The sequence below is a fragment of the Parasteatoda tepidariorum genome, chromosome 12 (genome assembly GCF_982258835.1).
Source record: "Parasteatoda tepidariorum strain Cologne lab strain chromosome 12, Ptep-v5.0, whole genome shotgun sequence".
In the NCBI taxonomy this organism is placed as follows: domain Eukaryota; kingdom Metazoa; phylum Arthropoda; class Arachnida; order Araneae; family Theridiidae; genus Parasteatoda; species Parasteatoda tepidariorum.
In genome coordinates, this window is record NC_141766.1 from 29,020,653 (window position 1) to 29,164,831 (window position 144,179).

The following is a 144,179-nucleotide window of genomic DNA, read 5'->3' on the forward strand; positions in this document are numbered from 1 at the left end:
TGAACCGATTTAAGTGGGTTTTCAACGGAACAAAGTATGTCTTGCTGATTTGATGAAAATGTTTCTTAGCAATAGGATTCTTGCGAAAGATTGTTGTTTAAGAGATTATCTTCGGTCTAAATAGGGTACTTCTTGCAATATCATGTCAAGAATTCTTTTTTGATGAGAAATAGGAGATCATTGTATATTTTTTCTAGAAGCCTTTATTTAAATATAACACTCTAAGAGAAATAACGTTTGTGTTAAAACATTTGTCAGTGCTGCGTTCTTTTAATAATTGCTCTTGTCAATTGCTATAGTAATAAAGAGAATTCAGTGATGAAAACTTCGAATCAAATTATCAAAGAAAAGAATTTATTTTGATTATGGGTTAGAAAATATGAAAAAAAAATCGGGAATATCTTCTGAAATATTATGCAACGTTACGTTTTCTTTTTTTCATTCTTTCCTTTTTTACGTTCTTTCTAAACCTAAACGTATAGCCCTCTTTTTTTAAGAAACGTTATGCTAGTGTCATGTTATTTTAGTAATTATCTCTATCAGTTTTAATGTTAAGTTATCAGTTTTATTTAAGTTAATTCAATTATAAAATCTTTTCTGGAAGTTAGAGTATCAAACAAGCAATTTAATTCGAGAACATATTTGAAAGGATTAAAACATTGAATGGTTGAAATTTTTTTTGAGAGTTTGGAGAACGATGATTATTTTATTTCCTGTGATTTCTTAAACTATAACACACTTTTTTTAAAAATAAATCATGTATATATTATAAGGTTTGGCAATAGTTATTTTAAAAATTCTAAAATAAAGTATTTTCCCAACAGCCTGCTGCTGACCAGAGAGCTCATGGATGATGAGGACATTTCACAAAAAGTACATAGCACTAGCATTGCGCACAAGATGCTTTTACTTCCAAGACCAGCTGATACCCAATGATTTTAAGATTGAGTCTAGTTCAACACATTAACAATTTTAAGCCTTAACCACTGAGCCATCTGGCTTTTATTTTAATAATTATTTCCATAATTTGTAATGACTATAAAAAGTTTTCAAGCATAAAAAATTCTCAAGAATTAGGGTTGTCTAATAAATTATTTTGAAATTATTCCGAATATTTATTTCAGAATATCCAGATAATGTCCAGAATTTATTGAAAATGTAGAAAATTTTGTGTACTTTTACTGGTATTCTTTATATATTTTTTTTAAAAAGTACAATTTTACTTAAAGTTGTAAGGAGATGAAAATGAAAAAACGTTTGGTAGAGCCACGTTTTTTAATAATATAATTATTTATTTTTATCGAAACAATGATAAAATATTTTCAAACATAAAGTATTTTCAATCATAAAAGCTATTAAAAGTTACCAAACGCTAACGCAACGTTAAAATTAAACATAAAAATTTATTTTATTGATAGTTAGAAAAGAATTGCTAAATGCAAAGATTTCCTTTTGTGAATACCGGATATTTTTTTTTGTTTCCTTTGTTAAAATTTAATACTTCTTTAAGAAATGTATGCTATAAATATTACATTATTTAAATTGATTGAATAAAATTTACTATTATTCTTAACAAATCAAGGTTATATAGGTTTTTTAGGATATTAAATGTATTTTAGATAATTGAACATTAATTACGCAGTTAATTTAACAATACTGATTCGTTAGTAGTTTGGAAGTTGAAAGCTATGATAAATTTATACGTTTGTCCAAACCTTAAGAAATTGATACGTTAAACCTTCATTTCCGGGATACACACTGTCAGAATTCTCCTAAAATTACTGTAAAATAACCGACAGGAGTAAGTCCATCCGATTAACATTAAAGTTTATGGTTATGAACATTTCTTTTCCTTCACGGGTTTGTAACCATTTACAACTAACATGGTTTCAAATCCACAAAAATGAAATTTAACTTTGCACTGGAGTTAGGCTTTTCATCAGGTGCAGGACATTGGAGGTAAGTTGCTACTGAGTTGTGTTTCGTCAAGTGAACCGCAGAATGTAGTGGCTTAATTAGTTTATCTAGTGGTATCTTCCATCATGAGAGATGGGAATTACTAGACTTTTTGTGCTAAGTATACCTATGGTGTTGCCATCTATGCTGGAATAAGAGTTTCGTATTTTAGTAGTCCAGTATCACCAATTAAAGAGACCAGGGGGCTGAAAACTTCTTATGTGTTAGAGGAATAGATGAAATATTTTAGTGTCAGCGCAGGGAATCGAGCCCTCGTTCTTCCGATCAAGTCATGCGATTATTGGAAGGATTTAAATGGCATTATATTATTACTGATCATCTGCTATTGTGTTAGACATCTGATGATGAAAAATAAAACAACGAGTTCATAAACCTTTTGAAAAATTTGGATGAATTCTCATTGGTTGTGGACCGAGTTGGCATTTATTAAATTCTTTTTATTTAACCGTATTAAGGAAAAACATTTATTAAACCATTTTTCTCACAGTTAACAGTTTGAATGTCCACTTCTATGATTATTTGACTATTTTGGCTAATAATGGTAAAATAAAAATTAAATAAATTGTTAATTGACCATATTTTCCGAGAAATTTCTAACACTGTGTAAGTGTTTCAGTTTTGTATCATGCTATTATTGTTATAATATTTAGTACGTTTCTAAAATGAAAAAAAAAAATCTATTATATTCGGGGGATTTTCCAATTTTTCTTACTATGTTCAATAAGGGATAAATAGAGGTTAATAAGATAATTAAAGTTTGTAAAAATACATGTCATTAATATCTGATATAGAGTTATTAAAAAATAAAATATGCAAATATATAGGAGAGCAATTTTTCTTAATTGGCAGTTTTTTTAAAAAAAAATTGGCCCACGCTAGCCCTTCTCCCCCACAGCATATTAATCATTATTTTCAACATATCTTGCATTTTTTTAAAAATAAATTTGAATATTTATCTTAATTTTAAATGATAAATTAGCTAATTTGAGTGTATAGTTGAGCAATTTGGTAAAACCAACTAAAAATTTTATGTTGTAGTTAATGTGTTGCAGTTTTTATTTAATGGTAAAATTAAAGAAACTTTGCGAACCTTAATTGGAGCTAGCATTTAAAATACTAAACGAATCTACAACTTTCGATTTGGAAATTCTGCGAAGATTGTATCAGGGTTCTTAATAACGGTAAAGAAAATGCAAAAAATTTTGAAAATTTAATGCATTTTAGTACATACTTTTTCTATATTTCAAATGGGACATTTCGAGCTTCCATAGATTATCCTTCTTAATAATTTTATTGCTAAAACATTTTTTGATCAAATAATAAGAAACTAAGGAAAATATAATTGTAAACCTTCATTGATCAGTTTTTTCCTTTTGTAATCAGCATAAACCTCACATAATTGTAACGCAAACTCTGCCTTGATGGCTACCATTTGACATTGCATAACGGTACATTCAGCCAGATTGCATGCAATATTCATATTTAAAACAATATAAATAAACAACTAACTTCAATTTCTATTCATTTTTTTAAAGTCTTTGTTATTGAAGGCCGATTAATTTTTTAAGAATCTTCTTATCAATCTGAGGAATTTCTAAGGTTATTATCCTTAAGTATGTTCCAACAATTCATGAATCAAGCGCATCGTTGCGCATCTTGTAAACAAGAACAATAGATATGGGTGTTGCAAATTAATCAACACTCTAATTTACGTCTACATTCTATCGCTTACCAATCAGTTCGATTAAGAATCGGCCTTGTCCACAAGCCTTGGCGTTTTTCCCTACCTTCAACCTGTGCCCACATTATAATGCAGCTCTCTCCCATTCAGCCTTGCTCATCGTAACATTCTTTCTAGCTCTCCCTTGGTTATTACCAACACCCAAGGACTGGAACATAAGATAATCTTCATAGGAAGTTATGGTTCTATTATGTCGCTCTTCCAAGACCTTGAGCTTTTCTCTAAAAGGTGGATCCACCAAACTAGATGCTTATAAAGGAACAGCAATCTCTGTATTATTACTTAATACAAACTAAAGAAGCTTTAGAAAACAATTAAGAATTGTATACAAAAGGTTATCACGTGTATTCTTTGTTGCTTACCAGAATCTGGATGATAACAAAAATTCTACCCAAGGTCCGATGTATTATTTTAAGAAACGAAGACACTAGTAACCAAGAGAGGTCAAATTGATTTATAGTCTTTCCAAATAGCGATTATTTCATCGCTTAAATAAAAGGTTGTTTTATTTATCCTGTTTTCTTTCTCAATAAAAGGTCAGATGTCCTTAATTTTTTTAATGCTCGCTACTTTGAAGAGTTGCAGGAAATAACAACGTGTGTTTAAGCTATAAACTATTATGGTTAATGTAGAAACAAAAATTCATATTTTGTTGCATTTAAATAGTTCTTGGAATACGGCTATTGATTTTTATTGCAAGTTTTCGACATAGTTTAACATTTATTCACAATGTTTAGATTCAAAAGGTCAAGATAATTTGCATCTATATTTATTTTAAGATTCTCTTTTTTCTTTTTTTTTTTGAGTAACATATCGTGTGTGTGAACTTTTTTAAGGATTTCTAATAAAATAGGTCTATATAAATGAAATAGAAATTAACGCAGAAAAAAATAAAATTGAATTCGAATTTTAAAAAAAAATGGCCTCCTATGTCTTCACTTTGAATAGTAAAACTACTTATACTTTCCTATACATCCTTTAATATTAAACGAAATCGAAAATCGCGCACAGAGGTCCACTTTTAAGTTTTTAAATATATTTTTTTAGAAATATCGTCATTTAATTGAACAGAAATGAACAGAAAATTAAAGCCCCATGTATTTTTTAAAGGCATTAGCAATAAAAGTTTTTAATTAGAATTATGTTGCAGATCAAACAAAGTGGTTGAAATTAAATAACATTAACTAAATTTGTGGACTTTTTTAAAAATAAATAAAGGTATTTTTAAAATCTAAATTAATGATTTTTATTATGGTTTTTTATTGTATTGTATCATATTAAATGGGTAGATGGGAGAGAGGTTATATTTTTTCACTTATTTATGTTATTATTATTGTTAATATGTATATTATTTTGTTAATATGTATATTATTTTGTTAATATGTATATTATTTTGTTAATATGTATATTATTTTGTTAATATGTATAAAAAAAATTATTATTTTGAATGTATTTTATTTTGAAAATAAAATTCAAGAAATAATGAGGGTCATATTTTATTTTTTGACATTGTGAACAAAAATCTTCCATGCAATCGATCAAATCTATATTTCATTACAAATAGGTAAACTACGAAATTGCTAAAAACTGGATTTTAATACCAGTTTAATATATAACTTGTCAATTTTCCGTCTCTAATTTTATCGTTGATATTAAAAAAATTGATTACCAATCCACATAGGCAAAAATTACCGTACATTTTGGCTCTCCCATAGAGCCAAAAAGCATGGTTAATGTTGCTATACTCTGGCAATTTCAACCGTGCTTTTTTTCTCAGTGTACGTATAAACGAAAGCCATGGAAACCCTTAACAAATAGCTCAGACGTAATTACACTAAAACCCATGATTCGTCAATGATTTTATCTATACATTGTCAAAAAAAACGAATGATTCAACACCAAACCATAATATCGGTTTAAACCATATTATTGTACAACTTTTAAGAAATTTTTTATTGAACTATCTTTTAAACGACAGCATTGTGTAAGTAATATATAGATCACTTTATGATCCATAATAAATTGAGTAAATTATTCGAAAATGTACTTATTTTGCAAATTTACAAAAAGACTAACTGGTTAAAAAAATTTTATATATAGTTTTTAAATTTTTAATAGACAAACTAAAAATCTTAAATTTTTTTTAATGATTTTAAAAACTTATGTGAAAACGTTTAATTGAACCGTGATGACACAGGTAGCTCGCTCACCGTCCAATGAGGTGTCTCAGGTTCAAATTTCAGAAGTGACTGGTTGATAAGAATTCTGCTCTTGGCTCACACTGACCACAGTGCTTACATAAAAATAGCCTCAATGGTAGACGTATCATGGGTTAGAATACCCTTGCCATCAGACTGACCGTGGGAGGTTTTCCTGGTTCTCTCCTGGTAAGACAAATGTGGGTTAGTTCCAACAAAAAGTCCTCCACCAAGGCTAGTTTGTCCCAATGAGGAGTTCCATCTAGGAGGATCCAATCTAGGAGCTCCATTTTATCTTAGAACAGTCGTTGAACAACAGATCCAATTTCGGGTTTACGATTACTATGTTACCAATACCAAGTACTCACGATTACTATGTTACGATTGCGATGTTCAACTCCGTAGTCTTGAAATTTTGAACCTAATCCAGAAGAAAAGGGAACTCCATGATCAATTATTGGGTGAAATTTGCTTCGTGGAAGACTTCTTGATGGAACTAACCCGCATTTGTGTTACATAGATAGGAAAACCACGAGAACCTCCGACGGTTATCCTGAAGGCAAGGGACTCTAACCCATGATCCGTCTACCACTGAGGATATTTTACGTCAGCACAGGTCGTTGCGAGCCGGGGGCGGAATTCGCATCGACCTGCCATCGCAGGGATTCAAACCCGGTTCACCTCAATGAATGGTGAATGCTCTATCTCCTGAGCCACTACGGTTCCCAGGAATTCCATTAGGTTGTGGGTTTGATTCAAAATTACAAAGATACGGAGTTGAACAGTGATAGTCGTTAACTCAAACTCGAGTCAGATGTTTACCGCCGGTTATAAAATAAAATTTTTTATTGCGTTTATTATCTTATTTATTATACAGAATTGAAATTTTATTTTACATCTTAAGTGTGTGTCTCTACTATAAATAAATAAATAAATAAATATGTTTTAATTTTCATGGTGATAAAGATCAACTTATTCCATAGTAGTTGAGCAGCAAATGTGTATGGTGCAATTTACTTCAAAATTTTTAGGATTTATTTTTAAGAGTTGAAAATTAAAATTTCATATTTTTATCATAGCATAAGTCTTTCACTTATCAAAAAATTACTTGAAAACACGCTTACTGAATCAACTACATTGCTGTAGTTTCAATTAAATGTAGAGGTACAAACTTTTTAAAAACTCGCTATGGCTGTCGTATTTTTATTATGTGCAAAACATTTTATTTAATGCAAGATAATTGCTCTTTCAAATCTAGAATAATGATATCTAAATGTTTGTTTTGATTCCTGTTTGATCTGAAATATTATGAACAATTGGGAGGAAAATGAACAAAATTGTATCATGACAACGTTAACGTTGGGATAATAAAAAGTCGTAAAATTTTCCTTAAGAACTGCCATGTGTTATTATATACGCTGTCAAAATCTTATAAATATAAAGTGTCTTTTGTTGGAATGAATTAAAATTGAACGACTCTTATGTTCCGAGTAAACACAGTCACGTGATATCGGAGGTAATGCGGTAGAACGTTTCACCTTTAATTTATCTGTTGAAAGTTTCAACTTTATTACTTAAAATAGTTCGAATGAATGAAATTAAAAGACAATATTTTATGATTTGAACTTACATATCTTTTTACGAGACACCAGTAAATTCAGAACCTGAGAAATTTTTAAACATGCTAAAACATGTCGTTCAAATTCTCTGCAGTCTACTCTATTTTGTTAGTAAATTTGATCATATTATCTAACGGATTGTTTTGATTCAATGTTGAACAAGTTTTTCTGAAAGTGTATGATCATTCTTTTTATTTTTATTTTGAAATTGCTGGGAATATAAATGATAAATATCACTAAAAATGCCGCCAAATCTATATTATCAGATCGATTATTTTGATTTAACGTTGAACAAGTTTTTCTCAGAGTGCATGATCATTCTTGTTATTTTGATTTTGAAATTACTGGGGATAGGATGTCAATGCTTTCCAGACAAGCTAGTCACAATAATTTATCAAAAGCTAATAAACGATGACATGATCTAAATTTTGTCAGCTTGACATATCTATTTCAATGGTGCTAAATATAAAAATGCAAATATCATTGTTATTTTCAGAAAAGTAACCATAGCAATAATAAAATGTTGATTGAAACAACCTAAAGTATATCATCATGACTCAATTTAATTTGTTTGAGTTAAATATAAAACTCTATATATCATTGGTATTTTCAGAAAAGTAGCCATACCTGTAAAATTTGAAAAATTTGTTGATTATTGATATAATCTAATCTGGCGGTTTTAAATATAAAACTGTAAATATCATATTCCAGAAAAGCAACTATAGCAATAAAATTTTGCTGATTGACTCGATCTGATTTGGCAATGTTAAGTATAAAACTGTAATTAGCATTGCTATTTTCAGAAAAACAACCATAGCCACAAAAATTTCTGTAAAAATAATAAAAATGCAAATATTATTGTCATTTTCAGATAAACAACCACAGCAGTAAAATTTTTTTCATTGAATCGACCTAAATTTTGTCAGTAGGACACGATCAAATTTGACGGAGTTAAATAAAAAACTGTATATATCATTGGTATTGTCAGAAAAAAACTTATATAAAAAATTTGAAAAAAACTGTTGATTGATATGATCTAATCTGGCTGTTTTAGATGTAAAATTGTAAATATCTTTGGTATTCCAGAAATGCTACCTTAGCACTAAAATTTTGCTGATTGACTCGATCTAATTTGACGATGTTAAGTATAAAACTGTTATTATCATTGTTATTTTCAGAAAAGCAACCATAGCAATAAAAATTTGTTGATTGAATCGACCCAAATGTTTTCAGTACAGTACGATCGAATTTGATGGACCTATATATAAAATTATATATCATTGATTTTTGCAGAAAAGTAAATAATTTGAAGTGAATAATTTGAAAATACGAAATTTGAAAAAAAATGGTTGATTTATACGATCTAATCATTTGTATTCTGGAAAAAGATTTTGCTGATTGACTCGATCAAATTTGACGATGTTACGTATAAAACTGTAATTAGCAACTGCATTTTCAAGAAAGCAACCATAACAATAAATTATCTCTAGAATGCATCGATAAATTCTTTGCTGATATAATCACTTGAATATTATGAAAGTGACAAGGAGCTTTTGAAAAAATAATCCCATTTAAGGTGAATAAACTTCATAAACAAGCCAATTTATCGGAACAACTAGGTTATCAAAGTATCAAATCAAGAATTAAAAGACATGATTCATTCAAAAAAGGAACGTTTGCTTTCTGTTATCAATACGGATATTTTATAACTGTTCTATTCTAACATCGCTACTTCGACGAATTTAAATATTGGCAAAAGCAAGAAAGCATTCTTTTCCCACAGATATGCAAATTTCGACAATGCATGTTCATTCAATTTTCTTTGCAGTTTTATGCGACAACTGCAAGCTTTAAATTTCAATGATGCATGTTCATTCATTATTTTTATATGAACTTGCAACTTTGAACGAACATGCTTTGATATTTTGAAGTATACCAGTTCCTTGAAATATTCCATTTCTTATAACGTCTATTATAGCATCGCTACTTCAAATTTAAATACTAATAAAAGTAGAAAAATATTCTTTTCCCACCGAGTTGCAAATTTCAATTATGCATGTTCATTTAATTTCCTTTGCATGTTTATGTGACTACCAGTTCTTCGAAATATTCCCTTTTTTATAACGTCAGTACTAGTATCGCTACTTCGATGAATTTAAATGTAGGCAAAAGTAGAAAAACATTTATTTTCCCTCGAAGTTGCAATTTCAACGATGCATGTTCATTTTATTTTCTTAGCACTTTTGTATGACAACCGCAAATTGTAAATTCCAATGATGTTTGTTCATTCAATTATTTTTTGAACTGAACATGCTTTGATATTTTGAAGTTACAAATTTTAATTATACATGTTCATTCAATTTTCTGTGCACTCTTATGTTACTGCCGGTTCTTTGAAATATTCCATTTCTTATAACGTCTATTCTAGCATCGCTACTTCAAATTTAAATACAGGTGAAAGTAGGAAAACACTCTTTTCCCGCAGAGTTGCAAATTTCAATTGTGCATGTGCTGTCAATTTTCTTTGCACATTTGTTTGACTACCAGTTCTTTGAAATATTCCATTTCTTATAACGTCTATTCTAGCATCGCTACTTCAAATTTAAATACTGGTGAAAGTAGGAAAACACTCTTTTCCCACGGAGTTGCAAATTTCAATTGAGCATTTCATTCAATTTTCTTTGCACTTTTATGTGACTACCAGTTCTTTGAAATATTCCATTTCTTATAACGTCTGCTCTAGTATCGCTACTTCGATGAATTTAAATGTAGGCAAAAGTAGAAAAACATTTATTTTCGCTCAAAGTTGCAATTTCAATGATGCATTTTATATGACAACCGCAAATTGTTAATTTCAATGATGCTTGTTCATTCAATTATTCTTTGAAATGAACATGCTTTGATATTTTGAAGTTGCAAATTTCAATGATGCATGTTTATTCAATTTTCTTTGCACTATCGGTTCTTTGAAATATTCCATTTCTTATAACGTCTATTCTAGCATCGCTACTTTAAATTTAAATATTGGCAAAAGTAGGAAAACATTCTTTTCCCACGGAGTTTCAAATTTCAATTATGCATGTTCATTCAATTTTCTGTGCACTTTTATGTGACTACCGGTTCTTTGAAATATTCCACCCTCCGACCTTGGAAAATTGGGGTTAGAGTTCGTTTAATCAAGAGCAAGTCTCTGTTGATGCTAAGGAACTAGATGTTCGAAATTCCGTCTTTAGTCATTTGGTTCTACTCAACAAGTGCCCCATCCCTTTGATGAATATTCATAAAGTGAGTAACCTTTTGTAGACTTAGGCGGCAAGTCTATGCATCTAGTTTGAGATTTATATGGTATAGGGCAGGACCTTTTATACTTTAATCGTGGGCAAGTGTAACAAGAGGCATTAAAAGACAAACCAATTGTCGTTAAAAGTGATGGGTGTTCCAAGAACAAAAACTGGCGAGGAGTTAGAGTTCGATTTCAGGTCAGGTATTGTTTACATTAAGTTGAAAGTGAAGTGGTAATTTTTTCTTCTTCTTCAAGCAATTAAGAGACTCCTCTTCGATTATTGTTCGAAAAAGAACACTAGACTAGAATTATATTTCCATACTTTGATTCTAATAAGTCTAAGTTGAATTTTGTACTTCAAGATATTTGGGTTTGTTGGTATATTCTTATCTACGCAAATGTTTTTCGGAAAATATATTAAAAAAGTTCCATAGTTTAATGAGTTTTGTAATGAATCCAGTTATATTTATAAGATAAAATAAAATTGAAAACATTCGAAGTTTAATGAGAAATAAAACCCTCAAAATCCCTTTTATAAAAGTCGCAGTATTTCAAAAAGAAATTGGGAAATTTAGTGTTAAAATCAAAAGCACTTTACAAATTTGAGATTCGATATGTGTCATAACATTATAAGTTGTATTTTTTCTAATGCATTAATATTCAAAAAGGGTAGGGTATACCTTGTGCTATGTGGACTAAAGCAACAAAACAACGTGAATAAAGCATAAATGAAAGTACAGAAATGGACATACTAGGATTCAGGTTCTACAAACAAGAAACTTCCACAGTGTCTAAACACCAAATGATAGTTGAGAAGTTCAAAGACAAACGCGTGCAATGTGGTTTAAACAATAGGGGCAGAGGAACAAATTTTCAACAAGATAAAAAAAAGGGATGTAAGAAACAGGTGTAGGGGGACTTACCAGGAACCCCAGGGTGCAAAGGAATAAATTAGAATAGACTTCTAAACATTGAGAAAAGGTGGGATACTAGAAAGATCATTAACTAAATATATTAGAATTTTTTGAAAAATGGAATGACTTCCAAACATCAAGTTCAGTTGTTGAAGAACAGTGTTAAATGATTTTAGCAGAAGAAAGAATGAACCTGTGATTAGAATTCTAACTATGAAAAGCAATTGAAGATCGGTTAATGTCCTCCCTATATTTAATGAAACTTATTAGTACCTACAATATTGATACCCATATTTAATGAATCTAGAGCCTTTTAGATTCTATAATTTCTCGCTCCTGAAATAACGATTATAAACGCCATTTTACAGCTTGATACATTTAATGACTAAAAAAATCAATCATAATTATTAGTGTAACAGGATATATGTAATTAAATACTGTTCAACTTCTTGTTTCTCTGCACAGAAGCACATAAAACCATTTGGATCCATGTTAATCAATGAAGAAACTATGCTTGTTGGGGAAAATTTTGCATAAATTTACCCAAATACCGAATCAGTTAAAGGTGTGTTTTACGTTTTAAACTATATTTGTTGTATCTTGTTTATTTAAATAAAATAGCTTAACCTATTAATTGCTGGTTGCATTTCCACTTGGAAAACCTTTTTGTCTCTACACATCATTTAATGGAGAAATTGCAATGAGAGAAAAAAACCTATTGTCAAAACTGCAAGAACATGGTAAACTTTATCGTGTTTCTGGCTGTATGGAAAACACCAAAAAGCTCGGTAATGTTTACCACAGCTCTTTGGTAATGATTTTGGTAAAATTAACAATGAAATATAATTTTATAATAATTTTGAAATACAAGCTTATCGTTATTACATTGTATAAAGACTCAGTATAGGAAAAAAGCAAGTAGAAATGGGATAAAAAATGACAGCGTAGATTTAAGATAGAATCGTTGAGTAACGGAAGCGACAAAAAGTGATAACTCAAAATCGAAATTTGTGTGTCGTAATAACGTATTAAAAACAACTGATTTTTGAAAACAACGTGAAATGGGCTGAAGAAGGATAGATGACAACTGAAAAACTATCATCCAATGACTTTAAGTTACAATGGAATTGTCATGAATCAGGCTCTTCAAAAATCATAACTCAAATTAGAACGTCGTAATCAAACCATATTCAACACATCGGAATTTGAAAAAAACACGTGATAACAGTCTAAAAATCCTAAATTAGTGCGAATCGAACACTTCAAAAAAGTGATAGCTCAAATTCGGATGTCGTAACTTCTGATCTGAACCCCCCCCCCCCCGATATACTCAGAGCGTGTAACGTTTCACTTGTAAATTCCCATGAGCTGCATAGCTTAGCCAGGAGAGTTGAATCACATGGAAATAAAGGCATTTCAAAAGTTATGATGTCTGGATTTAATTTTTTAGGCCTCAAATTTAAATTCTTTGTTGTAAGTGACGACTAATGACCGCTTATTTCGAACCTTGCTTCCCAGCCGCAGTAACTTAAGTGAAAGAACGTTCGCATCCCACTGAGGCGACTCAGGTTCGAATACCAGCAGTGGCTGACTGTCATGAATCCTGCGATCGACGAGCACCGACCACAGTGCTGGCATAAAATATCCTCAGTGGTAGATCATGGGTTAGAATCTCTGTACGGTTGTTCTAACCATAGGAGGTTTTCGTAGTTGTCCTCTCCATGCAAAGCAAAGCAAAGATCAGTTTCATTAAAAAGTCCCCCAGGAAGGATTATTTTAGTTTATAATTTATTTAATTTGATTAATTTTAGTAAATACTTATCTTCAATCATTATAGAGTAATGAACTTAAAGTTTCGGTGTATTATAGACGACGCAGGCAATTGTAATGTTCCATTTTTTTCTCAAGTTTGTCTACCATATTAAGTTTGTGAACCACTAAATAAATACCTGGATGGTTCTATCATACCACTAAATTTTCATAGTTGTTGTGAACCCTAGTTATAAAATAAAATAAAAGGCCTGATTCCCAAACAAGCTTTTACCCATTTATCTGATCCTAGTAAAGCTTCAAACTCCCACTGTGGATCAATTCCCAGTGTCCTTACCACTGAGAATTTGCACTATTTTATTTCTCAAGTTTTTCTACTATATTAAGTTTTTGAACCACTAAATAAATACCTAGATGGTTCTATGGGACCACTATATTTTGATTGTTGATATGATCCCTAGTTAGGAAATAAAACAAAAAGCCTGATTTACAAGCAAGCTTTTACTCATCTATCTGACCCTGTTTACTTTTCAAACTCCCACTGAGAGTCAATTCCCAGTGTCTTAACCACTGAGCCATTGCACCAATAAATAGTTTGTAGTGTGTTTTAATTTAAAATAGAATCTGAAAGAACTGGGAGAAATAATAAAACCAAACAAAAAGAATCTATAATAAAATTCTTGTGTAAAATATTTATTAAATTTCCATTCCCAAATATACAGACTTCTCTGAACAATAGCAACAATAACAATTATATGTTACAAAATGATACATTTTTATAAAATGATCGCAATAACATGTTGAAAGACATCTTTCATGATATCCTCTATATTTGTTCAGAATTATCGTTTGACACTGTTCAAAAAGGCTTTCCGTCAGAAGGATTATTCAACGTGTTCAAAACAAATGTTTTAAACGTGATCTTTATAAGTAGAAATTAAATAGAAGTATACATTAAAAAAATGCCAAGTAGAATTTTTATGAAGAATGATGAATTAAAAAAAAATGAGATGAAGACATGGCGGAAATATTCTTAATACAAGAGCATAAATATTTGAGATTAAAAATTAGAAAAAAATGATGGAGTTTATAAAATATATTTTTTAATTCGAGTTAAAATAGTTATAAAACTATAACTTTTTAAGTAGCTAGTCCGCAGAATAAAAATAATAATAATACAATAAGTAAGTATATGATTATTCTAAATATTATTATCATTTAAGGCATTATGGCGCTTTGTAAAGTGACGTAACTTTATAAGCTCTTGAGATTGATTTTGAAAATCAAACTCTTCTTAAACACCGTAAAATTATCACATTTAATATTTATATGGCCTAATAAATTTTATGTTGGAATGTATTTTTTACACGATGCAATTGATTATGAATGCGTTAAGATATTTCAGCGGTAATGCCACTTAAGAAATTTTAAATTGAAAGGAATTAGAGTAATTGATCGAAAGGAATTATTAGAGTAATTGATTGAAAGGAATTATTAGAGTAATTGATTGAAAATAATTAGTAAAGTAATTGATTAGAGTAATTGATTGAAAGGAATTATTAGAGTAATTGATTGAACGGAGTTATTAGAGTAATTGATTGAAAGGAATTATTAGAGTAAATGATTATTAGAGTGATTGATTGATTACAATTCCAATTGGTTTACGTTTCACAATAATTGTCATTCAAAAAATTTTAAAATGGTGATAAATTATACAATTATCTTTTTTAAATATGCTTTTTAGAATCATTTTCGAATAATTTTTGTTCTTTTTTGAAAACATGCACTTTTTACTCAACGTATTACGTTGAATAATTTCCTTCAGTTTTCAAAAATCTTCTAAATTTTTATTTTTAAAAAAATTTTATTCGTAATTTTTTAAATATGCTTATTAAAACATTCAAGTAATATTACTGAATTTGCATAAACAATTATCTCTATTTTTTGCTATTGTGGCATTACCTGTGGAATGCTTGGTAGCCTTGCTACGTGCTTATGAAAATATTATAATGAAAAATACTGTAGAAAATATGCTATTAACAATTAGCGTTCAAATGTTAACTTATGTTATGCATTTGAATAAAATGACATTCATGAAAAATGTTTGAATTATTTCAAATTTAAACAATTATTTACATATTTTTTTCAAATTTCATAATCAGACAAATAGAAACTGAATATGATAATCAAAATAAATAACTGGCCTATGAAAGCTGATAAAATGATTAATGGTTAACAGGAAGACAGTTTTGTACGGAATAATTTCTGAATAAATGAAAGGAACTACTAATGATATAGCGAAATCACTCCATTTTAGCTCAAGCAATGTTTATGTTGCATAAATATTTTTTATCGGTTACATTTAGCTATAAGAAGTTGAACAATATGGAGTTTAAATATTTATGAAGATTTAACAATAAACAATATATTTAACAAAAATGAAGTATAGAGGTTAAAACATAATAATTCGAAAGGTACATAACATTTTGCAACATTGTAAGAATACAACTATATAAAATATAATTTGATTGACAATAACAATTTTGATCTTTAAATCACATTCAGTTGTAAATGGACGACAAGATAAATTTTCAAAGTGTTTTAAATTTAATTTTAAAACGTTTTGATTTTAGTTTTTACTTGTGTAACAGTAATCCTTTTTGAATTTAGCCGTTCCATGAATATTTTGATTATGCTTTTAATTTAGAACGGAGCAATGCATTTGTTTAATAAAATTACAGTGATATATAGTTGACAATGATTTTTTTCTTTTATGTGTTTGAAATACTGCCTACACATATTTCCAAAACAAAAATTGCTTTAATTTGTGAATTCTCCTTCCTAATACGTGAATTACAGAACAGACGATAAAGTGCTTAGGTTATTATATATTTCGATGAATTATCATGAAATTAAAAAAAAGCAGGTGATGAAATTTAAAGAGGCAGGCGATACTATTAAATGCCTAGATGATTAATTCAAATCACGCGAAAAAGTTAAAATAAGCCAACAATAACGGTAAATTAATCATTCATAGGTTATGTCAATGATTAGGCATGAATAAACATTTGTTAAAATAAGCACACTCTTGGGCATATAATAAAGTTTAATTAAACTTTTATTAAAACTAAGGGAATCAGACGATAAAACTTAAAGAAGCAGACGATTCAATTTAAGAAAGCAGACGATATAATTTAATATTCAGAAAATTCCATTAAGTTCAAATAAGCCAATAATTACTTTCATTAAATTAAGAATGTGTTAAGTTAATTTAAGCATATAATTGAGCTACTTGGTATATTATAAGATTTGATTAAACACATGCTAAAATTAAGGGAAACAGAAGATTATGTTTAAGAAAGCAGATGATAAAATTGGGGGAAGAAACATAACTTATTTATTTAAATACGTGAACAATTCATTTTAAAAAATCAGACGATGAAGATCAAATAAGTCAATGATGGAGTTAAATTAATCATAAAACAGTGTTTTCCTACAAAACAAAATTTTAGTAGATATATCCGAGAATTTTTTTTTTGTCTAAGTTTTTTTTATCTTTAGACCATCCAATCATTCTTTCGAAACAAGTCATACAAAATCATGCCGAGTTTACGGATCAGAGAGAGGATAACTAACGAAACTTTTAAATTCACTTTTTATGATATATTATTGAGGGAATTATGTTCCTTTTATGTCGTAAGTCCGATACAAATTCAGTTCTCAACGACACCTTCTGATGATGGAAACAATGAAGATTGTTCCGTCGAACGAAAAAAGAACCGTGTCAGAACTTACACTTGTGGAAAAAATGGATTTTTAGAATGATGAGTCTAAGGTACATTCAGACCGTAGCCGCTAACCTATTGACATAGATAGATGGTTGGGAGAAAGTTATTAGCAAATCTTTAAAAGAAATGTTGGAAGACTTAAAGTGCTTGTTACTTTCACTTTTGATAATCACAAAACAATGGTTGGTCATGCTTATAAATTTATTTCGACCTCAAATGGGTTTTGACGTCGCGTTATTTTGTGAATGCAGTAAACAATAATTTTTACAAGCGGAATGGCACCTTTTGTTCGTTTTTTAATGCTCATATTAAATGGCTCAGATTTTTACTTTTCTATAACTTAGTTAATAATCGAGGAGCATTTTTGGTTTTTGATACAGAAGTAGAGAGTAAAATTACAAACATTTTGTATTAATGAAGTCAAATATTTACTGTTGTTTATTTAGAATGCATTAGCATTCGATGTTTTTTAGAAAAACAGACTTGAATAAAAAAAATATTTCCAGTAAAATAATGTGTAGTAAAAAATATTCTGAAATATTACGGGAAAAGTCTTGAAACAAAAAAGATTTTTTTTGAAGTTGCTCCAGTGAAAATTTTTTGGAAGATTGATTACCGCGCTCGTTGTTTATACTTACGACATTCATTTAAAATCTAATCAAGTTAATTTTTTGGCATAAAAATAGCTTTCGATGTTTTTAGGGTTTTCTTTCGTAATTAACATACATTTTAAGTAATTTACATACTTTTTAAGTATTTAAAGAAATTTATTCTTTTCCTTATTTTTTTCTTTATGAAATTTTATATTTCAAAAACTTATCATTGACAAAAGTTCTTTTTCAAGTACTAGTTACTAATTTAATTAACACGAAATGGTACTAATTTAATTAACATGAAATGGTACTAATTTAGTTAACATGACTAATTTTACCTGACACAATAATTTTTCGTTAGGAAGGAGAAACAAAAGTGAACCAAAAATGAATTAAACAAATCAACAAAAACACTAAAATACGGAGGTAGGTTTCACTTATAGTATCTATAATAATAATAATAATAAAACAAGTTTTCATATGGCATAAGTACGATGGTAGTTGATAAACAAAAATGTAACAAAGCATTATTTGCTTGGAACAAATATTTCATTATATTGGTATGCGTAATAGTAAACAAATGATTGTTTACATAGTAAGCATGCGAATATAATAAAAGTAAGTATGTGCTCCATTGTAAATATTGTTGAACACATTGTGTTCAACAGGTTACTGTACAAGGTGGGTTTTACATGCATAATACCACTTTATTACAAATAAGTCCTTTGCATATAGTTCATATATCTACAAAATTGTTCAGATTCAATCACAAACATTTTATGACTTAGTTAGGCACATCGCATTTTAAGATCACCTTATTTAGGTGATAAGATAACAGATAAGTTAGATGAAATCTAATCACATCAGAACTGGCCACGTGGATGGAGCTGGTAAAAAAAATCTCAGATAATTTTAATACTGTATCTGACAGACGAAGCTAATCGTCAAAGCCTGATGAAGTTTATGATTGTCCACACTTGACTGTAGCACCTCGCACGATGAAATGTAAAAAAAAAAAAAAAGTATTTTTTAAGAAGAATTACTTTAAAACACAACAATAACAACAACGTTTTAGAAACACAATGATAAAAATATCTTATCATTTAAGTAACAGAAATTTAACAAGATACAGCTCTTTTAGCAGTCAAATCTAAAGGAGTTTCGGCTCTGGTTGGGGCATTATCATTATCATCATTATCGTCCATGTTAATATACTCATCTTCATCATTACCATTCATACCATCTACAGTAGCATCGGAATTAGGTGTTTCTGGTTTTTTGACAGACAAATCTATCGGTGTGTCTTGTACAGGAACGTCTCTGAAACATTCTGTATTTATCAAAGGTCCATCTCTTGCTGTTGTTAGAGCTGGATTTGTCAAAATACTACTTGGCACACCTAGTAGTCTATGAGGAGGAGAGTAGTTCATCTCTGGACTAAACACTTTAGGCAAAGAGCTGAAGTTTTTAGCAAAGAAACTACTATTAGCTGAATGGAAGAAGAATTTGCTTGGATGAAGTGGAGACACCGGAGACAAGGGCAGGTGATGATGATGAAGAGCAACATTTTCTTTCCTCTCATAAGATGGACTGCTTGTGTCATAATACCCATTGGAATAACCGTTCGAAGAACTTTTTGAAGGGAAATAGTTATAAGAAACGGGACTTGTAGTTGTGTCCATAGTTCCTGGATCAGATGACGGTGATCCTCTGTTAGAGTGACCGTTGGTTGGTAGAGCAACATCACTAAACTCAGAGCGGAAATGGTGAACCATTTCTTTGGAATCATAGTGATTATTGGATAGTACTCCTTGATCAGATAACCTACTGGACATTTCTGCCTGGTCTTGAATGAGGCAATGAATCTTAAACCAATTTGATCGACGGCCATAACGTGATCCTGAAAAAAAATGAAATGAAACATATTTAATGAAAATAATTAGATTCTTATTAATTTGAATCGTTACAATTTTTAAAACTTTGAACTGTAATATTTTTATTTGATATGTTTCACTACTACCAATTGTATTTAGTTAAGGGAAAAAAAAGTTCGATACTAACTTAAACATTGTACGTATAAAAAATAATTATAAATTATTCAATTTTAAAACTTTGTTTACTAAAGCAATTCAAAAAAAACAATGAACACTGTATTTGAGTTAAGCTATCTAAAACCTCTTTTGGTAATTGTAGTACTTTTCACTGTATAAAAATCTTATCATCTCATCTTAATATGAGTAAGAATAAATGTTATGTGTCAATCTTCAAGTTTTGTACTTTAAGATGGGGAAAAAGTTATGTTTTCTTCCAGTATTTTTCAATAAAATTCACAAGACGAACATAAAATCCAAATTATTCCAAATTCTCTAAAACTCGGGCAGATTAGACTGTTGAAGATTAAATGTTTTAAGAATTAGTATCCTTAGTTAATTAAATGCATGAAAATCAAAATTTTATTTGAGTTATATAGTTGTTTCAAAAAATATAAATGTCAAAAATTTGGAGTCTTATACTCACAAATCCACTTAAAATAACATCTGTTTTCATCTTAAAATAATTATAATTAAATTATAAATCATATATATTATGCGAAAGATCGTGAAAAAACAACGGGGCACACCCGTTGCTAAGGGCTGAACACGATTTTGATGCTACATGTTAAAGTGTGGGTACTAATTATAATCTGAATCCGTTAAGCATTAAGGTCGAGTGTTTCACAGAAATTCTCTGCAATGACTCGTGAACATTTTCTCTTCCTTTTATTACAATTATTTCCGGAACAAAATGTGCCTTTATTTTTGTTCCAACAAAAGACAACTTTAAAAGAGGAAAGCATTTGGAGTATGGAAAAATAAACTTCAAAAAAAGTACGCCAACAGATCGTGACCTTTGAACCCACTGGTCTATGATAATGGATTTGTCTTCTTTTTCATTCCATGCTCTGCAAGTTAAATATAGCTCAAGACGTGTCATTAAACAATTATTCACGGTCATTTTAGCAGAATCAGAAGACCTAATTTTCTCTGGTGCTTATTTTTCAATTCCCTGTTTATACTATAGGTATCAAAATGCAACATTTTGGCAAAACAGAATAGAAAAGGTCATCAAAAACTACCCAAAGAGAACGCTCCTTAATTGTGTTGCTTTTCTTTTTGCTTCTATATATAGGAGCGAAAGAGTAAAAAGAAATTAAATATGAGCCTAGTTCCCACAAGAAAAGCAAAATGAATCTTATGGCCTCTAAGGAGGGGTTTTCATATGGGCAGAATAGTGTGGTTTACTTTCTGGGCATAAGCGAATACAAATTATATGAAGTTGAGTAATGATGTTTTACAATGGTGCGGATGTTTTTTTGTGATCGGAATCAGAGATGAAAAGTGGTTGATCGCTTTATTTTTCATTGAATAGATTTACTTTGATGGGATATTTCCCACTTGATGGAAATCAGTTATTTTTATTAATCTTAAGTTAAAAATTACTTATCAGATATTCGGAATCTCTAAATTTTCATTGGGTTCATACAAGCTTTCTTTTGGTTATTAATCTTCAAAAAACACTAATTTAAGAGATCTAAATGGTTTTGATTTTATCTAGGAAGTATAACATTTTTCAACTTTCTATAACTGATCTAAAATTTAACTTAAGATTCTAAATGTTTTATTGAAGCTTAACATATGTTCATATCTGAATCAAAATCTATGCACATTATCTGATATATTATATCTAACATATACACATCTAATATAATATCTAATATATCTATCAAAGGAATAGATATGAATTGGAAATAAAAAGTGGTTGATCGCTTTATTTTTCATTGAATAGAGTTTTTTGGTTGGAATATTTCATGTTTGATGGAAATCAAATATTTTTATTCATCTTGAGTTAAAAATTACTTATTAGATACTCAGAAACTCTAATTTTTATTGGGTTCATACAAATTTTCCTTTGGTTATTAATCTTTAAAAAAACACTAACTTAAGAGATCCAGATAGATTTTATTTTATTGAGGAAGTATAATTTTTTTCGTCTTCCTATAACTAATCTAAAACTTAACTTTGGATTCTAAATTTTTTATTGAATCTTAACATAAGTACTTATATTATTCAAGTTTAAAAATTTTTTTGAAACTAAGCAAAGAATTTTTATTATTTAACTTTAACAGAGCTAAAATTTTAAAAATACCAAAGATACCATAACGTCTTGCACACTCAATCAAACTCATAAAAACCATGTTAAGGGGTTGAAATTACATTTAATAAGCATTAAAATATGCTGTTTTTAAAATCCTACTATACTCCGTTGCAAGTTAAGAAAGGACCATTGTGGTATAGGATTTAAGTAATAATCCGCTACTGCATAGTTCCGTTTTATTTAGCTATCAAATTATATGATTATGCCTTTAAAACAGTAAAAAAGCTTTTAAAAGTTAAACTCGTCGGGCAGAAGTTTAATTCGGGGTATTTCTTATAAGCAAAAAGAAGGCCATGCTATATCGTTTCAAAAGTTGGCGATGTTGATATTCGTTCGAGCTGGGAGCTTAACATGCACTTCGCGTGCACTTAGATGCAAACAGACTTCCGCCATAGGGATAATTGCTTCTTTTTTTTTAAAATTGCAGCAGAGTATTGTTCAAAGAAATTGAAAAATAAATTGCACTTTTCAAATTAAAATAAACTTACTTTTTTTTGTTTTTTTTTATGAGAAAAAAATTTTTTTAAACAAAAAAAAATATTCAACAATATTCAAATGCTACTAGGAATTTATGTAGCATGCTAAACTCAAAGCAACTACCAAGTTTTAACTTAATAGATTTATTGGAAGTTCAGAAATCTTGCGTAAAAATTGCATTGAAGAAAACAGATTTAAAATAAAACTTTGAATAAATAACTTTATACAAAAGGTATCAGTTTGCAGATGATTTCAGTTTTAAGAAAAAGGTGAGTTATTTTCTGTTTTCAGAGAGAGCGTTTTAGCCTTTTTTGTTGTAACTTTGGAAGTTTTTTTTCTTCAAAAAATTGTAAATTATGTTTTTGTTATGAAAAATTCTCCAGATTCTTTAAGAATTTAATTGTTTTCAATACATATTTAACGATTTCCATCGTTTTTTTTTCATATCTAAAAAAATATTTTAATACCCTTTTTACCGGTTTTTCTAAAAATTTATGAATTATGAAAGCAATTTACTTCATAATTTAGCAAAAAATGATAACGTATGCACTAATAGGTTATAAAATTGCAATAATATTTTAGAAAAATAATATTATTGAAATTGAGAAAAAAAATAGGGTAAAAAATACCAGAATATGATAAATTTTACATTGTTTCTGGCTCTATGAGAACAGTAAGAATCACGGTAATTTTTACCGAAGCACTTTAATAATGATTTTGGTAAAATTAAAAATAAAATATGGTTTTAGTTGATAAATTTTATCTGCGTAACAAAAATGCTGACTGTTGTAAAAATAATTAAAATTAGATAAATTAGTAAAAATAACAAACTATGAAAATATTGTGATATATAGTGAGATACCGATTTTTTCTGAATATGTATCATGGCATAAAAAAGTTAATTTTTTTCTAGAGCAACGCTGTCTATTATTTCAGATCACTTTTTATGTTTAGGTAGATTGTTATTGTATAATTAAGCAGCACTACATAATATTTTAACTACACATTAATATTTATGTAACAAAAGTCATGACGATAATTGTTACTCAAAAGAAAATAACGCAACCTAAGGAAAAATTTCCCTCATTATATTGTCTATTACAGAGTTTCCCAAAGTGTGGTACGCGTACCTCTAGGGGAACGCGAACAGTTTAGCTGGGGTACGCGTTCTTATGCGAAATATCTTACAACAAACGAAAATTTCAAAAAATTTTATTAAAAAGCAAAGCTAGCCGGAAAATGTACGATTACGTATTTTTTTATTTTCTATTTTTTGCAGAGTTAACAGTTAATAATTAGTGGTGTCAACAGCCAGTTGTGATTATTAACTTTTGTGCAATTTTTTATATAAATAAATGCATTTACTTTTTTTATTAGCAGTACACAGCGTTACGAAAAATTTAGAAAGGGTACACAAAAGTCATAAGTTTGGGAAACACTGGTCTATTATTTCTTTGTTTATTGGTAATGCATAATTAAACTTTATTATGTATTATTTTGTAAATATACAGCTATAAACATTAACCAATGCAATAAAAATATATGATTATTACCACGTTCGAAATTCTTGCAAGAGACGCAAATTATAGACGAATAATCATCCCTTATTATATAGTACAATATAGCCATAAATTGTTGATATTGTAAAATTTAACTATATTTTATTTTAAGTTATAATTATGTAGCTATAAATTTACATTAATATAAAAAAACACGAAAATAATTGCCACTCACTAAATCATTGCGAGCAAGTAACACTAACGTTATCCCCCGCTTTTATATCAAAATGAATAAATAGTTTCCTAACAAATTGACTTCCTCGAATCATAGAGGCAATCACTGCCTCAAATCTGAATCAACTCGACCTTGGGTTTGTTGAAACCTACATTTCATCGCAACCCATTTAGTCCTTAAACACCCCATGCGGAGATAATACATTAGTAAGGCAATATTTCACGGAGAATAATATTAATAGTTGGCATAAAAATAAATAAATAAATGGGTAAAAGCAGACAGAATACGATTATTTTTTTATACAATCGATTAAATGAAGATGTTCATAATATCGATGAGATTCAAGTAAGATAATCATAAAGTGGTTAAAATGAACATGCGTGAGGTAATATGTAAGCTAGCGGCTCTATTATCTTTTTAAGTCACCTACGCTATAATTTAAAGAATCACGATTCAAAAGTAAGAAGGTACTATAGATGAGGAGAAAATTTAAACTCTTTCAAAGTTACGCATTCTATCTTTGTGTATTCACGATAAAGGTAAAAGGCAACGGGATCGTCTACATATTAAATTGCTAATAAAAAGCGATCAGATTAATTTTTTTTCATGATGTTAAGTGGTTTGATTCGCTTGATTGATTTAGAAATGAAACTCGTAAAACATGTGTGATGAGTAAGCGGTTTAAATCTTGTTCTTCAAAATAGCAGGTAATATCAAGGAAATGCAATTGAGTTTTAATGTTTTTTTTCAGTTAATGCTTTTGGTGAGAAAATGAAACCGTTAGTATTTAGAAGAAATAATAAATAAATAAAAAATAAGATATTTTTCTTTCATTTGAAGGGAATTGTATCGATCTTAACTTTATTCTGTTTTTTTTTCTTCTTTTTGTTAAAATATTTCTCATGTTTAAAAAATTAACCAAACCAGAAAAATACGGGCTGTCATTTTCTTAATTGGCTTTTAACGTATTAAAGGCCTTTTAATAATAGTTATAAACAAAATTTAAATGCTTGCTATTTTACAGCATTTTACAACAAAAGATCTTTACAATTTAAAATATATTTTTTTCTGCATTAATTAATCATAATTTTGAAAATGATAGAGAAATTCTTAATTTTAAAGCTGAAATACGGAATACATAACTGGAAAATAAGTAAACATTTTGATTTTGAAATTTGTAATATATTGAAAAGTGTAAACACATATATTTCATTCAGTCAAATTATATAGTACGCTTGCCTTAATAGCTTTATATACATTATATTTAGCATTATTCAGCGTAAGATGGTCGAAATTATATCCTTCAAATATAAACCTCTATAGCATCTTTCTGTTATTCATTACTGTTATTCATAAAAGCAATCTGCATTACTTAATTTGTTGATTTCGCTATCGTCCCTTTAAGTGAGGAAGTACTTTTTTTAAACCATAATAAGGTCTTAAAATATGAACATACTGAGAAAAAAATTTATAGTCAAAACTACTAGAATAGGGTAAAACTTACTATAGTTCTGGCTATATGGGAAACACCAATAGGTACAATAATTTTTAATTTCATTTTCACAGTAATTTACAATAAAATATTGTTTTATAATGTGTGTTAAAATTTGGTAAATGTGATAAAATTCGGTAATTTTAACCAGCCGCCTTTGAGCATGGCATAAAAACCATTTATTCCGTTAAATTTACTTTTCAATTTTATATTTTTAATAAATGTGTGGTAATAAGAACTCTGATTTTGAGAACTACAATTCCGGTTAACTATTATCATATGAATGGTTTAAATATCTTATTTTCTAGTTTTTTTATTATAATTATGTTTTTTTTTACCAAAAATGTCTGCACCATACAGTCCGATATTGTTTCTAGAATTTTTTTCTCAGTGCAGTGTCTCTAAATATATATATAGGGTAATTCATTTAAAATGCAGTTTTTAAAATGCAAATTTTAAATGCAGTTTTTTACTTTTTCGATTCTTATATTACTACTTTCTTTAAAATATTTTGTCAGATTTACCATGCATGGAATATTACTAGAAATTGATATTAACAACAGCAGCAAAAATTATATTTAAATATACAAGATGTATCATAAAGAACTTTCATAATATAATTTTAAACAGATAAGTAGGAAAGGGAGACACTAAATATACATATTTAGAGTCAATAATCAATATTTGAGCTAGGAAAAATGCGATATAAAAATCAGACAAATCACTACTGACAAAGGCAATTTGTCAAAGCCCGTTTTATTACCGATTGAAATTTCGATTTGTTGGAACAATCTATATAAGTTCTCTGAATGAAATATTAAATATGGAAGGAGGTATTGTAAGTTCTCCAGACAACTTACAATATTTTTACCAATTTATTTTTCTTATTTAAAAAAAGAAACTGCAAAAAAATAGCCATAATTATGTTGCTTTTGTTAAAGAGTTACATTTAAAACTCTTTTTCCTTTCACACTCGAAAGATTAAATTAAATACGCATTAAAATGACCCGTAAACAACTGCATAAAATAAACTCAAGTTTTTTTTCTTTTCCTTTTAAAAAGAAATTATTATTTTCTCTTCTTTTTTTCTTTTCGTGTCAGGCAATAACTCTTCCTAATTCCATTCACCTAGCGACATTAATCCAGAAGTCCTTACAAAGAAAATTCAATTTTGCTCACGTTACATGACCAAATTATGTGTACTGTAAGCTTTCCTTAATTAAAAGCAAATAATTATGCGAGGAAAACACCTATAGTGTTTCAAAATTTATACACCATTCCTTTTTACCACTTGAAATACATCATCTTCCACTATCTATAATACATTTTCTATTCCTTCCGGGCCCTTTATGGTTATTATTTTGGTCCCTGACCCTATCGCTGAGGAAAGATGCGGATGGGATTGCTGTGTACGCGCTTAACACAATTAACCTTTTAGCTGACCCTTAGTAGAGATACTCGTGACAGAACTTACCTGCGCACTGACCCTTGCGCAGATCTTTAAAATGGATGAAGAGGCTGGGTCATTTCTGAATGTCCTCACGTATTGAAAAAACAAGAATTACGGAATACCGTCATGAAATGAAATAGATGTGCTTCATTTTCTTTGAATCATCAATTTAAACGGGAGTTCCATGTGATCTATTGGATTCCAGCACTGTTTCTTTTTGTTTTAGTTAAGGGCTTTTTTGCTGTTGTTTAATTTAGATTGACTGCTAGGGTTCTTTTTTTAATATCATCTCAGACCTGAGTAGATGAAGGTTTAAGCAATATTTTATGACTTTAATAAAATTTTTGCGTTTTGCATTTATATCTTGCTTGTGACTTTTTAATGGGAGAATGTTTAATGCTGTTTAATTTAGATTGAGTACTAGGGTTCTTTTTTTAACATCATCTCAGACCTGAGTAGATGAAGGTTTAAGCAATATTTTATGACTTTTATTAAATTTTTGCGTTTTGCATTTATATCTTGCTTGTGACTTTTTAATGGGAGAATGTTTAATGTTGTTCAATTTAGATTGAGTGCTAGGGTCCCTTTTTTAATATCATCTCAGCCATGAGTAGATGAAGGTTTAAGCAATATTTTATGACTTTTATTTAATTTTTGCGTTTTGCATTGATTCTGCTTGTGACTTTTTAATGTTGTTTAATTTAGATTGAGAGCTAGGGTTCTTTTTCTTCCTTTAATATCATCTCAGACCTGAGTAAAGGAAGGTTTAAGCAATATTTTATGACTTTTAGTAAATTCTTGCATTTTGCATTTATAACTTGCTTGTGACTTTTTAATGGGTAAAATTTATATTCACTGATATCTCAGAAATTCACTGATTTAGCTAAATAAAGCAATGTTGTTTTGCTAAATAAGACTAAAATTGGATTTTAACATTAGAATTTTTTTTAACGTCACTTAAAACGTTCGTCTACTTAACTCTTCAAATTATCTTAAGTGTCATTTTAAGACATTTATTTTTGTATAATTTCAAATTCATCCATAACAGGAAATATTTATGCACTTTCAGTTTATAGAAATATTGGAATTAAAAAGCATTTTCGTCAACTTGTTATTATCTTAGCATTGTTAATTATTTATTATAACATTTAAAATATAAATAAAAAAGTTTTCTTGTTAATTATTGTCATGCGTGTCGTATTTTTGTAAAAATACTATTCTGAAATAATGACGGGAATATCTGTTTCTATACCACTGATTCATTGCTTTTACATATTAGATTTACATATTGTATTTTTTACTAAATGTGTGGCAATAAGAATTATAATTTTAAAAGCCAGCATTTCTGGTAAACCGTTTTAATACCAATGAAAAAATTATCAAAATGAATGTTTTTAATAGCGTATACATATAATTTTTATGAGAACAATGTTTATTTCTTACTCATCGTTTTTTTAATGGTAGTTTTACCAGAATTGTTTTCTCTGAGTGCAAATTGGAAAATAAGAACTAATAAAAAAAAATTTTCTGTTATGCATTAAATAATTTAGCTTCAGAGCGTAAAATTGCTTTTTTTTTATTAAAAAATGCCACTAGTTAAAAAACTTTGAGTTAAGAATAAGAAAAGGATAAAATTTTTGAGACAGAGACTTACCACTTTTAGACATTCCTACGAGTAGGCATTTTTTTAGCCTACAGCTTTTACAAGATGTTCTATTTTTCTTGTTGATGACACATTGTCCACTGTTTTTACACTCTCCCAATGCAGCTAGATTATTGTATGTGCGTCCGAAAAATGACTGAAAAAAAAAGATAATTGATACAAAATCAGTCTTTTTTTTTAAAGAAAAAAAGGAAATTAATTTTTAGGTGAAATTAAAAGAAAAACAAGCAATTCTTATTATGATAAAATGCGTACACAACTACAACAACAAGACGGTTTTGGCAATTAAACACAATTTAAAATCTGCCAAGATTTTACACGTCATTTTTAAGAAGGTTGCTATATTTTAGTAAAAATAAATAAGTTCCTTTTCTAAGTTAAAGGAAGGCAAACTGTTCCTTTTTCAACAAAAGTTTTTAAAAAGTAGTGGAGGAGAATTTAAAACTAAAACTTGCATGTTTTTTTCCTAAAATTTATTGATAGTTTAAACCAAATTAGTCAAACCAAGAGGTAACTAATTTAGTAGCGTTTCATATAAACGAGTAAAAAATGTTAAGTCCTGGTTGCAAAATTCACGTTAGATTATGTTTTCGTTATCAATAATCATACTTTAAATCGCAAATTTAGTTATTACTTCAACAAAAAAATGGTCTCATAGATGAGAAATTGGTTTCTCAAAATTCACACTAAGTCGTTTAAACAAACAAAAAATAGTAAAAAGAATTACAGATGATTTATTTTTATTCCATGAAGGGAGTTTTAATTAATAAAGTAGCATTGACTAATATTCAGCTATTTACACTAAGAAAAAAGTATGGTCGAAGCTACCAGAATGTGGTAAAATTTACCGTATTTCTGGCTCTATAGTAACACCAAAAATATCAGTTATATATCCCGTAGTGCTTTAATAAAGATTTTGATGAAAATAACAGTAAAATATGATTTTAAAACGTGAGATAAAATTTAGTAATTGAAAACTTAGAGCATTGCATAAAAACCAATGTTAAATTTACTTTTAAGTTTTGAATTTCTCACTAAATGTGTGGTAATAAGAACTATATAATTTTGAAATTCAGAATTTCCGGTACACCGTTGTCATATAAATGGAAATATTATCAAATAAATGGTTTAAATTTAGCATATTTAGCCTTTTTTTAACCAGAATTACGGCTTTTTTCTCCCAGAAATATCATTACCGTACAGTAAAGTAATTTTGCTGAACTTTTCTCCCCGCGTATGATTAAAATCACGGAAATTTTAAGGGATATTATTTTTTAATCATCATTATTTTTTCAAGTACTTTTGATGCCAAACTCGTTTATTATTCTACATTACTTCTCATTGAACTTGAAACAGTATTAGTTCACCATATGAATCTATGAAGGCATAATCGAAACACCAGCTGTTAATCTATATTTCTCGAGAAAGAACTTGTTGATATTTCAAAATGCGTTAATTAGCTTCAACATTCAAGCCTAACCTCTTAATTATAATCATTCTTTAACAATAGTTAATCTTACATTTTATTTTTCATTTACTGCAAATGAGCTTTGAGTTAATTTCTTTTTAAAGAGATTAAGCAATATGTTGCTTCATAATGACTAGAATTACTGAAAGAGAAACACAATCCGGAATTAAAGAAAAAGAAATAATATTTTAAGGAAATATATCTGCTCCGATGATTTTTTGCTTAAAATTATATTGTGTAATGAAACACAATAAGCAATTTTCTGAAAAATATTGTTTATGAAATAATATTGATGCATTTCGGAAATGAAATTCTATGTAATTGATAGATCAATTTCTTTTTATTGTTGGGGCTTCGAAAAATGATTAGTTTTTTATATGATAGTTCTTAAATTTATATTGTTTCCATCTATTAGCAGTAATGTTTAAGCTCTTAAACCGAAAATTATTTATTTAGTAGTTTTTATTGACTAATTTTTATTTATTTTTATTCAATTTCGATTTTATTGGCTTTTTTTTCATTTCTAATATTTTTAATTCAGAGTACATTTGTTTTGCCAACTACAATTAATTCTGTTATCAGAATTATTTGCATTTTGCAAAATAGTTCGATAAATAATTCTGACTTCAACTATATCTCTTTTACTGCACTTAATAAGATTTGAGCTAATAATTCTGGCTACAAATTAATATATTCTGGCTATAACTTTCTTCTTATATAATTTTGACTCTGAATCTATTTTACTGAGTATAGCTTTTTTTTCATAAATTTTAAGACTTTGAATGAATCTATATCACAAGATACATCGTAAAATGAACAAAGAATGTTTTCATTAAATAAAATAAATTAACTTATTTCGTTCTTTAAGACAGAAAAAGAAATATTAAGTATGGTTTTAAAGGAAAAATATTTTAGATATACATAGACATTTAAAATGAAACTATTTTGAACATGTTTAGATAATGCGTCATCTAAAATAAAATAACAATGTCTTTGCGGATGAAAGAAGAATATAAAACAATGAATTGTCATTTTTTAAATAAAAATCTAGTTTGCTTTCCTTTAAGATCTAACTTTAAGGTTATATTTCTGTAAAACTTAATATATTTATCCGCTTTTTCGTAAATAATTGTTTTTTTCTTTCCGATTATTATAAACACTTGTTTTGAAGAAGGTTTTGCTGATTCATTAAACCAGATTTTATCTATTTGTCTTAGATATTTATTTGGATAAAACATAGTCAAAATAAAAGTTCCAGACGAGTCAGTTATGTAAGACAATTCAGAGATGAATAATAAAATACATTCATAAAAATATGAGTATTAAAAGCAAGAAAAGTAACTTTTTCGTGAATATACAGCAAAAGATGGTTTATAAATAGTCGTGATGGAAAAATTATTTAAAAAACAAAAAACGGAAAAGCAAATACGTGGTTAGGTAGACCCTTTTCATTTAAAGGAATTTAGTAAACTCACTTTCAGTAAATAAAGCAGCAAGAAAAACAAATTTGAAAAACAAGCTACGTATTTGAACAACTTTCCCATTTACCGAATTTTCATTTTTACAGTTCAGCGGATTGGTATAGAATATGTTTTAAACCCAAAGTTTCAAGATGGCCACTATTAGTCATTAAAGTCCAATTGTAAGAAGAAAAAAAATCCTAATAAGAAGTAGAATTGCTCAATAATGACATCTCTATGTATAACAAATTACGATCATTTAGAATATCGGAGAGAAAAAATCGTTTGCTTTGTTTCGAAAAGACTTTAATCAGTACATAACCTAGCATTAACATTCTTATACACGTATAAACATGATAAGGAATAAAAAGTAACCCGCATGCACTTTATGTATTAATACTTTCTCGTCGAAATTAGCCATAAATATTTTGAGTATTACTATATCTTAAGACCTTCATATGAAAAACCATAAGGAAAATTTTCCTTTTTCTAAGTAGCTATTTGTAAAAAAAAATTGGCGCTTTTATTGGAAGACGGAAAATATCAAATAAAAAATAGACAACTGACAGTTTGACTTTCTATGTTCTTGATAGGTTACTTCATATTTATCAAGGAAGCTCTCTTTTGCTGTCTAATTTTCGATTTAAAAAATCACCAAGAAATTAATTCTTTTGCAATGGATAAATGATTCATTCTACTGTTACGAATGCATACGAAAACATTAAAACGAGACTGCTTAGCCTCTCGCTATTGATACTGAGATAAAGTATCAAGGGTTATTTGCGTCAATGGAATGACATTAATTGCTGGCTTTTATTAGTACAGGAAAGTCCTTAAACATGACAGAAAACTAAGCTGATTGAGAACTAGATAGTAAACAAAAAGATTCTTTTAAGGCGATAATTTAAGGTCATAAGCTATTTATTTGTAGTTAAAAGGAGAAATTGATGCTATTGTCAAAGCTTTCAATCATTAGAAATAAAAAAATACATTAAAGTTGAAAACAAACTATTGTTAGTTTAATGTTATAACTGTATTTAAACTGCATAAAAGGATATGATATAAATATGGTTGAATGGAAAGAGATTTATTAAAATTAACTATTTATTTACAATTTTAGCAATTTAATTTAATTTTTGTAATTTTCAATAAACAGACTAGTAGACAAATAAAAAGAACTTATTCAAGACCAGGAGGGCGATCTTTTTAAGTGGTAAATAAAAAATATTGATAATTAATGCCTAAAATTATGAAAAGTTATATATATGAATTAATGAAATTAATGAGATCTCTTTTAAATAGACTATTCTTTTAAAATAATATTTATAAATAGGTAATTCTTTGCAAATTGACCGTAAATACTTATTCGGAAACGACATTTGAGATGAAAAAAACCAAGCAATAATTCTGGTTAATAAAGCTAAATTAAACGGCATTAAAACCATGCATTTGGCAGTTTTTCCGTTCATATGGTAACAGTTTACAGAAAACTTGAATTTTCAAAATTATAGTTATTTAGTAAAAAATACAAAACTGGAAAGAAAACGTAAATGCAACTGAATAAATGGTTTTTGTTCCATGCTTTAAGGTATGATAAAATTACCAAATTTTATCACTTATTACAAAACACATTTTATTGATAATTTTATCAAAATTATTGTCAAAGCGCTTTGGTAAAAACTGCCGAGTTTTTTGGCATTCCCATAGAGCCAGAAACACTGTAAGTTTTACCATATTCTGGTAGTTTTGACCATAACTTTTTTTGTGTAATATAGAACATTACTCAAGGAAAATAATATCATTTAAGAACCAAAATATCACTAAATCATATTTAATTGTCGTTTATATAAATTATTCCCTAAATAAAATTAGCTTCGCAGAGCACACTGAGCCCACGATACAGAAACAAAACAATTCTGAACAAAAGGTTTATCACTGACATTTTAATATAAGCTATAAATACAATGACAACAGATACAGCTCCAATATAGCTCGTTCGTAAACGAAAATGATTCAAATGTGTTGAAATCAATAAAAACTTCAAAAAACAAAATAAATATGATTTGTACTTCCAGCTGTTTAAAAATTGGATATAAAACAATAATCCTTACGCAATAATGATAATCATTGCACATCCTTACAACTGGGGCAAGTGAATTTACGACATCATAGCAGCCGTAAGTGTTGTGTTTCTTTGACTGTAAAAATGCTCGTAAAATTCACTACATGGTAATTGCAATAATTGTAAGAAGATTTGATTTAAGAAATGCATTATGAAATGTTTTCATTTGTATTTTGTTTACCTATAGATTAAAATGAAACTTTAGATCTGTTTTGTCATTGTTAAGACTTAAATTAGTCTGTTATATTTTAGATACAGATGAAACTTCATTTTATTGAGTTTTGAAACTCGATTAATAACATTCAAACTAGTTTTTAACTAAATTCTCTTAAGCTCTACTTAAATTTTAGATAGAACTTATTCAGTTGTTGGGAATTTCTTTTACTTATAATTCCTCAGTATGTATTTGTAAATATCTTATATGTTGAATATGCGGTTGTTCTCGAATTTACAATGTCGTAGCTTCCATTTCATTACAGACAAAATAGCAGTTGTGAAAATGTGTTACTATATTCGCCTGTTATCAGAATAGGGCAGTACATTATTCATAAATTGAAATTTGCCTGCTACCACAATTTAGTCAAACAGAAACTATAATTGAAGAAATTAGATAAACTGAAATGAAAAATTATTTGCAGATTCTTTGCTAGTATGCAGAACCCACTGCCGTGCTGCAGAGCTTCTGTTACCACGTATAGATGTGGTAACATATATGATAAATCTATTCTTAGTGTAGTGTGAAATACTATATAGCATGTTTAATGAAAACTTTATCTAAACTTCTAAAAAGTTAATAGAATCTTTTAATATTCAATTCGCTAGTTAGCACATTTAATGATTAAAGAAGCAATTTGACTTTGATTAAATATATTTATTACAATGTAATTTATAAATTGAGTATTAAATAAAAAATATTTTTTTTTGATTGGCATACATTTTTTTAAATTGCATGAATGATAAAATATATTTCTGCTAAAAACATTATAAGAGCCTCTGTATTATGTAGGATCTATCATCAATCAGTATTGCATCTTACACTGAGAAAAAGGTAGGATCAAAACTACCAGAACGTGGTAAATTTTACCGTGCTTCTGGCTCTATGATAGCATCGAAGAAGGTCGGTAATTTTTACTAAGGAGCTTCAATAATGATTTTAGTAAAATTAATATTACATATGGTTTTATAATGTGAGATAAAAGTTGGTAAAATTTCATATTTTGTATCTTAGAACATGACATAAAAGCTATTTATACATTAAATTTACTTTTTAGTTTTGTGTTTTTTTACTAAATGTGTGGTAATAAGAATAATAATTTTGAAGTCCAAAATTTCCGACAAACCGTTGAACAGAAAAATTATCAAATGAAAACTTTAATGCTGTATCTTTTGATTGTTTTAACCAGAATACTGTTTATTATTATTATTATTTTTTTTCTTTCCAAAAATGTCATTTCTATGCAGTAGAGTAATTTTACCAGATTTTTCCCGCAGTGTATAAGAAAAAAGTGCTTAAGAAAAAAATTTATAAGTAATTTTTCTGTATATGGGAAGCAATTACCATGAATGATTTAATTTGTATTATTGAAGCAGAGAATACCATTAACCAGTTTGTTTGCTTGATGTAAATATTAACTCATGCTCTAACCGTTTTCTTGATAATTTTCTTTTTCAATTAAGCCTATTAAAGTAGGCTTAACTGATTGAATATGTTCATAATACTCTTACATGGTCTTAAGCATTATATACACCTCTATTTATGAAGATTGATTATTTCCAAACTGTTATCTGAGCTTCATAAATCAATGTTTTACGATAAAATTTGCATTGTTTATTTTGATGCAAGAAATGATATAAGGACCTCCCCCTTTTTTTTTCAATACTTGCGCAAGTAGCGCAAGGTCATTTATCGAAGACTTAGGGTACTAATAGCAGCCTTGGTAGAACGAGGAAAAGTGCTGAGGAACTATAGCCTGAGGACATTTTTCACGCCCAGATCATAAATAGGAGTAGATCGGGATTTATCAATTAATGTTTGTAAGAGATTCTCAAATCGATAGATTTCATAAATTTTCAGTTCATTTAACTTCAAGGTGACAAAAAGCAGGAGAATTTTATTCAATTTCAGTTGGAGTCTAAAAGTTTCATTACAAATTGTGACAGACATGATTTATTAGTGCAGTAATTGGACCCAGAATAATCTATTGAAATAACCACATTTATTTAATTGGGGAATGAAAAAGTGCAAAAATTAGAGTCAGGAAATGTAATTAATGTAAGAATACTTGTTGAAATTGCATTTTTATCTAAATTTGCTTCTAACAATTTGATTATTTTTTTTCCCAAAAATTAGAAGTAATACTAATTTAGAAAGAAAGGATTGAGATTTATTATTTAATGTCTGTGGGATACTGAAATCAATCATAAATTTTTTCTTCAAGGCGAATCGATTGAAAATGTCGAAAATTTTGATTAGGAATATTGAGAAAAAATGATTGATTATATCTTTTGTTTGGTGCTATTAAAATAACGATGTTTTCGAATTTGGAATATAAAAATTTAAAAAAAAATCATATCAAATTAATAAGAAAAAATGAAAATGCTTCAATTGTAAAAATAAACTTTTCCATTTAATATATCCAATTTTTAAAGATAGTCTATAAATATTTTGACAAGCATTAATTGTAATATTAATATAAATATTATGCATACTTCATATAAATATGTGCTACATACAAAGGTAATTTTATTTCGATGGCAATTCTTAATGAATTTACATTAATGACATAACTTAAAAAGAATGGTAACAATAGTAATAATAATTAAAATTGTAACACAATCACGTAAAAAAACTTTCTTTATTATGCTAAATATTTATGTAGAGAAGAATAAGACATTTTACAAATGTTCCAGTTTTGAGACGCAAGTCATATAAGGGTTAACATTGTTAATTAGAAAGAATAAATTAACAAATATAATTATGTGAATAAAATAATGTTACATAATCAACAACAACTGCTAAATTGATTTAAAAATCAATTTTTGCATTAGTTGTGAGCTGAAACTAAAATGAGTGCATTTATTTCATTGCGTAATTCGTGACTTTAATTTGAAGCAAATATTGCCATGCATGATAATTAACACAATTTTTTTAAATTAATTTAATGTAAACGTATTAAAATATTAAACGATATTGCATACAAAACATTATGAGCCCAGTTAAATTAACCGTCTTTCTGTGTGTCCTAGAAATTAGCACCCACTTCGTTGGAAGTTAACAAACAATAATATATTGTATACACCTTCAATGCAATTAAACTAACGACAAAACGTAGGTTAATTCACAAAAAAGGCAAGACACGGGAAGGGTTGTAAGGCGTTTAAGTAATTAAGATCAACATTAAAAAACTCTCTTATTATTTTTTTTTTATCCTGTGCATATTTACATAATGTTTATCTGTAAATGCTAAACGTATTTCTAGAATACAATATGTATATTTATCTGAACACTTTGAAATACGTATCTATGTGTTACGCATCAACAGTTAAATTATTATCATAATAAACTTTATTTAAAACCAAAAACTTGAACAGCATAACCACTGCGAGCTTTCTTACTGCTTATAAACGCAATTGAAATCATACATCACCTTTCAACCTTTACCTACTCTTGAAGTCAATAGAACTTTAACTAGAGCGATTTTCAAGAGGGGTCAGTAACAAAATGCATAAGTGTTGTTGGCAGGTGTAAATTCTCCAATTTCTAAAAAGCCTTTATCTCTTTGTAAAGATGTTTTGTTTTATAGGATCTAAATTTTATATCATGCATAGAGGAATACCAAACTTCAGAAACTCTATTCGGTATTTGCGAAACTACTTTCCCACGGTAAATGAATTTAAAAATTAATTTTAGATAGCAGAAGGAAATGTCCAATTAATTTTTTTCTTTCAAATAACAAAATTAATTAATTGTTAAAATGATGAGTAATCATTATTGTAAGAGTGTCAGGATATTTCCTTTCTCGAATTTAAATACATAAAAAATAAATAACATCAGATAATAAGGTATAACAACACGGATAAACAAGGGCACTTCTCCAAATTTTAAAGATTATATTATAAATAAGGTATCAGGTGAGAAATGAAAACAATTGCGTATCAGAAAATTAGGTACATTTCAGGTAATTTCAAAAGTGTTCCCTGAAACCGCAGTCGGATTTAAAATCTATATAAATTGCGTAAATACCGTATTAGTCGCTCTGGATCTGCATATCACTTTAAACCATTCGTAAAAAATGTATCATAAACATGCATTACTTTCAGACGGGTCAAACTAAATAATTATATATATCAAGGAATATTTTTATCAGCTTTTAAACAGAACGTTGTTTATCTTACCTTTTAAAACTGAACGTATTAATTTATTAAAGCTTACAGCGTAATAGTTGAAACCTTACAAATTATGCAAAGTTAAGGCAAACTGTATTACAATTCCTTACATCCCTATTACAAACACTAATACAATTATTAGTTACAATTCTTTACATTATCAGCAAGCAACCGCAAAATTTTTATTTTTCGGAAAAATTTCTTCATCGACCGGGAGAATTTCCTCATTTATCAGATAAATTTGATTTATCAGATAAATTTATTTTTATGTTTTTTCCCCATTAAAACTTCACTTTCTATTTAAATTCTAATAATATTTTTTGCAAGTTATTCCTGACTATTCCTACTTAATAGGCCTAGATTTTAACAATTAGCATTAAACTTCATGAAAACCTCTAAGTTTACCATGCAGAACAAATTGTCAACTTAAATTTTGACAGCAAATGTGTATTTAAAAACATTCCAGGAATCTTTCTATTTATCTCGAATATAATGGCCTCAAAGAATATGGTAAAGAAGGTTTTTACCTGGACTTAGCCAGAGTCTGGAATTTTGAGGTAAACTCAGAGAGATTTTCAGATTAAACAAGAAAAGCCAGGAATTTCCCTCTGTGTTGCCTATTTCAGTAGAATATAAAAGAGCTGCATTCTGTTATGGCCAAATTTAAGACAAAGTTTGATCTAATGTTAAGTATCTAGACTAACTTCTCTTTACCTTTAACTTCCTAATAATGTCTGTGATATTGAATATGGATAAAAGGTAACTAAAACTTTTAATGTTATGGTTGAAATATTGCACTAATTCAAAAGAGGAAGAATATACGAAATGTATTTTCTTTTCAAATCGATTTTTTTATGTTCTATTTGTTTCATAGATCATAAGAAAACTATCAACATTATTTTAAAAAGATTTGCGTATAACTTGTAGAGCCATAGTAATTCATAAATAACACTTATCTAAAAGTAGCACAAAATGGAAGATTATTTATTTAACAATTTCTCCCGTATATTACACTCGTATATCAGCAGATAAACGATACAATGAAAAACAATTTTTAAATACGTATCGAGAGTTATTTCTGATTTTATCTCAACTAAAAGTACCTTTAAAATAACTCAATCATGAGCACGTCTCAATTAAATAATATTAAATCATATGATTTAATTATATCAGATTATATCATCTACACTTTCACTTGTAATTCACTGCAAGATGTAAAGCTGTTCAAATAATTTACATTTCCGTCTTTTTTTCATCAATAAATGTTGTGTTCTGTCCAAGACGTGGGGACCTTGATTGAAGAAGACGACACACCCTGGTTGATATGACCTCGTTGTCCTAATTTGTTTCGTATCATAATAAAGCAAAATTAGAAAAAATATTTGATGGAAGAGTTAAGACCTTGAATTTTCTTTCGTAGGTTAAGGTTGAGAAATCAAATCCTTGTCTTTGATGAAATTGTTGTCCAAGTAAAATGACATGCAAAAGACTCATTATAGAAGTCGCTAAGCAATTTTAATGCTTATGTTTCGATGATTAACTTTCTATCGTTATATTAAAAACTCCCATTGCAAAAAAGAAAATTAATTTTTTACACTTGTCTTGTACAACTATCATATTATTGAGACAACTTCCGAAAGCATTCTACTTATAAATACTCTAGTTTAAAGCACAGTGAATGAGACAATTTTTGACTAGTATTACAGAAATATCTTACAATAATATATAATTATAGTCCGCTATTGTTTGCTTTTATGATTAATTTTTGAGATCATGAGTGAAATATACTTTATGCTGTCACAGATGATACATTATAAAACGGGGAGAGATTTGTTTAGCACACAAGAGATTTGTTTAGCATTTGTTTTCACAAGAAATGGTTTTGATTAATGATTTTGGGTCGCAAAATATTGCTTGCAACTCTAATGGAAAATATATGAGTAACAAAATATTAAAAATGTAGTTTCGTACCTTCATTTGTATCTAAATAACCAAACGTATCAAAATTAAAAATTAAGTTATTTTAAATGCAATCAAACTGAGGTTTAAGAAAATAACATTAAATTTAAATTCTTTGTTTGGTTAAATAATCAGCGAAAAAACAAATGTAAAGAGATGAAAGTTACAATGGAAATTATTGCACAAATATTGATTTAAGCAAGCTTTTGAAATTCTGTTAAAATTTGAGAGACTTAAAATAGTGAACGTTTTTTTCCCATTGGCTACTTTGCCTACTTTACCTATTTTGTCGACTTCGTTTGCTTTAGGCAATATTGTGATATCGAGAAAATAAGCTTTTATTTTCAGCACATAGGTACTGCATTTAAAGATATTCATTTCTTTATTTTAGTATTTTTTAAATAACGTGAAGTTTTTACAAATGTATCTCAAAATATATTATTTACTCATTTTTTTATCTTACCTTAAGTATAATAATATAATATTTAAGAAATAAAAATCAATTTACTTACGAAGAAAAATAGTTTACTTTATATTTGATTTAGTTTTTTGACGCATTTATTATATTTTTGGTGCTTTTAAAAGATATTTACATCTCTATTGTTCTGTTGAACATTGTAAGTGTTCTTCAATTATGGCAAAAAACGGCAAATAACTTCCTTACTTGCATCTAATGAACTCATCTTAAGTATTATTCAATATAATTTCAAAAGTATTTCAACTTTGAATTTGGATGATTGATCTTATCTTATTAGATGTTGAATAAAATGTTCAGTCAATATTTCCAATATATCAATGGAATCGAATATTGAATTAAATGCTTAGGCAACTGCATACTTGAAAACGAGCGTCATTTTGAAAACATGTTGCCAATATTTCAGCAGAATTGGCTATGCATTGACATATTCAGCCAGATACGCATTTGAAACTGAGCACCATCTCGGAACAATGTTGGCTATATTTCATTGGAATCTGATATTGAACTGAATGTTCAATCAGCTTTCTGTTTGAAAATGAGCACAATCTTGAAAATAAGTTGCCAATATTTCGGTGGAATTAGATATCGAATGTCATATTCAGCCAGCTATGTATTTGAAACTGAGCACCATCTCGAAAACATGCCAATATTTCAGAGGAATTGCACTTTCCAGATGCACCTATACATTTAATATGTTACTTCAGTATCTTCAATAAAACAATGTCTAACTTCTTCATTTCTTTTCTTCATTTTTAATCAAAAATATTCAAAATGTCTTCTCTTTTTCTTAAGATTCATAAAACATTCTTCACACTCTTGCCACATCTTTAAGTGCTGCAGTATCTAGAAAAATAAAAGGAAAAAATGTAGACTGCGTTTTTATTACATTGTTATAAAACATATGAAAAAAGTATTTTAAAACTTAAAATGCATCATATTAAACAAATTTCAAACGAATGTGCATCTAAATACCTGATAAAAATAATGTAAGTAGTAGAGAGGAAAATATTTTTTTTTAGTTTTTGCAGAAAACACTGATTCTTTTAAGTTATTACAGCATAGAAAAAAAATATTAGAAACAATTAAAAACTTTTTTCTTAAATAGAAATTCAGAAATAGAATTGATACAATTTTATACATAAAGACAGACGTAGAAACTATTTCTCATAAATTTAAATTAAATTTAAAATTCAATTATGAATAATTGGGAGAATTTCTGAAGCTATTTAACTAAACCAAAATCGCAAAAAGATTATATAAAAAATATATTAGAATATTTCCAAATAAAGTTGTATTGGAAATTTAATTTTCATTTCTTACTTTTTTCAATTGCTCGAGAGCTAACTTTAATACATAAATATGGATGTCTCTAAAACTGAATGCAGTCTAAAAACTAAAAGCCGCAGTGAAAGTAAGCCATAAAACAAACAAATATTGCCAAGCGACTTTTTTGAAAATTGCAAACGATTCAAAAATTTGGAAATTTTATATTATTCACAGCCAAACGATAACTGTAACTTGCTAAAAAGTATTCTTTTTTATTTTCAGATTTTAGTAAGCATTTAAAATATAGTTTTTAGTGCTTTTTTATTGTAGTCTTTGTTGATTTCAATGCACTTTTTAGAGACACCCATATAAAAAAATAAATAAATAACATTTGCTTACCTTACGAAGTTCCGCCATTTTTTACGTTCAGACACTGTAGATGATTTCCAACTGATGCTGCAGGGAAGAATAACCTGAAAACTACTGACATTGAAAATTGAAAGTAAGTTTAATAACTTTCTCGGGATTTTAGGATTTGTGTAAACGTGTTTTTGTGAGATTGCTTATGAAACCTAATCTGAAAAGTGTTTTGAGTGAATATTTGTAATACAATTTTTCAGTTTTGTGATTGTTTTCGGGTACCTTTTCATTAAGAAATCATACTAGTTTTTATTTTGATCAAACCTTATTACTCTCCCTGATATTTTATTTATTTTTTAACTCAATTCCGTAAAATGTCACTATTTGGGCAGAAATGTTGAATGACTGCATAAGAATTGCTTGGAAATGTTATAGGCAAAGAACAAACTAGAGAAAGCAAAAGTAATGAGCTAGGAAATGTTTCAAAAGAATCAAAATTGCCAAGAAACTAAAGAAAAGAGATAAACTTTGTTTACCTTAAGCAGAATGCTAAAAGCAGTGTACAAACTTTTTTGATTCCATTTCTTGGTCAGATTCCAATAGATTTCTGATTTTAAGAAGTAATATTTTAATAATATAAAGATCAAAAGATCCATATCAAGAACAATAAAAGAAGTAAATTTGAATTAGTAGAAGTATAGAGGAGAATGAAATTAAAAGTAAATTAGATTATTAAAAGTACAGAAACAAAAAATTTTAGTTGAAAGAATTATCATGAAAAAAATTATAGCTTTAAAGTGAGATAGAGAGCTCTAGTAACCTAAAATAGAATAGTATTGTTTTAAATTTGAAATAATATTTGTAACTTTGAAATTTAGATACAGTAATATTTTAAGTAAGGGATATTTAATTTACAATTAAGTTAGAGTTAAAAAATAATACGATATAGATTAAAAATTTTAAATATTGTTTTCCACTCAAAACTTTAGGTGTGGTAATATTTAATGTCAGGAATATTTAATTTATATTCAAGTGTTTTGTCAGAAATAGAATGTTACAGTTTTCAAAGTTCAATCAATCAATGTTTTTAACTTAACTTGGGTGTGGCAATATTTTTTGTAGAGAATATTTTTTTAAGTTAGTGTCAGAATTAGTATGTCGTTTCTTTTAATATTTTATGCTGAATGATTTATAGCTTTTTTTTAAACTATATTTATTTCTAATCTATCAAAATTTACGAAAAAATGTTTTAAGATAAAAGGAATTGGAACAGGAAAACTAACGTATCGTACATACTAAATTATAATTTCTTCATAAGAAATCAGCCAGGCATTGAATTTTTTGCGTTCTTGTAAAATTTTCGAGTCAATTTCGGTAAGTAATTTATCTATTGTTTCTTCGTAGCAGTTGCAAGAGAAATTCACTTTGTGTTATTCTATATAAGTAAGAAACAAACAATCGATAGAAACGATGAAATACGGTGACTGAATGAGAACACAAAACAAAAACGAACTGGAGTTTTATTCGATTTATGGAATGATATTGACATAAGTACGAAGCTTAAATGGACCACATAAATTTTTGCGACACCTCTAAAAAGAGTATAATAACAAAAACTCCATGAAACATTGACCATATCTTGTGCAGAAAAGTTTTCTAAAACAATAAAAGCAAATCTAAAACATTGTGTTGTCTACTAGCAATGGAATAGATTCGAAATCTCTCTACCTACCAATGTAATATATATTCTTTCTTTCATTATAATTATAAATTTATTTCATAAGAGTAAATTTATAATTAATATAGTTTTGAATATTAATAAAGCAGCAAAAAATTTCGATAGGATCTCTAAAGATCTGATTGTTTGTTTATTTTGTCCATACTCGCAATTTTTAATTGAATGAAAAAATTGAATTTATGATACTTATGAAGCACTATCGTTAATTTTTTTTTTGAGTACTTAAATTTATTTTGTTTTGGTTCTTTTTCTAAGTTGTTGCTTATAATATTCAATAAAGAGACTTTTAAAAGTACTTTTTTTAAAAAGATCACGTAAATTACCTTACCTTAAATCTTCATTCCTGAAGGTAGGGATGCTACAATAGATTTAAAAAAGTTTACTTACCTATATGTTTCCAAATATTCAAATTCTGCCCAATAGTAACATTTTTTTAACTATTTCTATTTATAACTCGTGAGGTTTAAATCAAACTTAAAATTCAAAACATGATAATCTACAATCATCTATTAATAATTGTGCACTATCATTTGACGATTTGAGTAAGGAGACCAAATTCCTAAAGAATCTAATTTAATTAGATATGTAAATAACAAAATTTTTCTTCTTTTTTTAATAGAGTTTACTGACAAAATATTTACCAAAATATTTTGACCATTTTTCTCATTCTTTTTTTTAATTGTTGACGGAGATGAAATTATTCATGTTTAGAAAACTTTTGTTTTCTTTTAGCACTTACACTGTACATTTTTAATCACATTTATTTTGTTTTTACGGTTCAACAATTATTCTATTTTTATTATTTTTGTGTTTCTATTTTTTCGCAATTTCTTTTCGCTTTATTAAAAGTGTTAAAATAAAATACAACTAATAACTCGTACCAACTTACATCACAGTTTTAATAAATTATACTCTTAGAAATTTACAAATAAGATAGTATATTTAAATGCAAACGTAGAACACCAAGTCACTTAAATTGTTGATACTTTTAACGACTTTCCGTAGATTACACAATGATTTGGAGCCTATAAGTTACTCAGATAACAATAAATTTTAAATTTTTGTTGACTATGTTGTTTCTTTTAAATTCTCATTGGTTAAGACAAATTAAAATTCTTAAACAATACAATTCATTGAAATATAAAATTTTTTTATTATTTATATTACTAATAAAAATCCCGATACACCAGAACGCTTAATGAAGATAATTATTTTCTAATTATTCAAAAGCAATATAAATATAAAACGATTAATCAAAACTACGAGGCACTTTCTTTTACTGAATGTGAAAGCGAAATTATTAAAGCCCCATAATTTTAAAGATTATGCAACTTAACAGAAAAACCACGAAAATATAATCTGTTTGTGATAATTTTCTAAGTAGACTACGCCCAATACGAACATTACGCGAACATCACGTAAGCAAATTTTAAAAAAAAACTTGTTACACATCCGTAAGAAAGCTCCAGTTGAAACAGAAATGGATCTTCCCTATTTCTAGTCTCTACTGACAGACGAAAATTCCAGTAAATTTTGTCGCCTATTATAATAAATACAAAAACAAAATTCATTGAAAGTTTCGTTTTTTAGGGTTATGGGAATCTGATTTTACCATCACAGGAAAGTCCAAACACATTAATGGGTAAAATACTTCCTTCTTCTCAAGGACAAGCCCATTGAGACTTGACCCCTCAGTCTGAACATCTCATCAACCGTTTTGACGTCTTTTTTTAACATGTTCCTCCCTTCGCCTTCTACCCTTTTTAACCAGCTAGTGCGTGGTACAAAGTGTTTTCTTGGACTAGTAACGATGACGTCATTAGATGTGCGGTTGTGTTGTTTCTAATACTGATGCCATTCTCTGTTTCGTTTGGAGAAAAAAATGTATGCAATGTCTTTTTCTGAAGAAAAGTAAAAGCATTCTTCCGCTCTTGGTACGCTTGAAAGATCTCGTCGCATAGTGGCTTTCTAGCCTCTTTCTATGATTAAGCGGTGTTCTTTTAGTAGTTTAGGGAAAAAACACTCCTTTTCAAGGGCAAAAGCACTCATGTATAAATTAAAACAGTAACTGTTGATACGGTTTAAAGAAAATCACTATTAAACAAAAATTCATTTTTAGTTCTTCGAATATTCAATCGTATAAAAACATTGTTGTTTAACAGTGGATGATTTTGGATTGCATGATCATCAAAAAAGATAATCGAATAACAAAAATTTAATCTCCTGTTCATAAACAAATAGATAATTTGTTTTCAACTGAATAATTACACAAAACATTGTTTTTTTATTATTTATGAATACAACCTTTTATGCGTAATCTTAGAAATTATAATTTTTTAACTGTTGTTGATCAAGGGCATATGAGTTTATGAGTCAACCAGGAATAGCACGATTCATTCTAAAAATTTTTTTTGAATTTTAAATTGCAAAATTTGTATATTTTATGCTTTTTTAATAAAGTTATTTTATTGGCTTTATAATGCTAAGCCTTTTTATAAGAAATCAAACGCATGAAGAGTATTTTGCTATGTTTATTATTACAAATAATTATGTTTTTTTAAGCACTGGTCAAAAATAAAAACATTTCCTCCAATTTAATGTCTCAATTTTAATGTTCATACTCGAGAATTTAACTTGTATCATACTTGAGAATCAATGTTCATAATCGAGAATTTATGTTCGTACTCGAGAATACTACCAGAAAAATTCACCGGTAAAATTCTCCGTGTTTCTGGCTCGATAAGAAAAATAAAAAGATTGATAATTTTTACTAAAGTGCTTTGGTAATGAATTTGTAAAATTAACAATAACATATGATTTTATAATATATGATAAAATTTGGTAAATGTGGTAAAATTTGGGAATTTTATCATGATACCTTAAAGTAAGGTATAAAAACCATTTATTTTTTAAAATTTACTTTTCTTTTACATATTTTTTACTGAACTATAATTTTGAAACCAGAATTTCTGTAAATCGTTAACATATGAACTGAAAAATTACCAAATGAATGGTTTAAATTCCATATATTTTGTGCACATTAACCGGAATTAAGTTTTTTTTAAACCAGAAATGTAATTACTATACAGTTTGGTAAAGTTGATAGAGTTTTTTTTTTCTCGATGTTCGTGTTAGATCCAAATCGCTGGAGTTAGTGAATTATCTATAAATGCCAAAATTATGTGTAATTTACCAAAGAAGTCATTGATTATTAATTAATTAATTGTAAACTAGCTGAAATTAACATATTCGGATTTGTAAATTTTAAATTTTCAATTGATTATTTTTTCTGGATGATTTAAAATTCGAACAACATCCTACTTCTAAATAAATTTTTAGTAATAGGACGACCTTTTATAGGGACTTTTCTGACCATTCATTTATACTAACAGGATTGATATACTGAAAACTTCCAGGTCAAATTATGATAAAAATACCAGCAATCAAATGGCTAGTACTTTTTACTGTAAAATCCATTTTTTCCACAAAAGGTTAAAGGATCAAAAAATCTGATGTACCGTAATTTTTACAATACTTACTGCAAAATCAATAATTCACTTTATTTAAATAAATAATACTGTAAGAATTACGGCATAAAATTTTACTGTTGCTGCTCTCAGGATGCCATTACTATTTACTATAATTAAAACAGGAATTTCGTCCACTATGCTAAGAATTTATTTTTCATAGTTTACGCAAACTCTACAAGAAAAAATTTGAATGTCTTACATAAAAATTCTTAAAATCATTAGGCAGCTTTATCTATATATTTAAAATCTTGTACTAGGGTTCCTTAAAAATCAAAGAAACCGAAATTTTTCGTTTAGCTATAGATATTAAATAAAAATATAGCACCAAAAATAGTTAACAACCTTTTGAGATACTGTTAGAACTAGAAATTTGCGTTTCCGGCATAGGTAGTAAAACAACACTCATATTTTATCCTAGTTAACTATTTTAGTAATCACTCTGTAATCGTGAACGACGCTAAATGTGGTGAAATCGTGATATTCTTTTAAACCCATTACTTATTTCTTTAAATATTTATAAAGTTTCTTATTAACTATTGTTAACTAATCAAAAAAAGATAGTTTTGTTGCGACAAATCCGAGCGAAACTAATGTTGTTTCTGAAATACATTACATGAGACTGATATATAGTTTACCTAAACTTAGAAACGTGATTGAAACGTGAAAATCACGGACAGTAGTAAAGGCGCTATGCGTCATTGGTAAAACTGTATCAAAGTTAGAATAACCTGGTAATCTTGTACTAGGTTTCCTTAAAAACTTAGACAAACCAAAATTTTTAATTTTGCTATACTAAATAAAAATATAGCACCAAAATCAGTTAACAATCTTTTAAGATACTGTTAGAACCAGGAATTTGCGTTTCCGGCATAGGTAGTAAAACAGCAATCATATTTTATCCAAGTTAACTACTTTAGTAATCGTTCTGCAATCGAGAACGACGCTAAGTTTGGTAAAATTGCGTAATTCTTTTAAACTTATTATTTATTACTTTATAAAGTTTTCTTATTAGACTTTATAAAGTAATAAATAATGAGTTTAAAAGAATTAGGCAATTTTATAAAACTTAGTGTCGTTCTCGATTGCAGAACGATTACTAAAGTAGTTAATATATTTAACTAATCGAAAAAGGATAGTTCTGTTGCAACAAATCCGAGCGAAATTAATGTTGTTTCCGAAATACAATACATAAGACTGAAATATAGTTTACCTAAACTTAGAAACGTGAAAATCACAGACAGTAGGAAAGGCGCTATGCGTCATTGGTAAAACTGTACCAAAGTTAGAATAACCTGGTAATCTTGTACTAGGTTTCCTTAAAACATTAGAAAAGCCAATATAGCACCAAAATCAGTTAAAAATCTTTTGAGATGTTGTTAGAACCAAGAATTTGCATTTCCGGCATAGGTAGTAAAATAACACTCATATTTATTCTAGTTAACTATTTTAGTAATCGAAAAAAACGTTAATTGCGCTAAAATTGTGTAATTCTTTTAAACTCATTATTTATTACTTTATAAAGTTTTCTATGTAGTAAATATATTAACTAATCAAAAAAGGATAGTTTTGTTGCAACAAATCCGAGCGAAATTAATGTTGTTTCCGAAATACGTTGCATAAGACAGAAATATAGTTTACCTAAACTTAGAAACGTAATTGAAACGTGAAAATCACGGTCAGTAGTAAAAGCGTTCTGCTTCCGTTGGTAAAACTGTAACAAGGTTAGAAAAGTTCTAGCTTTAAGAGGCTATTTACTCAAGATACAGTGCAATGGACCAATAAAAGTGAAACTGAACTGTCTCAACAAGTAGCAATCAACTGTGATGATCCGTAATGATTCGTTAAAAGTTTTTGCAAATGAAGGACTTTTTCCTTTACGGTATTTGTGAATTTAAGTGTTTACACGAAGCAATTACCGAAAAAGGATTTTGACTTTTCACTGAAAAAATGAAGATATCGTAATACCTGCGTAATAATCGATTGTTATTGCAAGTTGTAATAGTTCTTAAAGAGCCATATACATAATTCATATTAAATTGAAAGGTTAAGATCAATTTTCGGTGTAAATGTTTTTATTTTTTTATGGTTTTATATAATGTTAAAAACTTTAGAGTCAAGGTTAGCATTAGTATTGGTAATTGCAAGTTAAATGGAAAAATACACCATTTATAGCAAAAACAAATTATTGTTATCCCATTATATTTAATGTCATTTATTGCCGAGTGTAACAGGGCATTCACGAATTTAAATTTTTTTTATAATTAAAAAAAGTGATATTGTAAACATATATTTTTCACTTATAATTTTGATTACCTTCTCCTAAATCTATTAAATCTGAGAATCCAATAATGATCCAAATTAAGGTGTTATATGGTTTTGTCATATTGCTATAGGACGTGAAGATATCGTAACACCTGCTTAATAATCGATTGTTATTTTAAATTATAATAACTCTTAAAGAGCATTATACCTAATTCATATTAACTTGTATGGTTAAGACCTATTTTCGGTGTAATTTGTTTTATTTTTTACTGTTTTACATAATGTTTAAAACTTTTAGAATCAGGTTGAGCATTAATATTGATAATTACTAGCTGAACGAAATCATACACCATTCATAATAGAAAAAAATAACTGTTATCCTATTATATTTAAGGTTATTTATTCACGCCTGTAATAGGACAATAAGGAATTTATTGTTTTTTTTTCATACTTAAAAAAATGATTAATATAGAAAAAGTATGTTTTTTCATATATAATTTTGATTCCCTAAACTAAATTGTTAAATACTAAAAAAAAATAAATAACATTACAGTGTTAAATATGAATTGATATATGAAGTTAAATATGAATTGATATATGAAGTTAAATATGAATTGATATATGAAGTTAAATATGATTTGATTTTTTAAAATCATTTTTATGATATATTACGCAAAAACAACAAGAGTAATTCAAATTCAAATGCGATTTGGTACTACAAAAAAGTGCCAAAAAAGATGTTAATACACAAAAGAACGTTTGTGTAATATGGATCGATTTCTATTGACAAATCTTTGCGTACTTTACTTTAGGGTTGAAAGAGTATCAATCTGAAAAAGAAATGCCTAAATGACATTCTTCAATAAAGAAATATATTTCAAAATTTTACGCTGAAATTTTTAGAGTTCGAATGGGAATCTGGAATTGAAGTGCCTAAATTAACTCTTTTTATCAAAGAAAACATATTTTAGCATTGTACACTCAAATGTTTTATTTTTAAAGTTTTACACGTGGCTAGTTCTATACACTAATTTTAAACCTCTGCATAACACACACAAACACCAAACGACTTTGAAAACACAATATAGTGCTCGTAAAAAGTTCTTATTTATAAGAAATAAAATCATAAATCCCCTTTTAATCACGGCTTACATTTTTGGCAAAGCACTGGGTTCAACGTCGGAACAAGTTTCTTCGTTCTTCAATCACGTAAAGTACTTCTCAAAACGAAAATTTTAAATTATTACTGTCGCGGTCAATTATTCTTCACCGCATTGTGCACCTGCGTTCAATTTTTGGTTTAACATCTGTCACCTCCTGTTACGCAAGAAGGCAGCACGCGATTGACTTTGATCACTTATTGCATACAAGTTGATCGCATTTATCTTTGATGAACATTAATTATTATGGAAACAGTCTCTTACCTTACAACCTTCGCACGTGAAAGCGCCAAAATGATACCCCGCGGCTGGTTCACCGCAAACTTTACACAACTGGTTCATCTGAAATGACAAAAGAAAACTGTACTTTAGTAACATAGCGACAAAAATCAGCAATCTAAAAGAAAAATAGATGAATACTACCCATGGACAAAGAGACCAAAGACTATCATAAATGCCTCACGCAGAATTTAAATTTAGTTCTATGCAAACATCATGCAGTAAGTTTCAATGAAATGGGAATTTTAGTAATATAGCAAGGGGAATCTAAAATATTAAAGGAAAAATAAATTAATGCTATCCATGGACAAAGAGACCAAAGACTATCATGAATGCCTCGCGTAGAATTTGAATTTAGTTTTATGCAAGCATTGTGCAATCAGTTTCAATGAAATGGTAATTTTAGTAATATAACAAGAGAAATCTACAATCTTAAAGAAAAAATAAATGAATGCTACCTATGGAAAAAGAGACCAAAGACTATCATGGATGCCTCAAGTAGAATTTAAATTTAGTTCCATGCAAAACTTACGTAAACAGTTTCAATGAAATCGGAACTTTAGTAATATAGCAAGGAAAATCTACAATCTTAAAGAAAGAATAAATGAATGCTACCCATAGACAAAGGGGCGAAAGACTATCATGAATGCCTCACGTAGAATGTAAATTTAGCTTAGTACAAACTTTACGCAATCAGTTTCTATGAAATGGGAAATTTTTTAATTCCCCATAACTAAAATGAAACAACGAAACATAACTAACTCTATCATAACTAAATAAAATAACAAAATGAAACAAATGCAGACGAATACACGAAAAAGTAAATAAAATTTGGAAAATGAGGTAAAATTTGATTATTTTATCATACCTTAGAGTAGGGCATGAAAACCATCTATCTGGTTAAATTTACTTTTCAGTTTTTTATTTGTTACTTAATGTGTGATAATAAGAACCATAATTTTGAAAACTAGAACTTCCGGAACCCAATACCATATGAACTGAAAATTACCTAACGAATATTTTAATTATCATATATTTTGGTTTTTGATATCAAAATTATGTTTGTTTGGTAATGCCGTAACCATACGGTACAGTAATTTTACCAGAATTTGTTTTCTCCATGTAATTGTAAAGGGCAGGATTTACTTAGGGAAATTCATGTATGTAAATATAACAAGACTAATATAGAAACTTAAGTTAAGTAAACCCAAAAAAGTAAATCTAAGATAAACGAATGCCATATGTAAACATAAAGCTCAGGTTCACGCATACATCACAAAGAAATGTGGTACTAAACTGAGTTACTTATGCTGTTACTTTTACTGTTATTATGTTACTTTTATTTCAATTAAAATATATTGATAAAATTAATATATCTCTTTGATTCATAAACCATGCGAATTTCATTTTTTTAACCCTTATTTTCAAATAAATAACAAAGCAATAACAAAAAATAAAACAAAAATAAATTTGAAACTTAATCTAAACTCGAATGTGCAACCCTTTTTTATAAAAGTGCTTTTTTTTCTTATTTCTACTAAATGAAAGACAAAAAGTAGAAGGAAGATTTATTATAAAATAAAAGTAAAGATTTAATGCAGAACGTTTGTATTAGTAAACTTGCTAAATATATCTCAAAGATATATGCAATTCAAGCGGCACTGTGAATCTGCGGATCACAACTTTTATAGTAATTGTTAAAGTTCGTGATTGTGTTTGAAACAATCAGAGATAATTCAAGTCTATGTTTTTTAAATTAATAGGACTAATAAAACTGCAATTAATATTGAAAATTACTAGTAATAAATATCAATTTGTGTTCGACATTAATTACTCTTGATTGGTGTTCAACACTAATGGCTGTGCATGGTGCTCAATATTAATTACTCTGATCCATTGTGTGGGAAAATGATAAAAAATAAAAATGATGCTATTACTTATTTGTTTACAAACTTGTGTATATTAGCGTAAATATATTTCCGTTAAAAAGGATTTGTTAAAAATAACGATATTCTTAAAGACATTGTTAAAATAACAAACTTAAAACAAATATCATGACCACGGTCCAAATATTTCTTATAAATGTTTTTGAAATAAAATTTGCGCATAATATTTATAAGCCTCATGATAAAATACGCTATATTGCATTGCATTGCGTTTTTTTTTTTTTTTTAAAAATTTTGAGGAAAATAATAATTTTTTCACATCATTATTTGAAAGGTGTTTTAAGTGATTAAGTAGGATCAGATTTTGAACTAATAATAATTTTGGAAAGTTAATAACAGCATTATGAAACAAATTTTGGACTTTTCAACCAAACATCACATTTTCTAATCAAACACGATAGTTTTCTTAAAACTGTTAATTCTAATGCATATTTTTTTTAATTATTTTAAATTAATTAATTATTCAGTTAATTAAAAAACGATATTAAAATTATTAGAACGCATATAAAATTATTTTTAAAATATAACCTGGATTTCGATATAAATATCCCTAATACTATTTTCAGTTGAAATTAAAAAGTGTTTTTCTCCAAATTATATTTAAAAGAAATTCTGAATGAACCAAGCTAATATTAAGAAATATTTAAATCCTATTTAAGTTTTAAAAATCTTTGTTTTTTCAAAGAATGAGACTAGTACGCATATTGTAAATGTCTCTAAAAACTATTTTATTACTTAAATGAACTTAAAATATAGACCAAAATTTACTAACAAATTATCAACTATACGCAAAAATAAATAATGCGTTTAGAAAAAAATTTACTAAAAATAGAGATTACGGAATCTTTTATTATTTATGATAATAAAATTTACGATTTTCCTTAATTTTTTCTCATGTAAATTCTAAAAGCAATAAATAAATTGGAATTATAACATATATTAATTAGGATTTAATGTTGTGTTGTTAAGACAGCAAAGTTAAGAAAAAAAATTTGCTAATTATAAAATCAAACCAAAATATTTCTATTTAAATAATTTGAAAACTAGAATAATAATTGCATTATGCAAAGATTTCAACATTTCTATTTTAAAAATTCTAAAGAAGACTCACAAATTAATTCTAATTAAGACTCACAAATAAAAATCTGAAAATAAATTAAAATTTTGTTTCTTCTACCCAAAACTATAATTTCTATTTTAATAATTATTAATTACATATTAATATTCATTTGTTGCTTATAATTATACATTTGAATATGTTTGTATATAACTGTATTTTACATAGATGTCTGAAATATACTATAAAAATTTTGAATGCCTTACGACAAAATGTCTGTCTCTATACGTATTTGGCAGTTTTTGAGGGTAGTCATGCAAAAAATCTGGTTTTCGACAGAAAAAATAACGCGTTTAACATTATATTTCTTTCATAAATGGCACACAGGAGTTAATATTAAATGTATATCGATTTTTCTACGTAAAACTACCAACCCTAAATGTACAAAAAAAATATATATATACATTCTACTGAAATTTAGAATGAAAACAAAATATCAAAACCTAAAAAATCAATTTATTTTGACTAAATCTGAAGCTCTTAAATTAAATAGAATTTCATTTCAATTCGAATAATCAAACGAACGAATAATCTAACCTTATTCTAGACAAAATCCACACGGAGAAAAAAAAAATTTATTGAAATTACCATATTGTATGATAATGACGCTTCTTATTTAAAAAAAATATAACTCTGGTTAATAAAACCAAAATATACGGTATTTAAGCCATGCATTAAGCAATTTTTCCCATTCATATGATAGCAGTTTACCGGATATTCTAGTTTTCAAAATTATAGCTCTTTTAATTGCACAACTAGTAAAAAAACACTAACAGCCTAAATTTAAATTTAATCGAATAAATGGTTTGTATGCTAAGGCATCATGATAAAATTATCACGAACAAATTTGTGTATCATGATTGCTAAGATATAATGATAATATTATCCTGATCAAATTTGACCACATTTACCAAATTTTATGATAGACTATGAAACCATATTTTATTGCTAATTTTTCCTAAATCATTACCAAAGCGCTTTGGCAAAAATTATCAAACTTTTCGGTGTTCTCATAGAGCCAGAAACAGTAAATTTTAACATATTCTGATAGCTTTGATCATATTTTTTTCTGTGTAAAGATATGACCAAATAATTTAGTCTATTTTAAACGAATTTGAACGATAATAGTAATGAAGTTTTAAATGCATATACAATCTCTGTCATAACAATCTCAAAAATACTTTCTCGAATGAGGAAATAACAAAACAAGTTATATTAAAACCATTTATTCGACAAAACTGTTTGTTTATGCCGCACAACGGAATGTCGATTTGATGTCTTTTGTTTTTATTATCGTATGAACTTCACCTTGGAAAATATTTTAAAAAACTAATAACTAACCAAGTTGAGTAGATCTGTTAGCATCTTAATTTGAATAATCAGTGTCAAGGATTGTTGTGTCCGCGGTAAACCTGTACAAGATTTTTAATGTAAACAAACAGCATTTGTTTATATATCAAACCCCCGCGCGAATAATAATTATTAATTTTCATCACATCTTTCCTCTTTTAAATGCATTACGGTAAGAATAAAATAAACTGTTTTTTTTGAAGAAAATAATTGTTAAATGGTCTTGAAATCCTATTATTCATCGCAATTTAACAATTAGTTTTCGTAGTAAATATGCTATAAATTTATATTCCATTCAATAAAAAGAGTATTAATCATAATTTTACGTAATGTTCTAATGTAAATGTATTTAAATATTTTTTTCTTCCCAGATAGTTAATGTTATCAATTACACAATTGGATAAAATTTAAATAGCAAATTGAATAATTGAACTAGTTTGGTTATTCTATAATATTTATAATTCATTTAAACTCGTTAATAATAAATTAGATTTTATCTTATCATATGTTTGACGTAAAACTATTGTTTGAAAAAACGTTTGTTAGTTGAAATACTGCCTTTTATGATCTTTGCTATTTATATTTTAAGCAAATAAGAGTATTAATCTGGTTTAAAAAAGCTACTTTTAAAGTATCGAAACATTTTCTTGGTGATATTATTCCAACATTGAATAATAAATAAAATTACTGTCATCTAAATTATATACATAAAGCCCCGTATTATTAATGAATGGTCAGACTTAACTGAAACATAATTTAGAAAATAATCAACTCAAAATTTAAAATTGACAGACCTGTAACTGCTACTTTTACATAGCCACTATTAATTAATTAATAATTAATGTTTCATTTCGTAAATGACACATAACTTTCGGAAAGTTATGACACATAAAGTTATGACACATCGGAAAGTTATGACTCATAACTTTCCGATTCCAACATGGAAAAGAAATTTCTATTAAAATTCCCGGACTGCATGATAACGACTCTTTTAGAAAAAAATAAACAATAATACTGGTTAATAAAACCAAAATATACGGTATTTAAACCAATCATTTAGAAATTTTTACGTTATATGATAAGGGTCATCGAAAATTCTAGTTTTAAAATTGTAGTTCTGATGACCTAATATTTAGTAAAAACTGCTAAGTAAATTTAATTGAATAAATGGTTTTTTATGCCATGCTTTAAGGTATAATGATAAAATTTCTAAATTTTACTACGTTTACCATAGTTTATCTTATATTATAAAATCATACTTTATTGTAATTTTAATCAAAATCATTGCGTAAGTGCTTCAGTAAAAATCACCGAGTTTTTTTTGGCGTTCTCAGAGCACCAGAAACACCGTAATTTTTCCATAATCTAGTAGTTTAACTTTTAATACTTTTATATATACTTTATACTTTCATACTTTACGTTGCACTTTTTTTTCATTGTAAAAAGTACTTTTACTAAATTAATCTTTTTAATAGCTCTTTTAATAAATTACAGTTAAATATTTATGAACTAAAGAAACTGGTGAATAATTCTTAATGGTTCAAATCACATAACATTTATTCAAGCCTTATTCAAATGAATTTTAAATATTAAATAATTCCTTTCTATAGTTTTTATTTCATTTTGAGGTATTATTTCTATCTGAATGAAATTATTTGAGGGAAAAAATACACCTTTAAAAGCGATTAGTTCTAATACCTTTGTCATAATTAGTTTGTACGAAGCAAAGGTTGCAAAAATTATGCAATAAACTTCCGTATTATGGTTCAAAGTAAGAATATTATAACTCAACATAAAGAGTTGTTTTCTGTGAGTGTAGAGAAAATTTGGGCAAAACTGGGTAGATTGATTCGAAAGCCTGTTAGAGCTAACCCTTCAACCTAGAAAATGACAGATTCATTGTTAAGTTGAATTGAAATTCATTGTTAAGTTGTGTACTATATACCACTTCTGAAAAGTCATACATATGCGACTTTTTTTACAAATGATTTTTTCTTGAAACATTCAAATCACCCTGTCTTAACTCACTAGAGAGACAAACCCTTGTATAGATGTTAACTCCATGAGAAATTTAGAAAAACTAGAATTTCAGCGAAAAAGTAGCAGACATTTTTATTTTATAAGGAAATTTATACAAAGTATTCATGTAACTTACATGTGATATAGTCAAGGCCGTACTCAAGAGGGGAGGAAGAGTTAGTTATCCCGGAGCCAACGACTGTTGTTCCAATTTCTTACAAAAAATATCGTGTTTGGATATTTTTTTTAGTAAAGATTTGCTGAGAATTTCTTTATATCTATATGAGAACTATAATTTCGTATAAAGAGTCTTCAATAACTCTAAAAAATATGAAAATTATTCTTTTTGTGCTCTCAATAAATTTTATTCTGAGGCCCATAAAACCTTTGTTCAGCTTTGGTTGTAGTCATCGTCTTTCTTCGCTGCACTGCAGCTTTCATGCGCCTGGCATGTTATTTTCCTCGTTTATTGACAACTAACTAATGTTCTTCTTTTCATTTTAAGCATTGCTCCTTTATTATTTAATATAGCATATATAATTCAAAAACTATTTTAAAAATTAAAATGATGCAAAGGAAATAAAAAACTAATATAAAATACAACTAACATTTATAGTATCTATGGTATCTTACAACTCCGGTGATAAAAACATAAAATTACAAATAAAAGAGATATGAAAAAAAGTGGAAAAAAATGCATTTAAATGAATTTGTGTTATAAAATTACTATATATGAACTTAGAGTTTGTAAATAAAAATTATTATTATCATATAATACTGAAGTAGAACAGAAACTGAAGAATCTAAAACAGCCATACTTCCAATTATCTGGATAATATAAATTAAATACTATTTTTCTATTATTTAAAAATATAATTTTACTACTATTAAATATTCTTCAACGAAAAGTTACGTTAAATTATTTCTAAGTGAATGCTACTTTTTTTTCGCTTCAAAATCATGGAGTATTATTTTGGTAAAGATTTAAGTTTTTATTTCAAATAATTTCAATTCAGATAATTCAGCTTACTCTTTTTAACGAAATTTTAAATTATGTCTTATACACAATAATTGATGTAAATTTGTATTTTAAAAGTGGAGAAAATAAAGCATCGGTTCTATGCAAAGTAAAAATTTCTCAATTAAATTAGGGTGTAAAGTATTGACAATTTGAGTGCAGCATCAGCAAAATACATATTACCGTAAATTAAATAATTTTACTTTATAATTTTATTTGTCGCAAAATTTTATATCCTAATATTTATTGAATTACAGTGATTCAGTTCTTTTACTGTAAAAATTACGGTACATAAAATTTTTTGCCGTAGTAAATTTAATGGTAAAAAGAAATTTCCCTGTAAAAAGTACTTGCAGCCTGAGTGCTGGTTCCGGATTTGATTTGATCAGGAAAAAATTTATCCGGAATTTTGTTCAGTGTAGTTACGAAATACGAATAAACGGAAAGTTTGTTAAAATTTTTGATAAATTTCGCAAATTTAGGAATATTAGAGGAATTGGTGATTCATTGATCTATTCGTATACGGGTCTGATTCTATGATTAAAAACTATACAATCATAGATTTATTACGTTTTGGTTGCAAATTTCGACATTTTGAAGAAAATTTAATTGCGTTTACTTTAAATATTTAAATTCGAAAATTTGTGATTACATATTTTTCTAGGAAGTAAAATAAATGGTTCATTTAATTTGGGTCAAATCATTTATATTTATTGTTTATTATTCAGAGCATCTTGTTTATCTATATTATTGAACTGGATGACTTAACGAAAATTTTGAGAAAACAGCGACTGACTCTGCACCTTGTTTTGATTTTTAGGTCACAATTCTTTAGCTAAATTTTATTTTTGTTATGTCATCATGTTTTCTTCTTCCGTCTAACAATAATTGAAATAAGAGCACGCGCTTGTCAATAACTCGTAAAAATGGGAGTTTTTTAAGCCTATACTTGAGAAACCTATAAGTCATCGTATAACAATATAATATATAACGATTGAATGATAAAAACCATTATTTTGGGTTTTAATGATATAATGTAAATATATAGCCTCCCAGTTAGATTTTCAATTACTTTATCAGTCGAAATTACTTCGAAATTTTTAAATTTAAATATTTAACCATATTTCCATTGCGTGAAAATATATTGGATGTAAGAAATCGATCTTGGCTAGCTTTAAATAGATGTTGTCTTAAACATCTTTTCTTAAACTATTTTTGGACCACAGAAATTTTCTTTTCATCAGTTTAGCAACTAATTTATAAAAAAAGTATGAAAAGAAAAATCCGTAAACTTTTAGGCATATTTAAAATTTTTTTTAATTCAATAAAGCAATTATTGACGAGAGAAAAGTTAGTAAATATGTACTTTAATAAGTTTTACTTATTAAAATATATAAAATAAGTTTTAAATTACATATTCGATATATATTTCAATTTTTGGTCTACATAATAATGTATACAATATGGAGAATTATCGAACGTATTTTAATATATTTAGTGATTTTTTTAAATAAAAAATTTAAAAAATAAAATATTCCTTTTTTTTCACAGACAAATCATTTATCCTTAGAAGTAACATTTTAAAGTAAGCAATCAATGTATTAAACTAAACGGATCTACTTCTTTATTATAAATCTTGTTCTTAGTATGAAGCTTCGATACGATCAAAAATATGAAATCTAATAAAGTTTTGAAATGAACCACTTAATATTAACTCTTATAAAATAACCAATATGGCAATAACTCTGATATAGCTTAATATAAGATTAGTTAATGTAAAATTTAATTTAAATGGCAAATATGGAATTCCTAGTTGAGGACAAGTATGAAACTCTAATTCAATAACAAATATTGAATTCTGATATAAGGGCAAGTATGGATTTCAACTAGAGGAAAAAATTTTGAAATCCATTAGGGTGGCAAATATGGAATTCTAATATAAGGACAAGTAGGGATTTCAACTAGAGGAATAGATTTTGAAATCCATTAGGGTGGCAAATATGGAATTCTAATATAAGGACTAGTATGGATTTCAACTAGAGGAATTGATTTCGAAATCCATTAGAGTGGCAAATATGGAATAACATTTAAAGTACAGGAAATTTTCTTAAAACTCAATTAGATGACAAATTCTAATTGTACAAGTAATTAGTGGAATTCTAATTAGAGGGTAAATACGGAACTCAAAAGAAAGGAGTCATATAATGCTTTGTATGAAACAATTTGTAAAAGTTAGTTAGCGATCCCGTATTTTTGACTGTTTTCTAAAGTATACGCTTTGTAAATGGTTTTTTTCTTTGATTGTAAATGATATTTTTTAGTTCGTAAATGATTTGACTCTAAATTTCGTACTAAAATATACGTGTTTTTGATAAATAAAAAAATTATCATATTTTACATGAATTATTTTATTATTTTTGTTATAATTTTAGATTTTCTATTTATCAAAATATTTTAATATTTTAATTTAAGCAAAAGCTTTTTTATTTATGCTGTAGATAACCAATTACAAGGAAAATATCTTGTATCTAACTTATAAAATTCAAAAATTTAGCATTTTTTACCAAATATATTCTACATTATATCTCTCCTATTAAGCTTTTACATTTTGTTAGTTAGAAATGAAAGCACATTTCAGAGTATTAAAATGTATTTATTAATTTTTAAAATTCAAAACACAGTTGCCAATTTAATTTCTTCAACTATTTCAATGTATTTTACAATTTTGTTTAGCAATTTGAGAAATGTATTTTCTTTACGCTTTTTAAGACCTTTAAATTTCAAATACAATTATTTTCAACAAAAGAGACAATTATTTTCAACAGAGACAATTATTTTCAACAAAACGAGTGTTCTAATAAAGGTGAAATTTCGCATTATTTTTCTCAAATTGTTTGAGCTAATTTAATGAATTGGGAAAAATGAAGATGCTTCTAATAGTCTACACCCTACGTTTAAAAGTTTTTGAAATTATAATCGATGTTAATAGACATTAAAATCAATTTCACAAATATATTTCGTCTTATATTCTCTCATTATATTCTCTTGTTACATTTCTTTTTATAATCTCTCTTCTATTATTATTCTCAAAATATACTTATTAAAAAATATATACTTTTTCGAAAACAATTTAATCTTTTTCATTACTGTGTAAGACATTTTTAAGTAATGAAAATATTAGAGGAAAATTTACATCAATATAATAAATTCGATCAATTTATTAGCAAAGCAATGTCTATAATCTTTTTGAAATAAAGAAAAGCAGATATTCTACGTTTAAAAAATTATATTTTTAAAAAAATTAAATTATGAATTTTTTTTCATTATCATAAAAATTTTTTTTATTTATTATATTAAATTCATAAAACATAATTTTATTGATTTATGTTGCGACTTTTTTGAATATTCTCCGTTGTATTGTAACAAAGTCGAAACTTCATGGAGAAAAATTTTCTGGTGAAAAAAAACTTAGTTCTGGTAATAAAACCAAATTATACGGTATGTAAACCATTCATTTTGTACTCTTCCCGTTTTTATGGTAACGGTCTTAGGGTAAAAAAAAAACATAGTTCTGGTAATAAAACCAAATTATACTGTATGTAAACCATTCGTTTTGTACTCTTCCCGTTTTTATGGTAACGGTTTGCAGGAAATTATGGTTTTCAAAATTACAGCTCTTATTACCAAATATTTAGTAAAAATACAATTTTGAAAAGTACGTTTAACCGAATAAATGATTTTTATGCTTTTATTCCAAGGAACTGAATTTTATCACATTTATCAAACTTTAACACATATTTTAAAACCATATTTCATTATTAATTTTACCAAATTCTTTACCAAAGAACTTCAGTAAAAATTACTATGGTTATAGTGTTCCCTTAGAGACAGAGACAGGGTAAATTTACCATATTCTTGTAGTTCTGACTATACTTTTTTTCCTCGATGTTACATTAAAATATCGAAAACTTGCAAAAAAAAAGATAATTTAGTTTCAAGTTTCGAATTATAATTTTTGTAAATTTTTGTGGACATTTAAAAAAGCAGAATATATAATTTGGAAAGCAATATATTCTATGAAGCAATTTTTACTGTCTCAGAATACGGCAACTAACAGTTTTTGAGGTAGCTCACAATTACAGACAAGTAACTAACTAATAAGTAAAATATATTTTTAAAGTCGCATTATTAGAACTAACTCTTACAACCAATTCCAATCTTTTATACTATGATAAGATATAAAGCAGTTTTATATGTATATAAAAAAATGGAATTTCACGAAATAGACTGAAGTAAGATTTTTAAAAATCCTATACACTAAAATGTATACAGACAAAGTTTCAAAATGAATGTAATTAATATCAGAAAATGATTAGTTAATTTTCCTAAAGTGAAAAGCTAGAATTGCCTGAAAAGTATATTAATTCCTTTTTTTTTTGGTCGAAAAAAAGCTATGCAATATTCAATGTGAGAAATTCACGATATGTATACACATTAATACTGAATTATAACTATTTATATAATATTTAACATGATGTAAAACCAGTGATACTGTTTCTTTTACTATTTATTACTTGAATGATTTGCTGTGATTGTTTGAAAAATATTTACTGAAATTAATAAACTCACATTAAGTTAATTAATTTCTTTTCTTTAGGCATTGAAATAAGTAAAATAAACTGATATTAATCTTAAAGACATAAATAATATGAAGAAAAAATGGAAAATTTCTTAATATTTTGCTTCAAAAGTATTAAAAATATGCCTTTCCCTCCATTTGATGTATTTACAAATCATTTAAAAAAACACTTTGTTTTAATAGATGGTTAAAAAGTTTGTTTTAAAATATTGTTTGTTTAAAAAATAATTAAAGATTTATTAAAAAAAATTTTTATATTGCATTAAGAATTTCATTTGAATTTGTATTTTATTAAGAGATATAAATAATTAAATTACACTCTGATAACAAAATTTTGTAGTTTAGTTTAGAGAAAAATAATTATTTCTAATTTATAGCTTAAAAATCTCAATTAATTGCAAGAAATAAATTATTATTCTTTTTTAAGTTTATTTTTTATTATCCCGTTAAATGCAAAATTATAATTTTAAATTAATTTAAATTATAATTTAATTAAATAAATATAAATTTCTCACCATATCTAAAGGAGCCATACAAATCACAAGTAAATTAATCCAAGGATGAAATGTTTCACTCCAAACAATAAGTTTCACTCTCCTTAAAATTTTTTCCAAGTCCCTCCACAACCAATCAATAAAAACAATTTAAAAAATTATCGATCTTAATCATTCAATCACTAGTCGAATCCCCCTATAATCCATTTTCTTCGAACACAAAAGTCCCTCTATCCTAAGATCATTCGGGGAATGGGGATAAAGATGAAGAAAGGATAAGTTAAAGGGATGGAGGATTCAAGAACTGTTCGAATCAAAACCAGAATCACGTTTGCCGCTCTTAAGAGATTTACCTGACACTAAAAAGTAGTCTTCAAGGTTTCCGTGACGTCACACAACGCGCTCAACGGAACTAAATTCTATTTTGTTGATTATATTGTTGTGTCCTTTTTTTATTCATTTTATTATCATCTGAGTATTGTGGTGGTGCGCTCTCTTCACTTTCACCTGTTGCTTCTCGGTAAGATCGGACGGATCGCTCGCGAGCGGGTCTTTTTTTTGCTTTTGTTTTGATTTTTTTTCCGCAGGTGATTTTTCCTCTGTAGCGTGCATCGGCTAGTCTACCAGTGAGGATACGGCAGGCAGACGATCTTTTAGTGGGAGAAAACGATGTTTTGTGAGGGATGTTTTTACTGCGGACTTTCATCTCTAACGGAACTTTGCGGAAGGGGGGAGGGTGTTGGAATTAAATGATCAAGAACATTTTTTTCCTCTATTTAGAACACTCCTTAATGATAGGGTTTTTGAAAAAGTTCAGTAGAGCAAATTTGGCAACATCACTTAAGATTTTTTGTCTTATTAGGAAAAAATATTTTATTTTGTCAGGTATTAAACAATCAAAAAGTTGGTTTCCTTAAACATGTTTTTTTAAAATTATATTTAACAAACTTTAAATGGTTCAAACCGTTCCTTAATAACAGGGCATTTAAAGAAGATCACTAAGGCAAATTCGGGAATGTCAGTTAAGAATTTTTTTTTTAGCAAGAAGAATTTTTTTGTTCTGTTTTGTATGAAACAATAAAGAATTTGGTTTCTTTGTCATGTTGTTTTGTTTCCCGATATTTTAATATTTATTAAGTATCAAGGATGCATAATTCTATTGTCTTAAGCCAATAACAGTTTGATTTAATCACTCTTTTAATTTAAATATTGAAATTGGCTTGTATTTTAGAATATAACACTTTAAAAAAGTAATTAAGACACAGTAATGATAAAAGACGTATTTGAACTTTTTAAAATTAATTCAAGTATATAACTGAAAACTTAAATGTTCCAAATCTTCAAGATACAGAGTAGGAATTTCTAATATATTATATTCTCAATATGTTTCCCTTTTCATGTCCAATAAATGCTATATTGAAGAAAATATTCACGTGCTAAAGCCATAAACTGTACAGATGATAATTTACAGTAGTACTGGGGGCTGCTTAAGACATCTTAATTTTATCTGCATTTATTTCTGATTAACATTGAAATTTCCAGTATAATAGCAAATTTTGAAGTATAAAGAATAATTCTATTTTCCATCTTAATATCTGTGAACGCAACATATTTGTCTAAGAAAATAGAAAGGGAATGCGAGCACAAAAAATTTAATCTTATAATTACTTCAACTATTTTATCTTAATTACAACATGCCAATGATAAAAACTAATTTTTTAGTGGAAAACGGGCTAATTATGCGCGGCAACTTACTTAAAATACGTTGAATTAAAATTTTAATTTCCATTAAATATTAAGTAGACGTCTTAATATCAGATTTATCAATTTTACATCATATTTATTATAACGTTAGATAGTAGAAGATAATTTTTCGTGAATACAAAATTTTATAATTCAAATTTAATCAAATTAGAATCACTTAAAAAATTCCAAATATTTCGGTTTATATTTTGGTTGTCTATATTTGTCTACAATATTAAAAAGCTATCTCTATTTGCTTGCGCGCAACTTAACGTGCTTTGCATAATCTAAGCATCTCCTGAACATCTAACGCGCAGCTAACGTGCCGTTGTAACGTACGTATGTGTGCATCAATGTAAGCAATTCCACAATATGAACGCTTAAAAATTCCAAATGTTCTCCTTTTTAAATAGAGCTAAAGATGACTTTGGGTAAACCAAAACCGCTATCTAATTTATCATTTTCATGTGAACCAAGCCTTTTCTATTAATTAATTAAAATTTGCATTCTAAAAATAGTTCCGCTAGTACACTGTAAAAAATTCTGGATCAAATTACGGTAAAAAGTACCGGGACTCGGGGTGCTAGTTTTTTCACCGTAAAATATAATTTTTAACATGAAATTTTATGGGACAAAAAATCTGATAAACCGCAATTTTTAAACAGTAACAAGTGCTGTAAAATCACTGTAATTAAATTAATATGATTGCAAAAATCTCGGTATAAACTTTTACCATAATGAAGAATTTTACGATAAAACGGATTCTGTTTTCAGGGTGCCAGTACCTTTTGCCATAATTTAATCCGGAATATTTGGCAGTTTAGCGATATTACAAAGCATACCGACGAAATATATCATTAATTTAATATTCTACACTGTTCGAATTTTCATTATGAAATTACAGTAAATAACCAACATCAGTCTGTCCATTTGATTAGCAATGAAGTTTATGGTTTTAAGAATATTTCTTTACCTTATTCCTTTACCTGAAACCGTTTACAACTGGTACAATTAAAAAACCGCGAGTACAAAACTATACGTTTCTAAATGATGAAATCGTACATTGGAGGTCTGTGCGGGAATGAAAGTTTCTTTCTAATAGTTCTTTCTAATAGTTAAAAGGTTCTTTCTAATAGTCTAGAGTCACCTATTGAAGAGTAAAGGATGCTAGAAACTCTTCATGTATTGAAAGAATGGAAGAAATATTGTGGTGTCAACGCTGGGATTTGAACCCCTGTTTAGCCAGTCATGAGATGATCGATTAGCCCTTTCAGCTAATGTAAGCTTTCAGTGTAAGGTTTTGCATATTCTGGTAATAAAGTTCCTTGAATTATTTAAAAAAAATTATAACATTTAAGGGTGAAATTTCTTTCTATTATTTGATCCAATCGCAAAAATTTAATATCTCTTATATGGTTTAAGTAATACATTCTTTTAAAAAAATTATTAGGTAGTGGGATATAGATGATAAAACTGTCTAATGGTCATCGATAAAAAAATGTGGCATGTGACAAAATAGAACCTTAAGGCAGTATAATCTGAATTCTAAGTTCTTTTAATGATATATTACGAACTTAATGCTTAATCGGAAGTATGCGTGTTAAATTGTTTCAGGCTAGAATAATTATAATCTTTGCCGTGTTGAGAAAGTGTTGGAATCCTATCTATATTTGTTTTCATGCTTTATCTATGTATGCGACATAGCGTGCCTTGATCTTATCTATGCAGCAATCTTGTGAATTAAACGATTAATAAATACATCTCTATTCGTTTCTAATAAGTTCTACAATAGCCTTTGGGTAAGCAGAAGCCACCATCTTATTTATCATCGTCGTGTGAACCATTTATGACAAGAAAATAATGACTTCTGCTGGCGGCAATGGAAAACTATTTTAGTCTGTCTTGTATTCTAATTATAAAATAAACGCAATAATTCAAATAAGTCACCTGTTATGATAAACAAATTGTGGCGTGGTGTGGTAACCCCCGGGGAAACGCCTTTCAAGGTCCAGTTGTGGACGTTTTCTGGACTGACCAGCGATGTGAAACGGTTCAACCACGCATAAGGATGATGACTTTTGCGAAGTCGATTTTTTTTCACTCGGTTTATTTTGCGTTTTTCTTTTTTCGATTTTTTTTCTTTAGGTGAGACGCTTCTTCCCCCTTTGGTATGGCAGGTTGAGCCGTTTAATAACGGGACATTCTTTTTTTATTATGAATTTTTTCTCGGAAGTTCATTTTCTGATTTTTATTTTCTCTGTTTTACCTCAGATATTTCCGTTTATTAAACTTCCCGCGCTATACTCGCTTTTGAAAGAGAATTCAGGATAATTTTCTTCTTTGCTTACCTTGATATAGTTTTCTTTTCATGGTAAAAAAATTAAATAAATGGTAAAAGAAATTTATTTAAGTCATTTATTTTAATCATCTTTCATCTCAACAATGGTTTTGAGTAAGCAAAAGTGCAGATTTTGTTATTTTCTTAGAAACAAACATCGGCGAAATTTTGCGGAAGTTTATTTTGTTACCTATTTCATTGTTCTAAAAGTGCATACCGACAAAGTTATTATTAATGAATATTACATATTTGTTTTTCAAAATATTTAAAACGAGTGGTTTAATTATTCACTTAATTACTACATTTTGTGACATAACAATACATTATTTTGTTATCAGGCAGTAATTCATCATATAAAATAAATCTTTTACCGTATGAGTGCAAATTATTTTATCTCAATTTAGCGAACATGGTTACAATAGATTATCAGATATAATCCTATTGTAACAACAACAACAAATGCCAAAATGAATGTTGTTTTACGCTAAGCATTAAAAAAAAAGAGTCTGTGCCTTTCATTTATTTATTTGGCTATTTTTGAGTCATTCAGTCACTCTTTGGTTGAAAAATTTAAATTAACTTGGATAGCCCAGTTGAGAATTTTTAAGCCTCAGGTGCAAGTGTTATAATTGTGCATCTTTAGTTTTTGTGAACAATATGCGTCTACAAAGTTACATCAGTTTACGTGTCTACAAAAGTTACTATTATTTTGCTTAAACGCAACACTTTTAAAAATATAAAAAGAACCTTTAAAGTAGTGGTAAGGCTTAATGCTTAGATTAATTAATATTTTTGCTGCCTGGCAGCACTTTAGAATTAAAGTATCACAATTTTATAAATTTAGATCAGAATATATAGATATTTATATAAACTATGAACTAAGACATGAATATCTTGTTTGTTTAAGAGGAATTTTAAAAGCGAAATAATTGATCTAACAGTGCTCTGAATTTTAAGAAATTTCATATAAATGTTTACCTTCAAAGGATTAACTCTTAGAGAGGGAAAAAGAATGAACTAAATTGTTGGAAAAGAAGAGTCATACACGGAGATAAATGTTCTGGTAAAATTACCTTACTGTATGGTAATAAAATGTCTGGTAAAATAACCATAATCCTATCGCGTAAAACGAAAATTAACAGTATTTAAACCATTCATTAGGTAATTTTTCCGTTTATATGGTAACGGTTTGTTGATAATTCTGGTTTTCAAAATCATAGTTCTTACAAATGCACATTTAGAAGAAATTCAAAACTAAAAAGTAAATTTAACCAAGCAAGTGGATTTTGTGCCATCCTTTAAAATATCATAATAAAATTACCAAATGCACTTAATTTTATCAAATACTATAAGATCATATTTTGTTGTTAATTTTACCAAAATCGTTACCAAAGCTCTTTGGTAAAAACTACCGAGTTATTAAGTGTTCCCATAGATCCAGAAACATGGTAAATATAACCATATTCTGGTAGTTTTAACCATACTTTTTCTCTTAGTGTACGAATTATGGCCGGATCATTCATTTTAAGATTGAGGCCATTTACTTTGCCACGATATTTTCAAACTTTAAAATGGTTGATAAAAAAGTGTGGCGATGAAAAATAAAACTGATACACAAAACTTTGTTTATATCATTTCCAAAAATAAATGGTTTCCTTGAAAAACCGGTGTCCCGCAAATGGTTAAATTCTTTCTTTCACCAAATCTTGAATGAGCAAAAGTACTCCAGTGTTGATTAAAATTCTTCAACGATTCGATGAAACTATTTTACTAAGAATTACTCATACTTTCAATAAAAATCCAGTTTTAAAAACGTGATTCTTTTTTGAAAAGGGAAAGTGATTCAATCATTTTAAAGAAGTTTGCAGATTAAAAGTGTTGTACTTCTTTGCTTCATTGAGTAAAAGCTTAATGGCTTTTGTTTATCATACTATTAACAAATCATGCTATTTGAACCATTAATGACAAAAGCTACTGAATGGGTAAACAATATACAATTGTATTTATAAGGACACTTGTTAAGAGATTATTATAACACATGTATTTATTAGTACTTTTGTTTAGAGATTATTAAAGCAATTGTACCGATAAGCACAATTTTTATATCTCTTTATATTGTTGTAAAGCCAAAAACTTTTTTAAATTTTTACCATTTGCACTTTTATTCGTGTTTGATAATTTAATATTTTAATTTTTTTTTTAAATTTTAACAACTTCATTTTTATTTATTTAACTTTTAATCAAATTCTACTTTTCAATAATTTGATAAATTATTTTACCTTTATACTGGAATTAAATTTCCAGTTATATTTATTAATCTTTTTTAGCTCTTTATGTAAAAAAATTAAATTTATTCTTTTCAAGTTAGTAATAAATTCCATTTTTGATGGTTGGCGAAATTATTTAAATACCTGGATCAAAATTCTGCTTATTATTTACGGTAAACACTATCGGCACATACTGGTGCAATATCCATAAAATGCATTTTATCGTAAAATATTATACCATAATTTTTACAGTGATATTTATTTAATTAAAGAGATTAAGTGATTTTACAGGAATTATTATTGCAAAAAATTACCGTCCATCAGATTTTGGTTCTGTAATATGTTACGTAACGGTCAAAACCAGCACCTTGAGTGCCGGTACTTTTTATCGTAATTTCATCCGAAATTTTTATCATTGTATCAGATCACATGAGGAGAGCAGTTTTAAAATTAACTTTTCACAATTTTGAAAAGTTCTAACTCAGATGGTGCGCAAAAACTTTCATGGATAGTAAATGGTTCGTAAAGGTTAAAAAGTAGGGAACCGCTGTTACGTTACAGGCAATCAGTTTGACTTTTAAACAAATATAAATCTGTTTCCTTTTTTCAGTTTTTAACGAACTAATTGAAGAATTCGTTCAACGGTTTCCCGTTAATTCATCGAAGCAAAATAATTTTTAAAATGCAGCGGATATAACGGGAACTTTTTGACTGGTGCAAAAGTCTAACCAGATTCGTTCAACCAGAAACGCTCTATGCTCTATTGCGGAATTTCTGAACAACTTAAGCGGGTCTTTTAATAGCCCCAGAAATGAATCTTAAGGGTCAATGATAAATATAATAGGGTAACAGCAAATCAGATCCCCTAAAAGACTGACACCATACATTTTAACCTCATCCTCTGCGCACATACAGGCATACCTTGGCAGGTGATACTGTAACACTTCGTCGCGCTGGTCTTGATATAATACAGGAAACCGTTGGAAAATTTTGGATGTAAAAAGGAACCGGATATTAACCAACACCAACCAAAAGAAAAGCGTGATCTTGGTTCATTTAGGTCGCAGCTCTAAATGAGTCTAACCGTTGTCGTTAAATACGTGATCTTAATAAACTGGGCTTGAAAAAGGATATCCTTGGTGGTAGGGGTGCCTCGTCTTTTGTATTCTTCCCGCGTTTTTCTACCCCTTGTGTGATTAATATTAATTCGTAATTAGAGATATTCGTTGCTTTTAATTGATTATTACAGGAAGGAAGGGATTGTTTTGGTAAAGAAAAGACCCTTGTAGTTAAAATTTTTTTATTTCTGGAATTGCTTGGTGATATTCCCCTGTTCTGCTCAACTATTCATTAAATGATCTTTTGTCACGAATTTGTGGTTGACTCTCAAGTCAGATCCATATGTGGTAATTAAATTTGCTCATTATCTGATCTAATTTTTTTACTCGTTTAGAGAATATTATTTTTTTATAATTTTCTGTATTAGACACTGTGTCTTACAGCTGATTAACGTATTGTCAAGTATATTTATTAAAATTGTACTTTCTGATCTTTTTAGATTCTTTAAAAGAGTCTATCTATTTTAACAGAGTGCAATTGTTTCAAGGCTACTGCTCCCTTTAATCATATAAATGAGATTGAATTTCCGTTTACAATTTTTTATTAAAAAATTTACTAAAACTACTTTTTAGAAAAATTAAAATTTTATTTTATAATTTACAGTTAAAAAATAACTGTAAATTTTACAGAAAAAAGGCCTTTTTAATGTAGAAAAAAACTGAATAAAGATAGAGACAGATTTTTTCGGCTTTAATCGTTCTCCGCGAGCTACAAAATTCTCATTTTTTTTCCTTTTATTTATTTTTCTCTCTCACCTTTTCATAGATCTGATAGTTTAAAGCTCATTTTCTCACAAAACAGTTTTTCTCTGTTTTTCACCATAATCATAAAAGGATAAAAACTGTCAATTTAAATTTTTGCAAGTTTAACAGTTTTGCTTACTGTAAGATTGTTTCATCTTTCTACAAATAATTTTATGATTATTTTCTTTGCTTGTTTTTACTCATCAGCAATTATTTTATGGTTTTGAACATCGTATAAATAAAATCGCGATTTTATTTTATTGTTGAACAGATACTCTAACTGATTATTATCTCTCTTTAGATACAATTTTTCGTTAAGTTTAATTGCCAGACATTTTTATTCATAACCATTAAACATTTTAGTTTTAAACTTTTTTACACGTATCTTTGATTTAAATGAGTAAGGCTTTTAAGAAAATGATTGTTTCAGATCCTTCTTTATAGCCAAGAACTACCGGATCTGGGGAAAGTGTACCCGCGAGTCATTGAGATGGCCTGGGTTCGAATCCCCGCTTTGACTGGGCACGCGAATTCTACTCTCGCTTCGCACCAACCATAGTTCTAACGTAGCTCTTTTTAAAAAAAATTTTACGAAAAAAAGCAGTTCTTATTGCTTAAGAAAGCAGGCGTCCGCCTTTTAAATAACAGTATTTTTCAGTGAAGTAAATAGTCTTACACTGGCACACCAGCTGACATTTTTAGACTTTTTACAGTGATTTATTTTTACAGTGACTTTTAGAGTGACTTTTTACAGTGTATTACTTAACAATTACTATAAAAATTATCCCTATAAAAAATCTGTTATTTTTAACCGAGTGTGATAGCTTTAAGACTATTGCGCTTTAATCCTATAAATAAATTTTAATCATATAAGTCAATTTGCGTTTGTATTTCGTATAAAAAAAGTACTACATTTAAAACTTTCTTCTACATATTAACTATTGCTTAATTTTTTTTTAAAATTCAAGTACATATATTAATACATATTTACACAAAACGAATTTTATTATCTTTTATTTCAACATAAAAAATTTATAACAGTAATAAAAAAAGCTTACTATAGTATTCCAGTAACTGTTCAACAAAATAATGTCTTAGGGATTTAAGGATTTACTATTTATTTTGTATTTTTTTACAGCCACGTGTAAAATGAAATTTTTAAAGAAAATAGATTTATTTTTCGTAGGAAATTTTTGATACAAGTAAAATTACGATCAACTTTAAGAGAGTCTACATTTGGATATGTATAATTTTATCCACGAATTTTGTCATAATGTAAAAAATGCCTTTTTTATGCGGCTGTAAGCATATGCTTAATTCAAGTGGATAATTTCTTCTGTTACCTACAATATTATGTTTAAAAATGCATTATGATTTTATTTCATAACAATGAAGAACAAAAACAGAGTAGGCTTTTTAGTAGAAGCCCCTTTACAGAGAACATTTTATTATAACATTCTATACAAAACCGTTTGCGATTCTATGGACTCAATGTTATTTTTATATTTAATACGGCAGAACTAAAATGTCCCTCCCGATATAGCGACCGCATTTTATTTTCATAGTTTTGTCTCAATTAATTTTGTATTTATTAGGTAAGCGTAAAACTAAATATGTTTTTACTATGAATTAAAAATTCAGTTTATTTAAATCAAATTTATAAAGGAAAGATTTAAAGCATCTTAGTACTAAAAAGTATGCACAGAAAATATGGTTTTCGAAAAGATTAGTGTTTCAACATTACACCAAAATAACAAAAACTATATTTTTAGAACTAAAAGAAACGTATGATATTTAAAACTTGAAAAATTAATATTTTATTTTTAATATTTTATATTGTAGTTCTTTTTAATGTTTTATTTAATGCTACATAAAAAATTAGCCATTTAATTAAATTTAGTAATTAGATAAATTTTAATAATATAGATATATAACTTAATTAAATTTAGTGGTAATTTAAAAGTTCTACTGTCCCCATAACCCAATTTTTCTTACGATTTTAATACTATTGAAAATGTTACCATATTCAAACACTCACATATACATGTGTGTATTTGAATATATAAAAACAAAAATCGTAAATTTCTAATTTTTAAAATCTGATTAATCTAAAAAAAACAAGCAACCTAATTTTTTGTATCACTCCCTCATATTTTTTGTTTTGTAATTTGATCTCACTTCCTTTTATGTATTCGCGTGCAAAGATTTTCTTCAAAAATAAAACAAAAACACATAAATACGGTAGTTTTTCTTTTATTTTTTATACCACCCCGTAATTATCTACTTTATGCTATCCGTTAGACAACAGCAGCTGCTTTAACTGATTGGGGTGCTTTGATTTTTCCACTGTAACACCATCTGCCCCTTACTTAGCGCCCCTCTCTGAATCGTCTGCTTTTTCTTGACTTCTCGTGCGTTGACATTTTCAGTTTCATCACCTGCTACTGCGCATCTTTCTACCTATGGTGCATTTCAATAATTACTACTTCTCTCCAACGCAATTACTTTAAAAAAATGCAGCGTTTTTAACTTTGATTTTTTCTTGCCTTATTTAGGTTATTCTCTTTTATTTAAATGAAAACAAATATGTAATTTAGAGTTCCGGTAAAAATGAACCCTGATGTATGAATTAGGAATATCTTCGATTAAAAAACATCATTACATATATATTTTTTTCAAGTGGCAGATGATCCAAACAATAAGTCATTACAATGTTCCGTTATATGTTAATGTATTCTAAGTGATATGTTACTATGTTCTTTGTTAATATATTCTATATGATTAATTCTATGAAAATTCCGTTATTATTTTTTTGTAAATTGTTTAAGTTAATTATCTATATATATATATATATATATATAGATAAATAATTAACAGTGTTATATATATATATATATATATTTATTGCTTTCAAATATACAAATTGTAAAGAGTAATAAATTCGTAAAGTATGGTTTTTAATATTGATATTGATTATTACTTAAATCCAAAAAAAAGCATTACGTTTTTAAATTATTATTTTTTTTTTTTAATTCTTACTGATTAGGAGAAAACATAATAGGACATCTGAAAATTAAGAGAACTTAAAATTGATGCATTATTATAAAAATAAGAGAAAATAAAAATTAATTTTTAAAAATCCTTTAGAAATGAAAATTAGTTTACGTTTATGTTATTTTGCAAAAAATGACATAAACAAAATGAAACCATCGAAAATCATCTTAAAAAATAATAAATTTTTTAATGCTCTAAGTATATGGATATGAGGTAAAAAATTAATTTCAATTCTACTTTTTCATATTTCAAAATTATTGATCGGTATTGATATTTCGAAATGTCTGGTCTATTAATAAATTTAATAATCTTAATATCAACACATTTTTCTAACGAAATTATTTGATATTTTGTTGTTGCTCAAATAACTTGCAGTTTTCTAAATAATAAACTCATGCAGTTTACAATATTTTTTTTATTCTTATTATGAGAAAAGAAAATGTACTGTCAAAATTATCAGAATGCGGTAAAATTTACCGTGCTTCTGTATCTATGGGAACGCCAAACATCTCTGTAATTTTTACTAATTATTTCGGTAATTTTCACTGAAGCTATTTGGCAAAGTTACAAATAAAATATGGGTTTATAATATGCTATAAAATTTGGTAACTGAGGTAAAATTTGGTAATTTTATCATGATTTTTTACTGCTTGGTATAAAAAATATTTTTCTATTCTTTTTAGTTTTTTATTTTTTACTAAATGTGAGGTAGTAAGAACTATAATTTTGAAAACTCCAATCGAATGGTTTAAATACCGTACATTTAGGTTTAATTAACCAGAAATACGTTTTTCTTTTCTTTTTTTTTAAATCAGAAATGCCACTAACATACAGTACGGCAATATAACCAGAATTTTTTCTCTTGTTGTAACCGAAACGGTTTTAAAATTTTAAATTGAAATCAGACAGTTTCTTCGCGATTTGTTTGTAATCAACTAAATACAAATTTATAGATAATTAGACTTACATATTGTTAGCTCGTAATATATTGTTAGTAGTGCATTAGACTATTATTAAATTTCAATTTGTGTTTATTTAGACTGTAATTTCCTGAATTTAAATAAGATTTGTTACATTTTTGATTCCTATAATAAAATATTTTATTATAATAGATCAATTGATCAATAATCAATCAATCAATCAATCAATTAATTAATCTTTAATCAATTAATCAATACTCTTAATGTATCAATTTAATGATAAATCTTACCTTATCCAAAGAATGAAAATGCGAGTCACAAGTGTCAGCAATCATGATTTATCTCACAAGCAGAACCTGTAAAAAAAAAAAGAAATTTAAGTAAATTAAATCAATAATTACGTATTTTAATATAAAAAATATATAACTTTATTTATCTACGCTTACAAAATTTTCCAAAAGTTTAAAACTTTTAGAACTGATTTGTGCAGTTTTATGATTTCTAAAATTAGGCATGAAATTATTTTAAATCACACACAATGAAATACACATAAAACATTTAGACATCTCTTCCTCAACATTTTTTTAAAGGAGATTTTCGAAAATATTAGGTATCTCATAAAATAAAAGAAAAAAAAAATTAACAGTAAGTTATGCAAGGAGAAAAAATAAATTTAAGTTTATTAAACCTCTTCCATTTTAATTATATTAAATAATTATTTCAACTATTTTCTTGTATTGTAGACTGATAAACTAATTCCCCTAATACAAGTTTGCAACATATGTAACTTCAAGCAATCTATCATTAGATTGCTTGAAATGCAAATTCATTGGAAGATATCAAACATTTGTTAAAAAATATAAAATTATAAATAATGTAAGGTTCGATATTGATCCTAAGATATCTTATCTCCAAAATATTAAGGCTTATTTAGAGATAATAGCAATCAAAAAATAATCACTAAATGGAGAAAGCTTTAACAACGAATCTTCTTTAAGTAGATAAACATTTGTGATCAAAAACGAGTCACATTGATACAAAATATACGTTTTCAGTAATATCTAGCAAAGCGGAACTACAAAATTACATTTTGATATTATAACATCGTTCCTTTGGGACCAATTAAGATTGCGTTTCGTAAAAAAAAAAATAATTGCTTAAAAAATTTTTCATTTTATTCTTAGACATTATTTACAGAACATAATATACAATATCATCACTTAAGGCAGATATGGGGAACCTATAGCATGCGTGCCATTTGGTGGCACAGGACTAGTATTTTGGTGGCACGCGAGAATCGCTTAATAAATTCATTGATATTTTCAGAAGCATTAAGAAAACATTTTCAATATTAGCAGCTGTCACAAACGGAATCAGAAAAAAGTAAGACTTTGCACACTGGCACACTAGACACCAGAAGATTTAACCAAGGTACTACAAAATGGCACACTAGACACCAGAAAATAATACATTTTAATTTACTGATATACTAATTGAAAAAGGTTAGTCATCTCTGTTTCAGTGTAACCAGTAAATTGAAGTTTCTAAAATTCAATTTAACTTACAGCGTTTGGAAGGATTGTAATAAAGTTATGATTACCACCTCATTATTATTAAAAAAAATTTAAAAAAATTGACAAATCAGTAGTTTTCAAATTCAGCTTCAGAAAAAGTATTGCATCGAAAAGAAATGTAAAAGCTTTGCAGCATGGTTTTTTGTGTTCAGAGTTGTTTAAATATTGTTGAAATATCTTAGTGTATAGGTAACTGTACACATCGACTTATTCTTTAAAAAATATTAGCTGATCATAATTAAGAAGAAGTAAATAAATACACTAATATCAGTATTTTTTTGTAGTTTTCCAAAATAAGATGAGATGAAAGATTTATTTCTCATGAACTATAAAAAAAAGGCAAAAATACATGCCTGTCATTTTTCGAAGAAGAATCGATGGCACCAATTGTCTGAAATTTTAAATCACACGAACGACCTGATTTAACAATACCATTTCTGTGAAATACTATACGCAAACGTCTCATGAGATACTCTATATAAATGTCAATTCTTAAATTATAACCTTTCTCTCAAAAGACATTTATAATAAGTTGTGGAAAGTTTAATTACACGATGTAAAACATGCCACAAAAACAATATAGAAAGTGTATTACAATCCTATTTGTCGTATTTACTTTTCTTTTGTGTAATTGTTTTCTTTTCTAAGAATTTTTTTGTTAATCTTTACAAATGTGCAGAAGAAGTATAAAGAATGCGTTAGCAACAAATACAAGGACATTTTCTTGTAACAGGAGCTTACTACTTAAGCTTTATGCAAAAAATCAAACTAAGAAGGTTTTTTTTTTAAAAATTATATTTAACTATTAATTTTTTGTGCAATGAGTAATAATGGAACTCGCCAAAGGAAAATAAATTTTTATCTCATAAAAAGACTTATTTTTGTTTAGAATAATATATTTTGGCAAAAAAGTTCATAACTTATAATAAATGTGTGTCACATTTTTATATACAATTATCAATAATATCCCTTAATTTTCCTTTTATTTATTCAAATGTAAGAAATGAAACTAGCAAGAAATTTAAAAATTGCCTTAATAATATTTTTACGCTATTAAAAACGCATAATTAGTTAATTAATATAGAAATTTTTAATTTATGAATATTTTTGAGAATTATATGCTTTACTGCTATGTATATGTAATACACAGGGGGTGAACAAAATGATGAAAATGTACTAATACATTTTCTTGTATTTCTCATGAAATAATTAAAGAATCCTTATATAACTTCAGAAATCTTTAGATCATGATGCTTCTCAATGAAGTCTAAAGCTTTTAGAGGTTTGAAGGACCAACAATCAATCAGAAATAGAAGATAGTGTTTATGCCAAAAAATGTAGGAATAAATTTGTAACTTGAAACAATTATTTGGGTTATTGTATGCGATAGTTTATCAGAATTTCGATAGCTTAGATAATTATGAAAATATGGACATTTTTATAAAATCTTTTTTTTTTTGGTCGTCTTACGTTGTTTATAACTTTAAAAATATTTAATGAAATATAAACTCAATAAAAATATTCGAAATATTCAATATTCAATAATTTATAATTAATTACAAAATAATTGCTTAAATTTGTTTTAAAATTGCGTAAGATAAGAATAATCAAAGTAGTTCTTTTATACTGCGCATGAGCGAAAAAAAATTATTTAGCAATTCTTTCTCATAATTTTGTTGTGAATCGTATTTGGCAACTAATGAAAATTTCAAAAGTTTCAAGTAATTTTCAAAATAGTGTTCGTACCTTTTGAAAGAAACTCAAAATAATTAGGTGTTTTCTAAAAATATTACTTTGTATCATAAGACAAAATTAAATAACAAATGGTAATTCCTTACAATAAACGTTTTTGAACACAAATATGATTCTATAAGAAAAGTAAATAGGAGAGAGAAAAAATGCTTTTATGCTGGTGTCATTTGTAATAAATCTTGTTTAATAGTACAAAATGAAATTTGTGGTAAACCCCTTATCATTTTGAGCTTTCCTTTAAAAAGTACGAAAACTACATGGAAAATTGCTGAAAATCTCTTAGATTTTTCAGATTTTAATTTGGACTTTTATATCAGTTGCCAAATACATTTTCTACAAAATTATGTGAAAATTTTTTTTTATTTTCCCCGCATGCTTAGTGTAAAAGTAACTTTAATTGCCTATATCTTGTGCAGTTTTAAACAAAGTTTTCTAAAATTTCAAAGCGATAATTCTGTGTTCAATATTAAACTGCTCTAAAAATTTGGTTTAATTTTACTGAATATTTTTAAATTATGGGAAAAAAACGTGAGACAAAAAAAAATTAGGTTTATTTTTATAAAAATGTCTATATATCCTTAGTTATTTAAGCTAGGTTAACGAAATTTTTCAATAATTGCATATAATAACCAGAATAATTTTTACAAATTTATTCCTACATTTTTTGGCATAGGGTGTTCAAAAACTTTATTTACCGTTTGTAATTTATTGGCGATCCCTCAAACGTCTAAAAGCTTTAAACTTCCTTGAGAAGTATGAGAAATTGCCTTATATAATCACTTCCGAAGTTATAAAATAATTCTCTAATTATTACTTGAGAATTATGAAAAAATGTATAAGTGCAAAAGTGTTTCCATTATTTTATTTAACATCTGTATGTATATATGTTTCATACATGTTTTAAATATAATATATGTTACAAAACTAAACTACTGAATGAATTCTTTCGTTTAAAAAGAAGACTCTGAACTATATTTTCTCTTTTAAAGGACATACGGTGCATAAAACACTAAAATACTAATATTTTGCAAAAATAAAAGAAAATGTAAAGTAAAAACAATCTATTTTGTAGATGATTGCTAGATTTTAATGAACATTGAAGTAAAAGATTAATTAATTAAAGAAACTTTATAACTATTAAGGTGTTTCAACTTTATAAAATTTTTCATGCTCAAATTTTCAAATAATTTCAAGTTTCAGATCACTTACAATAACGTAAAAAATTAGAAGTAAAACAATCCGGATAGAAAAAGATAAATTATATCAGTATTTTAGTTTGCTTAAAAAATTGTGTTCCAGCGTTAAATTAGAATTTTAAATGAGAAGTCAGTTCTTCAATAGTAGTTAATTCTTTAGTCAAAGTTTCGCAGTAGTTACTTTAACAAACTAACATGAAGTTATTATGTAAGCCCGCTGTAGACTTAACTAACCAATGCGAAGGGATATGCTGCTGAATAGATTGGTTGGAGGAAAATCATATGCTGCTAAAAATGCTTTCTTTTGAAATTTTTGAATCACAAGCTCTTTAAACTAGTGACTGTGTTACGAATATAAGAAAAGGACTGTAAACAATATTTGCTCTTTTTAAGTACACACGAAATAAAAATACTAAGACACTAATATTTTCTTTAAAAAGGGAAAGAAACAGCAAAGTAAGAGGAAGTTATTTTTTAGATGATTGTAAAATTCTAATTCACATTGAAATAAGAAAATGAATAAATTATAGAAACTCTAAGGTTGTTAAAGAGTTAAGGCGTTTCAAATGCTCAAATTTTTAAATAAGTTCACGTATCAGATCAAGGTATTCATAGTCACGCAAAAAAATGAGAAGTTGGTAGAAGTGAAATCAATTGGTTAAAAAATGGCAGATTTAATTACTTATTTTGTTTAACAAACCGAGTTCAGCATAGAGATAGAATTTGAAATGAGAAAATGAGAAGTCAGTTATTCAGTTGTAGTTAATTCTTTAATCAAAGTTTCGCCGTAGTCACTTTAACAAACTAACATGAAGTTATTATGTAAGTCACATGCTGAAATTATTATGTAATTCACATTCAATAAGTTATTACTTAAAATTTAAAATATACACAGTTTGCTTTGGAATCTAAAAAGAATTCGAACAAATTGGTAATCCCGTTCAAGTAAGAATGTGACTTACAAATACACAAATCCGTCCTACAGTAAGAAAAAAGTATAGTCAAAACTGCCAAAATATGGTAAACTTTACCTTGTTTCTTGGAAACACAAAAAAGCTCAATTGTTTTTACCGAAGCTCTTTTGTAATGATTTTGGTAAAATGCAATAAAATGTTGTTTTATAATCTGTGATAAAATTTGGTAAGCATGTTAAAATTTGGTAATTTTATAACGATAGCTTAGAGCATGGGATAAAAACCCTTTATTTGGTTTTGATTTTGTATTTTTTTCAAAATGTATGGTAATAAGAATTATGATTTTTAGAACCAGAATTTCCGGTAAACTGTTACAATATGAGCGGAAAAATTACGAAATGAGTGGTTTAAATACTTTATGTTTTGATTTTATTAACAAGATTAATAGGTCTTTGTGCTAGAAATGTCATTACCATACAATAGGTAGTAATTTTACCAGAATTTTTTTCTGCTTGTAAAAACACTTTTCAATCGTAAAAATTTTTTACTTTTGATAAATAAATGAAATAAAATATCAAATTCACTGGACAATATGTATGTGTTATGTTTCACTAATATATCTTTTTATGGTATATTATGATGGCTTAATTATTACAAACTAAAAATATAGTTTTTTAAATTTTTTTTTTATTTAAATCAGAAAAATACCATAATGAGCGAACTATATTAACTTTCCTTAAACTAATTCTTAAGTGGGTTAAGCTTAAAAAACATGAGCTTTATATACTATAAAAGAAGTCTACTCTCTCTGAAATATTAATTCAAATTATAATATATACAGATATGAATTATAATTTCGTTAAAATTAATCATAATGCTTTGCTAATTCTCTCTAATCTTAATAAAGCATTAAATTGTTCTACAGTTCAACCTGGACAGGAGCATTGTTGCTCCCGTTCAAGTGTTGAACTATGGTTTCGGATAATTAAACTTGAAAAATGCAATAATGGGGTTCAATTTTGAACCATATCAAATTTGTATCATATTTGTAGTCTATTAATGTTCAATATGCTCTAAAATCGCTAACACTATTCTACAAGCTGTAATTAAAATAAATTTCCAGTTTTTTCTCTCATCTTTGATTTAAAATATCATATTAAATATGGCAATGGAATTGTGTCAAACTAAGTGACTGAATAGGTACGTTTTAATGCTATTGTTTCTTTAAACTTAAGAAGCAGGAAAACATAATTTTTCTTTTTAAAATTCGTTAAAAATAAAGTATGTATAAAACTACATGCTGGAAATATGCCAGAAAAAAAAACACTTTTTAAATAATATATCTGATTTTTAAGAAACTTCATTTCCAGTTAAGATCCAGTATTCGTAAAGGTATCAAGTATTTGTAAAGTATTTGTAAAAATATTTTAATAGAAAAATTTAAAAAATTATAATTTTTCAAAAGTATTGACAAAATTTCTCAAAGGCTTATATATCTTGAAAGTACCTGAGTTTATTTCAAAAGTAATCATTTCATAATCATATGAAAACTAATATTTAAATTTTTTTTTAAAATTATCTTTTAGTACATTTAATACGCGTTTTAAAAAAATTAATACTTGATATATAAAACAATATTATAATACTTAAATATATTAAGAAGCTTACTTAATAATAAAGCTTACTTAATATACATAAATATATTAATATATTTAAATATATTAAATATATTTTAATATTTAAATTTATATAGCTCTTTAAGAGCTCAAACAAGTTTTAATTGAAAAAATAATCCTTAAATATTTAAAAGGAAAAAAAAATTAATTGGTAATAACTAAAAAAAATATGTTTTATGCACTTAATATTAACTATGGAACTTTAAATTTTTCAATTAAACAAAATTCCAAAAAATGGAAGCAAAAATTAGTTTTTTTTTTTCAAACTTTAAATTCTGGACTTTCTAGAATACGCGAAAGTAACTTTAATATAAAATAATCATTTCTTTGTGTAGCATTTGAGAAATTTTCACCATGCTGAAAGCGTATAATAAGTTGCAATTTGAACTATTTTTGTTATGATAAAAATTGTCTTTCCAACTTAGTTTCTAAATTTTTTAACTTCTTGCAATCTTCCACAAAATAAATGTTTGTTTGGAATTGGAAATATTTTGCATAGCAAATTAAACAAAGCTATATTTATTTGCAAAGCAAAATAATCAAGTTTATTATTAAAACTAGTCTAATTGTAAGTAAAAAAGCCGAATGTTGGAAAAAATGTTAGAAATATTCACAAGGAAATTACAAATAATTTTTTTTTGTTCCAATTTATGCTTCTCCTATCCCTTCAATTTGCTTTTGTTTTATATCATAAATATATTTATAACATTAATTATTCATCTGAATTACTATTAAACTGTACCATATAAAATTTTAAAAATCCGGTGTGATTTTACCCTTATTTTTGTTTCATTAAAATGCAAGAAGAGAACTAATATTGTTGATGTATTTTAGAAAAATTAATTAAGTTTAATTTAAAACAAAATAAAATAAAATATATAATTTATAACGATTTTACAAAATGTTATCAATTCTTCCTCTTAGAATAATAATAAAATAAAAGTAAATTTAGCGGGATACTTAATAAAACAGTTGAATCGGCAATCTTTCACATTTATTTCTCAAATCTCACCGTTTGTCAAATTAAGTCTTTGTAAAAAAAAATCTAAAAAAATTATAACAATAAATAAATAAAAATTAAATTTTTAATTTTTCTCGCTAACTTTCATTAAACATTTATAAAAAAATGAAGCAATGATATATTTTTTGATTAAATTTATTTCGTCTTATGAATAAAATTGTAATTTTAAAAAAAATGAAATAAGGAACAGATTTCAAAAATAAAATAAATGAACAACAATAAATAAATAAGTTATAGCAATAAATAAATAAAAATTAAATTTTTAATTTTTCTCACTAACTTTAATTAAACAGTTATAAAAAATGAAACAATGACATATTTTTAGATTGAATTGATTTTGTTTTGTGAATAACATTGTAGTTTAAAAAAATCGAAATGAGGAACAGATTTCAAAAATAAAATGAATCAATTACAATAAATAAATAAGTTATAACAATAAATAAATAAAAATTAATTTTTTTAATTTTTCTCGCTAACTTTTTTAAACATTTATAAGAAAAATGAAACAATGATATATTTTTTGATTAAATTAATTTCGTTTTATGAATAAAATTGTAATTTAACAAGAAATGAAGTAAGAAACAGATTTCAAAAATAAAATAAATATAAATAGCATACAATATTAAATAACTAAATAAAAAAAAAATTTCATCATAAAAGTTTAAAATAAAATTTAACTACTTTATAAAAAAAAGTTTTTTTTTTAAAAAAGCTACTATTGTGTAATTTTTTAATTATTTGAACTCTTTTCGGCAAACGATATTAATAAATATTATTGTTTTACAAAACAATGCTTTTTTTGCTTTTTATTTGACAGCATTGTTAAGGTTTTTAACACTTTCTTAAAAAAGTAAACTGTAACTTATTGAAGGATCGAGTATTGCTTACCTTTTCGGCTTACGCTTCCAAAGCTATCCGAAAAAGCTGAAGGGAAACACATGAACGAATAGTTGAGGGAGCACACTACAAACACGCCGTTCATCAACAATAGCTCACAAAGGATAGGCGATGAACAAGTATCCAGTATCTATAGAGAGAGAGTTGAATCACTACTGTTAAAGGTGGATGGTTAAGAACAAGTGAGTAAGGTAAGAGATGAAGCTGCTGCAAGAATTGAGGTCAGAACTCTAAGGGCAAAAGCAAAGTTTCTGACCTATGCCGTAACATCTTCTCTCGATGTTGACCCGAAGATGATGTTATTGTTAAATTTTAAATTATGTATGGATTTCTTAGAAAAATTAAATTCCCTATAGTCAGAATTTTAAAATTACAGTGGTAGGAAATTTTCTTTTGGTTCATAATATGCTATCATGTTAAATATCATTTTTAAAAATTTGTAAGTATTCTGGAATAATTTGTTGTAAGTTCATCGACTTTGAGGTAAGTACTGTGGTATTGAGCAGTATTGGTCAAATTACGGTAAAATGAACTGGCACCTTGAGTTTACATCCGTAAAATTTTAAGGTAAAAAGTATGTGAATGACCGTATTTTTTATCGCAATTTGATCGGGAATTTTTTAAGTTTTTCAAGTTTTCAAGGAATTTTTTCATGTTTTCGATAATTAAACATAATCCCAGAAAATGTCTTGTAATTTATTTATCATGGATTCGGTAATATTGAGGCACAACTGGAATGAATAATATTAATTAATTTTTCTGCAAGCGTAAAGGAAAATTAAATTAATTGATAATTCTGATGGTATATTCTTAAGCCAGTGTTACAATATAAAATAATACGAATCAAAGAACGGTAAAAATTACTGGCATTCGGAATGTAGCATCCGTTAAATTCGTTTTACCATAAATTTCATAACGTACTTTTTACAGTAATATTTATTTAATTACAGTGCTAATGATTTTATATTAAATACTGCTGAAAAACTATGGTTTATGCGAATTTTTCTTCCGTAAAATTTTACGAAAAGAAGTACTGACACCCTGAGTGCCCCGGTACTTTTTATTGTAATTTGATCCAGATTTTTTTTCAGCGTAGTAAACTTTGGCAGAAATTTAATTTAATTTTCATAAAACGTTGATCAGAACTTAGATCATGATCATTTATCTTTCTCACTTTTTAGATATAATTTTTAAAATAAATCTTACTTCCGAAATAAATCTAATTTCCAAAAAGCGTTGATCAGAACTTAGATCTTGATTAATTATCTCTCTTACATTTTAAAGATATTTTTTCAAAATAAATATGATTTTCAAAAAGCGTTGATCAGAACTTAGATCTTGATCACTTATCTCTCTTACTTTTTATACTACATTTAAATCATTGATACGTTGTGGTGGACAAAACACTTTCAATTCTAATTTTAAGCACTAAGAGAAATATTTTCTGAGATTACGGAAATTCCATACTGTATAGAGTTTATATATAAGTAATAAAATCTGAATATAAGAGTTTGCATAGTGTATAGGGTCTGTATTTTCAACAGAGTTTGTGTATAAGTTTTAAGTCGATGTCCAATATACCGGATGTCTTATCCGAAAGGAAATGAAGAGAAATTTATAACTTAAATCTGATATATATAACAGAAATTTTTTTAACAGAAATCAGCCATCTTAGACATCGTAAAACTCTTTCTCATAAAATATTGCTAAATTTATCACTTATCATTTATAGTAACAATATTTTATATTTTATGTCTGATAAATCATACTTCATAAAGATTTCTTCAATTTTAAATATGACTATTATTTCATAACAATTATATTAAATATTGAAGTAATAATAATCATTGTTCCATTATTAAAGGTTAACAAATAATTGAAAAGTGCTACTTGATTAAAAAAACTTCATTGGCTTCAAAAATATGAAGACGGAAATAAAACGTTTTAAGCGCTTAAAAATAGGCGCCAATTCTCAAAACTCAGGATACCTGTACTTTTTACCATAAAATCTATTTTCACCGGAACATGCCACGGAATAAAAAGTTTGATTAACCATAATTTTCAAAGTAATAATTATCGTAAAATTGCAGAATAACTCTTATTAAATAAATATAACTGTAAAATTTACGGTATAATATTTTACGGTAAAATTAATTCTACGAACAATGCACCTAAAGAGGCAGTACTTTATACCGTAATTTGATACAGAATTTTTACAGAGACCAAAGATTTTATTAAAATTATATTTTTGAATTTAAAATAATATCTAATCCTACACTTTAAACAATAAACTCCAAAACTCAAATTTTTATGTGAAGTGTCTTTATTTTTTTATTCAAACTGTTCAAAGATTGTAATATTTCAAAATTTAAAACACTATTGACACCGACAGTTCAAACGATAAATTCTAAATTGCAAATTTTTTAACCGATATCACTCCCTACTGAGTTTTTTGTTGAAGAGGGGATCAGGTAGAGTTTTTTGAGTTGACAAAACAACTAGACTTAAATTGATTGCGAGTGCAGCTGGGTTTGTTTTTATATGAAAAGGAGCTCAAAAGTCGGAAAGGAAATGGCTGAACTTTTAAAATACACTGTTCATCAAAAAGTGCTTTCAAGTTTCTTTTCTTAACATGAAGAATATACAATTGTAAAATACAAGGCCAAATCAAATTTTAAAATGGATGGGAAAATATTGTAATTGATCGAGGAGTCAAAAGAGGCTCTAAAAAAGGGTGTTTTGATAAATTTTGATTCATTTATCTTGACCGAAAAGTTCAATACGTGCAACGAATAGGAAAAAAAAAACGTCATCTAAATTGAAGAAGTTATATTTTTTAAATTCTATTGAAGTTTGAGAACTTTATTAAAGCAAATGGAATAACAAGTTTTCGATTAACATTCCTTGATTCATTCATTTTTACTATTTCTGAATTGATATACGACAAAAAATTCTCAATGAAATTGTTGTTAAAAAAGTAGCACTCAGGGTGCTAGTATTTTTTACAGTAAAATCCATTTTTACTTTAAAAATTTACGGAATAAAAATCTAATTCAACAGTAATTTTTATAGTAATATTTACTGTAAAATTACTGAATCACTGTAATTAAATAAATTTTACTCAAAGAATTTCGGCTTAAATTTTTACGGTAGAGATGGATTTTTTGGCAAAAATGTTTTTTTGCTTTAGATAAAATGTTTCTTCTTTAAATTTTATATTTGGAACATATTGAATCCTTTTTTAAAAATATTTACATATAAATTACGAGAGTAATATTTTGCACAAACATTATTTAGAAATTTGCATTTCTAAATAACCACATATGTTCTGAAGCATAATAAATAAATTTTTAAACATTATTGACGAAATATTCCTTTCATAATAGACATATTTTTGATTACCCTAAGTAGTTTAGAATATTATCAAATAAAGTCAAGACTATGTTTCTCATGCCTACATAGAGAGTGCTAATGAAATTAGTGGATTCAATCAAAGAAAATCTTTAGTTATAATATGTCAGTTCGAAAAATAATAATTAATTTATAATTAAAAAATAATTAATTTATAATTAAAAAATAATTAATTTATAATTAAAAAATAATTAATTTATAATTAAAAAATAATTAATTTATAATAAAAAAATAATTAATTTATAATTAAAAAATTATTAATTTATAATTAAAAAAATATTAATTTACAATATGATTATAATTAGAAAAATAATAATTAATTTATAATTAAAAATAATTAATTTATAATTAAAAAATTATCAATTTACAATATGATTATAATTAGAAAAATAATAATTAATTTATAATTAAAAAATTATTAATTTATAGTTGAAAATATTTAATTTATAATTAAAAAATAATTAATTTATAATATGTTTATAATTAAAAAATTTAAGTCACAATGAAGAAATTTCGAAGAATATTTGGAAAAAAAATCCTAGATATTTTTGATAACCCAAGAGAGATTGCAATATAGTTTTAAAAAAATTACGAAACATTGTTATTAAATATAACCAAAAACAATGAACATATCTAAATAAGTTTCAGATAACAAAATATGCAAACTTTATCACGACTAATTGAACACAAATTATTTTCTATTAGCCTGGCGAAAAAATTATTTACTGCAAGGATTATTTACTGGTAAATTTTCCGTGCTGTATGGTAATGATTTTAATAGAAGAAAATCCATACTTTTAGTATTAAAAACAAAATTATACGGTAATGAAACCATTTATTTGGTAATTTTTTTGCTCATATGGTAACGGCTTACCGGAAATTCTGGTTTACAAAATTTCAATTCTTATTACCACACATTTAGTAAGAAATACAAAATTGAAAAATGAATTTAACCAAATAAATGGTTTTTATGTCATGCTCTTAGATATCATGATAAAATTACCATATTTTACCACATTTGCCAAAATTTATCACAGATTATAAAAGCATATTTTATTGTTAATTTTATCAAAATCATTGCTAAAGAGCTTGAGAAAAAATTATCGAGCTTTTTAGTGTTCCCATGGAGCCTGAAACATGGTAAATGTTACCACATTCTGGTAGTCTTGATTATACTTTTCTCTCAGTTTGAAATTATCAATAATCACAATCTTTGCTTAAATAATAAGCTTTTTTTGTTGGAAAAGTATTTCGTAATATAAATTTTTGCTTTAAATAAATTTTTAAAAGTTCATTAACGCAAAATAATATTTTGAATGCATGCGCCACTGAAAGATACGATGTGAGAATTATAATTTGTTGTTATGGTGTTAGATGATGCTCTGAAGAATCATACAAATATGAATACTATATGCATAATATGAATTATTTATTTTATATTGAAAAAAAAAAACGTTTTTGAAATGTTAATAATGTGGTGAATTAACTGTGGATATTTTAGAATATAAAAGAAAAACAAGATTGTTTGATACTTGATTTTTTTTCCCAATTTATTTTAACTGAACTTATTTTAAGATGGGAATTTCTTATTTGGTTTCAATACTATAACTTTCAGAGAATTCAAACTAATTTTGCTTCATTTCACGAAAAATAATATTTCTATTTCCATAACATTAACACTAAATATTTATAGAAAAAGTCTTAATTTTTCAATTTAACTGCATCTTATCAAAAAAGGAGGATCAATATATTTTTGCATTTTAAATTATGTTCTCTTTTCATTAGAAAACCCAAATCAAAAGTAAAAAAGTTTAAGTGCAGTTGCGTTATTTTCTCGTGATGGTCATTTGGTTTTAAACTATCACCAGCTGATGAATTAAAAATTAAGTTATAAAATGATATCAAATAGTTTTTGCATTTGAGTTCAAATATTTATTTATTCATTAAGAAAAAAATTATGGTAAAAACTAACAGAATATGATGAAATTTACCGTGCTTCCGGTTCTATGGGAACACCAAAAAAGCTTGTTAATTTTTACTGAAGATATTTGGTAATGATTTTGATGGTATTAACAATTAAATAAGGTTTTAAAATACATGTTAAAATTTGGTAAAATCCGATTATTTTATCATGATACATTAGAGTATGTCCTACGAACTATTTATTCGGTTAAATTTACTTTTCAGGTTTTCATTTTTAATAAGAACTATAATTTTTAAAACCAGAATTTGCGGTAAACCATTACCATAGAAAAGGAAAAAATACCAGCTGAATGTGTTAAATACTGCATATTTAGATTTTATTTACCAGAATTATGAAGGTTTCTACTGGAATTGTCATTACTATACAATGGGGTAATTTTACCAGAATTTTTTTTTCTTTATTAGAAGGGGAACTTGATATTAGACCAGTAAATCGGGTATTAGAAAAGCGGTTATCATAATATAACTATTATTAATGATTAACCAATAATTATTCTAAAACTTTTAGTTATAATAATTAAATTTAAAAGAAAATTACCTGTAACGATAACGAATGAAAAAGGCCATGTCTTCTGCCCGTGGTTCTAAGAATTTATCTTATATAGTGCTTGTTAACTATGGTTTTACAAAACATATTAAAGCTGTCACATCTTTCTTTACATGAAGTTAAGTTATTACTTAGCAAATACAACCTAAAAATTGTTCTTTGTGTCCTCATTATTCGAGTAAGAGACAAAAGATATTGTGAATTTTAGCGAAATAACTCTTATTTTAATATGAAACGCCTTATTTCAAAAGTGTAAACTCAAATTTCAAACGTTTAAATGTATGAAGATAAAATTATCAAATAAAATATAATTAAATTATGTGACACTTTAATAGTTTTAGTTGTATAATTAAATTAGCACGAAGGAAATTGTAGAATGTATTGCGATGTTTTCTTAAAGTTGGAAAACATTCAGGAAATTTATTACAACTTAAGAATTTTTATTTAGATGTGAAATGCTATTTCCCTTACTTCAAAACAGTTGTCGAGAATTTGAATGTATGTTGACTAGCTCTAATTACATGTTTAATTCAAAGCACCCTGCTGTTTTAAAATGTGCGTGAGACGTTGCTGTAACTCAGGCGTTGTAGTAAGCGACTGACAAAAACTTGTTTTTATGGGTTTTCGACAACTTAAGACTTACTGCAACCCTTTTATTACCTCCCCATATTCCATCTCTAACTTCCCTAGTTTGCCCAGCAGTTCAAAGTTTTCCAGGAAATTTGTTGACGTTATTGTTTTGACCTTTTGAATCAGCAATTAAAATGACGATAAATTCGAAGTTGTTTCTGTAAGTGTGAAATTTAAAAGTTATTTAACTTTTTTAATTTCTTTAACTATTTTTTTTTCTTCTACAATAAATTTTTTTCTCAAATAATTTTATGTTAATTTTATTTCTTTGAACAAAACTCCATCCGTTTGCGGAGGATTTTTTATTAATATTTAAAAAATAAACCAGTTAAATGAATATTTCAGAAATGCCGATTGAAAAATTTGATTTTTTTTTTTTGCTACAGCATGAAGAAAAAACTTCAGATAATTTAATTTTTATTGCGAAAATACTCGAAAATCAGTGTCCTTATTAACACTGCAAAAAATTCTGGAGCAGCAATGGTATAAAGTACTTTCGGTGCAATACCTTGGGTTAAAGAACACTTTAGGTGCACCATCCGTAAAATCCGTTTTTACCATAAAATATTAAACCATTATTTTTATAGCATTATTTATTTATTTAGATTTAATTAATGGATTTTGTGATAATTCTTACTGCAAAAATTACGATATATCAGATTGTTTGTTCCGTAAGAAGCTTCAATAGAAATGGATTTTATGACAAAAAACTTCCAGAGTGCTGGTAATTTTTACCATAATTTGATCCGAAATTTTTTACAGTGTAGGGTTCTGATCTTATTTTCTTAAACTATTCCTGAAGTGTATAATAAACGCGTTTGCTCTTGCATATTATCAGTGCTTCTCGTGTCATAAATTTTACGCGACAATCTGAAATAACAATGATAAAATATTTTCTGAAAAATGAAATGAAATTAAAAAGAAAATCACGTAACTAAATTTTTGTTTATAGTAGAATTTCTACAGGTTTTATTCAATTTTTGAATTTTCATAATGTCTTGTTTCATTAATAGATAAAGTATTAGATATGATAATATAACATTGAGACATTAAGAATACCTCTTAAACTGAAAAGAAAAATCGCGCAAGTAACGGTGTAAAGTATTGGCACTCTGGGTGAATCGATCGTAAAATTCATTTTTACCGTAAAATTTTTTACCATAGATTTTACAGTAATAATTATTTAACTATAGAAATTCAGAGATTTTATAATAAATATTATTGTAAAAATTACAGTACATCAAGTATTTCGTTCAGTAAAATTTTATACCATATATTTTACAGTAATAATTATCTAACTATAGAAATTCAGTGATTTTACAGTAAAAAATATTTTAAAAATCACAGTACATCAAATATCTTGTTTTGTAAAACTTTATACCATATATTTTACAGTAATAATTATTTAACTACAGTGATTCAGTGATTTTACCACAAATAATATTGTAAAAATTACAGTACATAAAATTTTTTGCTCAGTGAAATTTCATACCATATATTTTACAGTAATAATTATTTAACTACAGTGATTCAGTGATTTTACAATTAATAATATTTTAAAAATTGCAGTACATAAAATTTTTTGTTCCGTAAAATTTTAAGACAAAAATGAATTTTTCGGTAAAATGAACTTAATGAATGTTGCACTAAGGGGACTGTAATTTTAAACGCAATTTTATGTGGAATTATATAAAGTGTATTACTTGAAAATCTGTAAATTAGAAATTTTTCAGCCAATATATATATATATATATATATATATATATATATATATATATATATATATATATATAATTTTGAATTTGGAGATGAACAGGTAAAACAACAGTCGCATTCAATTTATTTCTTTGACTGAGCCCAACAATTGTATATTTAATGAGGCTTCTGAATGTATTTTAATTTGTTGGGTTGAAATTGACATTTTATTCAAATCATTTTATAATATTTGCTATTTACAAAACAGGATGCTTTTCTTTTGTTCAAAAATGTTTATTTCTTCTAATAGGAGGAGGAAAAATTTTAATCTCCAAACCAGTAGGAATAAAAAATAGCATTTGTAATTTAGATGGAAATTTTGGATAAAATATTTGTGTTTTGTTGGTTCAGTCGAGAGCAATCATCTCCATAAATATAAATTTAAAGAAAATAATAAACCTAGCATTTTTTGTGTCGCAAGTTTCGTATAGTCGTAAACTGCATAAAATCTAGTTCAGATAATTGAGAAAATGGAAAATGCACAAAAAAGCTAATTTCGTTTAAAAGGGGGGCATTTTAAATATTAGATATGCTCCTTGCTATAAATATAATTTAATGAATTATGTTTCTCATGGTTCTGTAGATGGTTCTTCTTTTGCTAATTTTTAATGTGTTAAATGAAATTGTGTTTAGCTTCGAATTCATTAACAATATACATAAAAATTTAATAATGAGTTTAATCCCGGCATTAAAATGTCAAATATTTACTTCTTCATGTTTATCTCTACTTGCACAAAATTCCGGATCAAATAACGATATAAAATACCGGCATTTTGGGTACATCATCCGTAAAAACCATTATTACCGTAAAACACCATGCCGTTATTTTTACATTAATTTTTATTTAATCCCAGTGATTCAGTTATTTTGCTGTAATTATCACTGTAAAAATTTTGGTATATCAGAATTTTTGTTTCGTAACATGCTTTTGTTAAAATGGATTTTACAGTAAAAAATGCCGGTACTTTTTAACGTAAATGAGTTTTTACATTGTAGTATAGTAGTTATTTTTTACAGTGAAATTATTTACAGTGTAGTATGGACTGATTGGTATTTTTTAATTTATAATTCTGTACGATAATTTTGCCGAATAATTTTTCACGATTTCTAAAATCTCAAATAGGTGTGCATTTTTATTTTCTGAGAAAAATATTGCATTATCTTTGCTTCATTTAATTACGTAACAATTATTAATAACAAAATTTTGCTATTTTATCAGGAAAATTTCAGCTTTGAAACCATTTTTGGTAAATTTAATGATCATGTTTAAATTACTTCATTTTTTTATAAGTAGTTGGTTTGCGTTTCAGATTCTGAAATATTGATCCTGAAATATAGAGATTCTGAAATATTGAAATATGAATCTTGAAAAAATTTAAAATTAGGACTTTTAAAAAATTGGACATTATACGAACAAAAATGTAATGAAAATAACATAGTGTTTGGCAATGAATTTAAGTTTAGCAATAGCAGTCGTTATGCGCTATTTTAGATAACGAGCGATAACGAGCTATTCAGATCATTCGCTATTTTTGGAACTCGTTAAGTGGCATACGAATATATTGTTTAAAAAGTGAAAACAAATTCAAAAGATAGCATTTATTTAATTGATTCCATCAAATCTACTCGCTGCTCTATAAGTAGTTAGAAGGAACAATAAAATTTTCAAAAATTATTTCAGTGATCATAAAAAAAAAATGTAAACGGCGCTTATCAAGTTTTACGTAATTATGACCCTATTTCCTACCTTTCCAGTTTCTAAGATAATAATATTCCGTGAATCCAGCAATTTAAAGCAAATTTTTTTTCTGATTTATCAACACATTTTTTTTAAACTTTAAAATTACGATTTCGTGGTTAACCGAACGGAAAAACTATTAACATTGAGAGCTTCATATTTCGAATCATAAAAGATATAACAAGTTTCTCCAACTTTTCGTAACGTTAGTTTTAATTTTTTCAAAGGAAAAAAACTAACTGAGATATTATTTTACAAAATTTGCAGAATAATTTCCAACCTAACCATTTAATTTCTTTTAGCATTCGACTTTGCGTGATTTTGTACGTGAATTTCAACTTTAAAAAAATCATAAATTAGGACGAATTTTGCGGTTATTTTCGATGGAGATCTTATGAATATTTATGCTTATTTTTTAAGCCTTCACATCTTCTACCTGCCTGAATAAATTTTCATTTTAATAAGCTTTACAATTAACATCACGTGTTAAATCTTTTTATTTAGGCAGGTTTTGTTCAAAATTTTGAATTATGAGCAAAAATGAAAAAAGAATGAAAGAAGAGAAAATATATCCTGAAAATGCGTTGAAAAAATATGAATTTGCTTGATTTAAAGAGTATTCAAAGTAAAGTGAAAAAAAACTTGAAGGCTAAAAGTTTTTACTAACTTTAAACTATCCATCCCTATTTCAATAGAGTCTAGGTATCAATAGAGTATCCATCACTATTTCAATAGAATCTAGGTATCAATAGAGTATCCATCACTATTTCAATAGAGTCTACTTATCAATAGAGTATCCATCACTGTTTCAGTAGAGTCTAGGTATCAATAGAGTATCCATCACTGTTTCAGTAGAGTCTAGGTATCAATAGAGTATCCATCACTATTTCAATAGAATCTAGGTATCAATAGAGTATCCATCACTGTTTCAGTAGAGTCTAGGTATCAATAGAGTATCCATCACTATTTCAATAGAATCTAGGTATCAATAGAGTAATATAAATAGTACACACTTTTACATAAATAATATTAGTTATGAATATTTATTCCGTAAACGAGCCAAAAATAAAAGTTTTACTGCCAGTTTTTTAGCTTTCCTGTCATGTACCCGATCAGAATTCATAGCCTCAAGCGAAAGATTCGAAATTCAGAAGATATATTTATTGTCACGATGCAGCAAGCAGAAAATAAAAAGGATTATTTTTTTTTTGAATTTTTATAAGCTGATATGAATTACTTTTTCCGCTATTTTAGTAAAAGGATATATTTCACATTTATTTAAAATGTTTTTTTAGGCAAATAATTAGACCCTAAGCCACATATTAGGTCATTTCATTCATAAAAATTTTATAATTAATTTAAATGAATATTTTTTAAAAGCATAACAATAATAAAAATTAAAACGATGAACTTATGACACGGAAATTTTTTTTTTTTAAATTGCCGTACTCAATAGTAATGGCATTTCAGGCAAAGAAACACAATTTTGTCTCATAAAACTAAAATATGCGGTATATCAACCATTTATTTGGTAATTTCTCAGCTCATATTAATTGCAATATTCTAAGATATTATGATAAAATAACCAGATTTTATCACATTTACCAAATTTTATCACGCATTATAAAACTATATTTTATTGTTAATTTTATGAAAATCGTTACCGAAGTGCTTCGTAAAAATTACCAATCTTTTGTTGCTTCCACAGAATTTAAAAAGCGGTAAATTTAAAATTCGGCTTTTAAAAATTCGTATTTTTAAAATTCGGTTCCACACAGAAACTATACGACTGATATCACTCAAATTTTGCATTTTTACTTGCGTGTCAGCTCATATGAAGACACATGATAACTTGTATGCGGAAATTTATATGATACTGTTGTGAATAATAATTTGTTAGTTTTGTATTTTGTTTTCTTCGACTATTATTAAACAAAATAATGAATATTAACTAAATTTTCTTTGCATGGAATTATTTTTGCACAAACAAATTTTATGATTGTGTGCAAATATTTTTTAATTCTATTAAAAATTCTAGAGATATGAATATGCAGAATGTAAAATTAACATTAAGGGATCTAAACTTTCAACCGTTCGTCTGACCAAAGTATTGAGACCATATTTTCCCGATTTTGGTTACCCCGTATATTTTTAAGATCAGAAATCAGAAAGCGTCGGAAAAAAAGAGGTTTGTTTACTGAGAGGAAGTACGTTTTTGTACCTGATTTCGTCGCGTAAAATATCGTGTGCACTAATTAATTAACATATTTGAGGTGATTCCTTCAAATCATTACGATTAATTTTTAGAACTTGAAGATCAATTTTTAAACCAAAAGACCGCTTTTTTATTGCATTGTGCAAAAAAAATATAACTGTATGAAAATTGAGAAATTCTGAGAACATATTATCCTCTTTTTGATTATGTATTAAAAAATAATGCTTTTTTAATTTTGTTTTAAATTTCTCAATTTATGGTATAATATAAAGCACTTATTATTAATAAAAATTCTCTTTGTTATCTTAATAAAAATAACTCAAATTATTCCAAGAATTTTACTTGAAAAAAAAATTCCTCTTTTAGATTGTGTATTAAAAAAAGAATACCTTTTTTAATTTTTTTTTTAAATTTTTCAATTTATGTCATAATATAAAACATATATTACTAATAAATTTCTCTTTATATTCTTAATCAAAACAACTCAAATTATTCTAATAATTTTACTCGAAAAAAAATCCTCTTTTAGATTATGTATTTAAAAAAGAATGCCATTTTTAATTTTGTTTTTCAATTTTTCAATTTATGTCAAAATATATAAAACACATATTATTAATAAAATTCTCTTTATTATCGTAATAAACGTAACTCAAATTATTCTAATAATTTTACTTGAACAAAAATCCTCTTTTAGATTATGTATCAAAAAATGCCTTTTTTAATTTTTTTTTAATTTTTCAATTTATGTCGTAATATAAAACACAAATTACTAATAAAAATTCATTTTATTGTCTTAATAAAAATAACTCAAATTATTCCAAGAATTTGACTTGAAAAAAAAATTCCTCTTTTCGATTGTGTATTAAAAAAAGAATACCTTTTTTAATTTTTTTTTAAAATTTTTCAATTTATGTCATAATATAAAACACAAATTACTAATAAAAATTCTCTTTATTATCTTAATCAAAATAACTCAAATTATTCTAATATTTTTCAGTGAAAAAAAATATTTTCTCTCTAAGTATACGTTTTCACTCTTACGCATCCATTTTTACTGTTGTTCTTACGTAATAACTCAATTTGTTAAATGATAGAGGACCATTTAATAACGCTTCTTAATCGAATTTTATCGCACGGAATTTGATTTGCTTTAAGTATGAGTATCCCTATTAAGTAAAAATGAACGTGAACAGAGTTAAAATGCTTATGAACACCTACGTAACGGATACTTTCGCTTCTGTGTTAAACAGCAATCTCAACAAGAAGCGTATGAGATTGATTCTGATAAAAGGTTTGCCTTAGGCTGAAAGCATTTTATTTGTGCCTGCGGAAAAAGATACGCGTGTCTAGCATGCGTATCTGTTACTTTTTTGACAGCGGAAAGTATTAAAAAGTTTTTTTTTTTGCGTTTGTTTTTTTCATGCAGATTTTTAAGAAAGCGATAAAATATGAAGGCATTTATTATTGCAGAAGGAATCAATTTTGTTTTTTTAAGTAATTGATGTATAAATATTATCATGAAAAGTCTATTCGTAAAACGTGAAGGGGCAAGATATGTATTTCATTTAATATTCTTCTTTATAATTTTGTTTATTTTCACTTATGGAATACCAATCTTAGAATTTAATTTTTATTGAATGTGTCATGAATTTATATGGTATCACGTTTCACTATGTCAGAATGTCAGGCGTAATTTGTTATTTTAGACATGTATACATAACAGTAAATAAACATGTGGAGCCTTATCAATAAATTGAATTAGATATAAATCTTTACCTGATGATCTAGGAATATTTTTTTAAATAATTTTGTCGATTCAAATATATTAAAGCAGATTTATGAAAATGCTTAATCCCTTCCTAGCCAACATTTCTGTAATTTTTTTTAAAAGAGTTAAATACTGGTATTTTATTTATTTAATTCTTGACATTTATCTTAGAGAATAAAGACTTTTCTGTTTCCTATAATATATTAATAAAGCAAATATACATATGTTTTTAACTGATATGGTGTGACTGAGATAATTTTAAATTTTCTTGGGAGCCAAAAGCAGGGAATTATCAATTATGCCTGAACTTCAATATATCAATTATGCCTAAAATACTGATACTTCACTTATTTAATTCTTGACATTTATCTTAGAGAATAAAGACTTTTTCATTCTCTATAATATATTAATAACGCAAATATACATATGTTTTAAACTGACATTGTGTGACTGAAGTAATTTTAAATTTTCTTGGTAGCCAAAAACAGGGAATTATCAATTATGCATGAACTTCAATATATCAGTTATGTCTAAAATACTAATATTTCATATATTTAATTCTTGATATTTATCTTAGAGAACAAAACATTTTCTGTTTCCCATAATACATCAATAAGTAATCATAATAAATCAATAAGTCAGTTTAAAACGTAAGCAAATATACACACGTTTTAAACTGAGATTGCGTGACTGAGATAATTTTAAATTTTCTTGGTAACTGAAACAGGGAACTGTCTGTCTAAAATGCGATGTTTCATTCATTTAATTTTTGATATTTATCAAAAGATAATAAATACTTTATGTTCCCTATTATATATTAATAAAATAAATATACATTTCTTTTAAACTGTCATTGTGTGACTAAGATAATTTTAAATTTTCCTGATTACTACAAATAGGGAATTATCAATTATGTCTAAAATACCAATATTTCGTTTATTTAATTCTTGGCTTTTATCTTTGAGAATAAAGATTTTTCTGTTCCCTGTCAGTATTAATAAAGTAAATATACATCACGCCAAATTTTGCGTTCACACAACAGTAACCCGAAATAGTTTAAGTCTCACAGCGTCTTATATTATTTATTTAAAATTAAAATAACACCTAAACGGAGAAAATTTTTTTTATAAAATTACCGTACTACATGGTAACGACATATCTGATAAGAAACATTAATTCTTTTTAATAAAACTAAAATATATGGTATTTTAACTTTTTATTTAGTAATTTAACCGTTCATATAGTAATTTTATACCGGATATTCTGGTTTTCGAAATTATAGTTCTTATTACCATACATTTAGTAAAACAAACAAATCTGAAAAGTAAATTTAACCAAATAAATAGTTTTTATACTTTGCTCTAAGGCATTATCATAAAATTACCAAACTTTACCCTATTTACCAAATTTTATCGCACATTGTAAAACCATATTTTCTAGTTAAGGACATCAATCATTACCAAGAAAATATACCAAAATCATTACAAAGTAAATATAAATCATTACCAAGCAAATATAAATCATTGCAAAGCAAATAGACCGAAAAATCATTACAAAGTAAATATACCAAAATCTAAAGAATGGGGATTTGAAATTTTAATTTTAAAAGGAAGTTAATATTAAAAATATTTTGACTTCTTTTTAATAAAATTGATACTCCAATGTCTAATTTTTTTCCAGATGCTTGCAAACCGTGGTGAGAATACGGTGTTAAAATAGACAAATGAAAAATTTTGTTATTTACTACTCGAATTTTCTCTGTAACTTTTGACAGATTGGCAAAACTGTGTCAAACTTTTATATGTAGTTACAAGAGAAAACACTTGATAGTTAATTTGTTAATTAAAAAAATGAAGTCTTAATGGGAGAAAAATAAATTCTTATTTTGTTCTTTAACTGCCATTTTACTCTATTTTTATTCAATTTTTATTCAGTACTCTATTTTCAATTAGTATTTTTATTACTGAGGAAAAATATATGTTCGAACCAAAAAGAACATGGTAAAACTCGAGTGGTAAATTACTTAAACAAAAAATCGACGAAAATCGAAATTTTTGTCGAAATTTCCAATTTTCACAGATTCGGATACCTTAAAACAAATTTGTATCCAAATAATTTAATTGTCAATATGTAACCTATTTAGAATAAATTAGATTAGTTAGCTGCCAATAACCGGAATGAAATTGAGATTTCTACTTATCATGCAAAGCTAGTTCACTTCTAGAATTTGTTGAAAAGAATAAGAGGTCTACAGATATGTATGATAATTACTTAACTTTTTTGCAACCTGTATTTCGTAAGTTATCGGCAAAGATAATTGAAAAGTCCGTCATAATGGGAAAGCCGGAAAAAAGAGTAAGCAAGCACAATGAACATCGATTAAAGAACCCCTGTTGCTGTCAGGTTTGCTGAGCTCAATTTTCCAATTTGCTAGCAGGAAAATATCCTTGTCAAAAATTAACAAAATTGTACCAAGATAAAAAGTTCAGCAATCTGACCTGTTGTGACAAGTCGTGTTCAAAATTCCAGTTTCAGCTACTGCAAACAAAGTGAACAGAATAAATGAGAAAAAGCATCTGAAATTACTAAAACGCATATTCAGGGGAGCCTTTTGTTATTTAATAAGGCTCTCAAAATTCCGTAGTTTCAAAAGTTACAATCTATGTCAAAGAAGACTCGTTTAAACTTCAGGGTTATGACAGCAATTCTGACGTTGTTCAAATATTCTTCTGCATGAAGTTTAAACATTGAAGTTGATTAACCTACTACGTGTTTTCTAAAGGGCAAAGAACTCATTTTTGACAATATTTCCCGAGCTTTGGGTATAAAAAAAAGTAATAACACATAAAACCGGGAGAATGCATTAGTCTTGTTTACGTATAGTCCTAAATTTAAATCAAAACAATCGGGTAACATACGTCATTTACGCTCATTAAAAGTAGTTCATGTTGAACAACCATACAGTTTCATATTATCCATATAGTTCCATACAGAAATTTCAGACCGTGCTAAATCATAATATCTAGCAAATTTTCTAAATCCACATAAAAGTAGTACCAAGTTGAACTAGATTAGCATACGAATTAAACCATTGTAAAATTCATAACACACTAAAGTTCAAATTGAATGGAAAAGTTAATACCTCATTATAAAGTTTCAGAAAAATTTTGGGTTCGTTGGTGAACCGATGTGGTTCAGTGTTCAATCGATATTAGTTTTCAATTTTACCCATTTTTCTCCGAGTTTACCTTGTTATAATTGGTATGCGTTTACATTAAAATACCGGTAAACTTAATCGTATTTGCTGCAATCTAAATTAGTTGTAAGTTAAAGGAAATTTTACTTTTGTTATAGTTGTATGTAAGAAATTAATCATCTTACGTAAGTATTTGTCGATCGAATTATCTTATTTAAGTAATAGTTCATTTGAACAAGGTAATCAAACTGATAATGTACTGTAATAAAGATGCACTGTACTATAATATAATCAAACAATGCACTGTGAAGCAAACAGCGAAACAACACACTGAAATGAAACAAACCAAATATATGGGTGGTTAAGTATGATCAAAATTAAAGCATCAATAGACTTTTATTTAATAAATTACTACGTGTGCAAAATTTTAAGACTGAACATGAAGATGTTTTAATTTATTTGTTTTGCAATATAGTGATTTTCTTAACGTTACCTTTTAAATTCAATATATTTGAACATAATGATAACGTCTTTAATACATTTCTTTTTTTTTCTGCCCTTCGTATTGAAGCGTAGTAGAAAACTTAGTGAGCTCGCTTACCAAGCTGGTTTCTAGGGTTCGATTCTTGACTGTGTCGGAGTTTTCATTTATGTATGCCTCTTTTTTATGTTGTAACTACTTTGTATTCATTGTGTTAATCAATTTGCTACATAAAGCTGGATGCTTTTTTATAAAATTCATATCCTTAGAGAAATTAAGATAATGATTTTCTAAATGGTAATAATTTAATATATGTTCATTTGGTACATTTTCAAGAAAACAATGTAATGAAATTATTATGTAATAAAATAATTCAAGTTCTTTTCTTAAAAATACTTACATTAATAATAAATTTTGTTGGTAAAACACCACTTTTTAAAGAAAAATTACCGCTTTTTTGTTTCTGATATTTTTTAATTATTTTAATAATTTCTTTGGTATATTTTAATTCATTGTTACACGCAAACTTATTACTTTATTAGCATTTGTCGAGAATTTTTGTATTTGTCACCATCAAAATGAAGATTTCAAAAATAATTCATAAAATTTTAACAAAAATCTCTTTTTGATTATATTTTTTTATTTTTTTAAAAGGTTAGATATTCATAAGATTAAGATATTCATAAACGCAGTTTTGTGTAATTGGTCTTCTTTGAAATTTAAGACAATCGGAAAAAATAATAAATTAACTGCTTTTTCATAAGAATGTTTTTAAAAAATTACAGATTTTATTATATACTTTCATTAAAACAATTTAATTCACTGAAGGATTATTAGAACAGATATTAAGTATGCCCGCAAAAAGTGACAGTTTTGTAAAGTATGGTCTTAAGCAAATTGGTCATGCTTTTCAATTGTTAAAAACAAAGCAAGTCATAAACTAGATAATAAAACTCCAAAAACAACAAAAAAAAGAAGGATATAAATTTCAAACAAGAGTAAAGAATTTCGGCGCAAAAGACTTTTCTTATGCATGTACAGTACTCGACCTGTTAAGAACTTAAAACATAAATCACTGCGAAAAAATCATAAAATCCCATCGGATAGTATTGTCAGTTTGAAATACCTGTTAATTTCGTTCAATTATTGCGAACGCAGTAGAAAAATCGACACCAAAATTCCGTGATCTGAGTCAGGTAGTAAAATGGATTTACGAGACATAACATTGTGAAGTATTTTGAACTTAGAATAAAATTTGTTTGAGTTAACTTTAAAGTCACTTTCAGCAACTATCGTGATCTATTTTCCATGGTAATCATTACAAAGCAATCCTTATTTGTTATTATTTGGTTCTATATTTTTTTTTTCTTTGCTTACAGGTCAGATGAAATTATAGCTCCAGGTGCTATCTTCTCAATTGATTTTCCATCAATTGAGGGGAAAATTTCGTCTTGAACGTGAAACCTCGCGTGTTTTCTACAGGCAGTAAAGCACGTAGAATCCATGGTTGTTTTCCTGGATTAGGTCAGAGGGTGACGTTAATAAAGATCCTTAATTACTTCAGCTACAAAAGAATGGATTCTTTTGCTATGCTTAATGCAGATCTTTTTTCGTATTTAATACACAGCGCCTTAAGGGAATGGATTTACAATCATGGTAATAACTAGCTCTTGATAAACCATGTTTTTGTTCAGTGTAATTTATAGTTTCGGAAAATGTATATCAAAAGAAATTTTTTTTTTTTATATCTTCAACGGAGATAAAATCTCATAAGTTAGATTGTTTAAGAGTTTTTTTTTAATTTGGATTTGTGATATAGCTTTTAAATTGTTTTTAATAGGTATAACATTTTTTGCAAGTTTCATAAAAATAATTTTAACGTAATAACAAACACGTAGTAATGGCGAGTTGTAAAAAGGAAGGAGATTAAATTATCTAAAAGAAATGTCCTTCTGAGAAAATGAGCATTAAGTATGGAAACATTAATTACATCTATTACTATACAGAAAAACTTATTAAAATTTTGTAAAAATGCATAAAAAAATTTATCTTTTTGTTCTCTTTTTTTTTTTCATTAATCTAGATCGTAATATCCACTTTTATTCTAAATTTTATGGCTTCCTAAATTTTAAAAATTAAATAATGATAAATTAAACTGATTAGAATAGAGAAATATGAAACCAATTGATGACAAATATGTAGATGACAATAAACAAATAAATTGATAATCCAAGGAAATGTCCAATTTTGTACATCAGTACAATAGATTCCATAAATTTTTATTTTTTGTTCAATTTATAGACACGGAATCCATTATTTGCAAAGATTTTGTTTTACTTTCAGCGAAGATAGAGCTACTTCAGATAAATTCTTTCATAATCATATTATTAGAAATTTGTTAGATAGTTTGTAAAGTGCTTATTATTACATTATACAGTATTTTTCTACAAAATTATTTTATTAAATCCTAAACACAAAGTAATAACCAATAGTAAAATGGAATAAAATTAAAATATTTAAAACGATGTATAATTTAGGATCAATTAAGCTTTAAATATAAAAATTAATTATTAATAATTGCCATACTAATAAATAGAATTATTAATTGCCACACTAAGAAAAAAGTAAACACTACCAAAATATGGGAAAATTTACCGTGGTTCTGGCTCTATGGAATAACCAAAAAGCTCAGTTTTTTTTACGATTGTACTTTGGTAATGATTTTTCAAAAATTAACAATAAATTTGTTAAATGTGGTAAAATTTTGTAGTTTTATGATGATACCTTCTTAGAGCAAGGCAAGAAAAAGAAAATATTTATTTGGTTAAACATAATTTTTAGTTTTGTATTTTTTACTTAATGTGTGCTAATAAAAACCAAAATTTCCCTTAAATCGTTTACACATCAACGGAAAATTTTTCAAATGAATGGTTTAAATACAGGATATTTTGGCCTAATTAACCAGAATTATGTGGAGTTTTATCAAAAAAATAATTACAATACAGTACGGTAATTTTACCAGATTTTTTTTCCGTTCACAATTACAATAACAATAAACTCATTTAGAATATGTAAAAATCCCTTGAATTTTTTTCATAAGTGAATTTGTTCTTATTTCGATTACCAAATTTTAACTGAATATCTTAGCACTTAAAATCGATTTAAGACAGTATCAATTAATAATGGTAAACACAAACCAACTGCTGGCAAATATATTCACGGTAATGACAAATGAATTGATGGTAAAAATAATATCAATCTATACAACTTATTATATTAAATGTGATATTATATTATTTGATTAATTTCCAATATTCAATCTATTTTTATTATATTTTCATGTAAAAATATTTCTGAAGATTAATTAATGCACGACTAAATTTTTGGCCTTCGACAAATTTATCTTCATTTACTAAATAATTTTAAATTTATATTCAGTTACTAAAGGTTAAAGTGCTCCATCAGGTTCAAGTGTTTTATAGAATTTATTCCTTGGAAGGTACTAAAAACAAAAATATCCTATTTCTGCCATCTTCTTTTTTTCCGAAATGAGCATGTTTACACCATTGTAATTCAAACTAATGCAATTATGGAAATAGTTGAAGACGCTCATCAATTAGAGTTTGCCCTAAAAATGCAGTTCTACGACCCTTTAGCATATTTCGCCAAACATATCCCACAAGTATAAGAATAAATAAAAAAAAGGTGAAAGAAAATCTGAAGGATTTGACTCTGTGAACTTGAACAAATACAGTTCTCCAAATTTGACCTTGAGGGTGACCTCGAGTTCTCAATTTGCCACTTTTCCAAAAAAAGTACCGCCCTTCTTGTTTTAGAGATACATTATGAGGCAGTTTTTTGTCGCCAAATCCATAATGCAAACTAAAATTTCTACTTTGTTACATATAAGTTTTCCGTGTTCTTAAACTATACTGATTTTTAAATGAAGCGTGAAAAACAGGAAGCAAAAATTAAATAAAAGGAGTAATTCTGAGAAACACCTATTTGTCTATGAATTAAACTTCAAAGAAATGTATCAAATATGTTTGCTTGTGAGCGAAAAGAAAGAAAAAGCATTTAGAATTGTTACTATTCCAAAGTTTTAAACTTACTTTATTCTAAATCTGTTATTCTAAAGGAAGTTCTTAGAAAACATTTTCTGACTAAAAATTAAAATAAAGGGATTTTCAGAATTGTCATTTTGGTCCAGTAATGAAATTTGTTTTACTATCAATGGTTTGGTCTTTAATAGGCTTTAAATAATTTAATGGAAACTGAAAGTTAAATTAAATAAACGCTCATAGGATCTAAATTTTCCTGTTCAGGTAATATCTGATAAATTTTTAATTAACATAATCAATTCAAAAAAATATGATATTTGATTTTTGCTTCTTTAACTAGAGCATTTTCATTTTCTTAGAAAATTTAATTTTACTAATATCGCAATGTTTGTTCCAAATACAGTGTAAATTTTTCACGCAATAATTTTATTTTTATTATTATTTTTTAATCAACAGCACGTGATTACCATGGATTAGAATTCATTTTTAATTTTAATTGTCAATACTTGTTTTAACAATAGCTTTTCATAATACGTTGATAATACTTGGTATCTTTCAATACCTTTACTAGAAGTTTTAGATTGTTTCACATAAATACAATGATTTAATTTTCATCATCAAATTGGAATGTTTCAAAATCGGTTTAACAATAGCTTATCATAAACCATTGTTAATTACTAGATTTTGTTCACGTATTGACACGGAGAAAAAAGGTCTTATGCATTATCTTACAATATAGTAATAACATTTTTGGCTCTAATATATATATATATATATATATATATATATATATATATATATATATATATATATATATATATATATATATATATATATATATATAGCTTTGGTTTAAAAAAATAAGGTATTTAAACCACTCATTTGGTGATTTTTCCGCTCATAGCGATTTACCGGAAATTTTGGTTTTCAAAGTTATAGTTCTCTTGACCACAGATTAGAAAAAACTAAAAACTAACAAGTAAATATAATCGAATAAATGGTTCTTATGCCATGCCCTAATATATTATGAAAAAACAAAATGTACCACATGTACCAAATTATATTACATGTTATACAACAATAATATATTGATGATTTTTTCAAAACAATTTCCAAAGCGCTTCGGTAAAATTTACCTAGCTCTTGGTGTTCCCAAAAAGCCAGAAACACGGAACCATATTCTGATAGTTTTGACCATACCTTTTTCTAAGTGTTATAAATAGCTTTAGATGAGCTATAAAATTTCCATAACTATCACCTTAAAATGTTTTACGATTTTTTCACAATATGAAGAATAAACTGCAAAATAACTCGACACAAATGACATATAACCTTAAAAGATGAAATAAACAAATTGCAAAAAATCTTTTGCGGCACATCAAACAATTTTTTTATGTTATTTCTTTATTTTCCAGACAACAACATTAGAAAAATTATATAATCGGTTATCTTACGAAAAAAGATCTTTTCGGTTATTCACGTCAAAGTCAACAGGTGGTTTTATAATAAATTTCAAAATTCTTAGAACCAACGTGAATACGAGTTTTTAACATGCAAGAGTTGATAAAGAAAAGCACTTTAAGCCCAGAAAAAATGGCTAAACATACTCACGTTTAAGAAATATTATATTATAAAGTACATTATATAAGGATTTAGATATAAATGCGCTCAGTGGGGGTTCTGTTATATTACCGCGACATAAATAGAGTGCGTATATTAAATTTTATTTAAATTAATTTGTTTGAAAAGAGACATTCAAAGAAGTACACTCTGCAATTTGCATTTTAATACAGTTTAAAATGTCGTGAAAAAGGTTCTATTGTAAAGAGAAATAAACAGGAAATGAAAGTGTTGTAATAATTACCAGAATATGGTAAAATTTACCGTATTTCTGACTCTTTTGGAACACCGAAAAGCTAGATAATTTTTACCAAAGCGCTTTGGTAATGATTTTCTAAAATTATCAATAAAATGTGGTATTATAATACGAGTATCATGTGATAAAATTTGGTAATTTTATTATATCTTAAAGCAGTATAGGTAAACAAGATAATCGCAAAATAATTTTATTACTTTTTACTTACTTATCACGTAAATTAAAAGCGAATAACTAATAACACAAGCTTCAAACAATGATTACAGCAATTTCTATCATTTATAAGATTTGGTAATGATGCAGTTTAGTTTAGTAAAAAGCTTGAAAACTTGTTTTGGCATCACAATATTAACATTGATTATCGCCTTTAGGATTTTTTTTTTCAAATTCAAATCTAAATTTTGTATATGCAAATGCAAAATTATTTTGTGTACGCAAATTTTTTCGCCTCTTTAAAATATGCCATTTTAAGTGAAAAAAAAAAGAAAACAAAATTCATCAAATAGTTCTTGAGAAATGTTTTTTAAACAATTTTTTAACAATTTTATCAAATGGTAAATTTGTTCAAATTTTGTACTTTTTCTAACTGCAAATTATGTATTTTAATAAAAAGGAAAAAATTGTCTACTTTACAATAAATTTAATAATAAGAAATATTGAGTAATTATTAGCACATACTTCAGTAGGAGATTTTCGTTTTGATAAGCAAATTTTTAAATTATTTTTATTTGAATGGGTATTTATGGGTAATTGAACTGTCCGAACTTTTACTATTCTGACTTAACCATTTGGACAATATTTTACAGATTGCTTCTACCTCCCTCATATTTTGAAAGCAAAGGAAAAGCGAATGTTTCGAAAAAAAAATAAAGGATGGAGTAAATTTTATTTTTAGCCAATCCTGCTGGAAGAAAAACAATTACTGTAATTAATGGTAAAAAGGGAACCATAATTTTGGTAATAAAACAAAATATACTGTGTTTAAACTATTTATTTCTCTATTTTTCTGTTCTTTTAACGATTTACAGAAATTCTGGTTTTCAAAATTTTATCTCCTTACTACATATTTTGCAAAAATACAAAACTGAAAAGTAAATCATATGAATATTAATCATATGAATGCCTTTCAGACCATGGTCTAAAGTGTCATGACAAAATTACCGAATTTTACCACATTAACTCCCAAATAGTATGGTAATCAAACCATATTTTACAGCTAATTTTACCAAAAGCCATTACCAAAGAGCTTCGGTAAAAATGACGTTGCTTTTTGATGTTTCCATATTGTCATATAGTTTTGATCAAACTTACTTTTACAGTGTCGGGAAAAAATTCAATGCCTGCCTTAATTCATACCAGAACTGAATTGCTTAAAAAAATAATTTTTAATTTTATTTTTAATGAAGAATACTTCTTTTATTTTCATATTTTACCCAAATACATTCAAAACTATTAAAAAGAAACTTTTCAAACTTCGATGAGTTCTCTGATTTAGTATATGATGTAAAAAAAAAAAAGTTTCTTGGATTGATTATTAAATTTCTAAAATGAATTAAAATTCAGTTGGATGTAAATTTAAAGATGAAAGTACCGAAATAATCCAGTGTTCACAAGTGTAGTTATTTGAGAATTTATATATGATTTATATTAACACTTACTGATATATTATAGCGTATTGCGTATTACTAGTACGTACATTTTTGAATTCTTGACAAATGTTAAATGAAAATCAAAATTTTAAGCAATAAAATTTTAAGTTTTCAGGGGAAAAAACCTGTTTTTACTATTATTTGAATGAAAAAACTCAAAACTTGTATATCCATCAAGACATAAAATAAAAAATTAACTTATGACACAGCATATATTTTTCCGATCATGCTGTAGATGTCTAACAATTTACTTTTTTTGACTATTTTAGAAAAATATTGTTGACAACTTTTGTATTGTTATTTGATTTATCAGATATAATGTCAATAATAATAGGCCACCCAATTTAAAAAAATCTAAAAATACTCTCATTTTTTTGTACTTTTGCTACAATGTTTACTCTGCATTTTCATTGGGCGTTTTGATTTCTGACATGTTTTCTGAGATAGTAAGATAGCTGTTAAAAATGTGACTTACACTTTTATCTTAATCACGGTTATTCTGCAGCAATTCACATTCAATTACGGGAAAACAAAATTAATCAAATTTTGAGTTTCATTTTCTTAAAAATGTCTTGATATTTAGAGTCAAAAATGCAATGTAGGCTAAAAAAATAAGTCTTAATTTAATAACGTTTGATTTGTAAAAAAAAGAAAAAAAATGTATTATGAAATAACGGTTTGTGTCCATAAAATCTGATTTAAGGGCCGGAAAGTAAGGTATTTTTCCTTTTGCGTCCCACCGTGTAGAACTCTTCGGGGGAAAACTGTTATTGTACCATTATTTTTGTTACCGTTATTTTCATGTTCTATTATTACCGTTATTTTCATGTTTTTGAACATCAAAACTTATTAATCTTCAAAATGCAATAGATGACGATTCGATCGTCATTCTTTTGAAAAATGGGTATTAACCGCCCTTTCCCCTTGGTCTTAATATATAGATACACACATAAAAAATTTAAAGTGCAGAATTTATAGTTCTTGCACAACAAAACTAAACGTTTATGTACACTAAGAAAAAAAGTATGATCAAAGCTACCAGAATATGATGAAATTTATCGTGTTTCTGGCTCTATGAGAACACCAAAAAGCTCAGTAATTTTAGGAAGCGATTTGGTAATGATTTTAGTAAGACTAACGATAAAATACTTTTTTCTAATATGTGATAAAATTTGGTGAGTGTGGTCAAATTTGATAATCTTATCATGATACCTTAGAGCAGGGGTAGGCAACGCGGCTCCCGCGGGCGCCATGGCGCCCCCGATCGATTTTTAATGCGCCCTCGCTGGACTAATGTAAATGTATGATAGTAAGAGCGATTTACTTAACTCTTGTCAAACGGCGATATACAGCAAGTTGTCAGTTGAGTTTAGGATTGTGCATGATTATCTGTAAAATATGCGCCCTCGGTGATTTTCAAATTTAGTATTGCGCCCTTGAGGACAAACAGGTTGCCGACCCCTGCCTTAGAGCATGGCCTAAAAACCATCGTTCGGTTAAATTTAATGTTTAGATTTGTATTTTTAACTATATGTGGGATATTAAAGCCATAATTTTGGAAACCAAACTTTCTGGTAAATCACTACCAAATGAACTGAAAAATTACCAAATGAATAGTTTAAATACCATATAGTTTACTTTTTTAACCAGAATTAAGTTTTCTCTTTACCAGAAATGTCCTTCCCATTTAATGCAATAATTTTACCTGAATTTTTTCCCTTCTTCTGATAATTTTACAATTTTTATTACTGATAGGCATAGTATAATTGCAAAGTTCTGCAACCGAAATCAATAGAACGCATAACATGACGCATAAAAATAGGAAACTGTTCCTTTGTAATTATGTAAACCATCATGAAAACCTATGTTTTCTTTTCTCATAAAAATTTATTATCATTTTTGAAAGCCTCTGTTATTAATACAGACGATTGTATTCTTAAATACAGAAAAAATAAATGTACCCCTAAGCATAAATAATACATAAAGTTATCGAGTTATGCTTTAGCTAAGGTCTAAAAATTATCAGCCAGAAAAAGCACAGGAAACGAACAGCATGAGTTGAGGATATGATTGATGTTGAAAAAACCTTGAATTGTTCTTGGTTCTTTTATGAGTTAACGGCAATTACAAGCTAAGTATGATAATGAAGTGATGATCTATTTCCTTTCGCCAAGTACCAGGCGATAAGGATTCGCCATGGTAGACTATTGTCGTTCTAGGGAAAAAAATGGAATGCTGGTGTCATACTCTTGATGTTGACTAAGGTGTATCCTAAGCGAACATTTCGAGGTCGCCTAAATTATTTGCTTGGCGTTAAACAACGACTGGCACACTTTTATCGGCTTGGGAAAAGGGTGTATGCAATCTGTTGTTTGCGCTTCTTCAGCGATCTATTTGGGAAACTTATAGACGTGGGCGATTCATGTCTGAGTTTTGGCGGGGGAAGGTCTGTTCTCTTTTTCTAATCGAAATGTAACACCTTATAATTGACTTCCTGCTAATGCACTTTACGTAATTTAATGTTAAATTTAACCGCTTGAGCACCAATGTTCCAATTTTGAATAAAACGTCACGCAAAAAAGTAACTCAATTCTTTTAATGTTAGCATTATTTATAAGGAGGAAAAATAATCATACTAACCAGAATATATTATATGGTATTTAACCATAATTATTACCAGGATGTGCATAACAACGAGAATATGTAATTTGAAAATCTGTATTTGGTTATAAAATCATACAATTGTGTTTTTTAAACCAATTCGTTAAAATTTATCATTACTGTATAGTAGCACAATACTTCATTTTTCATCAAAGAATGAAAAAAATTACATCGTTTAAAAATTTTTAAAAATTCTGAATGTAAGTACAGAATAATTGAGCAATATGCAAATTTTACACTAATTTTTAGCAGATCGATATCAAAAAGGGGGTGGCACAATTTAAATAAAATACTCAATATATAATTTTTCTTGTAATACAAGTACAAAAGTACACTGTAAATAAGCCGGTATTATACTTTACTTGAACTTGAACTTGATTTTTAAACAGATCGATATCAAAATGGGGGTGGCACATTTTAAATAAAATACACAATATATAACTTTTTTGTAATGTAAGTACAAAACTACACTGTAAAAATGTCCGTAATAAACTACGGTATAAGAAAACGTCACGTTGGACGCATCATCCGTAAAATTCATTTTACCGTCAAATCCATTTATACCTTAAAATATTATACCGTAATTTTTACATCAATATTTATTTAATTAGAGTAATTCAGTGATTTTACGGAAATTATTCTTGTAAAAATTACAGGGTGTTTGATTTTTTGCTCCGTAACATGTTCCAATAAAAGTGCAATTTTCAGTAAAAAGGAGCGGCACTCAGAGCGCCGGTTCTTTTTAACGTAACTGATGTGAATTTTTACACAGGGTTTTTTTGATGAAAGTTAGATGACTCTATGAAATACATCTCATTAGATAAAGTAAAAAGTTCATTTTTTCTTCAATGATGAAGTATATCCCGATTCGCTCAATATTCTCTATATATAATATTATAGTTCTTTATTGCATTGAAAGTGTTACTTATTTTTCTTCTATAATGTCGCATTTTTAACTCTTGGATTTACGTTGCATTGAAATTACTAATGATTTTTTTTAATAATAAGCTTAATAGCTTGAAATACTTTGTATGTCTGCTAAAATATATGATAAAAACAATTCGAACTAGAAAAAAAATACAATAAGTGTAAGTAACTGTTTTTTCCAATTGTAAAATTTATTTATTTAAATTTCTTTTTCTTAACAAATGTTTTTAAATTTTTTTTTAAATTGGCTTAGAAAACATTCCACTTAAAAATAATAATTAAACATCTCCGATATAGACCATTAACATTGGTAAAACTATTTCGCATATTTTGTAGGATGCGTCAGCAATAGGTAACACTAATATTTTAGTTTGCATGTGCTAAAATCTGCCTAATACGGACACAGTTACTTCCGTTCTTGCAAAACGGAACGGAAAGAGAAATATATAAAAAATGTCTGCGGCGGAAATATTTCCCTGATTTGTGCAATCATCTTTATAATTGTTTTTTTTACACTAATGTTACTTTATTTAGCTAGAACATTGACGAAATTTGTTCCTTTTATTTAATATTTTAAAAGATTTCTAAGAATTTCCTTAATTTAATAAAGTGAAGATGACGAAGAAAACAAGAGTGACAATGATATTACAAATTTATGCAGAGGAAAGAAGTATGGTCAAAACTACCAGAATTGATGCAAATTTACCGCATTTCAGTCTTTGTGGGAATATCAAAAGCTATGCAATTTTTACCGATGCGTTTTGGTAATGATTTTGATAAAACTAACAATAAAATATGATTTTATACTATGTGATAAAATTTAGTAAACGTGGTAAAATTTGGTAATTTTATCATGATACCTTAGAACATGGCATAAAACCCATTTATTCGGTTAAATTTATTTTTCAGTTTATTAAATATGTGTTAATAAGAACTATATTTTTGAAAACCAGGATTTCCGGTAAATCTTTACCATATGAAGGAAAAAACTACCAAATGATTGATTTAAATACCGTATATTTTGGTTTAATTAACTAAGACTATTTATTTTTTATCATATTGCCCGGTAATTTTAACAGAATTTTTTTTCTCCTTGTAGAAGGTAAGAACACCGGCTGTATGAAAAACTAAGAATATGCTTTAAAATGTATTGGTGGTATGCTTTTTAACTAGTATTATTCAAAAGGAATCGAAATATAATAATCTATTGTAAAAGACTTGCTATGCAAAGCATAAGAATATGCTGCAAATAAAAGAAAAAGATAACATCAATTATGTCTTTACCAAAAATTAAAATTATATCCATTACAAAGCAAAGGATGAAACAACAAGAAAACGTATTTCACATTAATCAATTAATTGTTATTTATCACTTAATAATAGAAAAAGTCTTAATCATCCTTTCTTAATCATCTTTTTCGAGTTTATAAAGATTATTTAATCATTTAATGCAATGGATTCTTTTCATCTAATACAAATGCATGGTTATGAGAGACAAGAAACTTTTTAAGATATAATTTTTCTAAGAGAGAATTTATTACACTCAAATCATATCGTGACAGATTTTATTCTTTATCCAAAAGCTTCCAAGGACCAATTACTGTGAGAAACACTCTCGCAAGGAATTTCAATAGGAAATACACTGCAAAAATATACGGTAAAAAGTATCGGCACTCGAGATGCCGGTACATTTTACTGTAGAATACATTTTTACCTTAAAATTTTACGGTAAAAAGCGTAAAATCGTGTGTATCGCAAATTTCATATATAGTATTATTTACTGTAAAATTAATGAGTCACTGTAAGTAAATAAATATTATTGTAAATATTACAGTATGAAATTTTTCAGTAAAAATGAATTTTACAGTAAAATGGTTTTTACGGATGATGCACCCTGGGTGCCATTGCTTTTTACCGTAATTTGATCTAGAATTTTTTACAGAAAGGGAAAAAACAAGTTGTAAAACCACTTCAATTTAACAGAACAACTAATTTCTGACTAATTCAATTAACTTAATCAGTTATAAATTAAAGTAAGTAACTAATTAATTAACTTAACAACTAATTTCAAAACAATTTAATTTCTAAATTGTTTTGTGCTGAGTATGCACCACAAGATATGATATACATGATATGATATATATATATATATATAAATATATATATATATATATATATTGGGTTACTGGATATGAAAACCTTTAATTTCCTGCCAAAAATATTATTCGTTTTTCAGCTACTACAAGCATATCTCGAAGTTTAGAGACAAGCATCCGATCAACTTCTAAAAAAAAGGTCAAACCTCACCACAATGTCTTATCTTAAGCCTTACAATAGGATTAATAGTTGGTCAGCCCAGATAGGGCATGCACGTGTCAAAAAGGCGTTCCCTCATTTATTAAGATAAGACACTATCTTACATTAAATCCGCCTAAAATTTTCTACTTGCTTTTGAATGTTTCACAAAAATATGCTAGATTTATTTCCTACAATTGTGATTGTTAACGTATTATTTTCAATATGATTTCAATTTCAGTTTTATTACTTTTTATCTAAGCAAATCAGTTAAAGAGAGCTTCGATCCATAAGTGATTAGTATCCTTTGAAAATAAATTAATTAAAAAAGTAAAAAGTGGTGTTTAAAAAATATTTTTTTTAAAATTCTTCCTTCGTATTAACCAAAATAAATTAACTTACTCCTTGCGAATAGGCGTAAATGCAACATTGCGTTATGGCAAGTAAACGGCTTTCATTGCTTAACCGAGAGGATATTTTATATTATTAATTAACTTCCCAGTTTTGTATTTTTACTAATTGCGTGGATATAAGAACTATAATTTCAAAAACCAGATTTTCCAGTAAATCGTTACAATATGAAAGGAATAATTATTAGAACTACCAAATGAACGATTTAAACGCACATAGTTTGACTTAATTGTCAAAACTATGTTGTTTTTTTAAACCAGAAATGTCATTGCCCATTGCCACACAAGTACGGTTATTTTACCAGATTTTTTCTCTCCATGAAGTATTAAACTTGCATTTGTGTTCAAAACTTCCTTTCGCATTTTGAGGCGCAATTTATTTTGAATACCAGGATGATTCTAAAAATTGAATACCAGGAGGATTCTAAAAATTGAATACCAGGATGATTCTAAAAATTGAATACCAGGATGATTCTAAAAATTGAATACCAGGATGATTCTTAAAATTTAATACCAGGATGATTCTAAAATTTTAATACCAGGATGATTCTAAAAATTGAATACCAGGAGGATTCTAAAAATTGAATACCAGGATGATTCTAAAAATTGAATACCAGGATGATTCTAAAAATTGAATACCAGGATGATTCTTAAAATTGAATACCAGGATGATTCTAAAAATTTAATACCAGGATGATTCTAAAAATTGAATACCAGGATGATTCTAAATAATCATAACATTAAAGATTTAATTAATAGGAGAAATGCATGCATTATACTCTGGAAAAAGTTATGGTAAAATTACAATACTTGAATGGCAAATAACATTTCTGGTTAAACACCCATAATTATGATAAATTAATAAAATCAAAATATTCCCTAAAATATCATAATAAAATTACCTTATAAAACCACATTTACTACCAAACAGCACAGTCATAAATCCGCATTTAATTATTACTTTTACCAAAAGTTATTACCAAGGAGCTTCATTAAAAACTATCGCAATTTTTGGTGTTCCCATATAGCCAAAAATACGGTAAAGTTTACCACATTCAGGTAGTTTTGACCACACTTTAACTCTCTCTATTTACAGTTATACTCTTTTTATCATAATTTCAAATTGATAATGCTTAGTCATTGACTACTTTTGTTTAACGCTTTAGACCAAATTTATTTATTGAAATTAATTTTTCCGTTTCTTTTAAATTTAAATACATCATGACATATTTTATAAAAAAATTTTTTGCTTTTAACTCGTGGTATTAGCATTAGAAACACTGATTTCACACCTTTCAAATTTGCTACTAAGTTATTGAAATAATTGACATAGATTAATTTTCTTGAAAGTAAATTATATTCAAAAGCAACTAAATAATTATTTTTATATAGTTTCGATATTTTCAGCTAATTCCTTTAATAACCAATAAAAGTAGCTTTTTTTAAAAAAAAGCAATTAAACATATTTCCATACTTGAATTCCTTTAATAACGTATTAAAGTAGCCTTAAAAAAACAATGATACATATTGATAAATATATTTAAAAAATCATATTTGTTAATTTTATCAAAAGCCTTTACTAAAATGCTTCGACAAGAGCTATCGTTATTAGTGTTCCCATAGAGCCAGAAACACGGTAAATTTTACCACATTCCGGTAGTTTTGACCACACTTAATTCTCTCAGTGGGCTGTTAGGCTCTTTTTATCATATTTTCAAATTGATGATGCTTAGTCATTGGCTACTTTGGTTAACTCATAAGGTCAGAATTGAAATTAATTTTTATTGAAATTAATTGTTCCGTTTCTTGTAAATTGATTTTTTTAAATACATCATGACAAATTTTATGAATTAATTTTTGCTTTAACTCGTGATATCAGCATTAGAAACACTAATTTCACGCCTTTCAAATTTGATACTTAGTTATTGAAATAATTGAACTAAATTTGTTTGCATGACAATAAATTATATTCAAATGCAACTAAATTATTATATTTGTACTGTTGCGCTATTTTTTTCTTCAATACCTTCAATATCTCATTTGCACATATGTTGAATGAATCTGTTAAATAATTCTTATTAAAAAAACCGTGAAACCTATTTAATACTCTTTTCTTCAAAATGCTATGCTATACAGCATAAATTATAAATCAATTATACAGCTTATCCTCTTTATGAAAAATCACCTAACCCACTTTGAAGGGTTATTTCTTTTCTAAAAAATACCATAACAATTATAAACATTCATGAAATAAATTAATCAATTAAGATGCGAAAGGTATTTAATATAAAGCTATGCTAGTTTTGTACTTTCTATTTTGTTTGTAAATGCATGAAGATAAGTAATTCTTGACCAATTAAGTTTAACCTCTTAGGTTACAATTATTAAATTAGAGAAACTACACCATTTTTGTTAAAATAACTGTTTAAATATTTCGTGACATTTCCTCGAAACACAATTTGCTTAAAATCGTGAAATCAACATTAGAAACACTAATTTCACGCTTTTCAAGTTTAATTCCGAAGTTATTGAATTGAATGAACAAGATATATTTGCTTGAAAATAAATTATCTTCGAAGGTTACTTAAATAATTAGTTATGTGTAATTACGTTTTTTGTCTTTTGCAATGTTTTAATACACACTGCTAAAATTTGTATTCTAAAATTACATGATGGTAGCGAGCAGCAGTTCAATTATCCATCAAATTAACCGTAAAGTTTACGGCTAAAATCATTTTTTGCCTTTACGGATTTGAAACCGTTTATAACTAGTATGATTAAAAAACCATGAATACAAAATTATATGGTTTTTTTGTCAACTATTTGTATCTAGCATGGTTTCAAAATCATAAAAAAGATTTAACAGGACATTGGAGCCAGGGTTTTCGTTATGTAGCGGTATTGAAGTTGGGTTGTGGTTGAGATGTGTTTAATCTAATGAACTGTGGAATGTAATTTAATTATCTGGTTGTTTCACCTACCGTAAAAAATGGGGATGATTTTATTGACATTTCAATAAACTTATAACTAATTAAATATTTCTCTAAATTAAAATTTGACTACAACTTTGTAACATGACTATTTGAAATACAAAAAGAAAGAGAAATTCACTGACAAAATTAGTAGAAATATTAATATAGATTTATTTACAAGAGATTGCCGAAAATGTAAACTTCTATTATATCAAACTCTTTAAAATCAAACCACACAAAAAATAACTTTGAATCTTAACTTAAAAAAACCTAAATAGGAGCAGAAAATCATCATTCATTTTAAATCTCCAATGAACTTTAACCTTTCAGGATCATTTCTTTCTTTATCAGAGCTTATTTTAGCTGTTTAAAAAGCTCTAGTTAACTTTTTTCATCGCTGAGTGCATTCATATTGCTATTAATTGAACACCGTTTCACAACCTATAATCCTCTTTACAATAAAAACGTTACACAGACAAAAACCCGGCACTTTTCAATGCACAAAACCGACAGCTTCTGACGAAGTGAACCAGTTTTTTCAGTTCTAACACGTGTAATCCAAGCTTAAGGGCATTACTATTCATCAAAAGGTTTAAAATGATATAAAAAAGTTTTTCACTGACAAGATTATTTGTGTTTGGTGACATAAATGAAACGTTATTTATTTACTTAGCTTGAATAAAGTGACCTTTACCATCTTTGATTTACTGAGTCAAAACAGTGACATTTGAAACTTTCAGAGGGAGTGGATGAACGTGATTCAAATACCTTTTAATATTGGATTAGTTCAAAAATTTGGATTGATGATCTAATTCAGATCGAACGGTTTAATTCAGATTCTTGAATTTCAAGAATTTCAATGATGCACCTCACGTTTGATTCTAAAGTGTTCGTAAAGTCATTCTTTTAGGGAGGATTGATACTATCTTATTGCCCGTGATGTATTGGATGAGGTTTTGCTGGTTTATGTAATAAATAATAGCTCCAAAAGATTAGTGTCACATCGTATCTAATGTTTGTTTTAAGTGTCATTTTTCGCAATGTTTGAATAACAAACATAAATTTTGCACCAATGACACCACTTATGCAAAGTTTATGAATTAGTAGTCCGATTATGCTACGACAAAAAATGAGTGCGACCAATTTCGTAATTTTGACATGAAAAATTGTGCTAGATGGTGATTCTCAACTTGTTTTTTTGGAATATTCAGTATTATTTCGTGTTGTTTTTAAGTATTTCTTAAGCTATTATTTTCAGAAACTCTACAACACTTAATAGTATTGCAATCCCACAAGAATCCAAATCTTAAAGTAATGTGATTTTCACACACTAGGCTAAAAATCTACTGACAAGTAAACCTTCACATCAAATATGAGGATTTTTGAAAGGTGATAACAAAGCATAACTTGCGCGAGATAGCCTGGTCGGTAGGGAGCTGGGTCCATGTCCAAGAGTTTGTGGGTTCGAGCCTCACCGGCCGAAGATGGTGACTGATGCACGTTAAATCTGTCGAGTCGCAAAGTCCTCCTTGTTCCCATAACAAATCAATACCTCTGGGGGTACTGGATGGGAGATCGATCGTTCTCTGATTCAGGTCAAAAATTACGATCTGTGGATGAATGAATATATGTATGAATGGGTCCGCCCTATAAACGGGCGTGACGTATGGGTGTGGCAGAAGTCGAATTCTTGGCCGTAGATGGCACAACTGGAAAACAACAACAATCGCACCTCTCTGCCTAAAGCAGGCATACGAAAACAACAACAACAAAGCATAACTTCGACATTCATAACTTTTTAATTTAAATACTAAAACAAATTTCTAGTCACTCTTTCAGATAAATATGAAAATATGCAAATGTTTAGCGTATTTACAGAAATTAAATGGGACAACATTTGGCTTTAATGCAAATATGGAAACTTGATGGTGTCAGCGTTTTGTTATCAGAGACAACTCATCTACTAATATTTTGTCTCATTCCTTAAATAAAAACTATATGAAGAGTGAAGAGGAATTAGTACAAATCCACATCTTCAAAATTAATCAAATGACAAAAATTATTGGATTCAAGTCTGATAAAGAAGAGGACCATTCATGTGCTGTAAGGAAGTTAGGAAAATGCCTCTTGCACTGTTCTTAAAAGAGCCGCAGTAACTCAGTTTTTAAAAGTACAGAGCTGTTATTGTACATGACAGGGATTTCATCCTCAATGGCACTTTGTACCCATCTTCATATCGATTTTGTCAAGGATGTAAAAAGCAGGTTTAAGGTGACAATATTGCTAAAGTACGAAATTGACCTCCTTAACCTCCATAACCCCTTGGCTTACAATGGGCTGCTTCAGGAACCACACTGTAAAAACTTTGGTTTAATAGCTCTCCGAATTTGCCGTTGAACACCCAAAAGATTGCGGTAAAGAACATCGTATTTCAAATAAATATCATTTTAATCACTCAGTGTACTTTAAAAAGGGTATTTAAATTTAAACACAAATAGTTGAGAATGTTTACACCAAGCTCAAGCGCATTCGCATTGCACTCTTAGAATAGAATTTTCATTCTAAAATTACGGTAAAATAACCGGCAGCAGTCTGTCCATCCAATTAACCGTAAAGTTTACGGTAAAAAAAAAACATTTTTAATGTTTACGGTTTTGGAACATTTACAACTACTATGGATAAATACTACGGAATACGAAACTATACGGTTTTTTAACTATTTACAAAAAAAGAATGCTGCCAAACTTAGACAGACACAAAAGTTCGCAGTTACAAAATGTTTGCATGCTTTGAATTGATAAATAAGGATTATTCATGTATCTAATTTTTAAATAATTATTTTAGAATACTTTCTTTTTATCCGCCTTTTTTCTGTTAAGCCTAATTCTAATTCGTCTCTGTACTATTATCTCTGTACTATGCGTATGTTTGATTTACAAACAAATTTCAAAAATTAGCGTGCGTATTCATCATAAAAAAAACTGTTGAAATGCTGTTTATAATAATATCGAGCCGAGTTCTGCAATTACATTGATTTTTAATGTATACAATTCATTACTTTAGTTTTTACGCAGTTTTCTTTAAATATTTTATTGTATAATCAAGCAGTTGCCATGCTTTAAATACAAATAAGTAGCTTAAGGAAATAGACATACAGTTAATTTAAAATCTAAGTTAACTTAATGTAAATAAGTATGATTTTTTATTCATAAAAGCTTTTTTTTTAATTAGCAGTTGCTATGCTTTAAATACAAATAAGTAGCTTAATGAAATAGGCATACAATTAATTTAAAATCTAAATTAACTTATTGTAAATAATTTTGAATTTTTTTTCATAAAAGCATTTTTTTAATTAGCAGTTGCTATGCTTTAAATATAAGCAAGTAGCTTAAGGAAAATAGACATACAGTTAATTTAAAATCTAAATTAACTTAATAAGTATGATTTTTTATTCATAAAAGCTTTTTTTTAATTAGCAGTTGCTATGCTTTAAATACAAATAAGTAGCCTAAGGAAATAGACATACAATTAATTTAAAATCTAAATTAACTTAATGTATATAATTTTGATTTTTTTTCTTCATAAAAGCTTTTTTTAATTAGCAGTTGCTATACTTTAAATACAAATAAGTAGCTTAAGGAAATAGACCTACAATTAATTTAAAATCTAAATTAACTTAATGTAAATAATTTCGAATTTTTCTTCATAAAAGCTTTTTTTTAATTAGCAGTTGCTATGCTTTAAATACAAATAAGTAGCTTAAGGAAATAGACATACAATTATTTTAAAATCTAAATTAACTTAATGTAAATAATTTTGAATTTTTTTTCATAAAAGCTTTTTTTTTCTTAATTACGGAAAAACACGAATTCGGCAGAAAAAGTTTCATTCTTAAAATGAAACTAGAAGATAATGAACAACTTTTCCTGGATGGAATAAAAAAGTATTTTTATTCTACCTAGTTATCAAAAAACAATATCCTATAAACAATCATCAGAAACGTGTAGATTGTCTACATTGTAATTTACAAACAGGTCTTCACTTATCTCGATTAGATATCAAACTAGCGAACAATTTCGATACTTATTTATAAAGATATGTAAAACGATAACTGCAAATGTTTTTGTTAAAAATTCAAACTGTTTAAAGTTAAGCTAAAAAAGAAAATGCCATAATTGAGAATCTTTGTTATTCTCCAGCTCTTTACAAATATCGAAATCGTGACGTCACATTTACATGAAGTTTCATAATGAAAAGAAAAATAAAGCAATAAAATTATAGTAGAATAGTCAAATGATTTTATCAAGAATTTTGATTTAACACTAGTTTTATTCTCACCAAAATAAAGATGCTTATCTGATTTCGGTACCAGGGTAATCCAGATATAAGTAGAAGTTAAAATCAAAAATGCAATGGTAGGAAAATTTTAAATGCTCCGGTTTTACGTTGGATTCATGCCAAAGAATAATTAAATGAATCTTCTTTTGTAAAAGGAAATTGTGTAAGACTTTTTTAATCGCTTAGAGTCAAACCAAATGTTTCGGTTCCCTTGACATGCAATTTCTTTATAATTTTTAAAAAAAGAAAATTTGCTTCAAAAAAATTTTTTTTTCCTTAAAAAAGAATTGTCTTGAATTTTACAAGCTTTTTTTATGCATATTTTATTCTATTTTATAACCGTCGTTGAAAAGCAGACTCAATTATTCTGGTTCTTTGTAATTTTTTTCTTTTTCCTTTGTACTTTGCCCAATTAATTATTTAATTAATTAATTAATTGAAAATAATTTAAAAAAAATTTCTGTGCTTACGGCTACTAATGTTCAAGTCCGTAGCCTTGTAATTTTGAACCCAATCCAGAAGACAAGGGAACCCCTGGATCAAGTATTGGGAGAAATTTGCCGTTGTGCAGGATTTTTGGGTGGAGCTAACTCATTTGCGTTACATGTCGAGGAAAACCACGAAAACCTCCCACAGTTAGCCTGACGGCAGGGGTACTCCAACCCATGATCCGTCTACCACTAAGGATATTTTGTGTTAGCACTGTGGAAGGTGTGAGAAGGGGACGGAATTCGTATCGATCTGCCATCGCTGGGATTCGAACCCGGTTCACCTCATTGGGAGGGAAGCGTTCTATCCCCTGAGCCAAACCGGCTCTTTTATACATATTTGTAGAATTTTTTATCTGATATCAGAAGCATATCAGATTTTTTTTACATAATAATCGAAATATATGTCAGATTTCTGTACCATGGCACGCTAGATATCTTTCATATTTCTGTGTTATGGTGATTTTTCTTACATATTTGTTAAATGTTTATCAGATGTTCGTACTCTAGAAATACTGATATTCATCAGATTTCAGTACTATGGTAATTTATGTATATATTGGATTTCTGTGTTATGGTAATTCAGATAATATTTATATTTCTGCACCAAATGTTAACCAAATGTAAAAAAGATTTCTGTAGTATGTATAATTTTATCCAGTTGTTTATTAAATTTCTTTTATAATACCTTGAAAATCCAGATAAGAATAAAAGTTTAAATTAAAACTGGATGGTAAGAAAGTTTTTGAACAAAATATGTTTCGATTTGAGTTGGATTGTTTTAAAGAATAATTAAATTAATCTAGTTTTGAAAAGAGAAATTGCGTAAGTCTTTTATAATCGCTTAGTGTTTATCAAAAAGTTTCGATCCCCTTGACATACAATTTAATTATATTTTGGAAAGAAAAATATTTTATTTCTAAAATGCGCATTAAAAGAAATGCTTGAAAAAAAACTTGTTTTGAGTTTTACATGTTTTTCATGCATATTTGTAGGATGTTTTATCTAATATCATGCGATATATTATGAGAAACGTATCAGATTTCTTTAAATATGGCAATCTATATATGTGTAAAATTTCTGTACCATGGTGATAATTTTAACATTTTTATTGGATGCTTATTCAGTTTCTTTATTCTAGAAATTTTCCGGATATCTGTATCAAGGAAATTCAGTTATGTATCAAATTTCAGCACCATGGTAAATTAGGTACTTCACTAGATTTCTGTATATTTCAGTTATAAATTTCCTTAGAATCCTTCAAATTTCCTTCAGTACCATGGTAATTTAGGTATTTTACTAGATTTCTGTATCTTTCAGTTTCAAATTTCCTTAGTATCTTTCAAATTTCCTTCAGTTCCATGGTAATTAAGGTATTTTACTAGATTTCAGTATCTTTCAGTTATAAATTTCCATAAAATCATTCAAACTTCCTACAGTACTATGGTAATTTAGGTATTTTACAGGATTTCTGTATCTTTCAGTTACAAATTTCCTTCAGTACCATGGTAATTTAGGTATTTTACTAGATTTCTGTATCCTTCGGTAATAAATTTCCTATTCCTGCAGTGATAAAAATTTGAGAAATCTAATTAAAACATGGCACTATAAGGAAAATAGATTTATACACAGTTCTTATTTATTAAAACGACTATCATATAGTGCTTTAAAGTATTTTTATCTAGAAGGTTGTCTAGTAGGAAGCTTTGAAGTTGCCCTTTTCAAAACGACCTTCAAAGATATCTTAAGACGCCTTTGACCATCATATACTTAATTAAAAGGATTCCTTTTTGGTTGATGAATTCTTTTGTTAAATGCGATGACCACAGTAGAAACTTCCGGTTTGTTATAACAAATTATGATCCCTCAAGGTCCAGTTGTTAAAAATCTTTGGTGAACTGTGGATAATAATTTGATGCTTCTTTTACTATTTGATGGTTCAGCGGTTAAACTCTCCAAGCGTGTGCAAGAAACTTTTACTACGCAATTGCTGGTTAATATTTTGTGGTGGCTTTTTTTTTTAATTCTCAGTTCGTTTTTCAACTTTCTGTTCAATGTTAAGAATATCTTGCGGTTTCATTGTTTTTGTTCTCCAAAGCGATCTTGTTGCGTTACATAATTGTATTACAGAGTAACGTCAATATGATAATGGTGGTCGATTATGACATAGGTGAACGCGAAGAATTTGATCTTGATGAAGAAAAAGTCAGCGTTTTTAAATCTTGTGGTTTATACTATATTTGTCATTACCTGCTTAAAAGACGAAGTCCTTGAAATAAAGCACTTCATAGTTCAAGTTCAGATTGCGACAGGTTGATAACAAATTAAAGTTATGTATAGGTTAAAAAATTTATAAATAACTGGTTCACTTGCAGCTTGTATACGTTAATATAAGAAATTATATATATTAAATTATTAGAAATTAGAATATTAGGTTATAGAAATTATATAATGTATTATTGTTAGAACTGATATAATATTACATTGAATTTATTGTTATATTTTCGATTTTCATGTTAATCATCATCATCATAGTTGCCCAGACAGCCCAATGTGAGCCAATGCCTTCCTCTGAAGATTTCTCCATGACCAGTTCCGATTTATCTTTGATCTCCAATTTTTTTTTCCTTAATTGCGAGAAAATCAGACTCCACTGAGTCAGCCCATCTCAACCGCGGCCTTCCCCGCTTTGCTTTTCCAGAGGGTCTAAAAAGCAGTATCTTTTTTATTGTGTTGTCGTCACTCATTTGAATCAAGTGGGTAATCCAATTCATTTTTATTTATTTTTATGTATTTAATAATATCAGGTTGTTTGTAAATCTTGCACAGTTCAAAGTTAAATCATCTTCTCCAGTTGATTTTCATGTTAATATTTTTTTACAGCAGAATCAATTTTGAGTTACAATCAAAATTCAACTCAGAGCCTTGTAATTTTGAGCCCAACCCAGAAGACAAGGGAACTCCTGTGAAGGAACTAACACCCATTTGCGCTACATGGAAAAGAAAGCCACGAAAACCTCCCCCCACAGTTTGCCCGATGACAAGGAGATTATAGCCCACGAGCCGTCTATTTCTGAGGATATTTTACATTCCCACTGATGTCGATGCAAGCCGAGAAGAGATTTCGTATCAACGATTCAATTCGAACTTGGGTCATCTCATTGGAATGATAATTTAGAAATGCGTTATTCTTTATTTTTAAGCAATCGTTTCGAGTTCGAAAAGCTTACGGAAATGGAAAAACTGTTTCAAGATTATATTTAAAATAACAGTTTCGTTGAAAACTACCTCAACAACTTAAATACATAAGCGAACTAATAATAAGGTTTAAATAATCACGAATAATTTAGCATTATGGCATTCTCTAAAGTAATTTTTTCAAGTGCAAAAAAAAGCCGTTTCACCTTATATTTTCCGATAATCTTACCAATAAGAGAAATAATGAAATCAAGCAACTATTTTCTTAGATCTGGATTTCTTTTTATGATCCAATCCAACATATATTAAGCGTTATATTTAAAGCATTAATTTAGTAGCAAAATTTTATTAAGCATATACGTTACAAAAACGTCTATAAGGAAACTAACAGTTTGTAAATAATTTAGAAATGTGTTATTCTTTAGTTTTAAGTAATTGTTTCAAGACCAAAAATTTTAGGAAAGCTGAGCAACTGTTTCAAGTTTACATTTAAAAGAGCAATTTGATAGAAAATTAACTCAGCAACTAAAATACGAAGGGTCATTAACAAGAATATTGATAAGGTTTAAATAATCACAAACAATTACGCGTTACCGCATTCTTTAAAGTAATTGTTTCAAGTGCAAAAAAACAGTTATTCCCTCTAATATATCCTGATAATCTTAACAATAGGAGAAATAACAAAATCATGCAACTATTTTCTAAGATCTATATTTCCTTTTCCGATCCAACCCAACTTATATTAAACGATATATTTCAGGCATTAATTTAGTAGAAAAAACCCATTAAACATATACGTTACAAAAACGTCAATAAAGAAACTAATAGTTTATAAATTATTTAGAATTCCGTTATTATTTATTTTAAATAATTGCTACGTGTCCAAAAAATTTAGGCAAACGGAACAACTGTTTCAACTTTCTATTTCAGATAGCAATTTTGTAGAAATAACTCAACAACTAGAAGCGTCATTAACAAAACGAATAATAAGGTTTAAATAATCATGAATAATTTAGCGATACGGCATTCTTAAAGTAATAGTTTCAAGTGCAAAAAAGCAACTCTTTCACCAATTATGTTCCGATAATCTTAACAGTTAGAGAAATAATAAAATCAAGCACCTATTTTCTTAGATCCGGATTTTCTTTTATGATCCAGCCCTTCATATATTAAATATTATATATCAAGCATCAATTTAGTAGCAAAAATTCATTAAACATATACGCTACAAAAACGGCAATAAGGAAACTAATAGTTAGGATTAAATAGTTTGAAGATGCGTTGTCCTTTATTTTTAAGTAATTGCTTCAAGTCCAAAAAATTTAGGCAAATGGAGCAACTGTTTCAAGCTTATATTTAAAACAACAATTTAGTAGAAAACTAACTCAACATCTTAAATACATATGCGTCATTAACAAAACTAATAATAAGGTTTAAATAATAACGAATAATTACGCGTTACGGCATTCTTTAAAGTAATTGTTTCAAGTGCAAAAAAACAGCTCTTTCACCTAATATTTTCCAATAATCTTAACAATAAGAGAAATAATGAAATCATGCAACTATTTTCTCAGATCCGGATTTCCTTTTATGATCCAACCCAACATACTTAGTTCGGATTCTACTGAGGAATTTCCACAACTGACGTCACAGTGTGGGCGTACGATCGGAGCACTACGATCACGAAATCGTGCTTTTCTAATAATCGCATTATTTTTAATCGTCATCATCATCGTTTAAGCCAACCAAGATAGTGACCCCGGTCTCTATTAATTAAGTGGTATTTCTTGCAAGTTATATTGGCACTTTACCAACAGGAAATTCACTTATATGTTTTTCTTTGTGGCCAATAAACAAAACTAGACTCACACTCATTATATCCAACAAAGGGATAGATTTAATCATTACCTACGAAATGAGAAATTTTCTAGAATTTCAAAGGTTATACTTTACTTAGAGGATAGAACAGGAATGAATTAAAATTCATCGATATATTAGTTGAAAATATTTTAATCGTCGTAACCATTTTTACTAGCGTGAGTTAATTCGTCTAAGTTCCTTTGATAATAATAATAATAAGCTGACATTGAGCTAAATCTTCGGAATTTAATGATTTTATTTTTTTTAATTTGTAAGCGAATTAAAATTGTTTGTGTTTTTTATGCAATTGTTAAGTAAAAAAATGTTATTTCGTTTTTAAATTCATACTAGCTTTTTTTAATTATGAATTGCTTATGTTTGAATTTAATGGCGGCACTAGATTTCCTGTTGAAGGTATGTAAAGTGGTTTTGTTTGAAAATAATATTAATGAATTGAAAAAGAGAAAGTTTATTTAAATGAACTACTTTTAGTGGATCTTCAAATTGTTGGTGTATTTAAAGTATTTTATCATACCATCTTTTAGCATAAAATGCAATAGTTATTATGAATTTTTAAATAAAATTAATTTAGTTACATGCAAATTATATTTTAAAATATTAAAAAAGTATTTTTATTCCAGTAAAAAAACATCTAGTTATGTGATTTAACGCCCCCCAAAAACTCACATAAATAAATAAATTACATGAATAAATAAATAAACATTTTTCTATTTTTTTTAAAAAAAAATTGCATAGTTAGATAAATTTATGTTTAAAATATTAAAGAAAGACTAAGAAATTTGAAATTGAAAAAGGAAAGAAATACAATTTAATTTTTTCTTACTATTCCTAACTTGTGTATCCAACGAAACAATTCTTTATATATATTTTTGAAATATTTTAAACACAGATTTTTGTAAATCGTTTTTAAAATTTCACACACGAGGAACATTTAAATGTTTTAAGACTTCCATATATTTTTGAAAGCTAAATTCAGTGATGGTCTCACACTACTTCTAAATCCTGAGTTGTCAGACAACATCGTCTGTGGCACACGGAGAAAAATATCCAAATAATATTACAGTACTGTATGATAATAACTTTTGTGGTAAAAAAAAATATAAAGTAATTAAAATCAAAATATACAGTAATAAAACTATTCATTTGATAAGTTTTCTGTTCATATGGTAATGATTTACCAGAAATTTTGTTTTTCAAAGCTATAGTTCTAAGCAACACTTTTTCTGAAAAGTACAAAACTGAAAAGTGAATTTAACCGAATAAATGCTTTTGATACCCTGCTCTAAGGTATTATGATAAAATTAAAAAATTTTACTACATTTACTAAATTTTATTACCCATTTTAAAACGAGATTTTTATAATAATTTTATCAAAATTCTTTGCTTGGGTTTTTAGTGTTCCCATAAAGCCAGAATTACCATATTCTGATAGTTCTAACCATACTTTTTTTCTCAGTACACATCTAACTGTATATTGAGATTTAACCTTAATACAGTGAGAGAAAAATAAAATAAAATAAGGGAACACCCTGAATAACTTATGATCTGAATAACTTTTACACAAATATAAAACTTATTTTAAAGAATGGAATTTCATATGGAAAAATACAAAAATAGAACGAAATAAGTTGAATGTTGTGAAATCAAATTTTAAATATACGACTTTTTTTAAAAATTTGATAAATCAGAAACCATTTGATCGATTGCTTTTCTATATCCCTATACGGCCCCTAGAATTACCAACCTACTTACATTTTAGGTAATATGTTACATTATGGAGCATGATGCTATCCGTCCACTTCCATATAATGCTATATATTGCATTTTAGATAATGATGTTATCGATTTATATGGTGATTATCATTTTAACTTTATGCCCAGTTCACATCGGTCAAAAATAAGAATAATTTATCAAAGATTATAATTGCTTTTAGGATCAATCCAAATAATCACCAATTTTGAGCGGGAAAAAAATTAGAACTCCATAATTGCACTTCACTCAACATCAAAAATAATTGCTTGATTTGAATCAATGCATTGCAATGCAACAATCTTTTACTGCACTTAAAATTATCTTAAATAATCTCTTAATTTAACTAGAATAATAGTTAAAAGAACAGTAATAAAAATGATTGATAAATGTTTACAACTAGCGAATAGATAATTGAATTATTTCATTGTTAAGTGAATGATTTAAAATTTAACTAGTGTTCAAGTTTTTTAGTCTTTCTTCACTCTCTACAGAAATCAATTTCGAAAGATGGTGATGACATACGCATAAAACGCAACTTCCTATGTTCAAACAAAAACGAATAAGCATTAGGATCAAAATGAGAAACGGTCAATTGTTTGACAATAACAACAGAGTAAGTTGTCCATTGCCTCGCTTCGAAACCTTCTTAATCATTATTCGCAAACAATGAGTCTTAGTAAACATATGGATGAGGAAAATGTGAGGTCTGATCTTAATTTATTATGCAAGAAAGAAGCTTGATTCTAAAACTGTTAAAGAATAATGCTCAATGTTGTGAATGACGTGCAAAGATAAGATGACATTGTCATGTTTTCGGCACTTTCGGATAATTCCTCGTTTTCGCCTTGGGCTCAAAGATATTCATTGTTCGTAGTAAATATTGCTCTTGAAATAATATATATTTTTTTAATATTTCGTGTGTATCATTTTCTTTCAATTTCGAAACTTTTTCATTTCAGATACGGAGGATTTTCATGAATAGTATATTGAGGTTAAAAATAAACTGTTTGTTTTGAAAATATAAAGTGAAAGCTATTTTAATTTTGTGTAAAACTGCATTATTTTAGAATCTTAATAATTCTTGTCCTGCTTATTTCAGGGTTTTTGCAGTTCATAGGTTTCTGCAAATAGGGTGTTATATTGTATTATTTATATTCGAAATCCTTATTTTTATTCATAAAATGTATAAGGAACATTACACGTTTTAATTTAATTAATTGCATGGGGAATCAATTGCGTGTGTATCATTTTCTTTCAATTTCGAAACTTTTACATTTCAAATACGGAGGATTTTCATGAATAGTACATTGAGGTTAAAAATAAACTGTTTGTTTTGAAAATATAAAGTGAAAGCTATTTTAATTTTGTGTAAAACTGCATTATTTTAGAATCTTAATAATTCTTGTCCTGCTTATTTCAGGGTTTTTGCAGTTCATAGGTTTCTGCAAATAAGGTGTTATATTGTATTATTTATATTCGAAATCCTTATTTTTATTCATAAAATGTATAAGGAACATTACAGGTTTTAATTTAATTAATTGCATGGGGAATCAATTGCGTGTGTATCATTTTCTTTCAATTTCGAAACTTTTACATTTCAAATACGGAGGATTTTCATGAATAGTTGAGGTTAAAAATAAATTTTTTGTTTCAAAAATATAAAGTGAAAGCTATTTTAATTTGGTGTAAAACTGCATTATTTTAGAATCTTAATACACTGGTCGACAAAATTAAGAGATGGAAGACATTTTCCCAAATATCTCAAAAAATGCTGAATATAAATAAATGAAATTTGGTATGGATATAGCTTATTCCATGATAATAAAGTATGCAAAACAGAAATGAAAGTGCCATTCACTGGCAAGACCTATTGCCAATAAATCCAATGTAGTCAGAACTTAAGGATAAAAGATGACAATAAAAGCGAGGCTTGTACAGTGTGTGTTGCCTCTAGTATGATGTATGATCACCCCTGACAAACAGACAGCATACACAACGAGTATGCATGCTGTTAATAAGGGAGTTAAGGAAGACTTGTGGAAGACCCTTCCATTCTTCCACCAGAGCAATTTTTAACTCCAGAATGGTTCTGGGGGGAGGTTGGCGCATCGCAATAGCTCTCTCAAGAGCATCCCAAGCATGTTCAATAGGTTTCAGGTCAGGGGATTTGGCTGGCCAATCCATTCGTTGAATATCCTCGCTTTCCAGATGCTCATCAACCATGAGAGCCCTATGTGGTCGCTCATTGTCGTCCATAAAAATGAACACAGGGCCAACAGCGTCCCCGAAAAGACGCACATAGGGCTCTAGAACATCCTGCCTGTACCTCTGGGCATTCACGGAACCAGTCAAACACATGAAGTGGTGTGCGGTTATCTTGCATGATCCCTGCCCAAACCATGAGTCCTCCACCAGCATAATGGTCCTTTTCGATAATGTTGCTGGGATGGTATCGGGTTCCAGGTTCCCTCTATATCAATAACCGTCCAGAAATAGCGTCTTAGCGTCATAGAAATGCGCGTCATAGAAGAATATAGTGTCATAAAAATCTGCGAAAATGCTTTCCATCTCTTAATTTTGTCGACCAGTGTAATTCTTGTCCTGCTTATTTCAGGGTTTTTGCAGTTCATGGGTTTCTGCAAATAAGGGGCTATATTGTATTATTTATATTCGAAATCCTTATTTTTATTTATAAAATGGATAAGGAACATAACGGATTTTAATTTAATTAATTGCATATGGATTTTTTTTTCTGTTGACATTTTTAACGAATTACTGGTATTTTTGCATTGCTGATTTCAAATTAGCAATCGACTTCTCTCTACCAGCTGCAGTTTCAATGCAATTTTAATAATATATTTCAAACCAGGATTTTTAGAAAATTACTCGATAAAATACTAATTGTCCCTACTTCTCTACTACGTAGGCAGTGGTAGAAAGAAGGGGATAGCACGTTTCAGTTTATGATGTTATACCCTAAGGTCATATGTTTCTTGCCGTACGGGTTATATTCAAAAGAGCAAACAAGCGTACCTATACGTTCCTTATAAACTTGTATATACAGAAAAAAAACTAAACTAAACTGAAAATATCATTTTGAAAGAAAAAAAATTCCACAGCTTACGTGACAAAACTATCTTAAATTTAAAATCCCCGCATGTGACTTAGGTAAGATCAAGTACTTGCATAAATTAAAGAAAAAAATTGTTTCCCTTTGTTATTCTAGAACAGCTTTATTCTATAATTTTGAAAGTTAGATGACATGTTTTCGGCTTTCTCGGACGGTTCATGACGTATCAGTCCCGCAGCTTTGGTCCCGCCGCTTTGGTCCCGCCGTTTCGGTCCCGCCATTTCGGTTTCACTGTTTTGTTCCCCTTGATCCTGATACGGTGCTGTAACTAATTTGATTTATCTCTTTTAATGGAGACATTCAATTCTATTTCTTACATTGATTTATTATAGTGGGTATGGAATTATTCACTTATTTTTTTGATATATGTTATAATTAGAGCCCGGATTTTGATGACCTAAAAAATCTCAATTAATGCCCGTAAAAAGTGCAAAAAATGCCCTTATGAACTGCAAAAAACGCCCTTAAAAGTGCAAAAAATGCCCTTAAAATGCGAAAATTGCGCTAAAAGTGCCTTATGACATGACTTAAATAGAAGTAAAAATATTGAACTAAAACAATGTTTTACTCTTTAAAATTATTATGAGTCGTTTCAAAAAATATAAAGCAATGCAATACTTGTTCTACGTTCATTAAAGTTTGACAAATATGTTTTATATCCAAAAATAACAAGAAAAAGGAAAATATATTGACTCCAAAACATTTTCATTTTGTATAGAAACTTAAATGAATATAACAACTTCCATCTCATAATATTACTAAATATCAGAATTACAGTGGATTATAAATTTCTTTTAATTAATATTTTGAAATGTAAACGAGCGTCTCTTGTCTGAAAACAAATTTTTATACCAGGAGAAGCTTCTTTCAACGTCTACTGATGTTATTGGTGCGTACTTGAAAAGGACGGTCACACTTACTAACAATTCTTCTTCAATTTGAAAAGATGTTGCTTCACCTGTTAATATCCTAGAAATTTTCTTCATTGTTTGGAAGCCAGTGTAATAATAAAAAATTATAAAAAATAATAAAAATTAGAAGCATTTAACAAAAAATTTGAAAAATGCTTTAAAATGCAAAATACGCCCCAAATTTTAAAGAAAATGCCCTATAAATATCAAAAAATGCTCTAAAGGACAAAAAATGTTCAAAAATGCAAAAAAATGCAAATGTCATCAAAATCCGGGCCTTAGTTATAATAAATATTTTTTAAATTCATTAAATATCAGAAATATGGACATTTCGACATAATTCTTAGTGATAGGAAATCAGGAATTTTGAATGATTATTAAGTTTTTAGGATTGATTAAATCTGCGGAGAAGGGGAATTGAATTTGGTTTTTAACCCCTTTCTTTCCAAACCTATTATTGGCATAACAATGGGGCATGGGTGGAAGAGAAACTAAATTTTAGCAGCGAAAAATTAATAAACAATAAATAAGAATCGTTAGAATTGCATTGGAAGGTTTTGTATAGTTAAATTATTTTTTAATTTTTATATGGGAAAAAGAAAAGCCGTAATCACAAGGGGACCAAAACATGTCAACCGAAACGGTAGGGCAGAAGTGGTGGGACAAAATCATCCTGCTTCATTCCCGGATATTTCCCAATCAAAAGAAAATAAATAAAAAATAAATTAAATTTAAAAAGATTACATTTAAAAAAGTTAATTTGAAATTCAAAAGTTTCATTTCCATTACTTCAAAAAATAATTGTACACTAAGAAAAAGTAAGGTTAAAACTACCAGATTAAGGTAAATTTCACTGTGTTTCTGATTCTATCATTTTGTTAAAATTAACAATAAAATATGGTTTTAAAATGTGTGATAAAATTCATAGATTCTGACATGATACCTTAGTTGTTGCTGTTGTAGTTCATTTACGTCGCACTAGAGTAGCACAATAGGCTATTGGCGACGGTCTGGGAAACATCCCCGAGAATGATCCGAAGACATGCCATCACAATTTTGATCCCTTGCAGAGGGGATGGCACCCCCGATTTGGTAGTTCGACGACCTGCACGCGAAGTCGAGCACTTTACGGTAGAACAGTTTAACGAGGACCAATACCGCACAACCTCGGTCCCTTAGCAGACTGATCCAAGTGGTCACCCACCCCGCACACTGACCTCAACCAGTGATGCTGGAGTTCGGTGATCTACTGGGAACCGTGTCTTAACGATCAGTCCACTGCTGGCTTGATCCCTTAGAGCAAGGCATAAAAACAATTTATTCGGTTAATTTCACTTTTCAGTTTTTTTTTTTTGCTAAAACTGTGGTAATTAAAAGTATAACTTAAAAAACTAAAATTTCCTTTAAACCATTACAATATGAACTGAAAAATTCCCGAACCAAGAGTTTATACCATTTATTTTGTTTTATTATCAAGATTTATGGTAATATAATCTGAAAATGTATAATAAATTTTCTGAAGGAAAATTAATATTACTAAAATAGTGTTATACCTTGGACCACATGTACAGTGCCTAAAATAAAAAATTTAAAATCCTGAATAACTTTTGACCCAATGATCGAAATTTCACGTAATTTTACTTATAATTTCACTCAATCTTTATGGTTCACGGACCAAAGTTTATATACGCTAATTAATTAGTGCTGACGATATTTTAGTTACGAAATCAGACACAAAAACGTATTTTCTTTGATTAAAAATGCTTTTTCTAAAGATTTCGGATTTCAAATATAATCCCAATTGTTCAAGTAGGAGAGCAGTCGAAAGTTAATGATTCTATGTCTGCTCATTTAACTACACTAAGTAAATAGGAATGATTAAAACTACCAAAATATGGTAAAATTTACCATGTTTCTGGTTCTATAGAGACACCAAAATGCTCGATAATTTTTACCGAATCACTTTGGTAATGATTTTGGTAATATTAACTATAAAATATGATTTTATAATACGTGATAAAATTGCGTAAATATGGTTAAATTTGTCTAATTGTCGTGATAACTTAGAGTGTTGCGTAAAAACCATTTATTAAGTTAAATCTCCATTTCAATTTTGCAATTTTTAATAAATGTATGGCAATAAAAACTGCAATTTTTAAAATAATAATTTCTGGTAAATGATTTACCAGAAAAGCGGAAGAATTACCGAACGGATTGTTTAAATACCATATATATCATTTACCAGAACCATACAGTAAGGTATATGCAAGTACAGAGTTTTTTTTTCTTCATGTATATTTCAAGAACTTTTATAACGAATCGAATATTTTTGACGATAATTCCAAGGAAAATTAATTAGTAATAGTTATTTTTCTATTTAATTATTAAATAATAGTCGAAAAACTAACTCGAACTTAAGGTATGTAAATTTCTGCATTATTTTAAAATATGCAGTTTTAAATTATTTAAATTAAACGACAGAATTATTCAATTTTAAATAGCCGGATTATCAGATTCTATTTGTGAACTATTGTGCATTTTTTACAATAAAATTTAAAGCTTTTAAATTATAAATCAAATTGGAAAGAAGTTGAGAAAGAGAGAGAGAGAAAGTTCATAATGTTTATAAATTTCTCAAAAAAGTATTTTGTCCTTTTTATCTATATTATGTCTCTATCTTAATTTATTTTATAAACAAAAAATATGCATTTTAGACAAAGTTAGATGCTTATAAATTTAGATTTCCATATAAATTTAGAAAATATTTATTACAATGCAAGGAATGATTCAAGGAAACTAAAGCAAAATTTTGTTTGAATTACTTACACAGTAAAAAATTCCAGATCAAATTATTATTATTATTTTTTTTTGCTGCTACATTAACGTCACTTTAAGTCGGCCCTTTTAAAGAAATTAATGGTATATAAACAGCGAGGAGCCAAAATTACATTTCTCCTTTCTTCATTCAAATAAAATAATTTTGATAAATGTATGTTTCAAATTTAAACAATGCCTAGTTTTACGAGACACTTTATTTCGAAAAATTTTGTTTAAAAGTTTTGCATTAAAATAATTGAATATTTAAAATATTACTTAAAGAAAACGCTTGTTAATTAGCTTTGGAAACAGGTTTTTTATTTTAGATCAACTTTAAAGCCAGCTTCTTTTTTATGTTTTAAACTTAAAACCTTTATGACTCAAACTCGCATATAGTCACATCATTATTTTGAAAAGAATGCTCACAGGTTTTCAGACTAATACATTTAAGGTTTTATTCATGCGTTGTAACGTAAACTATAAAGCTTAGAAATAGTCCCATTATGCAAATTCATGGTTCATGGCTTAGAAAGCAAGTTTTTATTCATGACTTTTACAAGAATATCATTCTTGAAAAGCGTTTTTCTAAAAACAAAAACAGTTTTAGAGTGGATGATAACTTTTTAGAATACTCATATAAGATATCTAAGTACACGGTCGACGAACAGGACAACATTTCGATAAAAGTATACACGTGTTAGAATTTTCGGGTTATTTACTTTCTTTTTGTGTTAGTGACATAAATTTTCTCATTAATATTGAAAAACATCTACCATATTTTTCAGATATTTTAAGATTAATTTCTTTCGGAGAAAAATTTCAATTTCTTTTTAAAAATGCCATTTCTCACAGATTTCAGCTAAAGTAATTTTTAGGGTTCTCGTCAGCATTAGGGAGAAGCAAAATATATGGCCATATATAGAGTGAGATGGGAAACTTAAAAGCTCTTTGCTCCAATTGGGAGTAAAGAGAAATATGTATATATGTACACAAGCAAAAAAAAATTTGTGGTTCAATAGAGCCAACTAGGTGTTAAATTAGTGGTCCAATAGAGCCACCTAGGTATTCATTAAGTGGTCCAATAGAGCCACCTAGGTATTCATTTAGTGGTTCAGAACCTCAATATGGTAGGCAAACTTGAGAAAAAAAATCGAACATTACAATTACATAATTCATGTTATGCTACTCATCAGAAATTATTAAATGTCATCTATGATACCCTGAAACTTATTAAGTTCATTACTCTATAATGATTGAAGATTAGTATTTACAAAAGTTAAGTGACAGAAATCTAAAATAATATCAGTAAATAGATTCAACTACGAAATTAAAATGCGAGTTATGTTGAACAAGTTATGTTGAAAAGTTATGCTGAAAAACGAGTTATGTTGAAAAGTCTTTGATGAGTGTTCCTTAAAAGATATTTTAAGAGCAAATAAGTAACAACTAGAGTTACTACTTTATAACAGACTGATGCTCAATAATTATTAATGAATGTTTTTTTTTTCAAACAATTTCTTATGGCAAATAAGGGACTTCTTGTGCGTCTACTTTATCACAGACTGATGTTGAAAAGTCCTTGATGAGTGTTCTTTTAATGTTATTTAAATAGCAAGTAAGTTACATCTGGAGTTACTATTTTATATCAGTCTGATATTCAGCAATTCTTGATGAGTGTATTTTTATATGAATGATTTTAAGGTCAAATAAGTGACATCTGGTGTGACTTCTTTATGTCAGATTGATGTTCAACAATTATTGATGAAAATTTTTTTTAAATAATTTCTTAGGGCAAATAAGTGACTTCTTGTGTGACTACTTTATCTCAGACTGATGTTCAAAGGTCCTTGAAGAGTATTCTTTCAATGTAATTTTAATTGCAGGTAAGTTACATCTAGAGTTACTATTTTATATCAGTCTGATATTCAGCAGTTCTTGATGTGTGTATATTTAAATGAATGTTTTTAAGATCAAATAAGTGACATCTGGTACGACTTATTTACGTCCGATTGATGTTTATAATTACCATATATCTTAGAAACCCACTCATAATTCTAAATTAAGCGTTTAAAAGTTAACACTTTCGCTAAGTACCATTATCCTTTAAACTTAAATAGGTCAATCATGAAACAATGTGTTATTGATATTTTAAAATATTTAACCCACGTAAGAAAACAAGACAACCTTACCTTCAATACAGTTATTTTTACTTACAACAAAAAATTGAAAATTAAACATTTAAATTTTTTACTGCAAGTTTTAACTAGCTCAATATATAAAATATAACAGTTGTCATAATCGTAAAACTGGGATGAAGGCCATTTTGGCTACATATACTCTATATTAACTGTAAAATAAGAATATAAAAAATTTTAAGTAAGTGCGATAAAGCAAGATAGGTGGTGTAATATTTCCTGGCGAAACACACCCTTTTTTAAGGGTGGAGGCTCGATCATAAATATGTTCAAGTTGTTAAAACAACTGAATTGTTATTTTTTGTTGCTTGTGTCAATATTAATTCAGGCAATTTAATCATTTACCTTTAGGAAATATTTTAATTTATTGCCGTGTTTATGTATACTGAAGTAGGATTTTAATGAAAAAATTTTAATATTGCTTTAATTTTATTAATTTCTATAAGTGAAGTTTATTTTTTGACAAAGATCTAAAGGCCCGTTTAAAAATATTTGACCAGTCTTGCACGGAGAAAAAAAATCTGGTAACATTAACGTTCTGGATAGCAATGACATTTTTAGTAAAAAAAGAAAAAGTAACTTTTAATTTATTGCCGTGTTTAAGTATACTGAAGTAGGATTTTAATAAAAAAGTTTTAATACAGTTTTAATTTTATTAATTTCTATAAGTGAAGTTTATTTTTTGACAAAGATCTAAAGGCCCGCTTAAAAATACTTGACGTATCTTGCACGGAGAAAAAAATTCTGGAAAAATTAACGTTCTGGAGTGTAATGACATTTTTAGTAAAAAAAAGATAAAAAAAAACAACATAATTTTGGTTAGTATAACCGAAACATATGTTACATAAACAATAAATTTTTTTAAAATTTTTTCTGGTCATGTGATAATGCTTCACTGTAAATTCGAGTTTTAAAAATTACTGTTCTTATAACCACACACTTAGTCAATACAAAACTAAAAATTTAATTTAGCCGAATGAACTGTTTTTATACCCTGCCTTAAGGTATCATAATAAAATTTAAAAATTTCACCTCTTTAGCTCCCAAACAGCATGTTAATCGAATCATATTTTATTCCTAATTTAACCAAAATCATTACCAAAGTACAATGTTTATAAAACATATATAATGTGTCTTTCCTAAATTAAATAAAATTCCATCCATTAAATTTCTCAAAATATTGCAGTATCTTTCAGCTTTAAACAAACTTATTTGATTCATTGAATGATGTTGGGGCGTGAAAACCAGTGTTGGTTTATCATACTGTTAACTCATTAGATTTGATAGAACGAAATTAAACCAGCGTGGGTACATCATACAGTAACTCATTAGATTTGATAAAACGAAATTAAACCAGTGTGAATATGTCATACAGTAACTCATTAGATTTGATAAAAACGAAATTTAAGCTAATGTAGGTATATCGTACTGTTAACTCATTAGATTTGATAAAACGAAATTTAGGCATTTTTCTAAATTGAATCAATAAGTCATTGAGGGATAGAAATACACTGGTTATCATAAATTAAGGAAAATTCACAAAAATCGCGATAACTCAAGAAATTACACATGGAATTTTATGAAACTTACCCACAATATACAACACATAGTAAGGTATTAAACAACATAAAAAGAAATTATCAGACATTAATAGTAGTATAGAAATTAGCACATGTATAAAATAAACAAATTGGAAGTATCGGTTTGCAATAGAAAAAGTACCTTTAATATGGAATATGATTGCCTCTAGAAGCAATACAGCACAAACAGCGATGTGTGATGCTTTCAATTATGCGGTCTATCAGTTCAATAGGAAGTGAGAGCCATTGCTCTTGTAAAGCAGTTGCAAGCGTGGCAAGGGTCTGAGGGGGCGGATTGATGGCAGATACACGCCTCCCTAGAGCATCCCAAACGTGCTCGATAGGATTCAAGTCCGGGGATCGAGCTGGCCACTCCATGCGAGTAATTGTTTCCTGTTGAAGATAATCATCAACAATGCGAGCTCTGTGTGGTCTTGCATTATCGTCCTGTAACAGGAAGCAATCACCAATTGCCCCGGCATATGGGCGCACATAAGCATCAAGGATGTTGTCTCGATAAACCTGAGCATTCACGGTTCCCCTTGGAAAGACATGGAGGTATGTGCGCCCTCCTAAGGATATGCCTCCCCAAACACAGACACTGCCTCTTCCGTATGCATCTCTTTCACGGATGTTTGATGGATGATAACGGGTCCCAGGTTCTCTCCATATCAAATAACGTCTACTGTCACTTTCTAGACTAAACCTGGACTCATCCGTAAAGAGAACAGGCCTCCATTGATCTGACGTCCAGTGGACATGTTGTCGGGCCCACTGCAAACGGTCTCTCCTATGGCGTGATGTGAGCGGCACGCAAATGGCTGGTCGTCTCGCATACAGACCACCTTCGTGGAGCCTTCTGCGCACAGTTGACGTTGACACCAACCTTCCGGTGGCTGCAGCAAGAGAGGATCTAAGATGTGTCGGAGTAGCGGTTCTATTCCTGCGTGCACTTAATGTCAAATATCGGTCATCGGCACTGGTCGTAACAGTTGGCCGTCCTTGACTGAACCTCCTAGATGCCGAATCTGTGGTTTGAAATTGCCTCCAAAGTCTATGAACCACAGATGGACTCACATTTAGCCATCTGGCCACTTCTGATTGACTCTGCCCTGCCTCTAGTCTCCCGATGGCTCTCCATCGTAGTTCTTCAGGCAAATGATGCCTAGAGGTCATTATTACGAATTGGCTATCTCAGATTTTCAATGTCGCAATCACAGTAAAATTTGTGTGCTTTCTCTCAAACTTGGACTTTTATGCTCCAGGCAGATGACGTAAGCCGAGTGCAGCGCCACTAATTTGCATATTGCAATTTTACTCAGCTACTCTTAGTGGACAACATATGCAAATTTTGCACGGTTTGGCTTACTTTTGAAAGAGTTATCGCTATTTTTGTGATTTTTCCTTAATTTATGATAACCAGTGTATATATTGGAATAAAGATATGTAAAATATGACAAGGAAAGGGAAAATTGATTTATTCGTTTAATCTGAATTTATGTAGAATCAGCTAAACTCGTCTCAACCTATTAAAGTCCAACCACAAAAAGTGATAAATCTATGCAATTTATTTGCAAAACATGTATAGAAAGGGGTGGTGCAGAATTGTTTATTCCAAATGGATGTTTCCTTCTATTGCCTATCACTTAGTTTTAAAACAGCACTATCGGTTGTTTCTATAAATATAAATATATAGTAGATAAAACTATATTCTTCAAAATAAATACAAATAATAAAGAGCTTGTGTTTTTTCTTCAAAAAAAGCAGTAGTATTTTACTTTAAATATATTAATAGGCGACCAGTTCAAATGGATTAATTTCGAGCAAACGTGGTTTATAAGGCTTTTAAAAACAATAATCTGGATTACTTAGAGATTTATTTCACTCTTCGAGTAGTCCTATAAGACCGGACTGAAATATTATATTGGATCGGAAAAGAAAATACAATTGTTAATTTCTGTGAAAAGCTAACCAATTTCGCAAAACTCAATCTCTAATCTTTGTGGATGTGGGGAGAAACTTAATATTTAAAAGAAGAAAAAAAAAAAAAAACATTTTTTTACTGTTGAAGTTGGCTCGATGTGAATTTTTTGAGGTAATTGACTTTTCCAGGACTTTAGGATACCATGTATAAAAAAAATAATGATCCCAATTC

General features: G+C 27.5%; 1 protein-coding gene across 2 annotated transcripts; it reads right to left on the reverse strand.

Moving 5' to 3' along the window:
- Positions 1-16,263: 16,263 nt before the first annotated feature.
- LOC107450205 (uncharacterized) lies at positions 16,264-85,344 on the reverse strand. Of its 2 annotated transcripts, XM_016065950.4 has the most exons (5): positions 85,150-85,344; positions 76,419-76,484; positions 51,347-51,424; positions 28,885-29,029; positions 17,893-19,783 (listed from the first exon to the last, which is right to left on the reverse strand). In XM_016065950.4, exons 2-5 carry the CDS (start codon positions 76,461-76,463, stop codon positions 19,002-19,004), a joined length of 1,050 nt encoding a protein of 349 aa, XP_015921436.1. In that variant the 5' UTR covers positions 76,464-76,484; positions 85,150-85,344; the 3' UTR covers positions 17,893-19,001. The 2 variants fall into 2 exon arrangements, with proteins under 2 accessions (XP_015921437.1, XP_015921436.1); XM_016065951.4 differs by lacking the exons at positions 76,419-76,484; positions 85,150-85,344 and adding an exon at positions 63,966-64,463 and having other exon boundaries at positions 16,264-19,783.
- Positions 85,345-144,179: the final 58,835 nt, after the last annotated feature.

Bases quoted from the DNA above. Each gene is read 5' to 3' on its own strand.
- LOC107450205 (XM_016065950.4), bottom strand. From the start codon at position 76,463: ATGATTGCTGACACTTGTGACTCGCATTTTCATTCTTTGGATAAG. The intron at 29,030-51,346 runs GTAAGAGACTGT...TTTTTTTTTCAG, and splicing joins TCACGTGCGAAGGTTGTAAG to TCATTTTTCGGACGCACATA. The intron at 19,784-28,884 runs GTAAGTCTCTGT...ATTTTTTTTCAG, and splicing joins CGTAGGAATGTCTAAAAGTG to GATCACGTTATGGCCGTCGA.